The sequence below is a fragment of the Dipodomys spectabilis genome, unplaced genomic scaffold (assembly GCF_019054845.1).
Source record: "Dipodomys spectabilis isolate Male_0828 unplaced genomic scaffold, ASM1905484v1 ptg000043l, whole genome shotgun sequence".
Lineage (NCBI taxonomy): Eukaryota > Metazoa > Chordata > Mammalia > Rodentia > Heteromyidae > Dipodomys > Dipodomys spectabilis.
The window spans coordinates 29,767,008-29,890,210 of NW_024870720.1; the positions used below are offsets into that span (position 1 = coordinate 29,767,008).

Consider the following 123,203-nt stretch of genomic DNA (forward strand, 5'->3'; position numbering starts at 1 on the left):
TAGGGCAGCAAAAAAAAAAAAAAATAGGGCAGTCACCAAATTATTCTTATCTCACAAAAGATTAATGCAAATAAAAATCTTAAAATGGGTTATTTTAATAATTCCTATCCATACTGAAAAGCCAGAAGAATTAATGCCTTCTTAGTGAGGAGAGTTTTCAAAGAGATTAGGAAATGAATGAAAACATTAATGATCTTTTTTTTATTCATTGGGAAACTTACAGAACAAGATGCATTTTAAATTTCACCAATGAACTTTAAAAAGGAATTGTAAACATAAAAGAAAAAAAATGAAACCAGGCACTGATAACTCACACTTGTAATCCTAGCTACTTTAGAGACTGAGAAATCTGAGGATCATGGTTCAAAGCCAGCCCGGGGAAGAAAAACTGTGAGACTCTTATCTCCAATAAACCATTCCGAAAACCAGAAGTGGTACTGTGGCTCAAGTGGTAGAGTGCTAGCCTTGAGCTGAAGAGCTGAAGGACAGCGCCCAGGCCCAGAGTTCAGGCCCCATGACCAGCAAAAAAAAAAAACAAGATAGAGTAATTATACACCACTCACTATAGTTATAAACTGAACTATCTGGCTAACTATAGTATCCAATTTTTTTACATAGATGGAACTAGGAAATACATATATATATGTATAAATATATATTTATACATATATATATAAATGGAACAAGGAACCATGAAAATATGTAGATGTAGACATTGAATATTATGACTATATCCTCCCACTCTTCCTCTCCAAATTTATTTTAATACGTACTTTTTAAGTGATTGAAGCAATTAGTTTGATAAGTATCTCATTGTGTTTCCTGTAATTACCATAGATCCTAGATCCTAGCTAAAATAGATCCTAGCTAAAATGAAATATTCCCCCTAATTTTTCAACATAGGTCCATGTTGAAATGCATGATTAAAGTTAGCTAGATAAATCAGGTGCCTGTCCCAGCTCCTTAAGAGGCTGAAATCTGGAGGATCACAATTCAAAGCTAGCCTGGGCAAAAAAAATAAATAAATAAAAATGCCAAGGTAGAGGCTGGAGTACATCTCTAAGTGGTAGAACTCCATCTAAAGAAGCAGCAAGCCAACTGAGAATAAGACCCTGAGCTCAAGCCCTAGTATCAGCACACACACACACACACACACACACACACACACACACACACACACACAGTTACCTGAATTGGTGTGTTAACTCTAGAAGTCTGTAAAGTTCATTCACCCAATTATGAGAACCTTGTATTCTCAGGGTACAATTCGAGAAATGGACCCTTATTCCTGTCTCTATAAAATATTTCATGCTCTTTGTGCCATTCATCTTGCCTATAATATAGGAACTTGGGTTTTTCATGTGTGGCCAATGGCTTACACTTGTTTCTCTCAAGAGCTATGTGCAAAAGATGCTGTTGCTGCTGTTACAAAGAGAAAACAAAAAAGGTGAAGCCATGAAAACGGATACCTGGGAACAGGAGAGAGATAAATCATTGTGATGTGCTTCCTTGCTACATTAAAAGATAAAAAGAAAAGCCATCTCCCTTCACTTAATTTATAACAAATCTTCATTATAACAACAAATATAAAGATTTAAACAAAAACCTGTTTGAAATCCTGATCAAGAAACTATCTTTTAGCCGGGTACCAATGGCTCGCACTTATAATCCTAGCTACTCAGGAGGCTGAGATCTGTGGATCTTGGTTCAAAGCCAGCCCAGGCAGGAAAGTCTGTGAGACTCCAATTACCACCAGAAAACCAGAAGTGGTGGTGTGGCTCAAGTGGTAGAGTGCTTGGCTTGAGCTGAAGAGCTCAGGGACAGTGCCCAGTCCCAGAATTCAAGCCCCATGACCAACAACAACAACAAAACCTATCTTTTGAGGCCAGGCACCAGTAGTTCATGCCTGTAATCCTAGCTACTCAGGAGACTAAAATATGAGGATCATGGTTCAATGCCAGCCCAGGCAGGAAAAAGTCCATGAGACTCTAACCTCCAATAAACTACTGCTAAAAAAGCTAGAAGTGGAGCTGTGGCACAAGTGTTAGAGTATTAGCCTTGAGTAAAAGAAACTTGTGGACAGTGTCCAGGCCCTTAATTCAAGCCCCAAGGCTAGCACAAAAAAAGAAACAAAAATAAAAACTATCCTTTGAAAAACTTTACATTTCCTTTTGGTTAGAGGAGATACACCAGAAAAGGGTCATCAAAAAGCAAACTTGAAGACAGATAAAGGTCTAGATTTGAATCTCACTTCCATTTCTGACCTGTGTGTTTGTTTTTTGTTTTTTTTTTTTGGGTCTGGTTGTGGGCCTGAACTCTGGGCCTGGGCTCTGTTCCTCAGCTCTTCAGCTCAAGGCTAGCGCTCTACCACTTGAGCCACAGCGCCACTTCCGGCTTTTTTTCTTTTTGCTTATGTGGTGCTGAGGAATGGAACCCAGGGCTTCAGGCATGCAAGGCAAGCGCTCTACCACTGAGCCACCTTCCCAGCCCCATGTGTGTTTTGTTCTACCCTACTCACAGCACACCTGTAAGCTTGGTGCTCTTATCCCCCCTCAACTGCCCCAAACCAACCTGGCTTTGGCTCTGATTGGGTTTTCTTTCTCCAAACAGTAGAGTCTAGAAGTGTAGTTCTGATATTTATCCCCTTTGGAGGTATTGATAGGTGATATGCAAATTTCAGGCAAACTCAAACACAGTTGGTGGGTAAACAGTCTCAATGCATCTGACACTGCATCTGTTGTACAAAGCAGACTGCTTCTCCAGTATTGCAGAGTTAAGGGCCTTTCTCAAAACGAACTGTAGGTAAGGGGTGTGGTCCTGTCAAGCAAGTAAGCTGAGCAAACCTGAGGCTCAACTGATGGCTACAACTTCTCTCAAGGTTGGAAATGAATCTGGGCCTGCAAATTAAGAAAGCAAAGCCAGACCAATGTGGACTATTTTTCAAATTTCCATTCATTTGGGCTGGGAAGGTGGCTCAGTGGTAGAGTGCTTGCCTTGCATGCATGAGGCCCTGGGTTCGACTCCTCAGCATCACATAAGCAGAAAAAGCCGGAAGTGGCACTGTGGCTCAAGTGGTAGAGCACTAGCCTTGAACTGAAGAGCTGAGGGACAGTGCCCAGGCCCAGAGTTCAGGCCTCATGATCGACAAAAAAATAAAATAAAATTTCCATTTATTTGAGAGTTGACTTACATTTCACCAGCAATTTAGACATCATACTGGAAAGCCATGTTTCCAGTTCATTCCAAAGATCCTCTGGCCCACTCACAGTGTTCTGACTGGCCATCCTGTCACTCTGCCTTTATTCATGGGCCAAATTTCATTTCATGAGGCAAATTTATTTTTTTTAATTTCTTATTGTAAAGATACCATACAGAGGGTTACAGTTACATGAGTAAGGTAATGAGTACACTTGCTATTGGGCATTGTTACCCCCTCCATTGTTTTCCCCCTACCATCCCTTCCCTCCCTACCTTCCCCGAGGTTCTTTTTTTTTTTTTAATTGTGATTAAGTGATTACATAATTTCCCAAATTTCACAGTATTGTGGAATAATGATGCTCATTTAAAGTCACAAGTTCATTCTAACTTTCCTGGAGCAAATTGTCTATCACAGTCTATAACATATAACGGTGTACACATATACACCATACATGTGATCAGCAGCATGGGGATATTTAGTAGTGGTTTGACCAGATGTGTGGAAGTTCTTTGTTTCTTAAGTCCTGTTAATTTTGTCATATCACCTACCATTTTGGATTCAGCATCCACTTATCAGGGAGACCATATACCGTTTGTCTCTTTGCTCTTGGCTTACCTCACTCAACATGATTCCTTCTAGCTCCATCCATTTCCCTGCAAATGCCATTATTTTGTCATTCCTAATGGCTGCATAATATTCCATTGTGTATAGATACCACAATTTTTGGATCCAGGCAAATTTATTTTTATAATTCACCAAACTCTTTCTCTTTGATGCAAGAGTCTCAGTGTAGGTGCCAGCTCTTTCCCAGCACCACCCCCTCCTTCACCCCCATGCTCCCAACCAGCCACTGGCTCTGTTATGCTGACCTCTGAGCCTCCAGCTACTCACCAGCTTCAGGAGAGTCCTGACATACTCGCGGAGACTGAAGGGACCTCACAATATATTCCACGAACCCCTTGAAGCCTGGGCTGATGGAGTGCTTCACGATGTCCACTAGGGGGCACCACGCGACGGGCGGCACCTTCTATTACCTATTTACAATTCTTTTTTAAATTGTTATTATAAAGGCCATGTATAGAGAGAGTACAGTTTATTTGCTATGCTTGTTGCCCACTCTTGGTGCCCAAATAGATTAAGCATGCCTTAATGACAACTGTGCCGATGAAAAGGGAAAAAGGAAGCCAGGCGCCGGTGGCTCATGCCTGAAATCCTAATTACTCAGGGGGCTGAGATCTGAGGATCGCGGTTCAAAGCCAGCCCGGGCAGGAAAGACCAATAAACCACCAGAAAACTAGAAGTGCTGTAGCTCAAGTTGTAAAGCACTTGCCTTAAGCTGAAGAGCTGAGGGACAGCGCTCAGGCCCAGAGTTCAAGCCCCATGACCAACAACAACAACAAAAAAAGACTGATAGAAATTCAAAATATGCAAATATGCAGGTGTCATGATGAAACCCAAAATTAATAATAATTAATCATTTAAAATTAATAATTTTTAAATTCTTCTAGCTGGGTGACATTTCCCACTTTTTTTGGGGGGGGGGGGTATTCTTGGGCCCAGCCCAGCCACTGTCCTTGAGTTTTTGTGCTCAAGACAGTGTTCTACTATTTGAGCCACAGCTCCACTTCCAGCTTTTTTTTTTTTTTGCCAGTCCTGGGGCTTGAACTCAAGGCCTGGGCACTGTCCCTGAGCTTCTTTTGCTCAAGGCCACAAAACTATTTTTGGGGGGGGGGAAACAAAGGAGGAGGCTACAATGCTTGATAAGAAATGTACTCATTATCTTACCCATGTAATTGTAACCCCTCTGTACAGTATTTTCACAATAAAAAAAAAAAAACATTTCCAGCTTTTTCTGTGTATGTAGTACTGAGGAATCGAACTCAGGGCTTCATACATGCTAGGTAAGCACTCTACCACTAAACCACTTTCTCAGCCCCCCATTTTTTTTTCTTTCAGCTTTTTATGGTTAATTGAAGAGTCTCACGGACTTATTGCCTAGGCTGGCATCAAACTGCAAACCTCAGATCTCAGCCTCTTGAGTAGTTAAGATTACAGGCTTGAGCCACCAGCACCCGGCCCCAATTTAAAAAAAAAATAATTGAACCACAATATATGTTGAATAGATATTATATGTGAGTACATACTTTGGCATATTTGCATGATCTGAAATGGTGTTTGCCTTTGTTTTCAAGGATATGAAAAAAATCTACAAAGGAAAATCTCCAGTACTTAAGTTAAAATCTGCTTTACCTTTGTCTTTCTAAAGATCTTCAATATGAAAGTATATACAACCTCAGCAAGAGGCAAAAAATGTAAATCAAAGCAAGATCATGTTCACCAATCAGACTGTCCAAATGAAAGTTATTGGTAACATCTAAGAAAATCGATTTCCTCCTACACCATGGGTGAGAATTGGAAGACCATTTGGCAGAATTAATCAAAACCCAAAATGGACCATACCTTTCTCCTGATTCATCAAGTCCACCTTTGTCCAGGGTTGTAACTGTTTCTCCAGCATCCATTCTCAGCTTCCACTGTGTTGTGGAAGCCATGTCTCCATGGAAATATCAACCTCAACCAATCTGCACAATCCCATTTCCTTCCCCTCCCATTAATTCAGACAAAGAGTCCAGAGCCCCAAGCCATCCATCCATCAAGCCAGGCAGTTTTGCCCACAATGACAGCTTCATAGCAATGAGCTGTAGCCAAAGTAGGAGCAATGAGAGAGCAATTTTCAAACTTGGGGAAACACCTCAACCCCTCCCTTTGGAAGCAAATAAGGAAGCATGGAACTCCAAGAACCTAAGCTCCTGATGTTTTATATTATCTAAACAAAGGTTTTCTTTTTAAAGTCAAACTCAGCTCTAAGTAAGCATGACCATATTTACATAAACACTCACGGGTTTTTTTTTTCATTTATTGAATGATATTAAACTCTAAATCCTCTAAGCCTATTGCCTGATACATAAAATATGAACAATCTTCCTGCCTTCAGAGTTATTATTTCTATGGTCATATATAAATCAGGGTACTAGACTATAATGTGTAGCAAAAGCAGATTGGGTGTGGCTCCTAATCTTTAGAGAGTGACCTTTCAATAAGGTTGGTGAACATTGGTTATTGTTCTTGCCTATTCTTTGGACAGGATATCACACCTTAGTCCAAGGACAAGAAAGTGAACTATTTTGAGATGTGTTATCTGCATTTCCCTTATTCTTGTTAGAGTTCTTCATTAACTGGCAACACACTTCCCAAGGGCGCAGCCAAGGAAAGAGGGTAACTGAGTGAGAGGGGTTTGGGAAGACTGTAGCCATTGTATATACCACAAAATTAAGAAAAGTATGGGAAGCAGCAGTTGAGGGGGTAAGAACGTTGGAGTTGGGTGACACTGATCAAGAAGCACTGTACTGACAAACTGCCTTGTTCAATGGCACCTCCTTTGTACAAGTACTTAAAGATAATAAAAAATTAAAAACACTTGCCACCATTTTACAATGTATAAAGCAAAGAATAAAAAGAATTTAAGCAAGGCTATCCAATGGGGAAAATTTTCACCAAAAAATGAAAACAAAGAAAAGTGATGTTTTACCATTTTCTCCATGTATAACATAGTCAACACGAGACGCCCACAAACACTTCTAAACACAAAGCTCTAAATTATGAGTTACTTACAAACGATGACATCAAGATTTGTGGTGAGTTGTTTCTCAGAAGGGCACATTAAGAAACAGGCTGTGGGTTAATTACGTTTTCAAGTTATTTCATGTTTGAAACTATCAAGAGAAAAATAAGATTCTTTAGAAAGCAAAATATGAGAGCATGACTTTATACAAATAGAAGAGTGTTAAGGAATCCTTTCTAATGCAGACATGCTTAACACTAATAATTTAAAAGAAAAAACAGGGCTGGGATGGAGCTCAGTGGCAAAGTACTTGCCTAGCAAGTGCAACATCCTAGGTTTGATTCCCCAGTACCAAAAAAGAAAAGACAAAAATAATAATACATTTTTTTAGAAAACCCAAACAAACAAGAAAAAAAGAACAATCCATTCAGTCCAATCCACTAAGATTAGCTAAAACCTGTTCTATGTTCTCTAGCTCCTTGTTAGTGGTTATAATACCAAAAGACTTGAAAAACAAGCTACCCACCTTTTTATTCTAGTCTATTTAGCACAGGTCAGTCAGCCTTACATTGTAGCTCAATTAAGATAAAATGAACAAAACTGAGTCATGTAAGAAAATAAATCTTCTGTAAACCCATTTCAGTGGGAAGCCAGACAATCCAGGAGAATTCAGTTCTAAGCCTGGGGCTGATCCAGCTTTGCCAAATCGTCTTCCCAAGACATGTTATTTTTGTTGTTGTTGTTGGTCTCTTGAACTCTGGGCTTGGGTGCTGTCCCTGTGCTCTTCAGCTCAAGGCAAGGACTCTCACTTGAGCCATAGTACCACTTCTGGTACTTATTAGAGATAAGAGTCGCACGAACTTTCCTGCCCAGGCTGGCTTTGAACAGTGATCCTCAGATCTCAGCCTCCTGAGTAGCTAGGATTACAGGCGTGAGCCACCGGCACCTGGCTAAGACAAGTTATTTTATTGCATGCTGCTTAGATGATCAGTTGTACAAGAAAATTAACTTGTCACCTGTATCAGTTACTTTTTCTAGTTGCTGTGACAGCAACAAGGTAATAGAAGAAGGATTTTCTTTGTCTCATGGTTTAAATTTTCAATCCATAGTCTCTGATTCTGGGTCCATGGTGAAACTGAACTTACAATGGGAGGAAGATGTAGAGGAAGAGGAGGCTGCTCACCTCATGGATGCAGAGAACAAGGAAGGGACTGGGGATCAGGTATGATGTAATCTCTAAGGCTCATCCCTGGAGCCTCCCAAAAGTAGCGTTTCAAAAAAGAGAGTAAACACATTCGTTCAAATTTATTTATTAAATGCCATACAGTGCTGTATATTTTATTTGCACTCTTAATAAATCTAAATTAAATCGATCTATGGAGTTTAATAAGATAATATTAATTTTAAAACATACACATACACACAGCAAGTCCACTGTCCCTCACTGGTATACATATATATATATGATATATATATATGGTGTGTATATATATCATATATATTTCATATTAGTATGTGACTAAATCATATCCTTGTAAAGAGATATTAAATATATCATAAAATTTTAAAAGAGATTACAATCCCAATTTTCAAATCTTTTTTTTTTTTGTCGGTCGTGGGGCCTGCACTCTGGGCCTGGGCACCGTCCCTCAGCTCTTCAGCTCAAGGCTAGCGCTCTACCATTTGAGCCACAGTGCACTTCCAGCTTTTTCTGCTTATATGGTGCTGAGGAATTGAACCCAGGGCTTCATGCATGCAAGGCAAGCACTCTACCACTGAGCCACCTTTCCAGCCTTTCAAAATCATTTTTAGTAGTTCTCCCAAGATTCTAACCAGATATCCTCCTCAAGTCTCAACATGGACATAAGTGATTTTTAGTTCCTTAATTCTGAGGTTCACAAGGACTCTTAATAGATAAAAGACACCATATGCAAATATATAAACTCTAAGGGTACTAGAACCTCAGTTAAGCAAATATTTTCACATTGACTTTCATGTAAAAGATTTAAAGATGTTGGCTTCAAGTATGTCTGATCCTCCTACCTAAAAAGATCTGGGTCTGTGCACTAGAAAGCACCTGTGGGCTATGCATAAATGATTTTGCACCTTGGTGAATAGCTTTGGGGAAGACCTAAGTGTCTGAGGTAACAAGGAAATAGCAAACATCTCTGGCTTCTGTCCATTCTCATCCTCAAACTACCAGTGGCCAAGAGTGGAGTCTACAACAGAGCCCTTCCCAACCAAAGCCCCTTCAGCCGGTTGAATCAATAGCACTGGGCCCAGAGAAGAGTAACCACCCTGATTATTAGTAACCCTGCTTCCCTATTTTGTATGCATACCTGTTTTTTCAATGAAAAGCACCTGTGCTTCTCCATCTGAAGGTATACCTTTAAATTTCTCCTACTCCACTCATTCCAATTATGTTCCTCTACATAGGAACTTTAGCACCAGAATCTTACAAGCTTACAATGACTTATAAATCATTAGACATACAAGCTTTCTCTACCAGATTTGCCTTACTGTGCTTCTTAGAAGATTAGCAGAGAGATCAGATTCCTATAACAAATATACTGAGTATCAACAATCATGACAGAAACCAAACATATATGTCTATGCATGGACAGTAGTTGTGTATATAGCTTTTATAGTTAATATAAAAGAAAATTTTTCTTCTATGGATCCTAGGGTTTTTTGTTTTTATTTTTATTCATTCTCTTCAACCATAAACATTTATACAGATCACACAAAATTCAATGCATAAATAACATGACCTTTTATAATGTTTTTCTCCCCTTCTTTTACTCACTTTTTTATCTTAGGTAACTTTAAAGATACAATCTACTAACCGCAAATATACCTTCGTGTACAAGAAGCATGTCACTATTCTCTCATTGGCTATATCTTGAAATAGCACTGGTACATTAGAAACGCGATGGGGTCACAGCTGGGGATGGAGCGGGAGGGACTTGTTCAATCCCCCTTGGATACATTCAGAAGTTTCTGTCTTCTTCTTATACTAAGCCTTTCATAGAAAAACAAGCAGTTCAGAAGGAAATTATCAAAACACGGGTGCTTCTCCTAGGATATCAGCACTCCCGTTGCAAGAGGACCTCATTTCCAGTGTAAGAGCAGCATCTAGAAGCATGGGAAAGTATTTTCAAACATTTATATGCACTCTGTATATACATTCTGTAAAAACTGATCTCTATTAATTTCCTTTCTCACCTTGTACACACTGATAACATTGGTGAGTGCTAGGCACTGTAAGAAAACCTCACGTTATATATATTAAAAGGAAAAAAAGATTTTAGGCTAGTTGTGGTGGTACACACCTCTAACCTCAGCTATTCAGAAGGTGAAGATTAGGATGGTGGTTTGAGGCCAGACAAAAAGTAAGACGCTGAGGACTCAATGGGAGAGCGTCTATCTGTCTTGCAAGCATGAGGCTCTGAGTTCAAACTCCGACAGCACGAAAATGACAATCTTTAAGGTAATTATCAGCCCAAATTATCTCGTGCAGCACACTGTATCTTTTTATGCAGATAATGATTTTTAAAAACAGATTAGGGCTGGAATGAGGATTAGTGGTAGAGTGCTTGCCTCATATGCATGAAGCCTTGGGTTCGATTCCTCAGTACCACATACACAGAAGAAGCCAGAAGTGGCGCTGTGGCTCCAGTGGTAAAGCGCTAGCCTTGAGCAAAAAAAAAAACAAAAAACAAAAAAACATTGACGTTGTAAACAGCCTGCAGTCTGTGCAGTTTCTGTGAATTACCTATTCACAGTTCACGTGAGCTAAATGAAATGAATGCATGCAAAGACCTCTCCCAAGGTCTGGGAAGAGCCTGCACAATAAGGAATTCAAATCAAATCTTGTTCACTTGACAGTAAATCTGCCTTTAATGTTACAGATATTGAAAATGCTTCGTGGAGATCAACAGATTAATATCAGCCAGGTGCCAGAGATTCACACTGTAATCCTAGCTACGCCAGAGGCTGAGATCTGAGGATCACAGTTTAAAGCCAGCCTAGGCAGGAAGTCTGTGAGATTCTTATCTCCAATAAAATACATTTGAGCTATGTCAAGTGATAGAGTACTAGCTCTGAGCAATAAAAGGCTCAAGGACAGTGCCCAGGTCCTGACTTCAAGCCCCAGGACCGGCACTTAAGAAAAAAAAAAAGCAATTATTTGTTATCTTGGGAAATTACCAAATAATCATTGAATCTATCTTGCTTTACAAACCCACAGGTCAAATGACTGGAAAGCAAGATGAATATTCATCCTTCTTGAGCAATTGCCACCCTAAATTCATATTACAATATACAATAAAATGCAGATTCCTTAAAGAACAAGACATAACCACAAGACTCATCACAGACAAATGCTACTCCAGCTTTCTAAGTGGCATAACTTCTCTGTCAGGAGTTCTCTGGCAATCACCAGAGTATTTCAACTGAAAACTTTCTCCAGTAAGCCACAAAACATTTCTTTTTTTTTTTTTTGGGGGGGGGGTCGGTCATGGGGCTTGAACTGTGGGCCTGAGCACTGTTCCAGCGCTCTTCAGCTCAAGGCAAGCGCTCTACCACTTGAGCCACAGTGCCTTCGGGTTTTCTGAGTGGTTTATTGGAGATAAGAGTCTCACGGACTTTCCTGTCCGGGCTGGCTTTGAATCGCGATCCTCAGATCTCAGCCTCCTGAGTAGCTAGGATTACAGGCATGAGCCACCAGCGCCCGGCTCCACAAAATATTTCTTATAGATGATTACACAGCTTCAAGGGGAGAATTCAGACCTACCCTGATTAGAATTAAAAGGATTGTCAGTGCTGGTGCTCCATCCGAGGCAAATCGGCCTCTGAATCATCTGATGAGAAAGATCCTGATGCCTATAAATCAATAATCAAGCATTACAGATTCAGTAACTGCAAAACAGCCGTTCTCCCAAAATTCTGATGCTGATTGTTCAGATACAAGATGCTTTATTAAATTAACTAGTCATAAACCAAGTTGGTTTCATGGAAAAAGATAAGAGGATATTTTTCTTTGGCCTCTTTACTTATTTACTTACTTACTTATTTATTTATTTATTTTGTCAGTTGTAGGGCTTGAACTCTGGGCTTGGGCACTGTCCCTGAGCTCTTCAGCTCAAGGAAAGCACTCTACTGCTTGACATATAGCACCACTTCCGGTTTTCTAGTAGTTTATTGGAGATAAGAGTCTCACAGCCTTTCCTGCTGGGGCTGGCTTTGAACCGAGATACTCAGATCTCAGCCTCCTGAGTAGCTAGGATTATGAGCATGAGCCACCGGTGCCCAGCTTGCCTCTTTATTACATACATGTTAAAAGATACTTGTAAGCCACATGTTAAATGTGGAGCTGTGGCTCCAGTGAAGAGCACTACTCTTGAGGGAAAAAAAAAAAGCCCAGGGATAGCACCCAGGCTCTGAGTTCAAGATCCAAGTCCATCACACAAAAACAAACAAACAAAATTCCAAGACAAGCATGGTAGCTCATGTTATAACCAATCACCCAGAAGACTGAGAAAGGACAATCTGAATTCAAAGACAGCCTTGCAACATACCAAGACTCTGTTTCAAAAAATATAAACAAAAAGTGGAGGTATGACTCAAGTGGTAGAGTGCCAGTCTTGAGCAAAAAAAAAAAAAGCCAAGCAGAAGCTCAAGGCCCAGAGTTCAAGCCCCAGTACCAGCAAAATTAATTAATTAATTAATAAGTAAAAATAAAATCAGAACCAAAATATACATCTGGTCTTCTATGCCCCAGTACAACCCATCTGTCCTCTCACTACAAAACAAAAACCTGTTGGAACCATCATGTTAAGATTTCAAAGCAGACATTATCACACTATGCTACATAAAGTAAAGAAATACATGGACAGGAATTCTTAGCCTAGAAGAAGCAGCTATAGAAGAACTAAATGAATACTTCAGGACTAAAAAAATGTTAAACTTGAAGTTTAAAAAATAAATTAGAACGGATAAAGTAGGTGATAAAATGTCAGAGAACAAGAAGATAGATCAAAAGAACTTGTATAACCTGTCACCGTGAACCCTGCTTATACGGCTATTATATGTTAACAGAGAATGTTAAGAAATAAAAGAGGGTTGGAAAGGTGGCTCAGTGGTAGAGTGCTTACCTTGCATGCATGAGGTCCTGGGTTCAATTCCTCAGCATCACTTAAGCAGAAAAAGCCAGAAGTGGTGCTGTGGCTCAAGTGATAGAGTGCTAGCCTTGAGCTGAAGAGCTGAGGGACAGCACCCAGACCAAATTCAGGCCCTACAACTGATAGAGAGAGAGAGAGAGAGAGAGAGAGAGAGAGAGAGAAGGGGACAGAGAGAGACAGAGAGAGAGAGAGGGGGAGGGAGGGAAAGAGGGAGGGAGGGAGGGAGGAAAAGAAGGCAAGCAGGAAAGAAGGAAAGAAGGAAGGAGTCTTACAATTTGAGGAATACATAGAAAAAGAGAATAGAGGGCTGGGAATATGGTTTAGTGGTAGAGTGCTTGCCTAGCATGCCTGAAGACCTGGGTTCAGTTCCTCAGTATCACATACACAGAAAAAGCCTGAAGTGGTATTGTGGTTCAAGTGGTAGAAAACTAGCCCTAAGCAAAAGAAGCTCAGGGACAGTGCCCAGGCCCTGAGTTCAAGCTCCAAGATTGGCCAAATTAAAAAAAAAAAAAAAAAGGTAGAAAAGAGCAAACAGTCACATGAATTTAGGAGAAAAATATCAAAATGTCTAATATACACATATACATATATGTTCAGATGGAGGGCCTAGAATCCCCCCAACCCTGCTTTCAATTCCCAGTACCATGGTAGAAAAAAATCTCAGAAAGGAAAAAGATTATGCATTTAAGATTCCTTTCCCTCTAGGTGCCGGTGGCTCACACCTGTAATCCTAGCTACTCAGGAGGCTGAGGTCTGAGGATCACCCTTCAAAGCCAGCCCAAGCAAGAAAATCCCTGAGACTCTTATCTCCAATTAACCACCAGAAAACTGGAAGTGGCGCTATGACTCAAGTGGTAGAGCGCTAGCCTTGAGCTGAAGAGCTGAGGGACAGCACCCAGGCCCAGAGTTCAAGCCCCATGACCGACCAAAAAAAAAAGGACTCCTGTCCCCTGGTTAATGATCCTACTGCCAAGAAGGGACTTCCCATGTGGAATTGATATAATCAATCAACTGACCTTTATCAATCAACTGACCTTAAGGTATAAAGATTATCTTCTTGGTAGGCTTACGTGTAACCATGTAAGCTCCAAATAGAAACCTAGTGAGTCAGAGAGATGAGGCAGAAAGGACAGAAATCCACAATGTAAACAGGATTTGCCTGCTGTAGTTGGATGTGAAGAGGGAGAAAGTGAGCCATCAGTCAAGGAATGTGGGTAGACTTCATCTGTCAGCAGCAAGCTTTCAGCCAGGAAGGAAATAGGATCTCAGCCATACAACCATATGGAACTCAATTCTGTCAACAAGGTGAATGAGCTTGGAAACACACTCTCCCTGAAATCCCCCAGAAAGAAATGCAGCCTTCAGAGCACTTGATTTTGATCTATTCAACTTATGAAGAGAAGCTACTGCACCTAGCTTTCTGACCCCAAAACAGTCAAATACTAAATGTCAGTTTAAATATGGAGTGATGGCCAGGCACTGGTGACGCACAACTATAATCCTAACCATAGGAGGCTGAGAACTGAGGGTGGAAGTTCAAAGCCAGCCCAGGCAGAAAAATCCCTCATGACGGGGCTGGGAAGGTGGCTCAGTGGTAGAGCGCTTGCCTTGCATGCCTGAGGCCATGGGTTCGATTCCTCAGCACCACATAAGCAAAAAGAAAAAAGCCGGAAGTGGCGCTGTGGCTCAAGTGGTAGAGCCCTAGCCTTGAGCTGAAGAGCTGAGGGACAGCGCCCAGGCCCAGAGTTCAGGCCCCACGACTGGACCCAAAAAAAAAAAAAAAAAAAGAAAAATCCCTCATGAGACTAGCCACTCAAAAAACCAGAAGTGGAGCTGTGGCTCAAAGTGGTGAAGCACTAGCCTTGAGCAAAAAGAGCTCAAGAACAGCACCCAGGCCCTGAGTTCAAGCCCCAAAACTGACCAAAAAGTAAAAAATAAAAAATGAATACATATATATATATATATATATATATGAAGTGATGTGTTAGAAGTGATAGACAATATATATATTGTAGGTAAATGGCAAAAATTGACTGAAGGATACAAATGAAAGACTCTATACTTGTATGCTATGAAACAAGAACATTTTACGTAAAATAAGATAGACTCAAAGTAAATAAAGGTAGATGGTAGTTGTGTACCTGATGCACTGCAGTACTGGGAGAATGCAGGTCAATGGCAGCCAGTGGAGGAATCCGAGTTTCCAATAGAGTTTTGTTCTCTTTCTTTATTAACCTAGAATTTCGAGCTACATAAAGGTAATCATAAAATGAATTCATAAATGAAAAAGCAGGCATTTTGTTTGTTTCATATTTAACTGTGTCCCAACTACTGTACTTTTTATGCATCAGTGTGTCTACAGAAATATGAAAAAATTACTCTGAATGTTGATTTTTTTAATACCCTGTTAGTTTAACATACAACACTGAATAGTACAAAAATATGGGCTGATAAAAGTGAAAAGCATCCTATACATACCAATGCCTTCTAAGGCTTTTAGCTGAGGGAGATGGTTGTAGTTTAGTTCAGGCAAATGGACATCTGCTCTGGCATATTCTTTTCTTTTCTTATTTGCCTGAAGGAGGCTCTTTTCATTAGAGACCTAGCATCAGCAGGATGGTTAACACAAACAAATTAGCTTTAAGATAATTTGACGCTTGCTGTCTTTGGCAACTACTATGTTCATACTGTAAAAATTTGCAGAGTGGAAGGGCAGGAATAATAAAATACCTGCTGGACATTAATAACAGAAAACCATTTTGCCCAATTATTTTGTATTTCTTCTTCACTAAATTGATTACAACTGCTAACAAGTAGACAATCTGATTGTTCTACATTTAGATCCTGGAAAGCAATGAAAGGTTAGAGTCTAACACCCTGGTCCATCAAGCCAGTGATACAAGGCCACACACCACCTCCTGGGCTAGTTTTGTTGTTGTTGTTGCTTGGAAAATAGTTGTTGTTTAACTTTGTTATGTTTAGCTTTGTTATTTAACTCCGAACAGCTTATCTGCATGTGTTCTATCACATTTCCTGCAAGTTTGTTTTTTTTTTCACTTCCCCAATATAATCTTCCTACTGTTTTTTCTATATATGTCCTGTCTTGCTCCTCAGAGTTAGTTCGTGATACTGTCTTCCTGAGAATATGATTCATTTACTTAAAAAAGTATAACTTTAATTATTTTCCTAAGAGTTTTATTATTAATGAATAGCTGATAAAATAAAAAATAATTAATAAAGCATCCAAGAGCTAGTGGTTCATTATTGTAATCCTAGCTACTCAGGAGGCTGAGAGCTGAGGAGTGTGGTTTAAAGCCAGCCCAGGCAGGACAGTCTTTGAGAGTCCTGAAAGCTAAAAGTGGGCCGGGTGCTGTGGCTCACACCTGTAATCCAAGCTACCCAGGAGGCTGAGATCTGAGGATCACCGTTCAAAGCCAGCTCAAGCAGGAAAGTCTGTGAGACTCTTATTTCCTATTAGCCACTCAGAAAACCAGAAGTGGCACTGGAAGTAGAAGTAGAGCTAGAAGTAGAGCTGTGGCTCAAGTGGTAGGGTATCAGCCTTGAGTGAAAAAGCTAAGGGACAGTACCCAGGCCGAGTTCAAGCCCTTGCACTAGCATAAACTAATAATAATAATAATGCAAGAATAGGGACTGGGAAGGTGGCTCAGTGGTAGAGCGCTTGCCTTGCATGCCTGAGGCCCTGGGTTCGATTCCCCAGCACCACATAAGCAAAAAGAAAAAAAAGCCGGAAGTGGTGCTGTGGCTCAAGTGGTAGAGCGCTAGCCTTGAGCTGAAGAGCTGAGGGACAGCGCCCAGGCCCAGAGTTCAGGCCTCACGACTGGACCCAAAAAATAATAATAATAATAATGCAAGAATAGAAACTCTACAATTGTGCTTTTGAAATTTTCTAATCTTGGTCGGTCACTTAAGAATCACAGAACCCCTCTATTTTCCATGTTTTCCAAACAAGAGGCATATAGAGAGATCATGCACTTGCTAAAAAAAAAAGAACTATGTTTAATGAAATCTTTTATATGTATATAAATACATGTATATAAAATGAACTACACACACAACAAACACATCTTTCCCTGCTGCCTCAAGTTTAACACTCTGTCAGGGATCTTTAAGAGAGCTATAGTCAGCTTATAAGTTTTGGATGTTTCTGCTTCCTCTTTTAATAGAACAAGTGCTAAGGCTCTAGAAAATAAACTGATTAGATCAAAACAACTGTAAGTACAAAAATAAACTTTTTTTTAAAAAATGAGTTTAAATTATCAGATTTACCTATTCAAAGAGTGACAAAACACACAATATGTTTATAATTACATGTTTATTCACATCTCAGAGTTAGGGCATAAAGAATGGGACAGATGTGCTGATCTTCAAACTAGAAGCTGAAGAAAGTTTAGGCTTATCTCTGCCTGTACTAGTTTTCATTAAGACTCCAAGGGTCTTCTCTCCACTCACTAATCTTCACCTCCTTTCTTGGTGACCTTTTCCAAAGAAGAATAAACAGAAATAGGATCTAAAATTATCAGTTAGCATTGATTATGCAATGCCCGAAAACAAGTTGATATCAAATCTAGCAAAATGGTATTGAGCTAGCTACGTTAAAAGGCTTTGTTGATTTGCCAGGCACTGGTGGCTCATACCTGTAGTTGCTACTCAGGAGGCTGAGATCTGAGGATCTAAGTTCAAAGGCAGCCAGAGTAGAAAAGATTCTTAAATTGAATTAACCACGCTATGGCTCAAGTGGGAGAGCACCAGCTGCGAGTGAAAAAGTTCAGGGACAGGGGCTGGGAAGGTGGCTCACTGGTAGAGCGCTTGTCTTGCATGCTTGAGGCCCTGGGTTCGATTCCTCAGCACCACATAAGCAAAAAGAAAAAAGCCAGAAGTGGCGCTGTGGCTCAAGTGGTAGAGCGCTAGCCTTGAGCTGAAGAGCTGAGGGACAGCGCCCAGGCCCAGAGTTCAGGCCCCACGACTGGACCCCAAAAAAAAAAAAAAAAAACAAAAAAAGAAAAAGTTCAGGGACAGTGCCCAGGCCCTGAATTCAAGCCCCAGTATGGTACAAAACAGGAAGGGAGAGAGGGAAGAAGAAAGGGAGGGAGGGAGGAAGGGAAGGAGAGGGAGGAGGGAGGGAAGGAGAGAAAGTCACAGAGATAGGCTAGAGGGCTGGTGCAGCCTAATGATGCTGAATTATTGGCCTTTATTAAGAGATAAGAAGCCAGTGGATGGTTTGAGCAGAATTATTATTTGACTTTTTTAAAGCAGCATTCTGAAGGCCATGTTGAAAATAATAATGTACCTGTACATGCCTCTGCTATTAAAAATCTGTTCCCATATTTTTCATTTATTGATCTTCTCCATTAAGAGATTGATTTAGTTCAATTATAGCGTCTGACAGTATAGATGATGAATAAGTGCTTGTTAAATGAATAAACAGAATACTTCCACCAAAAATATAGGGTATGTAAGACAATAAGATGATTCAATCTTCTCATTTACTCTTCAAACGAAATTTATAAACATCAGACTAAGTGTATTTAGCATGCTGTTGAAAACTATTAAAATAGATGACATTGCAATGCCATCTTTCAGACTTATATAACTCAAACTTTCAGAGTGACTATGATTGCCTGTGATGATCCATGATTGATTAAGGGTAAAACCGTGTGTCCCCAAATTTAAAAATATATCGGTTCTTCACTTTCATACTTGCTGCTAACATGAGTCTAGAACAGACTAGTGCTTGCTCCCCTACCACTGAGGACAGTTTACTTACTGGTGTAGCCACATTCATGTTGTAAATTCCCGTTGGAGAGAGCTTATTTGGTTTAACAATTGGAATGCAATACTTAGTTTTCTCATCCATTCTGTAATTTAAAAATATTTTAAAGCTAGAATCAGTAAGAAGCATTATTTAAGTAAAAACAAAAAACAAATGAAATTAGCACCAAATGGCATAGTGTTCAATGAGAATTTAATGCATGCTCTCAAATACACAATGCATATATAATCTTGGTGAAATGTTCAACCATTTACCATCCATGCTTTCTACATGGCCAACTCCTGCCAAATAAATGATCTATCTTTCAGTAAATCCCACAAAGGAACTCCTTTGAATGCTCATAGCCAATCCATCCAACAGAAGGCTCTCAAAAATGTTTATTTCTTTGATTATAATAGCCTCTTTATACGCCAGGCATCAATGTCTCACACCTGTAATCCTAGACTCTTATCTCCAATAAGCCACTCAGAGAACCAGAAGTGGCGCTGTGGCTCCAGGGGTAAAGTGCTGGCCTTGAACTGAAGAGCTGAGGGACAGCGCCCAGGCCTAGGCCCACAACTGACAAAAATAAATGACAACAACAACAACAAAAAACTCCTTTTACATTATTAGATAAAATAGCTATAGATTCTCATACTTTAAACAGCACAACCCTACTTTCTTAAGACTCAGGTGAATTTTTAAATCAAATCCTAATAATTCTTATCACACAAGTCCAAAAGGTTTTGTTTGTTTGTTGCAACTGTGGGGCTTGAACTCAGGGCTTGGATCCTGTCCCTGCACCTCTTTGTGTTCAAGGCTAATGCTCTCCCACTTGAGCCACAGTGCCACTTTCAGTTTTTGAGTGCTTAATTGGAGATAAGAGTCTCCAGGAAACTTTTCTCCCCAGGCTGTCTTTGAACTGTGATCTTCAGATCTCAGCCTCCTGAGTAGCCAGGATTATAGCTGTGAGCCACCAGCACCCAGCCCAAAGTTTTAAAATCTGAAGTACCACAGTGGAGATTCTTGGTGCAATTAATACATACAATAATTGAAAAAGTGGGCTGAGATCTGAGAATTGTGATTTGGAGCCAGCCCAAGTAGACAAAACTTTTGAAAGTCTTATCTCCAATTAGCCAGTAAGAAGCCAAAATGGAGGCATGGCTCAAGTGCCCACAGTGAGTAAAAACACTGAAGTACAGGACAAGGCCCTTAGTTTGAAGAGTATATCAGCACATGCATGTGCACACATGTGCACACACCCAGACACACATGAAGTGGGCTCATTAAGGGGGTGAATACCACTTGGAGGGAAAGAGATAACCCAGGTGGCAAGAGAGGATGGTACAGAGTGAGCAGTTTGTAAGTATAAAAACAGAACAAAGGAACTGGTTAAAATTGTTTTGAAAAGAGTGAGTGGAAAAGGAAAAAAAAGAGAAGGATGTATTCAACCCATTTCATGTGTGTGTGGAAATGTTAGAATAGAACCCATGCCTTTTAGAACTAATATATGATAATTTTTTAAAGTTCTAAAAGTTAGCCGGGCGCTGGTGGCTCATGCCTGTAATCCTAGCTACTCAGGAGGCTGAGATCTGAGGATCGAGGTTCAAAGCCAGCCCAGGCAGGAAAGACTGTGAGACTCCTATCTCCAATAAACCACCAGAAAACCGGAAGTGGCGCTGTAGCTCAAGTGGTAGAGCGCTCGCCTTGAGCTGAAGAGCTGAGGGACAGTGCCCAGATCCAGCGTTCAAGCCCACGACTGACCAAAAAAAAAAAAAAAAGTTCTAAAAGTTATCTTACAGGTAAAAATAACTCCCAGAATCCTGAGAGTAAACAACTATAGATGAACTAAGAAACTTGTCATTTCTTTTTTTGTCGGTCATGGGGCTTGAACTCTGGGCCTGGGGGCTGTCCCTCAGATCTTCAGCTCAAGGCTAACATACTACCACTTGGAGCTACAGTGCCACTTTTGATTTTCTGGTGGTTTATTGGAGAGAAGTCTCATGGACTTTCCTGCTGGGGCTGGCTTTGAACCGTGATCCTCAGATCTCAGCCTCCCAAGTAGCTAGGATTACAGGCATGAGCCACTAGTGTGTGGCTTGTCATTTCTTTTCTAGAGCTGGTACTGGGGCTTACACTCAAGACCTTGTACTCTCACTTGGTTTTCTTGCTCATGGCTGGTGCTCTACCACTTGAGCCTCCAGTTTGGCATTAGGCTGGTTATTTGGAGTCTTATGGGCTTTTCTGCCTGGGCTGGCTTCTAACAATTAGTCTTTAGTCTCAGCCTTCTAAGTAACTGGGATTACAGGCATGAGCTACCTATGCCTGGCTTAAACAGTTGTAATTTATAAATACATCATGAAGTAATTTTTGGTCTTATTTTCTAAATTCATACCTGTAATTCTGCCCTCCTGGGATGGTGCCCACCACAGAATTAACACCAGGAGCCATGGTAGCAAGACTGTGTGTGAGTGGAGGAATTGCCATGCCTGGGCTCTTCGCATGATCCAAGTTGGCAACGCTGCTGTCTCTGAGGCTTGTGGAAGGCACTGCTTTGGTGTGGCTGGTCCCATTGTCATAGAGACAGTTGGCATTTGAAGCTCTGTTGACTTTTTCTCCATCAAGTTTTGATGCTTTTAACTTAAATGGTTTAGAGTCCGTAATTTTGGATTCACTATTGGTGTCCTGACCAAGAATAAAAATGTTTAAAAGAAAAAGTTAATCACCTGAAAAGAAAGTTGCCATGTACTGGAAGCTCAGGCTGTAATCCTAGCTATTCTTAACTACTGGAAAGCTGAAAATAGAACTGTGTCTCAAGTGATAGAGCACCAGCCTCAAACAAAAAAGGGAAGGGAAAGTGTCCAGGCCCTGAGTTCAAGCCCCAGGACTGGCACACACAAAAAAAAAGAAAGGTAAGAAAAGAATTAAAATTAACCTCAGATTATTATTCAAATAGTCATTGTGGAAATAAAGACTGGACACACAACTCACATTAACTCTGCTAAATATATTTTTGTGTGTATAAATTAAAATGGAACAAAAACATGGAAAAGAAATCAAGAATCATTTTTCATTTATATTCAAGGATCAGGGACTATAATATTGAAAGTTTTTCTTCTTTTGGCTCACTTGATGGCAGAGAGTTGATATTAGATTTGAGTTGCTATATTAAGAACAGATCCTGGTCAGGCATGGGTGGCTCAGGCCTGTAATCTTAGTTACTCAATAAGCTGAGATCTGAGGATCATGGTCCAAAGCTAGACCAGGCAGGAATGAAAATCTGTGAGACTCCTTCTCCAATTAACCACCAGAAAACAAGAAGTAGAGCTGTGGCTCAAAGTGGTAGGGCACTAGCCTTGAACAAAAGAGCTCAATGACAGTACTCAGGCCCCAAGTTCAAGCCCAACAACCGGAAAAAAAAATCCAAGTCTCAAACTGAAAATACTCTGTGTGTGGGTGTTTGTGAGTGGGTGTTTCTTTTTTTTTTTTAATTGTGAAAATACTGTACAGAGGAGTTACAACTACATGGGCAAGATAATAAGTACAATTCTTATCAAGCAATGTAGCCTCCTCCTCCTTTGTTTCCCCATGTGTGTGTTTCTTGAAGTTGTGTCTAAGTGTTCTTGAAGGTATAGAACCGAGGTTTTCTGAGATAGCTCCAGCCATGAAAGATCCTGTAGACTATGTGACCTTGGCTGAGAACATTGTAGAGAAACTGAATGTTATAGTCGAGAATCAAAGTTATTGTGAGCTATCTTAGGCCCTTAATAGCCATATACTTCAAACTCGAGGCTACTGGGTAAAACTGTTGAAATGCAGCCTCAGCTTAGCAGATCTCTAGGCCACACCGGGCCCCAAGCTGAAAATGCTAAGAGATAACATCTGAAACCTATTTTTAAAAAAAAAAGGTTTCCTGTTACTGCTGTAGCTTGCCTACTTAATGTCCCCACTAATAAATTATTTAGTAAATTATTTATTTTATGATTTTTTTTGTCCTGTGACTATAAAAGTTCATATAACTTCTTCTACAGTGAAATGTCATTCTGGGGAGCTTGAATCTTTGCTCTCAAGCCTTAGTCATTCATATTCAATTCAGAACAAACTTTTTTTATTGCCTTTACAACAGACTCATTATTTTACATCATGTGATTTCCTGACAAATACTACAGCACAGTCTAACACACATTAGGCTCTCAAAACGTAATATATTTCTGGGCACAGGTGGCTCATACCTGTAATCTTAGCTACTCAGGAAGCTAAAATCTGATTATCACAGCTCAAAGCCAGACAGAGCAAAAAAATCTATGACAAGACTCATCGCCAATAACCACTTCCCCACCAAAAAAAAAAAAAAAAAGCCAGAAATGGAGCTGCAGAGGCTGGGAATGTGACAGTGATAGAGTGCATGTCTAGCATGCATAAAGCCCTGGGTTCAATTCCTCAATACCACTAAAACAGAAAATACCAGAAGTGGGGCTGTGGCTCAAAGTGGTAGAGCACTAGCCTTGAGTGAAAGAGCTGAGGGACAGCACAGAAAAGAAGGAAGGAGAGCAAGCAAGCAAGAAAGAAAGAAAGAAAGAAAGGAAGAAAGAAAGAAAGGAAGAAAGGAAGAAAGAAAAAAGAAAGAAAGAAAGAGAAAGAAAGAAAGAAAAGAAAGAAAGAAAGAAAGAAGGAAGGGAGGGAGGGAGGGAGGGAGGGAGGGAGGGAGGGAGGAAGGGAGGAAGGAAGGAAGGAAGGGAAAGGAAGAAAGAAAGGAAGAAAGAAATGGAGCTGTGACTCAAATGATGAGCTCCAGCTAGCCTTAAGTGAAAAAGCTAAGAGATAACACCCAGACCCTGAGTTCAAGTCCTTGTACTAGCACAAATGAATGGCATGATAAAGTTTTGTTTTACCCTGGGCTTCATGCATGTTAAGCGAGCACTCTATCACTAAGCCACATTCCCAGCCCTCATATGTTTTTTTTGCAACAAGGCCAAGTTCATAAACTTGCTGACCACTCAAAAATACTTCTTTTAAAACATCTTCATTTTCACCTCAAATTTAAATCTTTAAACACAAAACATTTACCTGTACCACAGGTGTTTTTCTTTCTTCACTAAAGGAATCATCTTTTTCCTTTTCCTTCTTTCTGGTTTGGGATTTTTTACATGACATATTCTTTTCATCTTTCTGAACTTTTAACTGAAGTTCCTGAGAAAACCTATGTAAAGAAACACATTTCTCAATAAAAATAAAATGGTATGAGAAAAATAAACATAGGAAAAAATGATTTTCAAGGTAACTTTCAAAAAACATAGGTGATAGTCTATTTTATTTAAAATGAGGAAATTCATGGCCTAGATCAACTGTTCTGAAAGGTTTGTCTGTAGATTGTGTGGGGTTCCTAAGAACTTCAGTCTTAGCTCTTAACACAAAGAGGTCGCCTTTTTGAACTTTTAACATTTGCACTGCAGCTATGAAAGCAATGACACCTTATGAAAGTATTAAACACTGGCAGTAAACTGTGCTAGGTGTCATGGTTTTCTTCATGGTTACATGTGATAGCAGTCTCAATGGTTTTTGTTTTATTTTTATGTTTGTTTGGTGTGGGTTTTTTGCTGGTCCTGGGGCCTGAACTCTGGCCCTAAGCAACTGTCCCTGAGCTGTTGGGCCCAAGGCTAGTATTCTATCACTTGAACCACAGCTCCACTTCTGCTTTTTAGGTAGTTTATTGGAGCTAAGAGTCAAGTGGGCTTTTCTGTCCATTCGGGCTTTGAACTATTACCCTCATATCTCAGCCTCCTAAGTAGCTAGAATTATGGGTGCCACCAGTTTCCCAGCTGGCAGTCATGAACAAAAACAACAATCTTTTTCACTTAAGTTTCACTTCAGAATGTTCCTGTAGAAGCAATAGAAAGGTGCTGATTTGATTAAAACTGAAATCTTTGCTGGGCACCTTTGGCTCACAACTATAATCCTAGCTACTCAGGAGGCTGAGATCTGAGGATCCAGGTTCAAAGCCAGCCTGGGGCAGGAAAAGTCTGAGACTCTTATCTCCACTAAACCACCAGAAAAGGGGACGCGCACTGTGGTTCAACTGGTAGAGAACTCTCCTGAGCTGAAGAGCTGAGGGACAGTGCCCAGGCCTAGAGTTCAAGCATCACAACCGACAAAAAGAAAAACAAAACTGAGGGCTGGGAAGGTGGCTCAGTGGTAGAGTGCTTGCCTTGCATGCCTGAGGCCCTGGGTTCAATTCCTCAGCACCACATAAGCAAAAACAAAAAAGCCGGAAGTGGCGCTGTGGCTCAAGTGGTAGAGCGCTAGCCTTGAGCTGAAGAACTGAGGGACAGCGCCCAGACCCAGAGTTCAGGCCCCACGACCGGACCCAAAAAAAAAAAAGAAAGAAAAAGAAAAACAAAACTGAAACCCTTGAGCACATCTTCCTATACTAATATGCACAAAACTTCTCTGACATGAGCCAAAGCACAATGATGATCTTAAGAAAAGCACTTGTGGCCCAGGGCTGGTGTATCATGTCTGTACTCTTAGCTACTCAAGAGGCTGAGATCAGAGGATTACAGTTCAAAGCCAGCCCAGACTGACAAATCTCAAGAGACTCTCTTTCCAATTAACCATCAAAAAAGATAGAAGTTGAACTATGGTTTAAGTGGTAGGTATCCAGCTTTGAATAAAAAAGTCAAGAAAGAGTACAAGGCCCTGAGTTTAAGCCTCAGTAACATCACAAGTCAAGAAAGAGTACAAGGCCCTGAGTTTAAGCCTCAGTAACATCACACAAATAAAAAAAATAAAAATAAAAGAATCCACAATGGCCTATAAAAGCTTTTAAAATATGCTTCTATATCACCAACTACATATTTTTGAGAAACCAGAATTTCTTCATTCCTTAAGTCAAAATAATACCAGGTGCTGGTGGCTCACACCTATAAATCCTAGCTACTCAAGAGGCTGAGATCTGAGGATCACGGTTCAAAGCCAGCTTAGGCAGAAAAGTCCCTGTGAGACTCTTATCTCCAATTAACCACCAAAAAACCGATGTGGAGGCTGTGGATCAAAATGATAGAGCACTAGCCTTGAGCAAGAAATGCTCAGGAACAGCACCCAGGCCCTGAATTCAAGCCCTACAACTGATAAAAAATAGTTAAGAGTAAACCAAAACAACATATTGTAACCAACTTAATGTAGAAGCTAACACAAGACTCCAGGCTCTCTTTCATTAAGCTAGATATTAAGATTTGCCCCTTCCTCTGTGTGTGTGTGTGTGTGTGTGTGTGTGTGTGCTATCATTGCCACTCATCTCATTATTTGTTTTGTCAGCCTTACTGATGCCAAATGATTCCAGCACCAGAAACAGCGCCAGAGACCATGCAGCACCACTGGCAACCACACACAGGTTGGCAGCACCGTAGGGCCTGGTGGAGTTTGTCTGGCAGCAAGAGGACATGGCATTTTTTGCTCTGAATCAGTGTCCAAGATGATGACATCACATAACAGCAGCATAGAAATAATTGAAAACCAAATGGAAGATGCCACCACAGGAAGTCAGGTACAAAGCCTGAAGAATTGCTGCATGCAAACCAGCTGAAGTAGTTTAGTAAATATAGGAGACCACCCCAAGGAATTGCTTTCTTGCCTAAGCCATCAATCTAAGGTAACTGGGGACAGGATGTAGATATTTGAGATTCTGCAAGAATAGGTGGTAACAGGAAGAAAAGACAAATACTGTTTAACTGTTGGTGAAGTTTTCTTGAGCCCTGACTTCCTATAGCCTGGAAAACGCAGGTTGCTACTATACCTCTCAGCAAACCCATCCGCTTGAAAGAAATCATGGCTCAGGAGCTCAGGGCAGAAAGGTCTTTTGTCTGGGTCAACATGTAAGCACTTCTGAAAAATCAAGAACATATACCATTCTTTATTCAAGGAAAACTGCCTACAGTTAAGTGTATAAATATAGAGATATAGAAAACCCTTCTTTAAAACCAATGAATTTTAACTATCTATAATCAAGGATGAATAAATCCTAGAAAATAATTATCAGTTGTTAATACCATACAAACAGGCAAAAAACAAAACAAAAATAAAAACAAAAACGAACATGCCAGACATTCAGTGTCTCTAGATGGAAATATACAAACTCATGCAAATTTGTCCTGCCCCAAAAAAAAAAATCTGAATTCTTACCAATCTCTGGATTTACTATAATTGTATAAGAAATAAAAAACATGAGAATATGTTAAGCTATGTTATATAAAAATATGGAACATATAACATACTTGCTTTACTAAATTGCAAGATTTAAACAAAAGAGAAAGAAAGAAAGAAAATGAAAGAAGTTTAGCCAGGCATAATAACATGTATCTGTAATCCCTGCACACAGTAGGTTGAGGCTGTGGCAGAAAGATCACAATTCTGATTTTTAAAACAAAACTCTGTCTAAAAAACAAAAATCAGCCAAGTGCCAGTGTCTCAAGCGTGTAATCCTAGCTATTAAGGAGGCTGAGATCTGAGGATCATGGTTGAAAGCCAGCCCAGACAGGAAAGTCCATGAGACTCTTATCTCCAATTAACTAGCAGAAAACCCCAAGTGGGACTGTGGTTAAAAATGGTAGAGTGTTAGCCTTGAGCAAAAGAGCTCAGGAACAGTGCCCAGATCTTGAGTTCAAGCCCCACAACTACCACCACCAACAAAAAAATCATGTTTCGTGAAATAAGCCAGACAAAGATAGATATCTCATGTTTTCCTCTCATATGCAGAATCTAGTTTTTTTGGTGGGACAGGGGGAGGAATGGTATAAGAGTACAATGGAGGGGTGACATGCATAAGGAGTAGGGACAAAGAATAGAGTGGAAGTAGACATGCTCGAAGTACTTCATAGCCATGCACAAATATAGAATAATGAAAGTTAGTAAGGATTGTTTTACAAGTGGAGGGTGCTAGGTGCTTTACATAGATGATTTAACACGCGGTCTTCTCATTCATCAAAACATTCAATGCAAATAAAAACAGGACTCGGTAAATAGCTTTAAGTGAAAATGATAAGTTGTATGACTAATTGAGGCCATTTATTATGTCAAATAACAGCATATAAGATTTATTTCAAAATACTGCAAGAAAAATGTTAAAGGTCAGATAAACAGATTATCGAAAAGTTAGTAATCATTAAAGCCAGAAGACAAGTATATGAAGGCTTATTATACTGTCAACTGCTGTTCCTGTTTGAGATTTTTCTATCTATAATTAGATGTTTAATGAATATATGATTCTACTTAAGGGATGTAAGTTGGACTTCAATTAACCTTTATTTCCTTTAAATATCTTTATAGACAAATCACAAAGTTGGTCCCAATGAAAAATATTTCACCTCTAAGTTATATAGAAAAATAGAAATGTTTTAAGTCTAGAGGCTTATAATTCGTTCTATGTTTCCTAATTTTTTTTTTCTACCAGTCCAGGGCCTGGGCACTGTCCCAGAGCTCTTTTGCTCACGGCTAGCACTCTACCACTTGAGCCACAGTTCTCCTGCTGGCTTTTTTTTGTTTTTTTTTTTTGTAGATAATTGGAGACAAGAGTCTTTTCTGCCTAGGCTGGCTTCTTCAGATCTCAACTTCCTAAGTTGCTAGGATTACAGGTATGGGGCACCAGCACCCAGCTTCGTGGACATTTTTTAATGAGTTAAAGAAAGCACATACCTGTAATCCTACCTACTCAGGAGCCTGAGATCTGAGGATTGCCGTTCAATGCCAGCCTGGGCAGGAAAGTTCCTAAGACTTTTTTTTATCTGTCATGGGGGTTGAACTCTGGGCTTGGGTGCTTTCCCTGAGCTCTTCAGCTCAAGATAATGCTCTACCACTTGAGCCACAGTGCAACTTCCAGTTTTCTTGGAGATAAGAATCTCACAGACTTTCCTGCTCTGGCTGGCTTTGAACCGCGATCCTCAGATCTCAGCCTCCTGAATAGCTATGATTACAGGCAAGAGCCACCAAACCGGAAATGGCACTGTGGCTCAAGTGGTAGAGCACTGGCCTTAAGCTGAAGAGCTCAGGGACAGCGCCCAGGTCCAGATGTCAAGCCCCACAACCAACAACAAACAACAACAACAAAAAGCAAGCAAACTAACTTGAATAACTGTTACAAAATCCTGGAGATTTAGTAGTTTGGACAACTTAATGAGAACTTTCTGAGTTAATAATGTTAAAGGGTAGACTTGATACAATGAAAATCTCCCTAAGATCTTCCCCAGTTAAATGTAAAAAAAATAATAATAATAACAATAATATAAAAGTAATAATAGCTATTTATAAATTAGCTTTAGCAGATTGTGTCTTAGCAAAGTTCCCCTTTACTACAGGCTGTGATCCTATCATCTCATTTCCACAAAAGTTTAAAACATAATTTTTATTTTTTATGTAGTTTTATATGAGAATATTTTTACACGTTTCTATATCCTAGAAACACTTCTTAATGTAATTTTTAAACAAGTAAAAAATTTCAAGCTTTTATCTCATATTTCTCTGCCTTTCTCTCTCACATGTACACATATATTGTTATTTAACCTCTTAATGTACAAAAATTAAAGTAACCAGAGGAAACCGTTGACCTAAAAAATCAACTAGACATAGGAAGGAGTGTGGGGGGAGACCAAATCTCCATCATAGATAAACTCCCTATTAGAAAATGAGAAGTGACTTCGCTCTCTGCCTAATAAAAGGAGAAAAAGAAAATGACAAGTAAAATATTATTGTTACCTTTGTTAAGTCTATCACAACCTCAGGCAGCTTAGGATAGCGTCTTTCAAGAGGCTCTGTTTCCTTTATTTCAGGCAATCTTCCTCCAGCAAACACAGGGTTTTTATAAAACAGCTCCTGATGTCTTGGAATTAAATTACCTAGAAACAAAAAACAGACAGTTATCATTATACAAGATAGAAATGGAAAATAAATGCGTGTTGTAGAGGAAATAACAGAGCCCAGATTATGAAATTTAGAACTTTCTCAGCATGTAGAATCAAGCCAAAGACGTGTGTGTGTGTGTGTGTGTGTGTGTGTGTGTGTGTGTGTGTGTGTGGTGGTGTGTCCGTCATGGGGCCTGAGCTCTGGGGCTGGGCACTGTCCTTCAGCTCAAGGCTCAAGGCTAGCACCCTACCACTTGAGCAACAGCGCCACTTCCGGCTTTTTCTGCTTATGTGGTGCTGAAGAATCAAACCCAGGGTCTCATGCATGCAAGGTAAGCACTCTACCACTGAGCCACCTTCCCAGCCCTGTGACTGGAATTTGAACTCAGGGATTGCACTTGCTAAACAAGTACTCTGGCAAAAAAAATAAATAAATAAAATAAACAAGTACTCTATTACTTGAGCTTGAGCCATGTTGCACTCTTTATACTGGCTTAGAAACAAGCCAAATTATGGAAATTAACCTTGCTATCTCATCTTACTCATTTAGAAAAGTTTATATGCAGCCATGAGAATTAAAATGATAGAACATAAACAAAAAGCTACTTATTTCTTCATAACTTTCTAAACACAAGTACTAATCACCACAGTCCTGATATGATGGACTAGACTGACCCAAACCAAGAAAATACAGTAACTTAAACAGAATATAATCAGTTCTTCCCTTTAATAATTTAATTTGTATCAAGAGATTTTTTTTCCTTTTTTTTTTGGTAGGCCATGGGGCTTGAACTCTGGGCCTAGGCACTGTCCCTGAGCTCTTCAGCTCAAGGGAAGGGCTCTCCCATTTGAGCCACAGCACTGGTGGTTAATTGGAGATAAGAGTTTCATGGACTTTCCTGGCTTGGCTGGCTTTGAATCTTGATCTTCAGTTCTCAGCCTCCTGAGCAGCTAGGATTACAGGTGTGAGCCACCAGTGCCAGTGGTCAACAGATTTTATACCTTATCTAAGACAAGATATGGATCCTATCTTTTTGCTCTACTTTAATCCCTTATCATGAGATAGATATGAAAATTCTACTTTAAGAATTATTATTTATTGAATTCTTAATTGAATAAAGAATTGAAACGCAGTCGGACACCAGTGGTAGGCTAGTGCCTTAATAAAAATTCTCAGGGACAGCATCTAGACACTGAGTTCAAGCTCTAGTACCAATGTACTTCCCCCTCTGTATAACTGTCAACTAATAAAATAAATAAAAAATAAATTAATTACATTAAGACAAATACTTTAATTGATCCCCGGGTTTTTTCTGGTTATGTTTCTCTTCCAAGCTCTATATGCAAAGATGAAATTAATATTTCAACAAAAGTAAGACCTTAGGGTCTACTATGAAATTCTTTTCAAAGCACTATCAACGGAAGTCAGATCCAAGGAAAGATTAAACTACTGTGTCTCTCATCTCAAAGGTGAGGATGATGGTAATAGCCATCACCAAATGCTTACTGATCCAAAGATAATAAATGGTTTTCTGCCTCTTCTACATAGGATTAACTAAGTGTAAAAGCACAGAGGAATGTACAACCTCTGTTTCTTCTTTGATGAGAGCTGGAGGGAGGTGACTGAAATTAAGGATATGTGTCATAACAAGGATTCAGTGACTCATGCATGTAGTCCTAGTCAGTCAGGACTCTAAGACCTAAGTACCCCAGTTCAAAGTCAGCCAGGGCAATAAAGTCGGTGAGACTCTTATTTCCAATTAATCACTAAAAAGACAGAAGTAGAGCTGTGGCTCATGTAGCAGAGCACTAGCCTTCAGCAAAAATTGCTCAAGGGCAGCACCCAGGCCCTGAGTTCAAGCCTCAATACCAGCACACACACACACACAAAAAGGACATATATAGATAAACCAAAGCATATATACATATAATATATCATGTTATATTACATATATTATTACAGTATATTAAGATATGTGTTATTAATTTTATGTTCATCGATATATGTTAATATATTGGCACTGTATTAATATATAGTATTATTAGATATTATATATCATGACATATCATGATATATTTTTATATCATTATATATTTTATATCATATATTTATATATACATATATTTGATATAAACAAGTATCTTTAATATACTAACAAGTTTAAAAATCAGTAAATGCAGGAACTTTCTAAAATTTAAAATACAGATGTATAATCTTACCTAAACATGTCATAATGTGATACAGTTGATCAATATCAGACTCTCCAGGAAATAGGGCTTCCCCCATGAGCATTTCAGTTACCAGGCAACCGATGGCCCACACATCAACAGCCCTAAAAGAAATATAAAATCTAGCTGCATATCTAACATGTTTACTTACTATATCTGTTCTGCATTTTACTATGTGATATTTGGAGTTGAAGCAAGCCTTGAATTGTTCATAAAAAGACATATCCCTAACAAGTTAAGGGTTCTAATTCTGCATTTTAAGTTGTGAGATTTTCAGAAAGTTCAGTCATGTGACACTAGAGGAAAAAGGCTTCTGAAAGGTCAAAACAATGATCACCCCTTCCTCATGTAACTGTAACCTCTCTGTACAGTATTTTTACAATAAAAACATATAAAAATTATCACATGTACTTTATTTTGGAAACAAGACTCTCAGGATTCCAGGGCCTTCCTTCTAACAAGGCTCAGAAGTCTATTCTTTGGTGCACTGAAAAAAAAAAAAAAAAAAGCACAATAGAAAAAAGGGTGTTGCTGAAGAAAAACATAGATAAAAGAACCAAAAACCAAGAGGGAAAAAAAAATAAAACAATCCTAAAAATTTTTCACAAGAATTCAAAGACTATATTACCATCATTTAGCATAACTGCCCTGAAGTTACTTAAGATAGTTGCTGAATTATAAAATGGTACAAAAATACTAGCAAGGCAGCAAAACGGGAATTCTGGATAATTGAGAAAATCTTGAGACATTTTTAGTCTGAAAACAAAGAAACTATACAAAATATTTTAGAAAGATTTCTATCAAAAACAATTTAAAAAGCTAGAAACAGGAGGCTCACTCCTGTAATCCTGTAATTCAGGAGGCTGAGAGCTAGATGATCACAATCCAAAGCCAGTCCAGGCAGAAAAGTCATTGAGACTCCATCCCCAAAATACCCAGCAAAAAGTAGAGCTTGAAGCATGGCTCAAGTGATAGAGTATAGCCAGACAAGAAAGCAAGTTGAGCAAGCTTGAGATCCTGAGTTCAAAACACTAGTACCACTAAAAAATGAATTCACTTATGAAGACAACTTATGCTTAGTAAAGACTTCATATATGTGGACTGAAAAAAAAATTTCACTCAATCACATTTCTCCCACTCTTGCCTACTCTAACCCATCTCATTCTAATATTCCAAAAAAAACCAGACTTCTCCAATTTTACTATCTTGTTACAAATAAAATAGATGTGTGTATATATATACATATATATTTATGTATGACCATTGTAAAAAGATAGATATATACAATTATAATACATATATATATATCAGCAGACCATTGTAAAAAGTATACCAAAGCAATCTACCAGTGACACATACACTCCCAGCCCTTACAAGAACTTTAAAAGGGTAAGTATAAAAAGTGAAAATGAGTACCTATCACTTTGTAAACTTCCCTAAACTTGAACTTTCCTTTCCAGAGTTACAGATCTTTATTATATTAACCTATTCCATTGAGTCAAGAAAAGAAAACTAAACTCTGCTCCCTCTCATTCATATATCTTACTTGCCATACTTGACATCACCAACCAGCAGTTCTGGCGCTCTGTACCATCGTGTAGCCACGTAATCAGTATAAACCTCCCCAGGAGCTGCCAGTGTTCGAGCAAATCCAAAGTCACATAACTTGACAACACCAGACTGAGAGACCAGTATATTTTCTGGCTTTATATCTCTATGTATGATCTAAGACAAAAAGCAGAATATCACGTATGTTAAACAAATTACTTTCCATGAGCAGCACACTTTTTCTGTCCTTCAAAAGATTACAGCCAGGTGGCAGTGGCTTACTCCTGTAATCCTAGCTATTCGGGAGGCTGAGATGTGAGGATCAGTTTGAAGCCAGCCCAGACAGGAAAGTCCATCAGACTTTTTCTTTTCTTTTTTTTTTTTTCTGTCGTCATGGGGCTTGAACTCTGGACCTGGGGGCTGTCCCTACACTCTTCAGCTCAAGGAGAACACTCTACCGCTTGAACCACAGCGCCACTTCCAGTTTTCTAGTGGTTTATTGGAGATAGGAGTCTCACGGACTTTCCTGCAGAGGCTGGCTTTGAACCTCAATCCTCAGATCTCAGCCTCCTGAGTAGTTAGGATTATAGGCGTGAGCCTCTGGCGCCTGGCCCCATCAGACTCTTATCTCCAATTAACCAATCAAAAATTGGGAGTGATAGTGTGCTCAAAGTGGTAGAGCACTAGCCTTGAGCAAAAGCAGCTCAGGGACAGCACCCAGAACCTGAGTTCAAGCCCCACAACTAAAAAAAAGGACATTCATGCTTGAAGTTTAAGCTATAAAAAATATTGAATATACATATGAATATATTACTATGAACAATCAACTGCACAGGTATTTTTGTTCAGTGGTTCAATTGGCAAGCCAATCCTTAGTGCAGATATAATGTAGGAGAGCTTAGCTACCTTCATAAGTACTATAGGCCCACTGGAAAAGTACCATCCTTTATATGAGAAGGAATAATCAATGTCTTTCCAATTGATTCCATTAAGTATTTGCTTTACTAACACCTCATAGTACTCTAATTTCCTGCACGCTCAATGTTATTTCTATACCTCATTGTTTTAGCTCTGTAATGATCATATCTTGATTCTACTAAACTGGCATTTAGACACCCAAGTTTGATTAATATGAGTTTGCTCTAAGAGACAGAAATAGCCAAAAAATTAGATTTCTCAAAAATCACTTTGGGAAACTGGATTATTCCTAAATTGCTAAGAGGCCACTTTGGGAGCTTCTCTAAAAAAAATGTTTCCCATATAGAAACTAGAAATTTCTCTTTAGTGAACAATTGCCTTAGTATATATAATTCAATGTATAATGAAACTATATAAGCTAGATGTGATAGGTCATGCCTATAATCCTAGCTACTCAGAAAGCTGAGCTCTGAGGATCACAGTTTCAAGCTAGCTCTGGCAGGAAAGTCCGTGAGAGTCTTATCTTCAATTAACCTACAAAAGTGGGAAATAGAGCTGTGGCTCACATGGTAGAGCACTAGCCTTGAGCAAAATAAAGCTCAGGCACAGCACCATAGGCCCCTTCAGCCTGGGACCAACACAAAAACAAAAAGGAAAACAAAAAATTAATAAGACAGTAAAATAATAAGAAAATTGAAAAAAATCAAGGGCACATACATTATGTACCTCTTATTCTTTTATACAATTATCTTTGTTTTTTCCTACCATTAATGCTTATTATTTTAATCACACAAAAGAATCAAATGAAATTCATGATCATACAAAAATGTCATTTAACATAAAATAAAACTTGTAGAATATATGTTAAATTACTTATTTTATATACATCACTCCCAGAGGTGTCATTTTTCCTGGAGTAAAAGTGCAATATAGTGTAGGATAAGAGGGCTGGGAAGGTGGCTCAGTGGTAGAGCGCTTGCCTTGCATGCATGAGGCCCTGGGTTCGATTCCTCAGCACCACATAAGCAAAAAAGAAAAAAGCCGGAAGTGGTGCTGTGGCTCAAGTGGTAGAGCATTAACCTTGAGCTGAAGAGCTGAGGGACAGTGCCCAGGCCCAGAGTTCAGGCCCACGACCAGACCAAAAAAAAAAAATAGTGTAGGATAAGAATAGATACTTTCATAATTTCATATCTCACAACTTGTCCAAGAAAAGGAATTAATACATACATTCTTGGTGTATAAATTTAATAAAACTCATTACTTTATACTTGTACATTTCACTGTTACCTTTTTAGAAAGGAACAATTAACACATTTTTATGTCTAATTAATGAAATGCACAAATAAAGAAAATGCATGTTGGGAGGAATTGATACATGTATTATGACACATAAAAATTGGCAATATCAAAATAATACAGTTCACTTCAATTATTTTACGGTTTTAAGCTTTATACTAATATATCATAGATTGACTGGTATCTAGGTAGTTAACAATTGTTAAAAGTAATTATTTAAACTGAATACTCACATTGTGACTATGACAAAATCCAATTCCACTAATAATCTGAAACAAATACTTTTGGACAACTTGGTAGTCTAGTCCCTTGGGAAAGAGTTCCAAGTCATCAAGAATGGTGTGATCAACAAATTCAAAGACTAGGTACCAGCGTTTCTTTTTCTTACACACTTCCAACAGATTCACCAAATTTTCATGCCTCAGTTGCTGTTATTAGAAAAAAAAAATACAAGGTCAGTTTATAAGACAAAATTGCTAGCAATTAGTCACTGGCTAAAATAGATCCCTGTGTAAGAAAAACATAAATAAAATGCATAAGCAATGCATATTATGAAAATGCATTCTAGGGGCTGGGAAGGTGGCTCAGTGGTAGAGCGCTTGCCTTGCATGCATGAGGCCCTGGGTAGATTCCTCAGCACCACATAAGCAAAAACAAAAAAGCCGGAAGTGGCGCTGTGGCTCAAGTGGTAGAGCGCTAGTCTTGAGCTGAAGAGCTGAGGAACAGCGCCCAGGCCCAGAGTTCAGGCCCCACGACCGGACCCAAAACAAAAAAAAAAAGAAAATGCATTCTAGTTGGAAAATACCAGTAAAAAGACCATATTGCTCCTTTTTCTCCTCAGGGAAAAGTAAAGCCTTGAGGAAGCAGGACTGTAACACCATCTTTGATGAGACGAGGACGCATCTTCAACCTCCACCAACAACAAAGAGGGAAGAGCTACCAAATATAGTCAAGGTCAGACAGGAGTGTGGAGAAATACCAAAATATTATCTATGGTTATGAAGCTGGCAGAAAATGATTTCACAGCAGAAATTAAAGCAGCAAGCATCTATCTCAACTTCAGACAACGGACTGCAGGATAGCACATTGAGGATAAGTGGCAGGAATTAAATTACAAAAATTTTAAAATAAAACAGAAACATACATAATAGAGGAGATAAAGTCAAGCAGTGGTTTCTTCTAGCAATAGATGTAGCTGGGTGCTGGTGGCTCACACCTGCAATCCTAGCTACTCAGAAGGCTGAGATCTGAGGATCACAGTTCAAAGCCAGCCCAGGCAGAAAAGTCCATGAGACTTTTTTGTTGTTGTTGGTCATGGGGTTTGAACTCTGGGCCTGAGCGCTGTCCCTCAGCTCTTCAGCTCAAGGCAAATGCTCTACCACTTGAGCTCAGTGCCACTTCCAGTTTTCTGGTGGTTTATTGGAGATAAGAGTTTCACGGACTTTCCTACCCAGGCTGGCTTTGAACCTCCATCCTCAGATCTCAGCCTCCTGAGTAGCTAGGATTACAAGTGAGAGCCATCGGTGCCCGGCTCCATGAGACTCTTATCTCCAATTAACCACGCAAAACCCAAAGTGGTTTAGCTGTAGCTAAAAGCAGTAGAATGTTAGCCTTGAGCAAAAGCTCAGGGACAGAGCCCAGACCCCTTGTTCAAGCCCCAGGATCTACAAAAAAGAAAAAAGAAAGAAAGAAAGAGAGAAGGGGGGGGGGGGGGGAATGGAGAAACAATTTTACGGAGGAGGCCCTGAAACTGAATTGCTTATTAAGCACAAGCTGCTTGCAAAGTGGGCTGTTAGCTGGCACCTGGGAACTTAGCTTTCGGGAGGGTTTCCCTTCATTTCCAGATATGGTGACTAATTTTCTGAGAGAGTAGACAAAATTAATATGCTCAACATTGTTAACTCTGTGCTCTTGTTTCTATGGCAGGAAAAAATCCTACTGGTTTTAAATTACAATGGAAAAATATGAGAATCTAGGATGGGTTGGAAAAACTGTGCGGACAATATTGCACATATTGCATACCTGCTTCCTTCTGGGAATGGAGAATTTGGGTTGGTAGTAGGCCGAGAGTGTCTATGTGGGCAGCCCCTAATAAAATCCCTGGGTACTGAACATTTAATGAATTTCCTTAGTAGACAATATTTCCCATGTGCTGCCACCATTCATTGCTGAAGGAAATAAGCACATTCTGTGTGACCTGACTACAAGAGGACTCTTGTTCTACCTTGCACCCCTTTGCTGATTTTGCTTTATACTCTTTCACTGTAATAGGTCTTAGATAAGGACTTATATATATGCTATATGCTGAGGACCATGATCTTCCTATTGAGTTACTGAACCCAAAAGTAGTCTTAGGGACCACTAACACAGATGATTGGTTGATCAACAGGCAGATGACTCAGAAAGAAGAAACAAAATATGTTAAACCATTTAAAACTTGCAACATAAATGTACATATATTAAAATTTTATTTCTCCTGTTGCTAAAATTAAAATTTTATATTTTAAGATTTGTTATAATCAAAACAAAGCTAAAGACACAGTAATACTTCTGGAAGAGAATCTTGATCAAGAAACAAGGCACATTTTTTTTTTCAATTCAGTAGACGTATTTACTTACCTTTAGTAACTTGATTTCTCGCATAGCAATTTTTCTAACCATTTTGTCATCATCGCTTTCTAAGAACTTCTTGATGGCCACAATTCTTCCATTGTCTTTATTCCTACATTTCATCACCATTCCATAACTCCCTTCTCCAACCAATCCAAGATTCTCATATTTTTCCATTTTAATTTAAAACCAGTAGGAATTTTTCCTGCCGTGGAAATCAGAGCACAGAGTTAATGTTGAGCATATTAGTTTCTTCCACTCTCAGAAAATTAGTTCTTCCTGCTTGCTTTATTAGAGTAGTCATGTTCATGGCTATGAACACTATGAACACTATGTTCATGACTGTCTGTGCTAACTCAAGAATTCTTGATGCTTCCATATCTAGGGTATATTTTCAAAATAGGCACATGCAATTAGAATAGACAAGGTGAATGAACTGAAGCCATTAAATTTAAATTACTAAATATTGTATTAATGAAATTCAATGTATTTTAACTTATGTAAAGAAATAACTAAGCTATTATACAAAACATACAAAACATCATATTAAAAAAGTACAGTTTCATTGCATTCAAAGATGAGAAACAGCACAAGTATATTTGCTTTTAATCAAAATTTTCTAACCAAGTTTGCTTTCCCTAGTCTCCAGGCTATAAAACTACAGCTTAAAGGTGAACTCTACTAAACTCTAGGGTCAAGATAAGACGGGCAGGGCTGAGATGGTGGCTCAGTGGTAGAGTGCTTGCCTTGCATGCCTGAGGCCTTGGGTTCGATTCCTCAATACCACATAAGCAGAAAAAGCCAGAAGTGGCACTGTGGCTCAAGTGGTAGAGCGCTAGCCTTGGGCTGAAGAGCTGAGGGACAGCACCCAGGCCAAGAGTTCAGACCCCACGACTGCCCAAAAAAAACAAAAAGATAAGACAGGCAGTTGGATGCTGGTGGTGCATGCCTTAATCCTAGCTACTCAGGAGGCTGAGATCTGAGAACTGAAGTTCACAGCTAACATGAACAGGAAAGCCCCAGGGCTAACACCAAACAAAAATACACAGATAAACAATTTTAGAGTCACAAGTCTTTGAGTAGGGAATAATAGTCACTAGCTATGAGAGATGGAGAAATGAAAAAACAAAAACAAAACAACAACAATAAAAAAAACCTTTTTAATTTATGTTTTTATTTTTTTGCCAGGGCTTTTTTTTGCGTGTGTGCTGTCCCAGAGCTTTTGTGCTCAAAGCTAGTGTTCTATCATTTGAGCCACAGTTCTACTTCTGCCTTTTTGGTGGTTAATTGGAGATAAGAGTCTCACAGACTTCCTTGCCCAGGCTGACTTCAAACACTAATCCTCAGACCTTAGCATCCTGCGTAGTCAGGCTCAAAGATATGAGCCATCAACACCCAACACAAAGGAAACAAGAGATGTAGGATGAGATCACAATGTCTATGAGGGAAAATATTGTAATTAAACTTTTCAACTGAAGTGGCTCACCAAGGTCATGGAATGTCACAAGATGGTACATTGAAAACAGAACTAAACCTATTGAACTTGTTTTAAGAAGGAGGGGAAAGAGGAAGGAGTCAAAGGAGAGTGACAGAACTGGTGACACTAATTTGAATACATTGTATATGTATGAAACCCTCCCTTGTATAAGTAATACATGCTAATAAATGAGTCTTTTAGTACTCTATCCACCTAAGGATTCATGATAGACTTCATTCCAGCCTAAGGTGGATCAACAAATAGTTCTAAAACAACAGATCTTTAACTTCCCAGCCCAGGATATCATGCCTTAGAGGTCAAATATAATTCTATAAACCTCTCTTAACCATAGGACAGTGACTTTCCCCATGAACTTCCTGGGGAGGAACTTGACAATCCATACCTCTTACACTTTTAGCAAAAACTTTTGCTGAGGGGCTGGGAAGGTGACTCAGTGCTATAGTGCTTGCCTTGCATGCATGAGGCCCTGGGTTCCATTCCTTAGCACCACATAAGCAGAAAAAAGCTGGAAATGGCGCTGTGACTCAAGTGGTAGAGTGCCAGCCCTGAGCTGAAGAGCTGAGGGACAGTGCCCAGGCCCAGAGTTCAGGCCCCACGACCGGTTGGGGGGTCCAATCGGGGGGCTTGTGCTAAAGCAAAAGTCATTGTCATTCTCACCTTAAAGATGGCCACTTTCAGTCTATTTCAGTCTATTGAAACGTTATTCCTTTTCTAATAAACTGATCTATCCAGTTTTGTTTTGTTTTGTTGTTTTTTGTTTTGCCAGTCCTGGGGCTTGAACTCAGGGCCTGGGTGCTGTCCCTCAGCTCTTTAGCTCAAGGCTAGCGCTCTACCACTTGAGCCACAGCGCCACTTCCGGCTTTTTTTTTTTTTCTGCTTATGTGGTGCTGAGGAATTGAACCCAGGGCCTCTGGCATGCAAGGCAAGCGCTCTACCACTGAGCCACCTTCCCAGCCCTACATATCATTTTTTAAAAGATCAAATTTTTACACTAGGTTGAAAAGATATCCGTGTTAGAAATCCTTATGTACTTTCTACTCAATGGGGAAAAAAAAATCTGATCATAAAATAGCCACCTAACAAATGAACAGTGAATCTTTAATAACGTTTTCAAGCAATACTAATTACATTACTATGTTGAATTTACTTTTTAAAATAATAATAGTAAGATCATACCTGGGCACTGGTGGCTCATGCTTGTGATCCTAGCTCCTTAGGAGACTGAGATCTGAGATTTGTTGTTCGAAGCCAGCCTGGGCATGAAAGTCAGTGACTCATCTCCAAATAACCACCAAAAAAAGCTAGAAGTGTTGCTCTGGCTCAAGTGGCAAACCATCATCCTTGAACAAGAAAGCTCAAGGAGAGTACCGAACCTTGAGTTCAAGCCCCAAGACTGGTGCACACAAACACAAAAAGACCAATGACATCACAGTAAACTGGCATATTTTTTGTGTGTATGCTGGTCCTGGGGCTTGTACTCAGGAGCTGAGCACCATCCCTGAGGCTTTTTGCTTAAGGTTAGCATTCTATCACTTGAGACAAAGCTCTACTTTCAGCTTTTTGGTTTTGAGATGAGTCTCATGAATTTTCCTGTCTGGGATGGCTTCCTCTCAAGTGGCAGAGCACTAGTCTTGAGCTGAAGAGCTGAGGGACAGTGCCCAAGCCCAGAGTTCAGGACCCATGACTGGACCCAAAAAATAAAGAAAGAAAGAACCATGATCCTCAGGTCTCAGACACCTGAGTAGCTAGGATTTCAGGTTTGAGCTACCAATGCCTTATTCATAGGCATGTTTTTTTAAGAAATTAAATATTAATATCACCAAGTATAACATTCCAAAAAATCTTGGTAACTCCAGATACTCAAGGGGCAGAGATTAGAAAGATAGTCAGCCTGAGCCAAAAGTTATTCAAATCCTCATCTCAACCATAAAAGCTGGGTCTGGTGGTACATGCATATCAGTCCAGTTCTACTGCAGGTATAAATAGAAGGATCATGGTTCAGGCTTTCCCAGACATAAACTCAAGAACATATTAGACAAAATAAAGCAGAAAGATCTGGGGGAATTGCTCCAGTGCCTGTTTACCAAGTGCAATTTGGTCTTTTTGTTGGTGGTGGTCATGGGACTTGAACTCAGGGCCTGGCACTATCCCTGAGCTTTTTTGCTCAAGGCTAGCACTCTGCCACTTTGAGTCACAGCTCCACATCTAGTTTTCTAGTGGTTAATTGGAGATAAGAATCTTACTGAGGGCTGGGAAGGTGGCTTAGTGGTAGAGTGCTTGCCTAGCATGCATGAAGCCCTGGGTTCGATTCCTCAGTACCACATACATAGAAAAGCCTTAAGTAGCAGAAGTAGTGCTATGGCTTAAGTTGGTAGAGTGCTAGCCTTGAGTAAAAGAAGTTCAGGAACAGTGCTCAAGCCCTGACTTCAAGCCCAGGGACTGGGGGGGGGAGGGGGGGGGGAAGAGTTTCACTGATTTTTCTTCCCTGAGCACACTTTGACTCTGATCCTCAGATCTCAGCCTCCTGAGTAGGATTACAGGTGTGAGCCACCAGTACCCAGCTGCAATTTGGTCTGGTAACCTTAGTTCTACTAAGGGAAAAAAAAATCCTGTTAATGATTAATTATGAAAGTATGAACACTTGAAATTGTTGGTTATAATTCCTGAATTATAATTTCCTGAATAAAACCAATCACAATAGAATCTTGTTTTTCCAGTGGTTGACTATGTGTTTTGGAACAGGAAAAACATTATTTTCCGTCTGGGGATTCAGCTCAGTGGTTGGGTGTTTTTCATGTGTACATGGCCCAGCATACATTAGTTATACCAGGGAGGGTTTCACATGTATACAATGTATTTCAGTCTACCTTATACCTTGGTCCCCAGTACTGCAAATATATATCTGTGTATATGTGTGTATATATAAATATACATATATTTTATGTGTGTGTATATATACATATATACACTTATATACTTTTTCATAAACTTTGACTAGTACAATATATAAAAGCTATTAAACTATACCTTCAAAATTAAATTTATTGTTAAAATTTGATTTTCAGACTAAATTTCAGAAGCTATGAACAAAAAGAAAAAGAAAGTCAGGTGCCAGTGGCTCACACCTGTAATCCTAGCTACTCAAGAGGCTGAGACCTGAGGATCACAGTTCAAAGCCAGCCCAGGCAGGAAAGGCCATGAGACTCTTATCCTATTATCTCCAATAAACCACCAGAAAACTGGAAGTGGTGCTGTGGCTCAAGTGGTAGAGTGCTCTCCTTGAGCTGAAGAGCTTAGGGACAGCACCTAGGCCCAAAGTTCAAGCCCCAAGACTGACAAAAGAAGAAAAAAAGAAAAAAAATTTGCTTTAAATCCCACTGTGATTTCAATGATTTTAAAGAAAAATAAGTCTTTTGGTAACTTTATATTCAAATGATGACCCATAATATTCTTTAAACTTGAAAATATAGAAACATTCCTTTATGAAATGCTGAAAAGAAAAAAAAAATTCTTACCTATTGTGTTGATTGTGTACTGATGACAATCTAAAATTAATTTACCCAGATTGTGAATTGTGGTAATGTTTTACTTTCTTCTCTTATCGGTGCATTGATGACCTTATTATTCTCTTAGTTATAATAAACTGTGATAATCCAATATTTAAAGTATGTTTAGCACTTGTCTTTTAACAGTTTGAAGTTGAAGTTTTATTTTATTTTTTCAGTTGTGGAGCTTAAACTCTGGGCTAGGGCACTGTCCTTGAGCTCTTCAGCTTAAGGCAAGCACTCTACTGTTTGAGCCACAGCACCACTACCAGTTTTCTAGTGGTTTATTGGAGATAAGAGTCTCACGAGCCGGGCGCTGGTGGCTCACGCCTGTAATCCTAGCTACTCAGGAGGCTGAGATCTGAGGATCGCGGTTCAAAGCCAGCCCGGGCAGGAGAGACCGTGAGACTCCTATCTCCAATAAACCACCAGAAAACCGGAAGTGGAGCTGTAGCTCAAGTGGTAGAGCGCTCGCCTTGAGCTGAAGAGCTGAGGGACAGCACCCAGGCCCAGAGTTCAAGCCCCATGACCGACCAAAAAAAAAAAAAAAAGTCTCACAGACTTTCCTGTCCGGGCTGGCTTTGAACTGTGATCCTCAGATCTCAGCCTCCTGAGTAGCTACATTTACAGGCATGAGCCACTGGCGCCTGGCTTGAGGTTTTATTATATACATTATCTGTTTGTGTGCTGATGGGAATAGAACCCAAAGCCTCCACAGTGTGCTAAGCTAGGTGTTCTACCACTGAGTATACCCAGGAACCCTCCTCCCCTAAATACATATTGATAATATAGATATACACAGAACAACAGGTCTTTTTTCAGGGAAGGGGGAAATGAAAACAATTCCAATTAACACCAACTCAACTTATTTCATTATTGCAATCAACAGTTTTGATCATAGATTCTATTATAAACTATTTACATAGTGATATCCCAGACACAGCTTTCCACATATTTGACTTTTTTTGTTCTGTTCCAATACTTGGGGCTTGAATTCAGGACCTACACAGTGTTCCTTAGCGTTATTGCTCCGGGCTGGCACTTTACCACTTACTTGAGCCACAGCTCCACTTCTAGCTTTTTGGTGGTTAACTGGAGATAAGAGTCTCATGGACTTTCCTGCCTGGGCTAGGTTCTAACTGCTATCCCCAGATCTCAGTCTCCTGTGTGGCTAGGATTATAGGTATAAGCCATTGCTCCGGGCTGGCACTTTACCACTTACTTGAGCCACAGCTCCACTTCTAGCTTTTTGGTGGTTAACTGGAGATAAGAGTCTCATGGACTTTCCTGCCTGGGCTAGGTTCAAACTGCTATCCCCAGATCTCAGTCTCCTGTGTAGCTAGGATTATAGGTATAAGCCATGGGCACCCAGCTAAAACTTCAAATTTTAGTTAAAAAAAAATTTGAAAACATTCACAATGTTAACTCCATCTTTTTTCTTCTTTTTTCGTCCTTCTATTAAGAACTTCTAGGAAGGATCAGGCTTTAGGTTTGTCATACCCAATGACAAAAATAGCCAGAATTTCTAACCCAGAATTTAAAAAAAAATACTTTTGTAACTAGAAATTTGAAGATATAAAATGAATGAAATAAAAATTACCTGAAGCCTAAGGTGCTCTGCAGCGTATCACAAGCTAACATTGCACAAGGTGACTACTCCAAGTTTCTTTTCCCAACTAGGTGCACCTTTTGACACACCCCACTGAACACATCTGCTTATGCAAGCAGCTCTGCCCAGACATACCTTAAAAATACCACGGGCTACAAAATCCCTTGTTTCCTAAAACAGTTACTTATAAACTATTTCTTTCCAGTCCTTCTATTCCTCAACCTAAGAGTAACACAGAGTTTAAAAATAATCATCACGAAGCCTAGCCAGTTGGCACTTGTGATATTTGCGGAGATGTGTCGTGTGAGCATCTGATTCTAGCAACCAACAGTTTAGATAAAATACTTGGCTAATGGCCTTTTACAACGCAAAAAAAAATTTGCTGAAGACCGGTCGAGATCTTTTCTAAAGAAGAAGGTCATGGAAGCTTTTTTAAAGGACGATACTTACTGCTTCTTCAACTCCTTTTTCACATAGACAGAGCCAAAGGTTTTCAACTTGGAAACACATGCATCTCGTTGGCAGGTCAAAAAGACGCTGACTGGCAAACTGGCAGCTCCCCTGGGTTGAGATTTCCTCTGCGGATCAGTGACAGGTCCTAGAAGCAGCAGGCAGGGCGGCAGATGGGCCGCGGCCCTCCCTTGGCAAACTCACTATTCCGGGGACCAGGGGCCGCATGCTGTTGTCGTCAAGGCAACGGCCTCACTCGGTTCCCCAGCCACGGGTACGGTCCCCAGAGAGAGATGTGGTCCGAGCCAGAACGCGTGCAACGGCAGTCCCGAGCAGCAACACCTGTCCAGGCCAAGACCGGGGAGAAATTAGCTGGGCGGAGAGTACATCGCCTCCCTGCTCCGAAGCCGCCGCCCAGTCCGTGGAGCCTGGAAGCCGCACGCCTCCAGCTAGCTGGGCGGGGACGAAGGCGTTGGTCCGAGCTGCAAGGGGGCGGGTTCTCACCCGCCAGGTCCCGCCCCCCGCAGGCGCACCGGGCCTCCCTTGTTCTGATTGGCTGATCCCTGTCGTCAGGCGCCATAATTGGCTTATCGCCAAACGCCCCGCCCCTTTACCTGGGCCTGGACCCCAGGTTCTGTCAGCCGCCGCTCCGACCTTTGCTTCTCCGCCCACCCTCCCAACGTTCTCAAGTTGGAAGCGACCTCTGCCCCAGTCTGTGTGCAGATGGCGACTCAGGTGGCCTGGGCGGAGGTAAGGTGGCGGTGATGGAGGACCAAGAAGACTACGCAAAGAGCGCGATCCAGCGTTTGCCGCCGCTGGCGGCGGGGTGCGGGAACCAGGGAAGCTGGGCCCAAGCGCGGTGGGGCGCGCTTCCTTCCTTTCCATTCTAGGTGCTGGGGCTGATCGGGCCTGGGGGGAGACCGAGGTAACTAGGAAGTCACTCGTAGGGGAAGCAGCTGACAGCCCTGATGTTCACCGGGACCTTTGGGGTAGAAATCAAGAAAGGGGAAGGGAGGGCATAAACGAACAGGGAACGCACGTGCCGGGATGAGTGTCCAGAATGGGGCTTCCTGAAGCCAGGCGGGGTGGAGTTGGGGCTTACTGGATGTAAAGCTTGCCTTACTGGGCTGAAGGCCTGAAGCTTCTGCCTCGCAAGCCCTCAGCTCACACACACACATTTGCCTTACATTTTGCAATCCACAACATCTGTGATGGGCCTGACCGGCAAGGCTGACGGTTATCTGGCAGAGATTGACGTCTCGGGGCATCTGAGACTGAAACAGCAGTTATTTTCATTTTCATTCAGTACCTATACATTTTAGATTTAGTTGCTAAAATACCTTGAGGCAAGAAAGTGTCCTGGACAGCTGACATTTATACCCATTATTTTCTAATAGAAACCATAAATGGTTCTTCATAAGTCATTCTCTGCATTGTTTTTGGCTGCCAAAAACAATGTACTTGAGCCCTTTTTCTTGCCTTGCTACCCTCCTCCCTCACAAAAAAAAAAAAAAGCCGGTCACCGGTGGCTCAAGCCTGTAATCCTAGCTACTCAGGAGGCTGAGATCAGGGTTCAAAGCCAGCCCAGGCAGGAAAGTCCAATAAACCACTAGAAAACCAGAAGTGGCGCTGTGGCTCAAGTTCTTGTGTGCCCAGTCCCTAAGCTCAACCAACACAGTATTGGACTAGAGATATAGCTCAAGTAGAGTAACAGGGCTGGGAAGGTAACTCAGTGGTAGAGTGCTTGCCTAACATGCATGAGGCCCTGGGTTCGATTCCTCAGCACCACATAAGCAGAAAAAGCCGGAAGTGGCACTGTGGCTCAAGTGGTAGAGCACTAGCCTTGAGCTGAAGAGATGAGGGGCAGCGCCCAGGCCAAGTTCAAGCCCCACGACCAATTAAAAAAAAAAAAAAAATAGAGTGCCACCAGCTGTAAGCAAGAAAGCTGAACCCTTGAGCTCAGCCTGGGCACCAGCCCATGCACACACTAAGTAGATTTGAAATGTTACCACTTATTTTGCCAAGTTCAGCATAAACTATGTCCTGACTGCTGGTCAGCAACACATCTACATTAACACATGCGAATGCATTCCTTAAATATTAAAATTATGTGGTTTTGCACTGCTACCAAGCCTCTTATAATTTTCCCTCTGGCTTCTCATTCTGGACCAAAACTACACAAGTTTTAGAAGATCAAAAGGATACTCCCCAACACAAAATGGATGATCCCACTATGTATTTAGCCTTTAAAAATATCTTGTTTTGATGGGAACAAACCATTAAATGTTTATCAGATTATTTGTTGAGCATCTTTGTTTTGGGCCTGATTTTGATGTTGAGGGGACATGAATGAAAATAGATGGATTAGCTAAGCACTGGTGGCTCACGCTTGTAACCCTAGCTGCTCAGGAGGCTGAGATCTGAGGATCATTGAAGCCATGCCTGGCAGGAAAGTCTGAGACTCTTTTCTAATGAACCCCCAAGAAGCTGGTAGTGGAGCTGTGGCTCACGTGATAGAGCACTAGACTTGGGCAAAAAAAAACCTTGGGGATGGTGCTCAGGCTCTAGGTTCAAGGCCCAGGTTCCCTTCCGTCCCCCAACAAAAGGGATGGACTAGGCTCTTGGTCTTCCAGCACTTTTTACTTGGTAATACTGAAGTAGTTCAAATACTATACAAAGCATTAAAGTAAAAGTGGAGCACTTCAGGCAATTGTTCTAAGACGCCCTTTCTGGAATTGATATGCAGGAGTATTCTATCAAGAGTAGGTACTAGCTAAGGCAAAGCTAGAGGGCTGGGAATATGGCTTAGTAGTAGACTGCTTCCTTAGCATGCCTGAAGCCCTGGGTTCGATTCCTCAGTACCATATAAAGAGGAAAAGCCAGAGGTGGTGGCTCAAGTGGTAGAGTGCTAGTCTTAAGCAAAAGGTCGGCCTGAGTTCAAGCCCCAGGACTGTTCTCCCTCCTCCCCCCTGAAAAAAAACATACACACAAAAACTTGGAGGTTAAGTAACTGGAGAAGTCACTGGTGTAAGTAGAGTGAACTAAGGAATGGTAAATGTAGTTGTTCATGGAGATAGAAGAGAAAGGGGCTAGATCCGATGAGGTCATTAGCCAGTGGGAAGAGATGAATATTTGGATTTTGTTATTAGCATAGGAAACATTTAATAAAATACAATGCCGTATTGATACTATGCCAGGTGAAGACAGAAGTATAAGTGGGAGGCTGGTAGTTCAGGACTAGGAAAGAAATCTAGGAAAGAAAAGTGCTGTCTGAAGGCCAGCTCCTAAGCTATTGACTAAGCCAGTGAGTCTGAGGCTCGGAACTATATTCACTGAAGTTTAAAACATTTCAAGTACTGGATTAGTCAAGTACTGGTCTACTTTGAAGAGACTATAAGGTGAATCTCAAGATGAGTTACTTATGGAAACTAGATTTTAAACACCAGAAATCAGGAATTTAAACTACAATGTATTTTTAGCCTGATTTTATTTTTAGAAAACTGTAAAATCACAGCCTCTATCACTAACAGGTCTGAATTTGTGGATCCCCTTTCTCAGAATTTAAGATACGTTTAGGAAGCATTACTTAATGCTTTAAATGAGATAGATTTGGAACAAATTAACTGGACTGCTATTTATACTGCAGAAAAAGGTTTGGGTTCTGTCATTGTGCATACATTCTATCTTTTAATCTGATAACACCATTAGGTGTTATGAATTAAAGCTTAGGTTCAAAACCTCATTGAAGGCAGCAAATAAGCCACCCACATAGGAAAACTGCCACAGATACCTTTGGTAGGTCTTGGTAAGTTGCTATGAACTATCCTAATGATGCCCAAGAGAGGACTGGAGGTAAGAAATGGGGCAGGGCTGTCCTAGATGATCAAGATCCATTTATGCCTCTTCAATGATGGGATGACAGAATGCCACCAGACCATACCCAGCTTAATGGTAGAGATGACATACAGGCAATTTTGCCCTAGTTGGCCTCAAACTGAAATCTTCCCCATCTGACTCTCAAGTAGCTGGGATTTACCTGTGTAACCCACCACACCCAATGCTTTGGTCCTTTTCATCTGTCTAAACCTTGTTTAACATATTCTATATTAAATATATATATATATGTATGTATGTATATGTGTGTGTGTGGCACTTAAAACTCAAGTTAAATGAGAGTAACCTTGAATATAGATAATGGAGAAGGGAAACAAAAAAAGATGAGAATAGCAGATGGAACTTCAAACATTGCTAGGCTGATTACACATATCACAGACAAGTTCATTACTAAAGAGTCAGGTATACAACAGGTAAGTTACATAGGAAAAAAACTTGAACTTCCTCATTTTACCTAGTGCTTCCAAGGTGATGTAGCCAAGAGACGTTTGTAAAACAAGCTACACTGAAATACAATTGTCAGTAACAGCTCTAACAGACATGCTTCTCATTTTACAGATGAGGAAAGAGGCACAGGAAAGGATTCACCACTAAATGGGTGAGGCTGCCATTCAAACCCATTGGAAGCTGTGCTCTTGACCATCTATCTTGTGACATTAAAGGAACAATATATTGAAGCATCTCCTAAGGAGTTTGTGGGGAAACTCCTTAAAAGTGTTAGGGTATGGATGGGTGGCAAAAAATAAAGAATATTGAACTTCTCTTTTGTGAATGTACTTCAAGAAAACAGAGCCTTTTAACAAAATTCTAGAATCAAGAGATCGGCTAATGTGGCAATTTACAGAATTGTCTATGGAAATTTGAACTTGCACTTGCATTATTTTCTCAAGCACTGAGAAATCAGAATGCTGCTTTTAACAAATTTCAAATAGGGTGCTTGGGTCTTACACCTATAATCCTAACTACTCATGAGGGTGAGATCAAAAACCCAGAAACAGAGCTACAGGCTCAAGTGGTGGGCACCAATCTTTAGCAAAAAACCCAAGCAAAAGTTTGACACTGAGTTCAAGCTCCAATACAGGCACACAAGACATACCCTCACAAAATCCTTAAACAAATTTAACTTGCTTGAATCTTGATCTGTTTTCACTAGTCTAGGAATGTATTTTAACCTCTGTAACAAATATTTTTCCACAGCCATAAAGTTTTAAGATATTCCATTGCAATTGAGCTTAATATACAGCACAGCCATAAAGTTTTAAGATATTCCATTGCAATTGAGCTTAATATACATCTACAAAATGTGTTAGTTCCTTAATATTATTCAATGGTTGCTGGTGGCTCATGCCTTTAAGTCCTAGCTACTCAGGAGGCTGAGATCTGAGTGTCACAATTTCCAGTCAGCCCAGGTAGGTCAAGTCCTTGAGACTAGTTATTTACAATTAACCACCAAAGAACCCAAAAGCTCCAATTTCTCTCCCAAGACAGACAAATGGGTAGATTAATTTAGGAATCTTATCACAAAATGTTTAATTTTTTTGTGTGTGTGCCAGTGCTGGGGCTTGAACTAGGGACAAGGGGGTTGTCTTTGAGTGCAAACTTTTTCTCCCCAGGCTGGCTTCAAATTGTGGTCTTGTCCTTAGATCTCAGCCTCCTGAGTAGTTAGGATTACAGGTGTGAGCCACCAGGGCCCAGCTCTTAGTATTATAATACATGATAAAATTGGTTTTTCCTAATCCATAATTTCAGATAATCTCAATCGCTACATGTTTTTTGTTCCTTCTGAGATAACCCCTTACAAAACTCAAGGTCTGGGCCTATAATACCAGAATTTAAGGCAAAGACAGGAGGATCCCAAGTTCAAAGCCAGCCTAGGTAGTACAGTGTAAGACCTTGTCTTGAAAACAAAACAACCAATTTCCTCTACTTCCCAGACCTCCACAATTTAGAGGTTATGCTTTAGATCACTCTCCACCCTTACAATGTCCTCTTCTAAATTTATTTACCTGATAAATCAGCTATCTTCCGGTCCTGAAAATGATCTCTATAACTATGTTTGTTACTCTAATGTTTTGCTTTGTAAAACTAATGTCACAATTATATATATAAATTTGGGGGGGGAGGGGGGGGGGGGAGAAGGGTCAGTCAAGGGGCTTGAACTCTGGGCCTGGGCGCTGTCCTTCACCTCTTCAGCTCAAGGTGAGTGCTCTACCATTTGAGCCACAGCACCACTTACAATTTCTTGAGTTTATTGGAGTCTCACAGACTTTTCCTGCCCAGGCTGGCTTTGAACCGAGATCCTTCAGATCTCAGTCTTCTGAATAGCTAGGATTACAGGCGTGAACCACTGATGCCCAGCTATAAGTAATATTTTTATCAGGCTGTATAAAATACAACAGGGAAAAAAAGTTTGGGAACAAAACTAGATTAAATTAGGGACATAGATAAATGCTGCAGACATCAGTAGTTTATTGTTTAGTCCAAACACATTCAAAATGGAAACTCAAAAGAATACTTTCCACCTGGAACAAACTAGATTCTACTAGCATATAATGCTTAACACATTACAGCAATAAAGATGGTAATCCATTGTCTTCTATACCTACTAAAGCCAAGATGGTAAAGCCAATTTGGTTGCAATAGTGTTGTAAGGATAGAATATTACCATCAAAACATAAAATAAAATCAGCAATTAACAGTAAATGGTGAATGAACATTTTACTGTTTCACTAAAAAGGGGACAAAATGTTAAAAGTCCACAGTACTGCAGGTGAGCAATCACCATGTAAACTTCTCCATACAATGTTTTAAATGGTTCATTTGTGGTATTGTAAGACTGAAGCTGAATGGCTCTTTGCTCTAATTTTCTATTACACTTAACATTTGTCATTTCTTTTGGTGCCAGACAATTTTCATGGGTTACAGGGCAATATCCTGGATTGGAAATGTGTGTGTATGTGTGTGCATGTTTATGGGCACTTACACATACATACACATGGAGAGCATATATATATATATATATATATATATATATATATATATATATATATATAGTGAGAATAGAGGAAATACACATTTGGGGACCAAGGGGGAAACACTGACAATAAAACCACTTCTTTAAAAGTAGTTTGGCTAAAAGCTTCAACTCCAAAGTAATTTTCTAGTAAGAATTTCAAGTACTATACATCAGAAAATGTAAAACTGTTTCAAACAAACAAACAAATAAAAAATCCAACCCCCATGAAAACTACAAAAATCTGTGTCCCCAAAATATATGCAATAGTGCAAGACTTTTCCTCAGACATGGAAGACCTCATTTGAGAGGAAGGAAAAAACAAGTAAGATTTAGTTTTACTCATACTGCCCAGTTCATAATAAAGAAAATACACGAGTCATTTGCTAGTTTACTAAATAGCAAACAGTTGCATAATTCCAAACCAATTTGCTACTATTGTGTCAAGCACATATTTTGCTTGTTTTTACTAAGATTAGAATGGAGAAGTCTTCCATGCTAACAAGCAGCTTTAAGTGGTCACACTTACTTATCCCACTTCTTGCCAAAACATCAGAACCTGGTATGTTACTGATTGCTCCAAGCACAGAACTGAATGAACTCTGCCATACTTGTGGGTTTACTGGTTCATGTTATAAAGACAGACAACAATCCAGCAGCTACAAACTTTGCTCACAGAATTGTTTAAAGATTCATGTAAAAAATAAAAAAGTTGTCTTCCCAGACTTAAATTCAGGAGCCACTCAGGTGCTGACATCAGTTCAAGAATTGTGCAAAATGAATGACAGTTCCCTGCCCCCCCCCACATAAAAAATGCAAACACTTAAGAGCTGCCTTTCTTTCCTCTGAAAATTGCAGTATCCTTACTTCAGGTTTACTTGCCATTTATAGAATCTCAAATGCTTTTAAAAATGTCATTAAAAATGTACATCAAGTTGATGACTTTTCCAAGCACATTCACAGGTACCAAGAGGAAAGTCAACTGGAGATTTAAGTACCTGACTTCCTCCTTCCCTCTGCTTCCCAAACACACAAGACTCCCGCCCACAGAAAATACAAAAGTTGTTAACTGAAGAACAAGATAAATAATTGGCCTCGATTTTACTGATTTTAACGATACTGCAATTTTTATACATTCCAATGATTTTTTTCAACATTTTGCAGCTGTTTGGCTTTGCAGCACAGCAATCATAAACTATACTGTACAAAATTACCAGCAAGACTGGAATGATGTATTAATAGAAGGCACCATCATGCTTATTACATTACCAGAGAACAAAAATACAGGAAAGACAATTTTCACTGTACACAGCTTAAAGGAAAAGGGGGAGGAGGAGTATGTTGAGGAGCCAGCCATCCCTGTACTGAAGAGGGGCAGGTAGAAAACTCTTTAAGATTTGGAGCTACGAAATCTGGTCTAATGTTCAAGACCATAGCATTTGAAGTTCTGATTTTTGTTATTTAGTTCGTAACTAAATGATTTCCTTCTGGAATATAATTGTAGTCTTGTTAAGGTATATGTGTACACACGCTGGTTGCACAGCAAGCAGATAAAATGCCCTCATCTTTCACAACTATTCTCTACTCAAAAAGATGAAGAAAGATTTTTTTTTCCCTGTTGCCTCCTGTTGCAGATGTCAATGTTAATGAGTTCAGAGTACCCAATAGTGCATTTTGATGAGTGCATAACAAGTTTCTGTTGGTTTGTATTTTGGGGGGAAGCCAAGAAAAAAGGCAAGGTTCTCCAATTGCACAAATTGCACTATTTGTGTTTCCAACATTAATAGGCAGAAACAGTAACACTTAAACAAAATGTGCAGCAGAGAATATTTTTACACTCAAAGGACCTGAATTCAGTGGGCATGTCCTTTTAAGTTCATTTTGTTGTAGATACTTTAAGATATGGTCATTTCTCAGTCCTTAATTCTTCAAGTCTAGATTTATAAATTAACAATGTGAATCCTGTTGTGAAATTGGGGAAATAATGTCCACCTCAATTTAACTGATAACCAAAGATGCTTTTCACATCAAAGAAATGATCAAAAAGGCTGTGTCACATTCCAAAGCCAAAAAAAATTAACAAGAATGCAAACACGATGAGTAATGTACCACTGCCAAGACTTTGCCAACAGTGGAGCTTCAACGACGCTGTCCTGTGAAGCGGCCTTCCATTTGCCCGGCTCCTCTTCCAGAGCCAAGTTTCTGTGCCATGCCACCTCTTGGAGGTGGTCCTCTTCCATCACGGTCACGCATCATTCCACCACCCACAATTCCACGTGGGCCACCAGGACCTCGATCACTGCGCCTAATATCTCTGCGGTCGTCACCACCACCTCTGGTTTCTCGTTCTCTTGCAGCCCTTGTTTTCTTCTCTTCCACATTCAAACGTACCTCTCCTCGAAACATAATTGGCTTTAAAAGAGAAAAACATCAACATGAACAGTTAGAAAACCTTAAGAAATAAGAACATTTTGATGAATCTCTTAATGTTATCTTTCCAACCTTCAACACAAATAAAATTTAAAATGATCCACACTTGACTTTTAATATTAGTAAATCTTTATTCTTTGCATAAATACCATTCCCCTCCACAATGAACTATTTTTAGCTTTACCACTAAAAAAAATTTTCTATGGTTTTTAAAAATGTACCATTATTATTATATACAACAGAAATAGTAAGGTCTTTGAGTTATGCCCTTTACATCACTTACTTTTGCAATTAAGATTCTCTGAACTGGTTCAGAGTCATCAAAAACCACAAAACCAAAATTTGGAAGCTTTCCCCCAACACCCTTGGTATTGATGCGAAGTTCCACAACGTTTCCAAAACCTGTGAAAATATACATTACACCAAGTGTTAAATATTTTAACAATTCAGAACTCTGATGACTTTAATTGTTCAGGATGAATAACTTTAATGTCCTGGATCCATTTGAAAACAAAGTTGTGAACTGCTACATCCAGTAACAACATACATTAACTTATGTAGGCCACCACCTCAGAAATCAAGCAACTGATCAGAATATTTGTTTTGCTTTCATTATTTTTTTCGTCAGTTGTGGGGCTTGAACTCTGGGCCTGGATGCTGTCCCTGAGCTCTTCCTAGAGCTGTATCAATTAAGCTACAGTGCCACTTCTGGTTCTCAGCCTCCTGAGTAGCTAGGATTACAGGCGTGAGCCACCGGTGCCAGGCTATCTTTCATTATATTAATCCCTACCTAAAAGGAAGTTACCTGCCAAGTTTTAGAAAGACAACTTATCTCCATCTAATCTTCAGTTCTACTTGCCAAAGTAGTCCTATTCCCCAGTTTAAGACTGATTCATTCAGCCTTTTACAGAAATCTCTCCTGAGCTAGATTAGGCCAACATTGGGAAATAATTTGTCATTTATTTCCTTCTGACCAATTAAAGTGGTACTGGTAGGGCACAGAAAATAAAGAGATAAACATATTTAAAAATTGGTTCTATACTACTCCTGCTTAATACAAGATAAATTTTAAAGCTTCATATAAAAACAAACCACTTACTCATAAAAAATTCTTTCAGTTCATTTTCATCAATATCATGTGGCAAGTTACCAACAAAAAGTTGATGACTGTCTGGGTAGCGGATTATTCTACGGTTGTCCGAGTCGTTCTGCTCCATATCTCCTCTGCCTGAGAACAGGAATAAATAACACCATATAAAAAATAATTCAAAGCTGAACTCACCAATCTGAACAGAGGGGCAGGGCTTGATGCATTAGGAAATAGTCTGCCTATATGCTTACCAGATAGTTTGGCTGATGGTGCACGCACCCTTTTGCAAAATTTTGCCTTGCTGAGACAAAAAAGTAATTCAAAGTAATGAATGGTTAAAAAAAAAAAAAAATACTGATATGTTTTACTTTAATAAGGACAGATGAACTGGAAGTGGCTAGTAGGTTGTCAAAAAATAAGGCTGTGGTCTCTTCTGGACCTGTCTTATAAAAGTCGGTATAGACTGGGCACCGGTGGGCTTATAATCCTACCTACTCAGGAGGCTTGAGATCTGAGGATCACAGTTCAAAGCCAGCCCAGGCAGAAAATTCCGTGAGACTCTGATCTCCAATAAACTACTAAAAAACCACAAGTGGCGCTGTGGCTCAAGAGGTAGAACGCTCTCCTTGAGCTGAAGAGCACAAGGACAGCACCCAAGCCCAGAGTTCAAGCCCCATGACTGACAAAAAAAATAATTAAAAGTCGGTATAGGTAACCCTCTTTACCCAAACTGCTACCATCATCCAGGTGCCAAGTAGGCTTCAACTACTAAATATTTGTTTAGCCTCTTGAAACTCAAAAACTAGATTATCTTTTTAACACTATAACCAATCAGACAAACCAGCAAATTTAACAATATCAATCTCATGTTGTAGTTTTTAGGATACACTCACATATGAATGTTACTGATTCTCCTCCAAAACACAGGCAGCATAATAATGTAAGATAGGCACCACATAAAAAAAAAGTTTTCTTTACTGAATGGCATACAAGGTCTTACACATGATCACAAACACAGTCAGTGGCAAAGCTAGAAAAGAATTCCAGCTTCTGTGACTTCTAGTTTAGAAAAACTATGGGGTTTTTTTGGTATAGTGAAATCCTGAAATTTGTTGTATATTACTTCCTATATCCTTTTTTTTTTTTTTTTTTTTTTTTTGGTTCGGTCATGGGGCTTGAACTCTGGGCCTGGGCACTCTCCCTGCGCTCTTCAGCTCAAGGCAAGCACTCTACCTCTTGAGCCACAGCGCCACTTCCGGTTTTCTAGTTTTTTATTAGAGATAAGAGTCTCACGGACTTTCCTGCCCAGGCTGGCTTTCAACTGTTATCCTCAGATCTCAGTCTCCTGAGAGCTAGGATTACAGGCATGAGCCACCGGCGCTCCGCTCCCATATCTTCTTGAAAGCAATTTGAACAGAATTCAAGTGAAAGTACTCCATAAATTAGCTTAACAATGTAAGTCAACTTAATATTGTGGCAACTTAATGCATAAGATCAAAATAAGAAAGGTCTGCCAGGAGCCAATGGCTCACATCTGTAATCCTAGCTTCTCAGGAGACTGAGGTCTCAGGATCACAGTTCAAAGCCAACCAAGGCAGGAAAGTCCTCCTTGAGACTCTTATCTTCAATTGACCACCAGAAAGCTACAAGTGGTATTGTGGTTCAAGTGGTCTAGAGTGCTAGCCTGAGCAAAAGAGCTCAGTGACAGTGCCTAGGCCTTGAGTTCAAACTCCAAGACCAACCCAAAAAAGGGGGGGATCTTATCTGTAAAAAGAATACTATGTAGGTTATAGACAGCTCAGACTTAGAACTAGTGACAATAACCAAATAAAATGTCTCCATCTTTTATGCCTTTAAAATACATGTCAATATGGCGTATCAACAAATCTCCTGATGCAGCTGTTCTGCTCCATAACTGTCTTTTCAGCATGTTGCTCACATCTCAAACATTTGAGGATGCTGCAAAGATCTGTTTATAAACCAGTATAGTTTTGTGAAGTTTAGTCTCTTCCAATTTTCCAAGTGCTAAATGCTAAAGGCTTATAAAGGAGCTACCAACTCACCTGGTCTTGGTCCTCTAGGAGGGAAACCAGGTCGCTCCCTAGGCCGCTGTTCACGGACTCGTGGTGGCTGAGATTGAACTTCTGGTTTAGCTTCAACTCTTGGCTAGAATACAAGGGGAAAAGCACATTATAAAACATTCTACAGAAAAAAACAAAATGACTATCAGCAAGTCATTAGCAGGGATAACAAATTTTAAGTTTACAATGTTTCTTAACAAAATTCTATATATGTGAATTTTTAAAAATATTCTGTACCAATATAGGACTGTAGGGTAGGTTTTATTTTCCCATTAAAGGCTCTATAATTCACTATAAACTGCTCTTAATAATCTCATTTTCATTAAAGTTGCACCTATAGTGAAATAGCATAAAAGGTATTGCTACAAAAGAAAAAAACCACAAAAATGCAAGATGAGCCACTGCACATAAACAAAATTAAAAACTATCTTAGAAAAAAAAGAATAAAAGACACATAATTTCTAGTTTGCTGTCCTTCAGATGTTATGCGCTCAGTTTTATCTCCTAACCCAACCCCATAATCTCAAAATTATTATCTTAATAATTCGAAGTATATAAGAGTATTCTACCTCTAGGTTTGAAAGCATATAAAGTGAAGTTCCTATGTGGCATCTCAAATAGTTGAGAAAATCCTTTAAATTCCTATTATTTCTACTTACATTTTCTACTTACAAGAAAGATGTACATTTATTTAAAGTATTGACCCCAACAATTTTCCTTAACTGTGAGCGGGTAGATGAGAATAACTGAATAGTTTGGTCTGCCAAACTGTACTAATACAACACATAATTACTTTCAAACAAAATATTATTATGTATGTCTGCTAATATGTTATTCTTTAGTAGAGCAGTATTTTCAGTGTTTCCAACCTTTCCAGGCTTCTAATAAGACAAAATGAATGAATCAATCTTCAATGATTGGGAGAGGTGGGAGGACAGACAACAGTAGGACACAGAGAACATGTCCTTGAAGGAAAGAGCTAGTAAACCTATTTCTCTTTGTGTGTGTCCGTGTGCGCATGAGCACGCACACACAAACTCGGCACTCACACACATGTAAACCAGTAAAAAGGCTTGAACTCGGGCTTGGTGCTATTAGCCCTGAACTTGTTTGTTCCAGACTAGCTTTCTATCACTTGAGCCACCACTCTACTTTTGGCTTTTTGGTGATTAATTGGAGATAAGGATCTCAAGGATTTCCCTGCCCAGGCTGGCTGCAATCTCAATCTTCAAATCTCAGTCTCCAGGGTAGCTAGGCTATATTATAGGCATGACCCACCAGCACCCAGCAGTAAACTTAGTCTTTGTAAGTAATAAATCATCTCTAAAAGGTTTAATGGCTCAAACTCAATTATTACTAATATAGCTGAGATATTTTAACTTATAAGAATAAATAAATCTGGACCAAAAAGTATAGGTCCTTAAAAAAACAAAGACCATTTATTGTCAACAATTTCAACCAGTGTAACCTAAAATCTATCAAATGTTCAATGTTATACTTGCAGTTTAACAAAATTGCCTGCAATATAAATGTCCCATTCTCACTTAAGATGAAATTGTTTCCCATGTCATAGAATTCTGCTAGTTTATTGTTTTTGTTTTTGGGTCCAGTCGTGGGGCTTGAACTCTGGACCTGGGCGTTGTCCCTCAGCTCTTCGGCTCAAGGCTAGCGCTCTACCACTTGAGCCACAGCACCACTTCTGGCTTTTTTTTTCTTTTTGCTTATATGGTGCTGGGGAATTGAACCCAGGGCCTCATGCATGCAAGGTAAGCACTCAACCACTGAGCCACCATCCCAGCCCAAATTCTGCTAGTTTAAAAATGAATTTTGCCCAGCACTGGTGGCTCACACCTGTAATCCTAGCCTATAATCTCGGGAGGCTGAGATATGAGGATTGCAGTTCAAAGCCCTAGGCAGGGGGGGAAAAAAAAACCTATGAGCTTTCTCTATTGAGCAAAAACCTCGGACAGGGCAGGACTCAGGCCCTATGTTCAAGCCCCAGTACTGGCAACCACTCCCAAAAAATACATGAACACATATACACATATATGTAGTATATTATTTAGATGAACCCATACATATGTAATTTAAAATAACCAAAAAACTGCTGAATATGTATGTCTAAGAGCACAGTTTCTTTGGCTGATGCAAAAAGGAATAGGGTTTTTATAGGAATGTACACAAATATCAGACTACCTTCTTTGTTTGTAGTGTATATGCATGCCCTAGTACTGGGGCTTCAGATCAGAGCCTCACTCTTTCCCTCAGCATTTTTACTTGTGGCTAGCTCCACACCACTTCCAGTTTCAACTTTTTGCTGATTAATAGGAGATAGCTATTTCATAGTTTTGTCTTTCTGGGCTGGCTTTGAACTGTGTTCCTCGGATCTCCGTCTCCTAAGTAGGAGTATAGGCATGAACCTGTGGTGCCTCCTCACCTTGAGGGTGTCTGTCATAGGGCTTGAACTAAGAGCCTGGGTGCTATCTGTAAGTTCTTTCACTTAAAGTTAGTACTCTACCACTTTAAACCACAGAGCCATTTCCAGTTTTCTGAGTAGCTAGGATTACAGGTATGCACCCTGGCACTCAGCAAATTTTTATTAGTTTTCTGAGCCAAAACATGTAGGAGAATATTGTCTGAAAGGAGACCTAATGACAGCCCCTAGACCTCTGCTATATGAATTTGTAGGTTGATGCTACAGAATTGACACAAAAGTTGATACCTTTTGAGAATGGCAATTATTTAGAAATTTTAAGTAAGTCTAAAAGTGTACCATACTTCAACAAGAAAATGAATAGAAGCACTATTACACAGCTTAATAAAGCTAGTATATTATGTGACTGTAACGCCTCTGTACATCACCTTTATAATAACAATTTAAAAATTAAAAATAAAGCTAGTACATAACTGGGAATTTTTTAAAATTGCAACTATAACTTATACTTTAAAATTAAAAAAAAAAAAAAACCCTTAGAACCAACTCAAATTTTAACAAAGAACTTGAGGGACCTGATCTTGACAAATTTATGTTCTTTTTTTTTTTTTTTTTTTTTGGGGGGGGGGGGGGTGTCAGTTGTGGGGCTAGAACTCTGGGCCTGAGCACAGTCCCTGAGATCTTCAGCTCAAGGCGAGAGCTCTACCACTGGAGCCTCAATGCTCCAGTTTTCTGGTGGTTAACTGGAGAAGAGTCTCACAGACTTTCCTGCCTGGGCTGGCGGTGAATCGCGATCCTCAGATCTGAGCCTCCTGAATAGCTAGGATTACGTAAAAGCATGAACCACCAGTGCCTGGCTCAAATTTATATTCTTTACAGAACAATTATCAAAATAAACTATAAAGTCTTAAGAATTCACAATCAGATAAAGAATTTCTAACACCTTACAAATAATTCGTAACATTCTTTAGAAACCTCATTTTTCTAAGTCTGATGATGCCACTACATAAAAAATGTAAGACCAAAAAGCTATCAATGTTTCCTTCACTAACTGGTAAAAGTCCACTAAGCCAGGCCCAATGACTCACAGTATTCTAAACAAATTAAAATTAATTCATCTAACCAGCAAGTTTATTTTAACCTCATGACAAATCCCACAAATGAATGTCAAACAGAATATGAAGTAAAAATGAAACTTTCAAATAGTAATAAAAGCAGGTAAACAAATTACGAACAAATCTCTCAATAAACAAGGTATTTAAAAATGAGCTCATTTCCAGACAAAAACTACTTTATTGAGAAATAACTTACCTACATCTACATTAATGCCTACCAATAACCTAGAATTAGAATCCTGTTTAAATAAATAACCTATTAATGTGTAAGGAAACAAATGCTTTTCAAAAGTTAGCAAAATAAACTTTCAAAAGAGTTATTCAACCAAGTAGAAATATCATGAATTTATTCTAAATACAATAAAGAGATCAGAAAGTTCCTTGAAAGTTTACTACAAAGATTTTAAATTTCATTTTCTTAAGGAGTGGAGTGGGATATACAAACTACTTTCCTAGAATTTTAAAAGTAACTCAAAAAATACTTGTAACTTAAGATACAAATACTTATTTTCCCAGATAAGAGGCTACTTAATGTATAGCTTAGTCATGCATTTAATGTAGTACATTTTTTGATGTTGACTAAATACAGGTAGACATATATATTACCCTCCACCAAACACTAAAGAAATGTGTAGGTTTGCACTCAGAAGTGTTCTATATAACTATATAAATGCAAAAGCCGGATCTAAATTTTGACAGTCTGACCATGAATGAGTTATTCTAGGCCTCAATCTTCCTCTTTTTTTTTTTTTTTTTTGCTTATGTGGTGCTGAGGAATCAAACCCAGGGCCTCATGCAAGGTAAGCGCTCTGCCACTGAGCCACCTTCCCAGCCCTATCAATCTTCCTATCTCTAAATGGAATATTAACAGTCCCCACAGGAACTCATACAGGGTGGTTTTAAGGAACCAATGAGAATGACTATCAGTATGTAGGCACAATGCCTGGCACACAAAAGGCTTAATAACCATTAGCTATTTAACTTTTTAAAATAAATGCCATCTTTTTTTTTTAATGAAATAGCAATCCAAAACTGATAGGAAATCAAGATTTCAAAAGGAAAGCCATGAAAGTCAGTAATCATGTCTCTGGATAGTTGAAAAGCACTAATGACACTACACAAGCAAATTTTCTTACTTAAAATGAAACTAGTTTGTAATCTAAGGTAATCACACTCATTAAAATACCTGACAAAAACAGGCATTATATCACCATGCACTCTGTTCTGATTATAATGTATACAATAACCAGGACTCTATGTAGTAATTACTTTTGAAACCTCAATGTATTACTAGTTTCAGAGCATGCAAAAGATGTATTCACTACCATATTAAGTGTAAATTTAAATGAAATGAAGTTTAACTCAAAAGGTAGAGAAAAAGTATTGGATACCCTTTATGCCAAGAAACTTACTTAAAATTTAATCTAAACTATATCTAACATTGTAAATAGCCAGTGCCATATTTTCACATTCTTGGAAAGCTCTGTAATGGGTTAAGATGACAAACAGACAAAAAGCAGAATACTGGAATGGTAAGTTAAGGTGAACACTACAGTCATAAGTTGGTACAGGCTTCAACTAAATGGTACAAACCACTTATGGACAGAGCTTAGGCAATGTATGTATATATATATATATGTATATTTTTATGTATTTTTTAAAGTTTTCTATTAAAAAATTAAACGAATTCATTACAATGCCACACTATGTTGTGCCTCTACAAATTTCTTACCTAAGATACTTTTGCTAAATAAAATGTAGATTTAAAAAAATACTTTTGTTATTTTAAGAAGCCTTTTAAATGTCAATGTTATATATTGGTAAAACCAACTTAATCTGTATTTCACACACCCAAACCCCAAATACCACCTATGTAGATGATGAATGGAGATTTGGCATTTAAAGTGGGTGCACTGACATTTAAGACAAGTTTTATATGTTTAATCCACAATTTCTGATTGATTCATTTCAAAAAGTATTTTTAAAAAATAAGCAATTGGCAATGTAACAAGGATACAATCCAATGTGTTCACAGATTGGTTACCTGTGAGACTGGTGCTTTAACATGGGGTGGAATTCCAGAGGAAGAAACAGTACCACTAGGAGGCAGGTTTTTACTGGTCACTGAAGCCCAGGAGAAAGCCTGCAGGAAATGCAACAAACCTAGACTACTAATCATGGAAAACCACCAACATTCCTACAGGGAAACTTCCAAATATATATATTTTCGTTCATTTCTAAACTATTGCTCTATACTAGAAGACTCCTACAAGAGAGGCACACATACACATGCCAGTCTATGTGCCAGCTTTCAAAATCTCATTATGCAAGGTTTTAACTTTTGTCTGAACTACTAAATAAAAACCACAAGCAAGTTCCTACATACTCTAGGTAAATGAGCAAGTGGCTAACAAAACCACTAACAACTGCACATCTAGAGAAACCTGAACCTGACAGAACCAATTTTTTCACCTTTTCGGGAAAAGTAAGGTGTGTGATGGTGTTAAGGAGAAAGGGGAAGGATAGAAAAGAACAGAGAATAGTTGGAAACTTTAACAGACATTCACCAATTGACAAGGAATCTCTTTCTCTCACTACCCCAATATATTTTAACTGTCTAATTCACCAAGGTAAAATACACTATGGGTGTCACTCATCTTTACAAGATAGCTTATTTCATGTTTTAAGGAAACTGATCAGATTTAAATCACAAAATAGGTAATCTCTTAGATTCCATGATTCCTGGTACATCACAGGGGGTGAGCAACTCAACTGACAGCCTTATACACAGACTTGAGTGATGTAAGTTACTATGCATTGCATATACAAAGAATAATTTAATTTATAAATTTCACTCTTAAGGGTATTTATTTGGGGATAGGATAACAAAAACAATTCCAGTTGCTTTCATATAAATAAGTATAAAAAAGTACACTTTAATGTAAAGCAATTTAATATAGCAAATGTTTCATTAATGTCACCAAATACAGAAGTCTGAAAACTTCCTTTGATCTAACCTTTGGTGGTTCCTGTGGCAGAGAAACAGGTTCTGTTGAGGGAGGAGGAGTAGTCGACTTCTCCTCCAATTCTTCTAAGGTCTTCTCCTCCACTTGTGGTTTTAGCTCCTCAGTCTTTGTTTCAGTTTCTGGTTCTGGTTCAGGTTCATGAGAGGATTCTTCCAAAGGCTCCTCTATGCCATTACTACAATAAAGTATTTAGTCCCATTTTAAGTGTAAGTAAAATGATTGACTAAAACCAGATTAAAATGGGCACAGCCAGTTATGTGTCAATAATCTATGTTTGTTGTTTGTCGTGCTAAGAATAGAACTCAGGACCTGCTTGCTGTGCACATGTCTAGGCCAAGTGCTCTACCACCAAGCAACACCTGTATACAACCCCATATTAAAAATGGATTACAAAGAACACTAATTTTAATGCCGTGTTGGCCCCCAAATTCGGCATTATCAGTAGTAGTTATTTTGTTACAAATCATGTAAATTTAATTATGTAAAACAAAAATGTTCCAAAAAACTGATATCACAGGCAATTAAACACTAGATAATAGGTAGCTCTATCAAAATCTCCCTCTAAAAAAAAAATCTACCTCTAATGGCTGAAAGTTTAATGATACTCAATGCACATGAAGCCTTGGGTTCAATCCTCAGCAATCTATAAAAAAAACTAATCCTTTTTTGTTAGAAGCATGGCACAAGTGGTAGAACACCTGCCCAGTAAGCAGTAGGGCCTGAAATCAATCGTCAGTAATACTAGCTGTTTGAACAAAAACTGCTTTGCAACTACCATAGTTGAGTGCGAACGTAACCCTGCAAACACTATTCTTACGTCACAGGGTGAGCTTCATAGTAACCACTATTAGCACTTTCTTGCACAGGTTCAGGAGATGGTTGCCTTTCTTCTTGCTCTTCTTCTACTTCATCCTCTGATTCTGATAAACATAAAACATCACATCTTTCTTAAAGAAAATTTAAATAATTTGTCTTTTCCTTCAGTAATACTAGGTCCTGAACTCGGGGCCTTTCACTTGTTAAGTAGGCACTCTACTATTTGAACCAGTGACAACCCATAATTTCTAGTATACATATTTTCCATATATTTAAATGTTTTTGTTGTTGTTTTTACAGAGACATTCAACTGCAATATTCCCTGGTTTCTGAAATACCACAAGAGAACAAGCAGGACCAAGTTTTTACTATACTCTTATTAGTAAAATGAAAAGTTAGGAACGATAATCTAGTTTCCTTTGTCAAGTCTTTGTAACAGAGGTACAATGGTAAGGAGAAGGAAAACATACAAATAAATATCAATTAAAAAAAAAAAAATCAAGTAATTAGCCAGGCCCAGCAGCTCACAGGAGGCTGAGATCTGGGGATCACTGTTTAAAGCCAGCCAGGGCAGGAAAAGTCCATGAGACTCTTTAACCACCCAAAAGCTGGAAATGGAGCCAAGGCTTAAAGTGGTAGAGCACTGACCTTGACTGAGTATAAAAGCTCAGGGACAGTACCAGGTCCTGAGTTCAAGCCCAGTAGTACAGAAAAACAAATAAGTAACTGTAATTTACACGATAGTTATAAAATAGACAGCTATCCAAAGTACATTTATGGGGGAAAAGAAAAATTAAACTTTGTAGTAACTTAATTCTGTTGTGATAAAAGTGCCTTTTTTTAGGGGGGTGGGGCGGTCGTGGGGCTTGAACTCTATGCCTAGGCGCTGTCCTGAAGCTTCAGCTCAAGGCTAGCACTTTACCACTTGAGCAACAGTGCCACTTCTGGTATTTTCTGTTTATGTAGTGCTGAGGCATCAATCCCAGGGCCTCATGCATGCGAGACAAGCACTCTACCACTGAACCACCTTCCCAGCCCCATAAAAGTGCTTTTAAGTATAGGATCCAAAAATTTTCTACAACAGGCACCAATCTCTTTATCATAGAATGGGAAACAATTTTTCCTTCTCAGACTAATCTGTACCTAATTATATACATCTACATTTTCCTAACAAAGAACAAAGGGGAAGGGTCCTGACTCAGTTACAACAGAATTATTATAAAATTAAATTTCACCCTTTTACAGAACCCAAAAAGTACTTAAAGAGTTCTGACAAAATCCTGTTATCTCCAAAGTAATCTTACCTTCATCAAGTTCAGGTTCTGAATCACCAAACACTTCATCTTCATAACGAAACATATCATTGTGAACATAAAATTTATTTGGAACAGATCCCTGTAAAAGAACAGCATCAAAATATTCCATGAATACTCCTTACACTTGGTAATAAATAGAACAAATGACATCGCATAGACAATCTCAATTTTAATACCAGAGAAATAACCTTGACAATGTAATATTGCAAGGCTGAACATGCTATGAAGATCACTAACAGAATACTAGAATTCAAGAAACTCTTCTCAATAGGACAATTAGGAAAAATTAGATACTTTTCAATTCTTTTTTCAATGTGACCTTTTAAATATGACAATAAGATTTACATGCGTATATTAGACTTTTAATCCCAAAGACTTACTCTCAACCTCTCCCTTTCTCCCCAAACAAATGCATCAAAAGGCCCTGTAAAATTTCTCAAAAGTAATAAAAGCAAATCTATACCTATTAGGGAAAACTCCTGGAGAGTTCAATCAACTAGTAATAGACAAATTGAAAACTTACTTCAGGAGCCAGAACAAAGGTTTGCATAAACTTTCTCTCTGGCTGCCCACTATTAGACAGCAAACCCATGACCTGGACAACCACTCCATCACTCAAGGTTGCATGAGCATCCACATGACGAATTTTGGTATGACATTCACTGAAGTTCAGAGATAACACTTTGTGGTGTATATCCTGTAATGGGGGAAAAAAAGGAAATAGAAATTTTTGTCATATTGTATTACCTTTACAAAGTAACATTTATCCTCCTTGATATCCTAACCCTAAAATGTTAATTAATCATTGAAACCTTTCTACTTCATCTGAATGTCATACCAGTCATGCCAGACTGCTGATCCTAAGTTACTATTTTAAGCATGTCACTTTCTTATAAAAAAAAAAATTTGAGGTGTCTCTCCCCCTCCTTTTGAGAGCACCCATACACTACTAGAGCATCCCCCTGCCTTTCTGCTTGTCTATTTGCTTCCTTACTCAATAAAGCTCAGTCAAATTTTCTTACAAAAATTAAAATAAATAAATCGAAATGGCTCTCTGATATTGTGCAGTAATCTAGGCTTCATAGTTTTCCCATTTTTTTTACTCATTTCTGTAATGATTATTAATTTTCTTTACTGTGATATTTGCTAATGCCATTTTTCAAATTCTAATTTTAAGTTTGGAAGGAAGGCTAAATCTCTAAAAAACAAAGTCTTGCATCCCTAATGTCACAAAGAGAACTTACTTCTATGCATTCCTGTGTAGTCCACATTTATAAAAACTATCTTCTCAATTGTTTTACGTATAAAACATATCAAAGACCAGGCACCAGTGGCTCATGCCTGTAATCCTAGCTACTCAGGAGGCTGAGATCTGAGGATTCAAAGCCAGTTCAGAGCCAGCCCGGGCAGAAAAGTCCATGAGACTATTACCTCCAATAAACCACCAGAAAACTGCAAGTGGCACTGCGGCTCAAGTGGTAGCCTTGAGTTGAAAAGCACAGGGACAGTACCCAGAACCAGAGTTTAAGCCTCATGACTGGCACAAAGAAAAAAAAAAGGTATGTCTGAACACTCAGCCTCAACACAAGAAGACATATACACACATGTATATATGTATATATAAATATGAACTGACTTACATTTTGGCCATAAACAGCTTCCTGGGGTTTTCCACTAGCATCTACACCACCATGAACATAGGAAGAATTCCTGCCATAAAATCTGTAATGCAAAACCATTGATTAAATGTTACCTCTAAATTTTCAAATTTAAAAAATAGCAGCAAGCCGAGCACTGGTGGCTCATGCCTGTGTTCCTATCTACTCAGTAGAGGCTGTGATCTGACAATCCCAGTTCAAAGTTTGCCTTGGCAGAAGTCCATTAAGACTCTTATCTCCAATTAACCACCAGAAAACCAGAAGTAGTGCTGTAGCTCAAAGTGGTAGTGGTAGTGTTCTAGCCTTGAGTGAAAAAGCTCAGGGACAGCACTCAGGCCCTGAGTTCAAGCCCCACAGCGGACCCAAAAAAACAAAAACCAAAAAAAAAAAAAAAAAAAAAAAAACAAACCAGCAAATTTCTGGTGTTAGACACATTATATTCTAAGCACATAGGTCCAGCACTGTAACTAAGTAGATGTGTAAAGTTACTTAACTTTTAGTTCAGTTTGCTTGGTTACAAAATAGTTACCACTCATAAGGATGTCATAAGGATTAAATGAGGCAGACATACAGAAATCCTAGTGCAGGGGCTAGGACTATGACTTAGTGGAAGTGTGCTTGCCTAGCACACTGGGTTCAATTCCTCAGTACCACACAAACAGAAAAAAAACAGAAGTAGCACTATATATAGCTCAAGTGGAAGAGTGCTAGCTTTGAGCACAGAGAGGCTCAGGAACAAAGCCCAGGTGCTAGTTCAAGTCCAGGACAGGAAAAAGAGGGAGGTGGGGGGGAACTAATCCTAGTGCAACAAGCACACTAAGTAGATAGTCAATCATCAGCTTTTATCAATGAAATTTTTTAAACAAATTTCACTCTTGTCAAAAGGATTTAACAAAGTAGCACTTCAAATAAGTCTTATAACACTGATTTAAAATAAAAAAGAATTCTAAACAGATATTCTCTAATAGTGGATCCATCTTTTACTTCTAATAAGCAAAACAATTAACAACAAAAACTTGGCTGATTTTTTTTTTTTTTTTTTTTTTGGTGCCTGTACTTGGGCTTGAACTCAGGAACGCAAAGCTCCTGCTCTGTTATTTTGCTCATGGTGATTTCTCGAACACTCTAGTTATACCTACAGTTTGCCAATTTATGCCAGTTAAAGGTAAGAATCTCATGATTTCATCTTCCCGGGGTGTCTATGAATCTTGATCCTCAGATCTCAGTCTCTTGTTAGCTAAGATTATAGGCATGACCACTCACTGGTGCTCAGCTCTAAAAGAGTTGATAATTCAAAGACTAAGTTGTAAGTATACAATTATTTCAGCATCTAATTTCTTATTAGTATTTTCATGCTGCTCTACTTTGAAGTACATGATTAGACTTTCTCTGGCATTACCTAAAGCAATTAAAATTAACATCTTTCTAAATTAAGATTATGAAAAACACAAAAATACTATTTTCATTAAGAGATTTCATATTTATCACAAAAAGACATAAGAGCTTCCTTTGTGCCAAGCAATATTTTCAATACATAACATATATTGATTCTTTTAATTCTCCAAACAAACCTAAGTGCTATTATGTAAATAAGCAGACAGGTTCAAAACCACTTAAAATTATCATATACTTACAATAAACAGCCATATACTTATCAAGGGGTGAAGCCAAGAACCCAGACAGTATGGATCCACAGACCATGTCTTTTAACTACTACCCCATACGTTATGTATTATTGGCAAATATGTAAACTGGCATTATTTTTGAGAGCTTGTTTGGAGGTTCTAGCAGGGGAGCACAGCTACTCGTATACCCTTGACCCAAGACTGGTCCTCCTCTATCGGGGATGGTCGTCCTCTTCGACCGAGCCTGCAGCTTCGGGAGGGACACACATGGAGCGGTGAGGGAGGAAGGGGACACCCGCCTAGCCAGCCAGATCAGCCGAATCAACCCTAGCAATCAATGGGGTGACAGATGTCGCAGCCAGATCGCCCTCACATCCACTGGCATTATTTTTGTAAAGGGATTTTGGCTATGTGTATTTGTGTGTGTGTGTGTGCTGAACATAAGACATGATCATACCTTTGATGTAACACTCACTTCTTCCAGGAACCTATTCTTAAGAATATAACTAACCAGTACAGTACATAAAAATGTATTTATAATAAAACATTTCTGGGGGCTGGGAAGGTGGCTCAGTGGTAGAGTACTTGCCTTGCATGCATAAGGCCCTGGGTTCAATTCCTCAGTATCACATAAGCAAAAAGAAAAAAGCCGGAAGTGGCGCTGTGGCTCAAGTGGTAGAGCGCTAGCCTTGAGCTGAAGAGCTGAGGGAGTGCCCAGGCCCAGAGTTCAAGCCCCACGACTGGACCCCCCCCCCCCAAAAAAAAATAAATAAAATAAAACATTTCTTAACAAACCTCTTAAATATGTATTTAAAGTGGCTAAGTAAATATGGGTTATGGGTATAAGCTAAAAACAGGTAGATCACATCTGTAATCCTAATTACTTAGAAAGCTGAGATCTGAGAATTATGGTTCCAAGCCAGCCTGAACAGTTCAATCCGATTATTCACCAAAAGGCCAAAATTGGAGCTGTAGCTCAAGTGGGAGAGCACTAGCCTTGATCAAAAAAGCTCAAAGCTGGGCGTCGGTGGCTCTGTAATCCTAACTACTCAGAAGGCTGAGATCTGAGACTGACAGTTCAAAGCCAGCCTGGACAGGAAAGTCCATAAGACTCTTAACTCTAATTAACCACCAGAAAACCAGAAGTGGCACTGTGGCTTGAGAGGTAGAGCACTAGCCTTGAGCTGAAGAGCTCAGGAACAGTGCCTAGGCCCAGAGTTCAAAGTCCCATGACCAACAAAAAAATTAAATAAAAAACCCAAGGAGGCTGAGAATGTAGCTTAGTGGCAGAATGCTTGCCTACCTACCATTCTCACAAAGCTCTGAGTTCAATTCCTCAGCAAGAGGAAATGGCACTGTGGCTCAAGTGGTAGAATGCTAAGCCTTGAGCAAAAAAGAAGCTATGGGACAGTGCCCAAGCCCGAGCTTGGGTGATAGAGCACTCATCTTTTTTTGTTTTCTTCTTCTTCTTTTGGGTCCGGTCGTGGGGTCTGAACTCTGGGCCTGGGCGCTGTCCCTCAGCTCTTCAGCTCAAGGCTAGCGCTCTACCACTTGAGCCACAGCGCCACTTCCGGCTTTTTTCTTTTTGCTTATGTGGTGCTGAGGAATCGAACCCAGGGCCTCAGGCATGCAAGGCAAGTACTCTGATCTACCTTCCCAGCCCTAGAGCACTCATCTTGAGCTGAAGAGCTAAGGGATAGCCCCAGGCCCAGAGTTCAAGCCCCACAACCAAGAAAAAGAAAGCAAGAAAAGGAGTCCTGCATATAGTAAATATAAAAAAAAAAAAAATGCCAGGGGCTGGGAAGATGGCTCAGTGGTAGAGCGCTTGCCTTGCCTTGCCTTGCATGCCTGAGGCCCTGGGTTCGATTCCTCAGCACCACATAAGCAAAAAGAAAAAAGCCAGAAGTGGCGCTGTGGCTCAAGTGGTAGAGCGCTAGCCTTGAGCTGAAGAGCTGAGGGACAGCACCCAGGCCCAGAGTTCAGGCCTCATGACCGGACCCAAAAAAAAATAATAATAATAATGCCAGCTAGGTACCAGTGGCTCATACCTGTAATTCTAGCTATTCAGGAGGATCCCAATTCAAAATCAGCCCAGGGAGGAAATTAACCACCATCAAGAAAGGGGGGTGAGGAAGGAGGGGAAGAGGGAGGGAGGGAGGGAGGGAGGGAGGGAGGGAGGGAGGGAGGGAGAGCCCCTGCACGCACACACGCCACTGAGCCATGGTCAAGTGGTAGTATTAGCCTTAAGCAGAAAAGGCTAAGGGACAGCATCCAGACTCTTGAGTTCAAGCCCTAATACCAGGGCAGGGGGAAGAGCCTATCAAGTTATAAGGAGTGAGGTATTCCTCACTCACTAGTAAATAAAAGTAAATGCTAAATAATCTGTTTTAAATTTACCTGTGTAAATATTCTGGAGCTTTATTCAGCAAAGTGTAATATTGCCTCACAAACTCTCGCCCTACAAGCAGCGGACTGGGCTTCTCCATAACCATTTCTTTGCTGCACAATGTTGAATGCTGAAAGAGCAAACAAAAAAATAAACTGTTAGAAGGTTACAGTTGTCACTACCATGAAGTAAATTCTTAGGCAAAGAATAGAAAAAGAAAATTTATAGCACTTATTAAAGTTATTTATAGGGCTGGGAAGATGGCTCAGTGGTAGAGCGCTTGCCTTGCATGCCTGAGGCCCTGGGTTCGATTCCTCAGCACCACATAAGCAAAAAGAAAAAAGCTGGAAGTGGCACTGTGGCTCAAGTGGTAGAGCACTGGCCTTGAGCTGAAGAGCTGAGGGACAGCACCCAGGCCCAGAGTTCATGCCCCACGACCGGACCCAAAAAAAAAAAAAGTTATTTATAACACCATCAATGTTTACATCTCTTTGTCTTAGCTTAATATCCATACCCTGAATTCATTATAGGGGGAAGTATGTCCTTATTCTTGAGAAAAATTAGCACAAATTAAAACACATTTTATTTATGCATATAAACTCCTGAACATTTTAAAATTATAACATTAGAAATTGGGGAGAAGCAAAGAAAATAATGTAAATTTTTATTTGTAAAAACAGGATAAATTACCAATGCAGGGATTTATTGCTGTTGTTCAAGGCTAGAGGATACCAAGGCTGGAGTTACTGGCTACATCCAGTTTCAGTATTTTGCTAGTTCACTGGAGATGGAATCTCCAAGGCTTATATGCCTAACTTCAATCTTCTTGCATAGCTAGAATTCAGGGTTAAGCCAAGTGGAGGACTGAAATTTGGTTTAAGGGCAGTAGCTCATGCCTATAATACTAGCTACTCAGACGGTTGAGATCTAAGGATTGACGTATCAACTCAGCCTGGGGCAGGAAAGTTCATGAGACTCACATCCAGTTAGCCACCAAAAAAGCTGGAAGTAAAGCAGTGAACCAAGTGGCAGAGCACCAACTTGAAAGAGAAAAACTAAGGAACAGTACCCAGGCCCTGAAGATCAAGGCCTAGGACCAAAAAAAAAAAAATCAGGGCTGGGAAGGTGGCTCAGTGATTGCCTTGCACACATGAGGCCCTGGGTTCGATTCCTCAGCACCACATAAGCAGAAAAGGCCAGAAGTGGAGCTGTGGCTCCAGTGGTATAGAGTGCTAGCCTTGAGCTAAAGACCTGAGGGACAGAGCCCACGCCCACAATCGACAAAAAAATAAATAAATCAGGCTGTAGTTCATTCAGTAGTACAGCAAGGATTCCACATGGCCCACCAAATAAATCATCAGGCAACCTTCTTCCTTACTACACTTAAAGGGAATGAAAAATGATCATAATATCTAAAGTGTGTTTCTACAAAACAGATCAGAATGCAGCTTAAAAACAAATCTTAGGGGGCTGGGAATGTGGCTTAGTGGTAGAATACTTGCCTAGCATGCATGTAGCCTGAGCTCAATTCCTCAATACCACATAAACCAAAAAAAGCTGGAAGTGGTGCTCTGGCTCAAGTGGTAAGAACGCCAGCCTTGAGCTGAAGAACTCAGGGACAGCACCCAGGCCCAAAGTTCAAGCCCCACAACCGACAAAAAAATAAATAAATCTTACTTCAAGACATGGACACAAGGTTTTTCTTTGTTGTTGTTGTTGTTGTTCTCAATGTACTACGTGATTTCTTTTTGTGTGTGTTTTCCCCATTTATCCCATTGTCACTGTGTTCAATTTTGATACCCTGGGTATGGCATATACATTTATCTGAACGAGAGGAGGGAAGGGAAACAAGAAAATGGTGAGACAAAGGGGGAACCTGTGCGACACAATACTCACAAAGCAAGTTCAAGGCTTGGGTACCATTCCCAGCACCACAAAAGTAAAAATAAAATCAAGAAGAGCAAGGCTAAGCGACTACTTATAGTTTGATTGCCAGTAAGACAGGGTTATACAGCAAAGTTTTTAAGTAAAATGTGAAAATCACACTTTAACAGTAACTGTTGAAACATATTAAATTGGTACCTGCCTAGCATGGCAATGTGGTGCCCAGCACCACAAAAATAATATTGGGGCTGGGAAGGTGGCTCAGTGGTAGAGCGCTTGCCTTGCATGCGTGAGGTCCTGGGTTCGATTCCTTAGCACCACATAAGCAGGAAAAAAAAAGCTGGAAGTGACGCTGTGGCTCAAGTGGTAGAGCGCTAGCCTTGAGCTGAAGAGCTGAGGGACAGCACCCAGGCCCAGAGTTCAGGCCCCACGACCAGACCCCCCCCCAAAAAAAAAATAATAATAATACCGCCAGGCACATGTGGCTGGCTCATGCATGTAATTCTAGTTACTCAGGAAGCTGAGATGTAAAGATCACAGTTCAAAGCTAGCCCTGGCAGAAATCCATTGACTTTTTTCCCCCAATTAACCATCAAAAAGCTGCAAGTTGAACTGGGGCTCAAGTGGAAGAATGCTAACTTTGAGCACTTGCCTGTATCTGAGCACAAAACCTGAGGGACAGGCAGTACTCAGGCATTGAGTTCAAACCCCAAGGCAACATAAATATTACTGACTAAATTACCCTAAAAATAAGCCCAAGTACCACAAAACACAAAATCTAATTAATTACAAAAAGAATTCTGCCACTTTTACCCTCCCCAGCTAAGCTGGGTAATAGTAAACAACATGGATTTTGGACTTTTTTAAATGGTTAGGTAATTCAGAATTATGAAAGGGAAGTTTTACTATTTACACATGGACCATGTAAGTCTCAAACCTGCAAATTTTAATTTCCTAATGCACTGAGAAAAGACTTGGCCTATAAAGAGACCAAGTCTGTAAGAGTATATAGTTCTAGTAAGACTATACACTCTTTCAGGGCTGCTGCTTTATGCCTGTAATCCTTTATGCCTGTAATCAGGAGGCTGAGATATGAGGAATCCAGTTTCAAGGCATCCACTGCATACAAATTTGAAAGAACCTGCTTCCAATTAACCAGGAAAGAAAAAAAGCAAAAATGGGGTATGGCTCAAGTTTCAGAATACTAGCTTCGAGGGAAAAAAATCTGACATCTGAAAACATACTAAAAAAAAATACCTGCAAGCCGGGCACTGGTGGCTCACGCCTGTAATCCTAGCTACTCAGGAGGCTGAGATCTGAGGATTGTGGTTGGTTCAATGCTTGCCCGGGCAGTAAAGTCCATGAGACTCTTATCTCCAATAAACCACCCGAAAACAGGAAGTGGTGCTGTGGTTCAAGCGGTAGAGCGCTCGCCTTGAGCTGAAGAGCGCAGGGACTGCGCCCAAGCCCAGAGTTCAAGCCCTACGACTGACCCCCCCCCCCAAAAAAAAGAAAGATACCTAAGCACAATCAAATCTACAGGAGGTGGCTCTAGCACTTTGAAAGAGCAATTATCACCTATCTGTATCTTATACTCTTTTTTTTTTTTTTTTTGTGGTCGTGGGGCTTGAACTCTGGGCCTGGACGCTGTCCCTCAGCTCTTCAGCTCAAGGCCAGTGCTCTACCACTTGAGCTACAGCACCATTTCTGGTTTTCTGGTGGTTTATTGGAGATAAGAGTCTCTCCTGCCTGGGCTGGCTTTGAACCGCGATCCTCAGATCTCAGCCTCCTGAGTAGCTAGGATTACAACAAGCGTGAGCCACCAGCGCTGGGCTCGTCTTTTTTTTTTTTTTTTTTTTTTTTTGGGGGGGGGGGGGAACAATCATGGAGTTTAAACTCAGGGCCTGGGCACTGTCCCTCAGCTTCTACTCTACCACTTGAGCCAACAGGGCCACTTCTGGCTTCATGTATGCTAGGCAAGCACTCTACTACTAAGCCACATTTCCAGCCCTACACCTCACTTCTGATCCAATCAAGTTCATGCCTATAATCCCAGCTACCTACCCAGAAAGCAGAAATCAGGAAAACTGATTCAAGGCCAAAGGGCAATACACTAATGAGACCCTTATCTCAATCAATAAGCTGGACATGGTGCTATTGCCTAGAAAAGTCACAGCTTGGCCAAAAGAAGAAAGCAACCAGGGCCAGGGACTGAAAGTTGTAGAGCACCACCTAGTAAACATTAGGCCCTAAATTCAAACCTCAGTACAGAGGAGACTGGAAAGGAGGAAAGGATAAACACTTCTTCCAATGACATTTGAAAATGTGAAAACCGTCTTTATGTAGGAATGTACATCGTACAATGTAAACTCTGGCACATTAGCTCTACACACAAGCGATGTGTGCTTTTTCACAAAGCAATCTTTACTAGCCAATTAAACACAATAAATATCCACCCAGATTCCAATGTATTATCGCTACTTACAGAGCCAATTACCTTTAGAAATAACTCATTCTATTTACCAACCTCGCTATCCCTCCTAAAATTCCTGTGAATTTAACAAAAACCTTTTGCAATTTGCTGTTTCCTTAAAATGTTTTCTTTCAGGGCTGGGGGTTGTGGCTCAATAAATTGAACTTCAAACTCTAATACTACCAAAACAGTTTCCTCTTCAGTTGCATAAACCTAATTCCTGAAGCACTTCTACTGTCATAGGAAATTGCTCTAAGTTAATTGTCATTTTTTCTAAGTCTCTTAGTACACACTGAGGATAGTAGTAAAGAAAGAAATAAGACACAAATAGTCACACTAGTCTTCCTACTCTATAAAATATACTGTTTCTTCTAAGATGAATGTCACCTTTACAGTTCAAGATAGCATAGCCAATCACTTGAGATTCTTTCTCAACCAACAGCTAGGTGTGGTGGTGTGTGCCTATCTACATATCTACGTGGGAGGATGAGATGGAGAACAACAAGTTCTCCAATTCAAATGATCAAATTTCCTCCCATGAATAAAACTTCAGCTTTGGGGGGGGAAAGGGGAATGGACTTCTGATTTTTGTTACTGTTTACTTAAGAGTAAGGGGCTGGGAAGGTGGCTCAGTGGTACAGCGCTTGCCTTGCATGCCTGAGACCCCCTGGGTTCGATTCCTCAGCACCACATAAGCAAAAAGAAAAAACCGGGAAGTGGTGCTGTGGCTCAAGTGGTAGAGCGCTAGCCTTGAGCAGAAGAGCTGAGGGACAGCGCCCAGGCCCAGAGTTCAGGCCCCACGACCGGACCCAAAAAAAAAAAAAAAAGATAAATTTAAACTGGGTGCTGGTGGCTCACGCCTGTAATCCTGACTACTTAGGAAGCTGAGATCTGAGGATCATGGTTCAAAGCCAGGCCAGGCAGGACTTGGGCAGGAATGTCCATAAGACTCTTATTTCCAATAAACCACCAGAAAACTGGAAGTGGCACTGTGGATCAAGTAGTAGAGCACCTTGAGCTGAAGAAGCACTGAGGAACAACGCCCAGGCCCAAAGTTCAAGCCTCACAATAACAACAAAGACAACAACAAAAGTAAATTTAGGATATCTCTGATATAATGGGGTTACCTCCTCCAAAGCAAAAGTCTCAGGCTACATTAATATGGATGCACAATTCTGACAACATAGTAAAATGAAATTTGAGAATGTGGATTTAAGGTTCAATATAATACAAAAAGAATCACAGTTATTCAGATGTCTGATAGCTGATCACTGTAAGTTTCAATCCAGACTTTAATTTTTTTAGTTTTAGCAAGGATTTAGTCTAAAAAGGTTAAGGTAGGGAGAAATAGAAACATACTCTGAACTAGACGGCTAAGATCTGAGCATTGTGGTTCAAAGCCAGCCTGGGGAATAAAGTCCACGAGACTTTTACCTCCAATAAACCATTCAAAAACTGGAAGTGACACTGTGTCTCAAAGTGGGAGACCACTATCATTGAGCAAAAGAGCACAGGGACAGCATCCAGGCCCTGAGTTCAAGCCCCATGACTGGCAAATAAAAAAAATAAAAATAGGGGCTGGGAAGGTGGCTCAGTGGTAGAGCGCTTGCCTTGCATGCTCGAGGCCCTGGGTTCGATTCTTCAGCACCACATAACCAAAAAGAAAAAAAAAGCCGGAAGTGGCGCTGTAGCTCAAGTGGTAGAGTGCTAGCCTTGAGCTGAAGAGCTGAGGGACAGCGCCCAGGCCCAGAGTTCAGGCCCCATGACCGGACCCAAAAAAAATAAATAAATAAAAATAAAAATAAAAAATGAACATTTTTATACCCACAAAGGAAATGGGATTCAAGACGCTAAGAAAGGGGCTGGGAAGGTGGCTCAGTTGGTAGAGCGTTTGCCTTGCATTCATGAGGCCCTTGGGTTCGATTCCTCACCACCACATAAACAAAAAGAAAAAAGCTAGAAGTGGCGCTGTGGTCAAGTGGTAGAGCGCTAGCCTTGAGCTGAAGAGCTCAGGAACAGCGCCCAGGCCCAGAGTTCAGGCCCCACAGCGGACCCAAAAAAAAAAAAAAAAAGACTCTAAGAAAGCCAGGCACCAATGGCTCATGCCTGTAACCCTAGCTATTCAGGGGACTGAGATCTGAAGACAACGGTTCAAAGCCAGCCAAGGCAGTAAAGTCCATGGGACACATCTCCAATAAACTACCAGGAAACCAGAAGTGGCACTGTGACCAAGTGGTAGAGTGCTCACCTTTAGCTGAAGAGCTCAGGGACAGCACACAGGCCCAGAGTTCAAGCCTCATGACTAACCAAAAAATAATAATAAAAATAAAATAATAAAGACTCCAAGAAACAGGGTTTTGGACTTTTATGCATAGTCATTCCATACCTTCCTATCTGTAACAACTAAAGCCTTATACATTCAGATGGGCCCAATTAAATATACTGTGACCCTTAAAAATCCTAAATCTTTCCTCTAAATTTTCTAAGACCTTTGGGCCTGTAACACATAGTATTTTATCATTTATATTCTGCTCTAAGTTCTAAATAATTTTACAACTCTTATGATTCCTCTTCACCATTTTCCTTTTAGTTCTCAACTGAAATTCTCTAGAGTTCACATTTCTCAAAATTGCAATGTCTTTTCCTCAATTCTCTGTCAGTATCAATGGTGACCTTTCTTTGTCCTTTCTTTTTTTTTTTTTTGGTCGGTTGTGGGGCCTGAACTCCGAGCCTGGGCGCTGTCCCTCAGCTCTTCAGCTCAAGGCTAGAGCTCTACCACTTGAGTGTCAGCCCCACTTCTGGCTTTTTCTGCTTATGTGGTGCTGAGGAATTGAACCCGGGGCCTCATGCATGCAAGTCAAGCACTCTACCACTGAGCCACCTTCCCAGCCTCTTTGTCCTTTCTTAAATAAGATTGATTTATTGTGTGAAAGAATGCACATCTTGAATTCAGGACTTCATGCTCTCACACAGCTATTCTGCTCATAGCTGGTGCTCCGCTATTGAGTCATGCCTCCAATCTATCTTCCTAACTTTGTAAGAGTTGAATGACAAGGCAACAACTTTCCTGCTAAACTGATACTTGCTAGACAATTTCAGACTTTAATGGCTTCAAGCTTCAAGTCTACCTAAATATATATATAACCTTCACCATAAGCTCAAATGTTACCATTTCTAACCATGTGCTGAATTCTCACATGCAATCTCACAAGCCAATCTTCATACAGAAAATTGATGTCTACCTTCTCAGCTTTCCTGAAAACTTAGTTATAATAAAATGGCTTTTACCTCCTAAACCTCAACTATTCAAAACAAGTCTTTTAGAACTAGTACCTTCCTTTTCACTCCCAATCAATTCAGATGTTTTGTATTGTTGTTAGCAAAATGAGTCCCTTCCCATAGCTTATCCATTCCTTCCCTTCTCCACAGCTTAGCATGCTCCCTTCCTAGGCAGCACTAGGCCCACGTAGTAAGGCAGTAAATAATCAACTTCCAACCCTCTTTACCTTGGGATGGCAATTCTCTGGGGCAGCTAGCACCATATAAGGCAGTAAGAGCCCCTTAGAGTGATGACCTTCAGGTCGGGGCAGTTGCAGGACCTTATCTACCATTTGGATAGCAGCCATAAATCCTAGTCCACCATGATGAAGCCCTTGGCCCACACTTCCACACCAGGGTCTCTACCTCTCAGCCCCTTCTAGCCCCTCCTTAACCCCCCCAGGTTATATAGGTCACCCCAGACAAACAATAGATGGTGCTTCTTCTCACTGCTCCCTTGTGAGAAGGTGTCTTGTTAGCGCCCTTTCCCGGCAATAAACCTTTCTTTGTTCTCTGTACGGGGATGTCTGCATGGTTTTCTGGCAAAGTCTAATTAATCTTAATTTTGCTAACAGTTGTTAATACTGGGACTTGGTCAGGGCTTCCAGATCGAAGCCTTTTCTGCTCATGGTTGGTGCTCTACCACTTAAGCCACAACTCTGGTTCCAGCTTTTTGCAGGATAATTGGAAATAAATCTCTCATGAACTTTTCTTCAAGGGCTAGCTTTAAATCACAATTCTCAGATCTCAGCCTTCTGAGTAGTTAGGATTAGTGTGAACCACAAAGCCCAGCTCAATTCAGATCTTATGCTTCCTCAAATATCTTTCATAAGCCAGATGTCCTCAAAGTCTTCCATAAACCAGGCACCATTAGTTCATGCCTATAATCCTAGATACTCAGGAGGCTGAGATCTAAAGATCACTATTCTAAAGCAAGCCCAGGAAAAAAAAAGTACCTCCAATCAAACACCAAAAAAGCCGAAAGTTGAGCTTTAACTCAACCTTGAGCACCCAGGCCCCAAATTCAAGCCCCAAGACTGGCATAAAAAAGAAAAAAAAAATCTTCCTTAGAAATCCAAATATTAGCCAGGAGCCAGTGGCTCACCTGTAATCCCAGCTACTCAAGAGGCTAAGATCTGAGGATCACGGTTTAAAGCCAGCCCAGGCAGGAAAGTCCCTAAGACTCTTATCTCCAACTAACCACCAAAAAAGTGCAAGTGGCACTGTGGCTCAAACGGTAGAGCAACAGCCTTGAGCTGAAGAGCATAAGGACAGCGCCCAAGCCCCATGATGGACGGACAGAAGGGAGGAAGGGAGGGAGGGAGGGAGGAAGGAAGGAGACAGGCAGGCAGGCAGGCAGGCAGGCAGGCAGGCAGGCAGGCAGGCAGGCAGGCAGGCAGGCAGGCAGGCAGGCAGGCAGGCAGGCCCAAATATCCACATGCAGTTTGACATAAATCCACCAAAGAAATGGAGTTTGAGGGCTGGGAATGAGGCTTAGTGCTTGCCTAGCATGCATGAAGCCCTGGGTTCGATTCTTCAGTACCACATAAACAGAAAAGGCAAGAAGTGGAGCTGTGGCTCAAGTGAGAGTGCTAGACTTGAGCCAAAGAAGCTCAGAGAGTGCCTAGGCCCTGAGTTCAAGCCCCACAACTGGCAGAAAAAGAAAAAAAAAAAAAAAAAACCCTCAAGGATCCCAGGACCTGAGTTTAAGCCCCAGGACCAGCACAAAACAGAAATAAAAACAAAACAAAATTTTAAAAATGCAGTCTGACATCTAAGGTCTTAAATCTCTCAAACTTTGCTTTCCATCATGTGACTCTCTCTGGTAACAGGGAGAGTTTTTCTTGTTTGTATGTTTTCTTGTTTTTTCTCAGTTGTGGAGCTTGAACTCTGGGCCTAGGCACTGTTTCTCAGCTCTTCAGCTCAAGACAGGTGCTGTACCACTTTAGCCACACAACCACTCCCAGCTTTTTCTGCTTATGTGGTGCTGAGGAATCAAACGCAGGGCCTCACGCATGCAAGGCAAGCAATCTACCACTGAGCCCCTTTCTCAGCCCTCTCCAGTAACATTCTATGTCTTGGTATACTGTATCACTTACTCTGCAATTTTCATTTCCTGGGCCACACACTGACTTCATTCAAGCACAAAATGAATGAATGGGGAAAATGGATGATAGTAGCCCAGGCAGGAAACTCCTCAAGTGCTAGCCTTGATCCAAACAACTCAGGGACTGCGCTTATGCCCCGAGTTCAAGCCCCAGACCAGCACAAAAAAAGTTTCCTTGCAGCATCCACCATTATTCTGCACATAACAAGATTAGGGGAAAAAATAATGAATTTAATATTCAAAATCTCTTCAGGCCAGGCACTGGTGGCTCATTCATACCTGTAATCCGAGCTACTCAGGAGACTGAGATCTGAAGATTGTGGTTCAAAGCCAGCCGGGGTAGAAAAGAGACTCTCATCTTCAATTAACTACCAGAAAACTGGAAGTGGCATTATGGCTCCAGTGGCAGAGCTAGCCTTGAGCCAGAGAAGCTCAGGGACAGTGCCCAGGCTCAGTTCAAGCCCCAGCACTGGCAAAAAAAAGCAAACAAACAACAAACAAAAAAAAAAAACCTTGGTGCTAGCACAAAAAAAATTTTTTTTGGTCGGTCGAGGGACTTGAACTCTGGGCCTGGGCGCTGTCCCTCAGATCTTCAGCTCAAAGTGAGCACTCTACCGCTTGAGCACCAGCACCACTTCCGGTATTCTACTGGTTTATTGGAGATGAGCCTCACAGACTTTCCTGCTCAGGCTGGCTTTGAACCATGATCATCAAATCTCAGCCTCCTGGCAGCGCCTGACCAAAAATATTTTTTAAAAATGGGTTGCTGTTGATTGGGGGGTGGAGGGGGGAGGATGGGAAGGGATGGGAAGGGGAAACAAAGGAGGAAGCCATAATGCTTGACAAGAAATGTATTCATTGGGGCTGGGAAGGTGGCTCAGTGGTAGAGCGCTTGCCTTGCATGCCTGAGGCCCTGGGTTCGATTCCTCAGCACCACATAAACAAAAAGAAAAAAGCCGAAAGTGGCGCTGTGGCTCAAGTGGTAGAGTGCTAGCCTTGAGCTGAAGAGCTGAGGGACAGCGCCCAGGCCCAGAGTTCAGGCCCCACAACCGGACCCAAAAAAAAGAAAAGAAAGAAATGTACTCATTATCTTGCCCATGTAATTGTAACCCCTCTGTACAGTATTTTCACAATAAAAAAATAAATAAAATAAATGGGTTGCAGTATTTTTTTGTTATGGTTATAGGACTTGAACTCAGGGCTTGGGGGCTGTTCCTAAGGTCTTTTGCTCAAGGCTACAGCTCCACCACTTTAAAGTCACAGCTCCACTTTAAGTCTTTGAGTGGTTAACTGGAGATTAAGAGTCTCCTGGGACTTTTCTGTCTGAGTTGGCTTTGAACCATGATCCTCAGATCTTAGCCTGTGTAGCTAGGATTGCAGGCATAAGCCACCAGCACTGGTAGTTGTAGTATTTTTCACCAGAAACTTTTCTCAACAAAGAATACACCTGTGCTATTAGCTTGTATCTGCATAAAATGCTTACTTTTACATTCCCTTTGGAGGGGCTCACTCACAGCTCAGGAGGCAGGTTAATATGCATGTTCAGAGTCAAAGACTATAAGCATTTTCAGTTGCCAGCACCATTACTGCCAGCCCCATATTTCTATTAGAACATTTCAAATTTTCTGATGGTCTGTCTTTACTTAAAATAACTTCAACAATTAGAAAAGTAAATATCATGTGTGCGTGTGGTGTGTGTACTGGCACTCCCTTGAACTCCCTGGGTGTGGTCACTCAAGGTTGGTGCTCTACCACTAGAGACACAGCTCCACTTCTAGCTTTTTGGTGATTAACTGGAAATAAAGTTTCAGGCCTGGCATTGGTAGCTCATTCTTGTGATCCTAGCTACTCAGGAGGTTGAGATCTGAGGACCAGAATTGAAAGCCAGCCCAGGAAAAAAAAGTACATGACATTCTTTTTTTTTTTTTTTTTTGTTGGTCGTGGGGCTTGAACTCTGGGCCTGGGCACTGTCCCTCAGCTCTTCAGCTCAAGGCGAGCGCTCTACACTTGAGCTATAGTGCCACTTCCGGTTTTCTGGTGGTTTATTGGAGATAGGAGTCTCACGGTCTCGATCCTGCCCGGGCTGGCTTTGAACCTCGATCCTCAGATCTCGGCCTCCTGAGTAGCTAGGATTACAGGCGTGAGCCACCAGCGCCTGGCTAAAAGCACATGACATTCTTATTTCCAATTAGTCCCTAAAAATGCCAGAAGTGGAGCTGTGGCTAAAACTGTAGGGCTGGCATTTAGAAAAGATTAGGGACAGGCCCCAAAAGCCCTGAGTTCAAGCCCCAGGATAGGAAAAAGGAAATGCTGTCTTACAAAAAAATAGCATTACTGCCTACACATAGATAGGGTATTAGCTTTATTACAGGAAAGAAAACTGATACAGAGCCTATCCTCAGTTACAGAAAGAAGGTGTGAAATTGAGTCTCCTGCTTCCAGTGAAGCATTATTTACATCTAGTTTCCACCAACTGCAATGGAAGAATAGCCAAATAAATCAAGAAAGAAAAAAAAAGTAAAAAGTTTAAAGGAATAGAATAGTAATGTAATAGGAAGCAGTCATTCCTAACAAAATTTATGACTTCAAAGTAGAATACTTAGAAACTAGAAGATTAAAATGAGTTGAGACACAAGAAACAACCTATTGCCAAGGTTTCTGGAAGAAAAAGCTATCTGTCTTATCAACGATGCAATGACTACCAGAGAATGACTACTTGTTTGTCAATTAAAATGAATATAAATTCTTAAGCAATCCTTAAGTTTGGGCTTTTCAAAACTAAGCATGGAGGGAGGCTTGACTGAAGTGGTAGAGCACTTGAGTGGCAAGCTCAAGGCCCTGAGTTCAGCTCCCAGTACTGCCAAACAAAAACACAAAGCAGGGCACTGGTGGCTCACATCTGTAATCCTAGTTACTCAGGAGGCTGAGATCTGAGGATCAAGGTTCAAAGCCAGCCCAGGCAGAAAAGTCCATGAGATTCTTATCTCCAATTAGCCATTCAAAAAACTGGAAGTGGTGCTGTGGCGCTCAAGTGGTAGAGCACTAGCCTTGAGCTGAAGAGCTGAGGGACAATGCCCAGGCCCAGAGCTCAAGCCCCATAACTGACAAAATAAAAATAAAAAATAAAGCACAGGTGCTGGTAGCTCACATCTGTAATCTTAGGAGGGTGAGATCTGAGGATCAAGGTTAGAAGCCAGCCCAAGCAACAAAGTCCTCCAATTAATCACAAGAAAGGCTGGAAGTGACAAGTGACACTGTGGCTCAGATGGTAAAGCTCTATCTAGCCTTGATCACAAAAGCTCAGGGAGCCAAGTGCCAATGGCTCATGCCACTATTCCTAGCTACTTAAGCAGCAGAGAGAGCTGAGTATTACAGTTCAACACCAGCCTAGGCAGGAAAAATTCATGAAAAGTTTCCAACTAACCACCAAAAAACAGAATTGGAGCTGACTCAATGGCAGAGCCCTAGCCTTGAGCACAAAAGTTCATAGTGCCCAGGCCTTGAGTTCAAGTCTCAGGAACAGCCCATACAAAGCACTGTGTATGGTAGTTCTCCCATCCAACATAAATACATGTTGAAAATAAAGGCCCTCTAAGGCAATAGAAAACTGTATTTCAGGGGCTGGGAATGTGGTGGAGTAATAGAGTGCTTTGCCTAGCATGCATAAAGCCCAGTACCACATAAACAGAAAAAGCTGGAAGTGGCACTGTGGCTCAAGTGGTAGAGTACTAGTCTTGAGCCAAAGAAGCTCAGGGACAGCGCCCAGACCTGAGTTCAAGCCCCAGGACTGGCAAAAAAAAAAAAAAAGAAATGTAGTCTTTGACTTATGTGGTCCTCTGTACATCACCTTTATAACAATGGGGGGAGAAAGGGCTAGAATTGGCTTAGTGGTAGAGTGCTTGCCTAGCATGCATGAAGCCCTGGGTTCAATTCCCCAATACCACAATAAACAGAAAAGGTGAGAAGAGGTGCTGTGTCTCAAGCGGTAGAGTGTTAGCCTTGAGCAAAGGAAGCTCAGGGACAGTGCCCAGGCCCTGTATTCAAGCCCCAGGACTAGCACAAAAAACAAAAAATTTTCTTTTTTTTTTTTTTTGCCAGTCCTGGTTCTTAAACTCTGGCCCTGGGCGCTGTCCTGGCTCCTTTCAGTCAAGGATAGCCCTCTTACCACTTAAGCCAGTGTCAGTTCTAGCTCTTTCTGTGATTAATTAGAAATTAGAGTCTCATGGACTTTCCTGCCCTGGCTGGCTTTGAACCATTATCCTCAGATCTCAACCTCCTGAGTAAATAGGATTACTGGTGTGAACCACCAGTAGCTGGTTATGTTTCAAGCCTTTATAATGAAAAATAATTTTGCAGCATGTAGAAGCTGTAAAGAGGAATTGTTAGTGTGGCTAATGTGGGAGAGCAACACCACCAGCCTTCAATGACAAAGTTCAGTGAGCTCAGAAGAAACCCTGAGTTTAAATCTCAGTACTACATACACTCAAATAAAAACTCTGGTTATAAATTGTTACTAAAACTTTGATTTTTAATATCTCATACAGATAACGAATACTTCACGCTAGAACAATTCCAACATTTTCCTACTACACCTACATTTAGTCTATCTAGCTCACTGTTAAATTATCAAGTGATATTTCTGTATATTTTTTTTCTTTTAGTGTTGGTCTTGGTGCTAGAACTCAGTACCTGAGTATTGTCTGAGCTTTTCTGCTTGGGCCGTTTTACCACTGGAGCCACAATTCTGCTTCCAGCTTTTGTTGGTCTCACAACTTCCATGCAGTCTGGATTTGAACCCTGACCCTCAGATCTCAACTTCCTGGGTAGCTAGGATTACAGGTGTGAGCCACCAGTCCCTGGGCACTGTATACTTTTTTTTTTCCTCCAGTCCTGCGGCTTGGATTCAGGGTCTGGGCACTGTCCCCGAGCTTCCTTTGCTCAGAAGTAGTACTCTATCCCTTTGCCAGAGCACCATATCTGGCTTTTTCTGTTTATGTGGTGCTGAGGAATCAAACCCAAGACTTCATGCCTCCTAGACAAGCACTCTACCACTAAGCCACATTGCCAGCCAGCCCCTGTGTTCTTGATGCTTGTTCTCCACCACTAATATTTCAGCCCAGAATGTTCAACAATCTGAACCATCTGGGAGGACTCATCCTCCCTACAATTCCTGGACCATTTTTCATAATTTGTAGAGGCTAAATTATGCATAGTACAAGACAATGTAACCAAAGAAACTATACATAATTTGATACTAAAGTTCAAGCTGATCATACATACCTCTTCTATTTTTGAAGACCAAGAGTCTTGGATAACAAAAGGACCAGTGGATTTGGCAAAGTCTAGTGTTTACTTAGAAATTTTGGTCCACATGCCTAGGGTTATTTTAACTGCCAAATATGGAGCTGGTCAAGGAATTACTATCCTCTTCCAGTGTAGATACTCTAATGACTCCTAGAGCCAGGTACTTAAACAATGCTAACATAGTATGAGGTACGATGCCTTGAACCTAAAATCTGTATCTCACCCCAACTTTATAGGAGGTGACAACTTTCTCATCCCAGCTTCGATGCACGTGTTGTTTTTAAAGAGGGCAGAGTCCCCAAAACTCCGTTAAAATAAATTAGTTGTCTTGTGGGGGGGGAGGGAAGGGAATGGGTCTATGCGGAGAACTAAAGCAGCATAGGGCCATCTTTAGTATGATTTTAGAGAAGCAAGAAAAATTCGATCAGTTTCGATTAACAAAATTCACGCAATCTAAGAAATCTGTATTCCCTCTGTTCTTCCCCCCCCCCCAAAAAAAGTGGGGTGTGAGAGAAAAATCCATTCCCTAAAGCACTCAGGCATAGGGACAGCAGGAAACCACCTGAATAAAAGGGGGGGTGGGGGGGACGAAGGAGGCGCACGAGAAAACCCGAGTACCCGAACGCTGAGCATCGGGTGAGGGAAGCGGCGGCTGCCTTCAAACCCAGATTCCGTTTCCGTGCGCGGAAATGGTGCCCGGAGGCCGCTACTTTCGCCTCTGCGTCGATCCCGCCGCTCCCGCGGCCGCCGCCGCCGCCGCCGCCGCGGCCTCCTTCCCCTCCCCCACGGGCGGGGCGGCCACCGCGTCCCCACTCCCAAGGCCACGGCCAACCCGAACCGCAGGCGAGGCAGGTGGGCTCCGCACCTGGGCACATCTTCTCCGGGAAGCCCGCGGCTCCGCTCCCCGTGGAAGGCTCCACCGGCGCCGCTTCGGGAGCTCCGCGTCCTCCTCCTTGCTTCGCCACCCGGGTCTCCCCCCACCGAGCCCCGGCCCCACCTGTACCCCCCTCCCCCGGCGGCCCCGGACCGCCCCGCGCGCGCCGGCGCGGCCACCTCCCTTCCCACGCAGCCTCCCCGGCGCTCACCTCGGAGGAGAAGGCTCGGCTTCTCGCGCACGCACCCTCGGCGGCGTAGGCAGCCGACGGCTAGAACAATATCTCCGTCTGCGCCGCAGCGTCTCCGACACCGGAGCTCGGGCCCCGGACGGTTACCGCGAGCCGCGACGCCCTCGCGCGCGCGCGCGGGGAATGTCCCCTTCCGACCGCCACACCGACCTCCCCGCCCGGCCCCCGTACACACCTCCAACCAACAGCGGCGGCGGGTAAGGCTCGCGGAGGTCAGCAGGAGAGTCGCCGAGGGTCGGCCGCGGCGGGGTTCTCCGGGCTCGCGCCGCCTTCTTCCTCCGACAAACCCCAAAGCCTCAGAAGCCGGAGAGCCGCGAGCCGGTCTTCCCCTCCACAACCACCGCTTCCCGGGCGCCAAGCAGTGCGGCGAGCGACGAGGAACACGGACGTCCCGCCCCCTTTGCCGCCGCCCCCTCTTATTGTTTTACCCCTGCCGACAGGGCCGGGGAACCCCCCAGAGCGGCCCCAGCCAATCACGCGCCGCCTCCGCCAGCCCCGGGCCAACCTTCTTCTTCGCGTCCCTCCGCGGAGCACGCGCAGTACGCAGCTGCGCTCGCGCACGCTCGCGCCCAGAAAGCCGGGGAACCGGAACCGGCCTGAAGCCGGGGCCGGAGTCCGCTGATTTGACGTCACAAGGAGGCTGCCTTTCTCCTGCCTCGAGGCTTGTAGCCTCTCCGCCCTTCTTCCAGGTGGCGCGAACCCGAGCCGGTTCGCTGCAGCGGCGCGCTGCCTTTTGCAGATCCAGATTCCTGGTGTAGTTATTCATGTCAGGAAGGAGGGGGCTCCGTAGCCTTTCTGAATTAGGTTGTCTGCATGTTGCTGCCCTGGTCAGACATGAAAATGCAGCCGGGGGCTTCAGCTGTGTGCACGCTAAACTCACCTACGTTGATAAAGCTGTCTAGGAAATGGAAGGTTTTAAGTCCGGCAGAAAAGGTCACATTCACCCGAGTAGTTTAAAGCAATGTATATTATGAACCTTTGGAGGGCAACCCTGGAACACAGGAAAATAGGGCTATGGGTTCTATAGAGGGAAGACTTTTAATGTGGCCCTTAAGTGTCTTAATACATAAGATGTAGCAAAATAATGCATTAAGCATTTCATACGCTACAGCTAGTGGCTAAAAACACCAGGAAAGATCAAGATAACAATCTTGTCTCAGATCTAGGCCCAGATTTGCCCGTAGGGCTTAGTATGGACAACTCGTCTCTTGACCTTGATTCAGGGAAAGAGTCAAATCTTGTAGTCAAGATTCTACTTGCCTCTTAAATCTGGCAATCTGTTCAGAGAATATCGAAAGAGCAGAAAAAGCTAGACCCTGGTAGTTCACGCCAGTAATCCTACTGACTTGGGAGGCTCAAAATCTTGAGGATCCTGGTTTGAAGGCAGCTCTGACAAAGTCCATGATTCTCTCGTCCTATTTACCACCAGAGCTGGGACCTGGTGGCTCATGCCTGAAACCCTAGCTACTCAAGAGGCTAAGATATGAGGATCATGATTTGAAGCCAGCCCAGCCAAAGTGAGACTTATCTCCAAATAACCACCAAAAAAGCCAGAAGTGGAGCAGTGGTTCAAGTGGTAGAGTGCTAGCCTTGAGTGAAACAACTAATGGACCCAAGCCCAGACTCTGAGTTCAAGCACAAATGGGCACATGGGCACACTAGGGCCTAGGCAAAACAGAACAACAAAAAGAAGTGGAGATTTGGTTCAAGTGGTAGAGCGCCAGACTGAGTAAAACAGCTAAATAGACCAAGGACCTGAGTTCAAGCCCTAGGACAAGCACACTTGGACACATGGGTACAGGCGTGCATGCGCGTGAGCATACACACAAAAATTGCAGAAGAATTTTGGAATGAGGGTTAAAGGGGTAAATTTTCAATATGCAAAATACATAAGTGTAAGGTCCGCTCCTGGATGGTGAGCAGACTCCACCCTCCTCGAAGCAAAGTCTCAGCCCAGTCCCTGCATGTTACCTAGGCAACTGGCACACCTGGAAGAGGTCACATCTGTGTCTGCTGAGGTCACATCTGGATTCGATGTGGCCACACCTTTCACTGGGCCTACCCTAGATAAGGCCTAGGCCAGGGCCAGATGGTTACTCCCAGCCGTGTGGAGTGCCAACATGGCCTGGTGCCAGCTGGAACGATGAATAAACCTACCCCCTACCTGAGTACCACGTGTGTGCTTCTTACTCAACGTCTTTAAAAACTAACAATAAGCAGACTATCACTTTTATGAAATGAACCTGAGATGATTGTCCTTTCATAATACATTCAGATTGCCTTTCAAATATAACATATAATCAGATAGTCTTCTAATTTATGGACTCGAGCCTTACAATAACCAGATGAAGGACTGTTTTTTTTTATGCCCACTTTGCAAATAAGGAAAGTGAAGCTTACAAGATCAACTAATTTACCCAAGCAGCCATTCATTTCACAGACCATGCCTTTGAAGAAAACTAGCTACATAGAATACCGGTCCTTGTAGCAAGGTGCCAGTGGCTTGTGCCTGTAATCCTAGCTACTCAGGGCTGATAGATGAGGATCTTGGTTCAAATCCAGCCTGAGCACGAAAGTCTGTGAGACTCTTATCTCCAATTAATCACCAAAAAAGCTGAAAATATAACAATGGTTCAAGTGTAAAGTGTTATTTAGCCTTGAGCAAAAGCAGCTCAGGGACAGCGCCCAGACCCTGAGTTCAAACCCAAGCACGCATGCACCCACACACACACACACACACACATACACACACACTATTATCCTTGTAATAGCTGCCACAATGTACTACTCTTCTGGGGACTCTGTGCAAAGCTATTCTTCCCCATGTACTCTGTAATACTGATGCAAATGGTTCTGTAGAGCAGTGGGTCTCAGAGCTTAATGAGCACCAAAATCACCTGGAAGGCTTGTTAAACTAAGCCTTCTAGAGGTTGTGATTTCCCAGATAGAGAATTTTCATTTCTCACAAGTTCCCAGGTGATGACACTGTCCAAATATATATATATATATGTATATATATATATATGCATATATATATATATATGCATCACCTGACTAATGAAACGGTAGCCTCTCTGTACAACACATTAATAATACCAATAAAATTATTTTTTTAATGTAAGAGGATTGGGAGTGTAGGAGTGTAGCTCCAGCAGTAGACTACTTTCATAAAGTACAAGAGTTCAAACCTAATTCCCCTCCCCCCAAAAAACAAGAACATTCTTACTGATAGGTAGCTAACCATGATGAAGAAGTGTAAAGGAAACCTAAAATGGAAGATGGCATCAGAAGGTCTCAGAAAACTGTAAGCTTTTCAACCAGCTATGCTGCCACAAGACAAGGTGGAATATCACAAGATGAGTTCTTTGAGTATTCCACTCACCTAAGGATTAATGATAGGCTTCATTCCAGCCTAAAGTGAGTCCTGGAATAGTCCCTAAAATTTTAGATCCAGTAAACCCTGGCCTAGAGGTCTCTTAGAGACAATGAATCTGCCTCTTTTTTTTTTTTTTGGTCTGTTATGGGACTTGAACTCTGGGCCTGGAAGCTGTCCCTCAGCTTTTCAGCTCAAGGCATTTGAGCTACAGTGCCACTTCCAGTTTTCTGGTGGAAGATAAGAGTCTCACAGAGTTTCCTGCCCGGGCTAGCTTTGAACTGTGATCCTCAGATCTCAGCTAGGATTACAGGTGTGAGCCAGCTGAATCTGCCTCTTGAGCTGTTCCTAGCGAGGGGACAAACTTATATGGGGGTAAAAGTCATTGTCATTCTCAAGCTAAAGATGGCCCACTTTCAGACTATTGAAAGTGTATTCCCTTCCTAATAAACTGCGGCTTTTCCTGTTTTTATGGTGCTAAGGAATCGAACCCAGGGCCTCATGTATAGGAGGCGAGCACTCTACCACTGAGCCATATTCCTAGCTCCTTATCTACTGCTGAGCCGATTCCTCATGCATCACATAAGCAGAAAAAGCTGGATGATGTGGCTCAAGTGGTAGAGTGCTAGCCTTGAGCTGAAGAGCTGAGGGACAGCACCCAGGCCCAGAGTTCAGGCCCCACGACAGACCAAAAAAAAATTTTTTTTGTTAACAAAATTTGAACATAAGGGCTGAGAAGGTGGCTCAGTGGTAGAGCACTTGCCTTGCATGCCTGAGGCCCTGGGTTCGATTCCTCAGCACCTCATAACAAAAAGAAAAAAGCCAGAAGTGGCGCTGTGGCTCAAGTGGTAGAGTGCTAGCCTTGAGCTGAAGCTCTGAGGGACAGCGCCCAGGCCCAGAGTTCAGGCCCCACGTCTGGACCTCCCCCCCCCCAAAAAAATATTTTTTTGGAACATAAGAAGAGTTGAGTATGATGCCACACAACTGTACTTCCAGTACTTAGAAAGATGAGGCAGAAAAATCTCAGATTTGAGGCCCACTTGGGCTACACAGTAAGACTAGATAAGTATATGATTTATTTATTGCTATTCTTCCTCTTTTTTTTTCTTTTTGTATTGCCAGTCTTGGGGCTTTTTATTGGTTCTGTTCCTGAATTTTGTGCTCAAGCCTAGTGTTGAGTTTCTTTCTTTCTCTTTCTTGCTTGCTTGCTTGCTTGTTTGCTTGCTTGCTTTCATTGGTCACAGGCCTTGAATGTAGGGCCTGTGCACCATCCCTGAGCTTTTGCACTCAATGCTAGCACTATACCACTTTGAGGCACAGCACCACTTCTGTTTTTCTGGTGGCTAATTGGAGATAAGAGTCACAAGGACTTTCCTACCAGGGTTGTCTCAGATCTGAGCCTCCTGAGTATCCAGGATTACAGTAGTGAGCCACCAGTGCCCAACATTTTTTTATTATTTATTAGCCACTTGTGTTTCTGCTGAGAACTGTCCATTCAATTTGTTTTCCCATTTAATAATTCAACTAGTTGTTATTTTGTTTTTTAATTTTTTCAGTTCTTTGTATATTCTGGATATTAATCATTTATCCATTGAATACCTAGGGAAGATTATAGGTTTCTCTTGATTATGGTAATTGTTTCTTTTGATGTGCAGAAACCTTAAATTTGATGCACATTTGTCAATGCTTGCTCTTATTTCCTGGGCAACTGGAGTCCTCTTCAGGAAATCATTACCTATTCTTGTATTTTTGAGAGATTTCCCTGTTTTCCTGTAGTTATTTTAAGGTTTCAGGCCTCTCATTAGATCAATTATCCATTTGGAGTTGATATTTTTACAACTCAAAAAAAAAGGTGATAGTTATTATATCTTTGTGATATTTATATCTTTGTGAAAGGGGTGTAGTGTTAGTCTTCTGCATGTATATAGCCAGTTTTTGTCTGGTGCCATTTGTTGAAGAGCATGTCATAACTTTAATGTTTTTAAAAGGTATAAGACATTTATTTTGAAGAATTCATGTCAACTTAGTAACCTGTGTGGTTTCCTTATAATTATATATAGGTTATTTTGTTGTTGTTTTGTTGCTGAGGATTAACTCTCAGATCTTGCATATACTAACCACATCCTCTTCAAATGAACTAAACCCTCAGCCCCAAGATTATGTTCTTTTTGCTGTCTGCTTCCTTTTTGCAGTGCAGGAACCAAGTTCTTATGTATCCTAAGCAAACGCTGGGCTTTGTGCATGGTAACCACTGAGGGACATCCCTAGCCTTAGATAGCGTACTTTCAACAAAAATACCAGAAAAGTGCTATTATATGCTGCTAGGTATATCAAGAGGAATACCATGTCCATTTCTCCAATTACTGGGGACCTTACCTTTTATCACTAGGTAATGCATTGTCTGCCAGGATTATCCAGTGTAAACTTAGTATTACTTTGTATCTGGTATTGGGCTGAGACTATGTATACAGTCATCATACACTATTTCATGAATTCTGTACAATCCATTGATAACTCTTGCTTTGATCAGTTTTTGTTGTTGTTGTTGTTGTCAGTCATGGGGCTGGAGAAAAAGGTGTATCTTTATTTTCACTAATCTCTTCCTGAAATATAACAGCTTCTTTTTTTCCTTCCTTCCTTCCTTCCTTCCTTCCTTCCTTCCTTCCTTCCTGGCTTGGGCGCTGTCCCTCAGCTCTTCAGTTCAAGGCTAGCACTCTACCACTTGAGCCACAGCGCCATTCCTGGCTTTTTTTTTTCTACTTATGTGGTGCTGAGGAATTGAACCCAGGGCCTCAAGCATGCAAGGCAAGCCCTCTAGCACTGAGCCCTTCCCAGCCCGAAACATTTTTTTTTATTAAGGCAAAAAACCTTAAATGAAAAAGCTAAGAGTACTGTGTTCAAGCCCAGTATGGGTGCACACACACACACACACACACACACACACACACACACACACACACACACACACACACACACACACACACACACACACCGTACACACCCTAAAAGATGGAAGAGAGTGCTGGGAGCCCTTCCCAGCCCGAAACGTTTTTTTTTATTAAGGCAAAAAACCTTAAATGAAAAAGCTAAGAGTACTGTGTTCAAGCCCAGTATGGGTGCACACACACACACACACACACACACACACACACACACACACACACCGTACACACCCTAAAAGATGGAAGAGAGTGCTGGGAGCCCTTCCCAGCCCGAAACGTTTTTTTTTATTAAGGCAAAAAACCTTAAATGAAAAAGCTAAGAGTACTGTGTTCAAGCCCAGTATGGGTGCACACACACACACACACACACAAGGAAAGTCCGTGAGACTCTTATCTCCATTGAACCACCAGAAAACCGGAAGTGGCACTGTGGCTCAAGTGGTAGAGCACTTTGCCTTGAGATGAAGAGCTCAGGGACAGCGTCCAGGCCTAGAGTTCTGTCGAGAGCCCTGCAGGGAGTCTCTCTGCATGATAAGCTTGACTATCTCGCTGGAACATCTCTAGAGGCTATTTACAGAATCTAGTCTTTGTTTCCTGCCCCAAACAAAGACCAGGTAGCTGCTATTGACCACCTTTTCACATTGCCCTAAGCAAGCATCCTGCAGCTGCTACGCCCAATAAAAAAGCTTCCTTATTCTAAGCATATAAATACCCCTGTGTGAAAAATAAAATTTGGCAGCTTGATCAGACTCCTTGTCTTGCTGTCCTTCCTCGTGTCTCTTGTCCCTTCATTCCTTCTCGCTTAGGTTCACTGCCCTCGGTGAAGTCCTGCGGGTCGGGACAGAGTTCAAGCTCCACAACCAACCCCCCCCCCCCAAAAAAAAAAAAAAGGAAGAGAAGAAACCAACATGGCTAAATACCCAGCAAGAGCCTGTACTGCCTCCCCCCAAAGAAAAGAAGGAAGGCCGGGCACTGGTGGCTCACGCCTGTAATCCTAGCTACTCAGGAGGCTGAGATCTGAGGATCACGGTTCAAAGCCAGCCCAGGCAGGAGAGACCGTGAGACTCCTATCTCCAATAAACCACCAGAAAACCGGAAGTGGCGCTGTAGCTCAAGTGGTAGAGCACTCGCCTTGAGCTGAAGAGCTGAGGGACAGCGCTCAGGCCCAGAGTTCAAGCCCCACGACCGACAAAAAAAAAAAGAAGGAAGGAAGGAAGGAAGGGAAGAAGGAAGGAAGGAAGGAACTAGATCAGGAAGTTCCACCTTCATAAATGGGATTAGTATCCTTATAAAAGGATTTGATGACTCAGCTCCTTATGTAGTTTTTGGGTTTTGTTTGTTTGTTTGTTTGTTGTTGTTTGTTTTTTGCCAGTCCTGGGGCTTGAACTCAGGGCCTGGCACTGTCCCTGAACTTCCTGAGCTTCTTTTGCTCAAGGTTAGTGTAAGGTCCGCTCCTGGATGGCGAGCAGACTCCACCCTCCTCGCAGCAAAGTCTCCACCCAGTACCTGCGTTACCTAGGCAACTGGGACACCTGGAAGAGGTCACATCTGCATCCGCTGAGGTCACATCTGAATTTGATGTGGCCACACCTTTCTCCGCCCATACCCTAGATAAGGGCTAGCCCAGGCCCAGACTCTCTCTTTCTCTCTCTGTTCGTTTCTAGCTCTCTTGCTCTTGCTCTTCTTTTCTAGCTCTCTCTGCTCTCTCTCTGCTCTAGCTCTTTCCTCTCTTTCCCAGCCACGTGGAGTGCCAACCTTGCCTGTTCCCAGCAGGTCTACTGAATAAACCTACCCCTTACCTGAATACCACGTGCGTGGTGCAGTTTTTACTCGGCTACCTCCTTTTAAAAACCTAACATAAATCTTCCAGCCTTTTAATAATCATGAAATAGGGCGCGGATTCTCTCTGGCTACTTCCTGCTGACAAGGGGCGTCGACCATAGGGGTAAAAGGCTGGAATTTGGTCTCCTCCCAGAGAAGGCAGTGAGCAGCAGCTGTCCCTTGGTGGCGTGAGTCCTTAGATGAAATCTGGAGAAGTCTCATGAGCATTGAGGGGCTGGAAAAAAATACTAGAGAGCAAATAAATGGCAAGAGGAAGGACTTGGGCTGAAAATGTTGTTAGAAATGTCCCTAGCTACTTCTGACATCTGGCTACTAGGTAGAGAAGTCAGGTGACAAAGGCAAGAATATAAATTCCTGTCCAGTTAATAGGTACACAGGTATAGACATTAGATGGGCAGGCTTCTTACTTCTACTGACCTTAGACATTGGCTGGGTAGGCTTCTTACTTCCACTGACCTCCCGGCTCAGGTTAATTTTGAAAGGGCAGGCACAAAGTAGCTGATGTGACATTATCTCCTCTTACTCTTCTCCATGTTCCCTTGTTCCCCAGACTGGCTGAGTCTAGGTGCTCGTTGCTGGGATGGCTTGTCCCAGTTGGTATTCAAGATTTGAACTCAAGGCCTGGGTACTCTCCCTGAGCACTTCTGCTCAAGGCTAGCACTGAACCACTTTGAGTTATAGTACCACTAATATTCAAGGAGGTTTGAACTCAAGGCCTGGGCACTGTCCCTGAGCACTTCTGCTCAAGGCTAGCACTGAACCACTTTGAGTTATAGTACCACTTGCAGAGTTTAGCTGGGAGATGGAGTCTTAGGGATTTTTCAGCCTGGGCTGGCTTTGAACTGCAGTCTTTGCCTCAAAAGCCCTTTATTATTTCCAATTAAAGCAACAAGGAGATCAAGTAGAATAAGTAGAGCTTACCTGGTTCTTATACTTATCAAGAATTGACCAACAAATATTCTGAAATAACAAAACTCATTAGATGTGATGAGAATTTTAGCATAGATATGCCCAGTATTTTAGAACCATGTAGTCAGTAGTAGAATATACAACACAAAACAAAAAAGGCAAAACTCAAAACCTAAAATTTCGACAACATTTAGACATCTTTGCTAACAAAGCATATCAGATGGTTGGGCCTCCGTTACCAGGGCCTGTGAAAAGAGCAACTTGTTAGCAAGGCACCTTAGAATAGATGGATGGAGTAGTAAACTTAGTGGAAGGTTAAGGGTCAGATGGGGCCAAACCCTTAACCCACCACGTGGCCAAGATGGCGAATTCAAGATGGCGAATTTCTGAAAGAATGCAAAGAAAGCCTGAACAAATAGATCAAGCCTACATTGGCTAGCCTTTGAGAGGGAACCTAGAGGGGGGTCCCTGGGACCCAGCCTGCGTCGCACTCTTCAGGGCACAAGCCAAAATGTAGAAAAGAGAAAGGGAGAGATAGGGAAAGTTGGACATGAATGACAGAGAGAGAGCAAAGAGAGCCCGAAAGTAAACAGACTTCTGATCATTTACCATTGCAGTAGCAAAAACTGTACTTCTGAGAATGGCATAAAAATGAGGCTCTCTGGCTTTCCAGGGAGCGCAAGAGACATTTCAAAGGGGTTTCACGGCTCAGGCGTGATTCGTAGCACCCCATTAAATGAGTAGAGTCAGTCTGGTGAGTGAAGGAGAGCTGACCAGGCAGAAGCGGCGTCCCGACTTCCCCCAGAGCCCTCTAGAGAGAAATGGCCAAGCCCCCAAAGCCAAGCGTCCTCGGCTTCAGAGGTGACCGGCCTTTCAGCTAAAGGCCGTAGGAGCTCTCTGGCGTGGCGCCACGTCTGGACAGAGACTGAGTAACAGAGAGCCGTAGAGTAGTTTCACTCACCAGAGTAGAGAAGTGGTGTGGACGTGGATGTGAAGGCAGCAATGGTATCGATGCGCTGATTCCGCCGCAGACAGACTGGTTCGCAAAAGGCCGTCAGAACTGTGGGTATTCCTCAGAGCAAAAAGGGAAGAACAAAAAAAAGAAAAAAGAGGAAAAAAACAGAAATCCCAGCTTTCCTGACTATAAGCCTTTATCCGAGTCACGGCACCATTTATGTTAGGTTTTTAAAAAGAGGTAGCCGAGTAAGAACAGCACCAGCACGCACGTGGTATTCAGGTAAGGGGTAGGTTTATTCAGTAGACCTGCTGGGACCAGGCAAGGTTGGCACTCCACGTGGCTGGGAAAGGCCTGGGAAGGAGAGAGCTGGGAAAGAGAGGAAAGAGCTAGAAAAGAGCAGAGAGAGGGGTAAGAACAGTAGCACTCACGTGGTATTCAGGTAAGGGGTAGGTTTATCCAGTAGACCTGCTGGGACCAGGCAAGGTTGGCACTCCACGTGGCTGGGAAAGAGAGAGGAAAGAGCTAGAGCAGAGAGAGAGCAGAGAGAGCTAGAAAAGAAGAGCAAGAGCTAGAAACGAACAGAGAGAGAAAGAGAGCGTCTGGGCCTGGGCTAGCCCTTATCTAGGGTATGGGCGGAGAAAGGTGTGGCCACATCAAATTCAGATGTGACCTCAGCGGATGCAGATGTGACCTCTTCCAGGTGTCCCAGTTGCCTAGGTAACGCAGGTACTGGGTGGAGACTTTGCTGCGAGGAGGGTGGAGTCTGCTCGCCATCCAGGAGCGGACCTTACAGTTAGCACCCTACCTCTTGATCCACAGTGCCACTTTCAGCTTTTTCTGTTTATGTGGGACTGAGGAATCCAACCCAGGGCTTCATGCATGCTAGGTAAGCACTCTACCACTAAATCATATTCCCAGTCCCCTTATGTCATTTTTACCCCTTTTCCATGTGAGGATTCAAGATGAAGGCACCATCTTTGAAGCTGAATGGACTCTCCACCAGATACCAAATCTGCTGGTGCCTTGACTTTGAGCTTCTCATGCTCGGGAGCTCTTGAGCACTACATTTCTGTGGTTTAGAAATTGCCTGGTCTAAGGTGTTTTGTTATAGCATTAAGAACAGACTAGGAGCCAGGCGCTGGTGGCTCACACCTGTAATCCTAGCTACTCAGGAGGCTGAGATCTGAGGATCCCGGTTCAAAGCCAGCCCGGGCAGGAAAGACCGTGAGACTCCTATCTACAATAAACCACTAGAAAACCAGAAGTGGCGCTGTAGCTCAAGTGGTAGAGCACTCGCCTTGAGCTGAAGAGCTGAGGGACAGCGCCCAGGCCCAGAGTTCAAGCCCCACGACCGACAAAAAAAAAAGAAAAAGAACAGACTAGGATGGAAGACAGTAACACCAGCAGTGTAGTACCTGGATTTGAATCCTGATTTTACCTTATTGCTGGGATATGAATTTAGGATCAACTTCAGCAACATGTTTAGCTTTCCTGTGAGTCAGTGTTTCTGTAAAATGAAGATAGTTATATTTACATAATTAAGATATTATGAGGATTAGGTAAGTTAATACATGTGAACCATGGTTTTTTGTTGCTTTCTGTGCCAGTCCTAGGACTGAGCTTTTGTACTTAAGGCTAGCACTTTACCACTTAAGCCACAGCTTCACTTCCAGATTTTTGGATAGGTTAACTGGAGATAAGAGTCTCACAGACTTTTCTGCCCAGGCTGGCTTTGAACAGCCATTCTCATATCTTAGCCTCCTGAGTAACTAGGATTGCAGACATGAGCAGCAGTACCCATCATGAAATATGCATTTTAACAGTGCAGGGCACACAGTAAGTGCTCATTAAACATCGGTGCTTAACCTTTGTTCTTTGAAGAAATATATGTACCAAAGGCACAGCTTTTTTCACTGACTGACCACCACTTTGCTAAAATAACAGTGTATATTTGCATAGCATTTTTAAGGATTCCAAGATACTTTCAAATGCAATAATTCTCCGGGTAGGCAAGCTGCACTAGACAAAAAATGGCTCATTTAAAAGAAGACTCTATAGAGTTTCTCTGACTCATGTCACCATACCATGCCCTACTGTGAAATGATGACCTTGCACACCCATGAAGCAGGACTTCCTGATTGAAAACACATTACTTGAAAATTCCAGGGCTCCCTGTAGCAGTAACTGGCTTCATTACAAAGCTCTTTAATGCACAAAGAGTGGGATGAATCCTTTCCTTTCTGAGAGAGACAAGAGAAAGCCTATTAGTGCCTGAAGAAAGAATCAAGTGTGAATTTCTCCCTGCAATCTTTCCATCCATTATCTCTTTGTGAGGCTGGGACAGGTTAGAGCTAAAATGGTGTTTTCTTCTCCATTTGATTATTGTTTGAATGCGTGAAATATGTCACATTTGCAGAAAAGTATATGAGAAAGGTGAACTTCCTGCTCATTTTAATCCCTCCTTCAGAATTTAGAGACAATCATGACCAAAAATCAATATATAAAGAATCAGATTATGGCATTGCAAAAGGTAAGTCATTTGAAGGGGTGAATTTTAATGACTTTAATTTTTTTAACTTAATTTTATTGTCAAGGTGATGGTCAGAGGAGTAGCTCTTAATTTTAATAAAGCTACCTTGACAGCTAAAACCACCCTAGGCTGAGCGATTTTAGAGATACCTTAATCCTGGAAAGTATAGCAACTAAGATAATGTAAATAAGTGAGGAGTCATCTGCCCACAGTAGCCTGGAGTCTAGAAAATGAAAAGAGGAAAAAATTTCAACAGTGTTTATCTCGCACTGTTCAGAATGCACTACATTTGTCAGACAAGAACATTCTAGCCATTACTGGGCTGCAGGGTGTTTTTACTTCTTCAAGTCTTACTGTCTGGATATGAGTTGCCTCAAGGTTATCCAATTCTCTCCTCTCTGATTTCATCTCACCAAGCACTGAGGGGGCCTGCTCAGCAGTTATTTTTTTGTTTATTGGGAAGGCTTATCTCCCTTTGTGAAATGGAATTCTGGTGACTCATTCATCAGTCTCCCATAGATTAAGTTAGTGTCAGAGAGTATCCCTAAGCCAGATTTAGTCAGAGCAGAGGAGCCAATTCTTCACTTAAATACAGAAGCACAAAACAACATGGATCAACCCCCCCTCCTTTTTTATTCTGCACTGAGCAGGGTTTTTGTTGTTGTTTGTTTGTTTGTTTGTTTATTTTATTTTATTTTATTTTTTTATTGTAAAGATACTATACAGAGGGTTACAGTTACATGATTGAGGTAATGAGTACACTTCCTCTTGAACATTGTTACCCCCTCCATTGTTTTCCCCCTACCATCCCCTCCCTCCCTCCCTTCCCCGAGGTTCTTTTTTTTTTTTTTTGATTGTGATTAAATGATTACATAATTTCAAAGTCACAAGTTCATTCTAACTTCCCTGGAGCAAATTGTCTACCACAGGCTGTAATATATAACAGTGTTCACATGTTATATACCATATTTGTGATCTGTTTGTTTGTTTTTTGTGCCAGTCCTGGGGCTTGAATTCACTGTCCCTGAGATTTTCTGCTCAGGGACAGTGCTCTACTGCTTGAGCCACACCTCTACTTCTGGCCTTTAGTGTTTATAAGAGTCTCACAGACTTTCTTGTCCATGCTGACTTTGCACTGTGATCCTCAGATCTCAGCCTCCTGAATAGCTGGGATTAGAGATGTGAGCCACTGGTGCCAGGCTTTTTGTGTGTGTGCCAGTCCTGGGGCTTGAACTCATCAGGGTCTGGGCACTGTTTCCGAGATTTTTCTGCTCAGGGTTAGCACTCAACTGCTTAAACCACAGTTTCATTTCTGACTTTTGGGTAGTTAAGTATCTCACAGTCTTTCCTACACAGTCTGCCTTCAAACCTCAATCCTCTCAAACCTCAGCCTCTTAGCAGCTAGGATTTCAGGCATGAGCCACTGTGTCAAACTTACTAAGTATTCTGTGACACTGGTCAAGTTAGTTCATTTCTCTGACCTTTAGTTTCTTGATGAAAAATAGTCTGCTTAGAGCATTCAACACAATTTCTGATAAATAATACATATATGTATATATGGTTCTTGTGGAAAAACTAAGCCAAGCCTGGTATGGTGATTCACACTCGTAGTCTAAACACTCAGGAGGCTGAGACAGGAGGAAAACATGAGTTCAAGAACTCAGAGCCGGGCTGGGAAGTTGGCTCAGTGGTAGCGCGCTTGCCTTGCATGCCTGAGGCCCTGGGTTCGATTCCTCAGCACCACATAAGCAAAAAGCAAAAAGCCGGAAGTGGTGCTGTGGTTCAAGTGGTAGAGCGCTAGCCTTGAGCTGAAGAGCTGAGGGACAGCGCCCAGGCCCAGAGTTCAGGCCCCACAACCGGACCCCCCCCCCAAAAAAAAGAACTCAGAGCCTACAGACAACATAGCAAGACCCCATGTCTAAGGTCATGGATAATACAGGTCCTTTCTCCATTGCTTCATTTACTATTCTTTCCTTTGACCCAATACTTGGTTGTGCAGAGTGAAGAAATCATAGCCTGTCTTTATCTTAAAGATAGTCAAATTCAGAAGGAAGAGGAAAAGGATGTAATAACTTCAAGAGCAAATTTGTTTCAATAATCTCTTTCAGCAACCAGGCTTCTAAGCTATTTCATGTAGTAAAACAACAAAAACCAATGTTACACACAATACAGGGTATTCATTAGCCCACAGAAAACTTTAAGTGACAGTACAATCTCTGCAAGACTTCCGACTGGAAAAAATTCTCCATTCAGAAATTAGGAAGCTAATAGAATGAAAACATATCATCATCCTTCTATCTTTCAGCTAGTTTAGGGTGGAACACAGTCAGACATCTCTCATCCCAGGTCAGTGTCAAACTTGTTTCCATTCATACATCCCAGGATAGACACTTCCTCTTACAGTTAGCTAAACTCTAGGATCTGGCCCCATGACAAAAGAACACTTCTCTAAGATTTACCTCTGCCTTTCAAGATGTGTCCTGTCCTGCAGGTTAGACCAGGAAACTAGCTGTTTATTTATTGTTTGTTTGTTTGTTTTGGTCAGTTGTTTGGCTTGAAACCAAGACCTGGGCACTGTGCCTTAGCTCTTTTGCTCAAGGCCAGCATTCTACCACTTGAGCCACAGCTCCACTTCCAGGTTTTGAGTTGTAACTGGAAATAAGAGTCTCAGGGAAACTTTTCTACCTGGGCTGCTTCAGACTGCAATCCTCCAATCTCAGCCTCCTGAGTAGCTAGGATTACAGGAATGAACCACCACTGTCCTGCTAGATCCTAGCTTTCTAGAATACCTATGTCTTCCTCCTTCCAGACTGCCACTCTGACCTATGCCTTGTTGATTCACACTATATTGGTCTGCTCAAGCTCTAAATTACCTGGCTTGTGGCAGCTGACTCAGAACTAACAGGAGCTCCCAGTTTCCTTTCTATATCTAGCTGGGTTTCAGTGACCCAGCGTGGCCTGGCCTTGACTCCAGAAACATGACCTCAAATTACTGAAGTTCTGGTTGGTGACCTGAAAAGGGAAACGCAATTGGAAGTTACTGCTCAAAGGCATAGATAAAACATGTTCAAAGAGACAATAATGTTTGAGGTAAAAAGTTTTGCTTTTTTTTTTCTTTTCCTCTAAGCAAGCAAGTACTGTAGTGAGACCAAGAGACTTTCAGCCCCTGAAATAGAAAAGCAATAAAATATTTGGGTGTGAGAGAGGAAATGTTTCTATAAGAAAAATTAGAAAAAATAAAGTAGCATTTTAAAATAAAGATGGTTGCTAGGCGCTGATGGCTCATGCCTGTAATCCTAGCTACTCAGGAGGCTGAGAGCTGAGGATCGTGGTTCAAAGACAGCCTGGGAAGGAAAGTCTGTGAGACTCTTTTTTTTTTTTTGGGTCCGGTTGTGGGGCCTGAACTCTGGGCCTGGGCGCTGTCCCTCAGCTCTTCAGCTCAAGGCTAGCACTCTACTACTTGAGCCACAGTGCCACTTCCGGCTTTTATTTTTCTACTTATGTGGTGCTGAGGAATTGAACCCAGGGTCTCAAGCATGCAAGGCAAGCGCTCTACCACTGAGCCACCTTTCCAGCCCATCCGTGAAACTCTTATCTCCAATAAACCACGAGAAACCAGAAGTGGACTGTGGCTCAAGTGGTAGAGCACTTACCTTGTGCTGAAGAGCTGAGGGCCAGTGCCCAGGCCCAGAGTTCAAGCACCACAACCAACAAAAATAAATAAATAAAAACAAAAACTCCCATAAAATAAAGATGGTCAAAAAAGTTTTAGATTTACTGAAATAAATTCATTTCTTTAAATATTGCTGTAAGTCAGTTTAGCTGTCTATCCACATTTGGGATGGGTATAGAGAATTTGAGAAATAATGAACATTTATGTGATAGTGTGTGTGTGTGTGTGTATTTTTCTGTTGAAAGAGTCCATATCTCATGTATTTTTAAATGGTTAACAACCAATGATCTAAACTATATACTACATCAGTGTATGTATACTAAAAGGTATTTATTGAAATGAAGGCTTCATAATATATAGAATACTATTTTTATTAAAAAGTCAAATTTAAACTTCTGCTAATCAATGGCCTCAGGTTACCATTAACTACAGAATGGTGAGCTGTTTCAGTCACGCAGGATGTCAGTACTGGGGAAGACAGGTGAATGCTTCCAAGACCTCCTTGTAAAATTCTTTGTAAGTATTAATCCACACTTCATTCATTTCAAAATAAATGTGTGTGTGTGCACGTGCATGCACGCGAGTACTGGGGCTTGACTTCAGGACCTTACGCTTACTTGGCTTTTTTCTTCAAGGTGGGCATTCTATCACTTGAGCCACACATCTCCACTTCTGGCTTTTTGATAATCTTCCCAGGGATTTTTCTGCCTGGGCTGGTTTTAAACCTAGATTGTCAGATGTCAACCTTCTGGGTAATTAGTATTACAGATTGAACCACTAGTGCCCTGCTAAAATAAACACTTTCAATTAAAAAATTAGTTATGGACTCTGATGAAGTTTGGTTAATGCTAGCTTTGCATTTAAATCTTGTATGTTGTTAAGCTCTGAGTCTGCTTCCTTGTCTGTAAAAGGTACAATTAATGGTTTCCATTTCTAAAATGGCTGCATACACAGACATGTCTCAAAACAGGGTATGGCGTACAGAACATTATATAAATGTGAAGTATTAAGATTATATTTAGTCATTATGGTCTGCATGGGTGACAGATATATGGTTTTCAAACACAGTTCATAAAGGGAAATAAATGGCCTCCTTTGGGGTTGTTTTAGAAACTCTTATCAAGAAAGTGACAGTAAACATTACAAATATGGCTCTGTCCTTTGAACATGAAAAGAATGAAAATCTAGGGTTGAGCTTTAGGTAGGTCAATGATGGAACACTCAGCCTAGGATTCAATCCACAGCAACAGAAAGAAAGAGAGACAGAACAAAGAAAGAGAAAGGGAAAGGGAAAGGCAAGACACAGCAAGGCAAGGAAAGGAAAGGAAAAGAAAGGGGAAAGGGGGGAAATAGAAAAAGGAAGGAAGCCAGGAATCTACAGTGAAAAAGCTAAGGGAGGGGCTGGGAAGGTGGCTCAGTGGTAGAGTGCTTGTCTTGCATGCCTGAGGCCCTGGGTTCGATTCCTCAGCACCACATAAACAGAAAAAGCCAGAAGTGATGCTGTGGTTCAACTGACAGCATGCTAGCCTTGAGCTGAAGAGCTGAGGGACAGCACCCAGGCCCAGAGTTCAGGCCCCACAACCGGCAAAAAACAGAAAAAAAAAAAAAAAAGAAAAGTAAACGCTAAGGGACTGCACCTAGGCCTTGAGTTCAAGCCCCAGAGCAGGCACAAATATAAAGTCTAAAAAAGTTTAATACTGTTAATACTGTCATATCCCTCATTTATGGTGGTCCTGGGGCTTAAATTCAGGAACTGGGTGCTATCCTTGAAGTGTTTTGCATAAAGCTAGCGCTCTACCACTTGAACCACAGCTTATTTCCAGCTTTTTTTGGGTGGTGGAGCTAATTGGAAATAAGAGACTTATGGACTTTCTGCTCACGTTGGTTTCAAACCACAATTCTCAGATATCAGCCTCCACAGTAGCTAAAATTACGGATACGAGACCCCTGCACCTGGTACCTGGCACTGTCTCTTTTGAGTTCAAACCTTTCTTTTGTGTTTGTGTGTATATGTATGTGTGTGTGTGTGTGTGTGTGTGTGTGTGTGTGAGTGTGAGAGAGAGAGAGAGAGAGAGAGAGAGAGAGAGGAGAGAGATTTCTAGGGATTGAACTCAGAGCCTAAGCATGCCGTCTCTGTGATGTTATTTTGTTTTTCTTTTTTGGCAGTCATAGGTCTTGAACTCAATAGGTCTTGAACTCAATAGGTCTTGAACTCAATGCCTAGGCACTATTCCTGATTTCTTTCTGCTCAAGGCTAGTCCTCTAATGCTTCGAGCCACATTTCTACTTGTGTTTTTCTGGTGGCTAATTGGAGAGAAGACTCTCATGCACTTACCTACTTTTCTTTTTTTTTTGGGGGGGGGTCCGGTCGTGGGGCCTGAACTCTGGGCCAGAGCGCTATCCCTCAGCTCTTCAGCTCAAGGCTAGCGCTCTACCGCTTGAGCCACAGCACCACTTCCGGCTTTTTTTTTTTTGCTTATGTGGTGCTGAGGAATCGAACCCAGGGCTTCAGGCATGCAAGGCAAGCGCTCTACCACTGAGCCACCTTCCCAGCCCCTCCCTGCCCTCTTTGAACTGCAATCCTCAGATCTCAGCCTCTGGAGTAGCTAAGATTACAGGCCTAAGCTACTGGTTCCCAGCTAAAATTGGGCAAATTCAGTAACATCAAAAGATCATCCTAGCTGGCACCTGTGGCTCACACCTGTAATACTACCTACTCAGGAGGCTGAGATATGAGGATCTCCTTCCTGAGACTCTACCTACAATTAACTAAGGAACAATTGGAAGTGATAATGTACCTCAAGTTGTAGGCTGTTAGCCTTGAACAAAAATGCCAAGCAAGGGCTGGGAAGGTGGCTCAGTGGTAGAGAGCTTGCCTTGCATGCCTGAGGCCCTGGGTTCGATTCCTCAGCACCATATAAGCAAAAAGAAAAAAAAAGCCGGAAGTGGCGCTGTGGCTCAAGTGGTAGAGCGCTAGCCTTGAGCTGAAGAGCTGAGGGACAGCACCCAGACCCAGAGTTCAGGCCCCACAACTGGACCAAAAAAAAAAAAAAAGCCAAGCAAGAGCACAATGTCTGCACAAGACCTTGAGTTCAAGCCCTACTACCGGCAGATATATAAGATATATAGAAAGACTAGATAGATAGAAAGAAAGATAGATAGATAGATAGATAGATAGATAGATAGATAGATAGATATCAAATTACTAGAGTTCCTGTACCTCTCTGATCCCCTCTTGGGACCATACCCAGTCTATTGTGCACTATTCACTTTCTCTTTGAGCATTGCTAAGGAGAAGTCAGGATTGTGGAACTAAGGCCGAAATTCTCAGCCTCAGTACCACACTGGAATTACCTGGAGAGCACTGAAACCTATTTCACGGAGTGCAACTCCATGAATTCATCTTTCATCTGTGTGTCTATCTATCTACCTACCTTTCTAGCTACAGTGTTAAAATCCAACCCAGGGTATTCTGCATGCTAAGTATGGATTCTACCAATGAGTTACACTTCAGGTCCAAACATATTACTATTATTATTGTATTTATTATTTTTATTTTATTTATTTATTTATTGGTTGTGGGGCTTGAACTCTGGGCCTGGGCACTGTCCTTGGGCTCTTCAGCTTAAGCAAGTGTATTGCTGGAGCCACAGTTCCATTTCCAGTTTTCTAGTGGCTAATTAGAGATAAGAGTCTCACAGACTTTTCTGCCTGGGCTGGCTTAGAACGCTGATCCTCAGATCTCATCCTCCTGAGTAGCTAGGATTACAGGTATGAGCCTGCGGCGCCTGGCCATATTATTATTATTATTATTTTACAAAAGCTTTCCAGGAGCCAAACTTCCAGAATACTATATATTGATGTCTTTCATTGATACATTACCCAAACATGTATGCAATCCTCACATGATTCTATTATGCAGCTAAGATTGAAACCCACTGGTATCACTTTGAGATTTATGTGGCACATTTTAAGTTAAATTTTTTTTTATAATTTGACCCTTTTTTCTTCCCCTTTAAAAACTAGATGATTTTAATGTTCAGAGGAGATTTTTTGTGACTGTTACCAAGTTTCATTGTGTTCTTTGGCAGCTTGTACTTAACTCTGAAACTCCTTAATCTAAGCTGCTGAACCCCTTGTGCTCTGGCAACCTATTCCCTGAACTTGTCAATTGGCAGTTTGATCCCTACCTTGGCTGACCTCCCAGGATTTGGTATCTAGACCATCTGTCAAACAATTTCTGATTTTGGCTTCTCCAACTAACTCTTTCTTACTTTGTATGTCTGTGTCTCTGTGTGTGCATGCACACATTTAGGTAGTACTTCACATTAAAATCCAAGTACCCAGGTTCTCTTGGAAGAGATGACAGAGCTGTCTTTTCCATGTGGAATTAGGAGGGAAGACCAGTAACTGTTGCTCCCTTGGGAATGGGCATCTTTTCTCTAGGTTTATAGTTCTCATCAGCACATGATTCATTTTATGTATTGGCCTGCCTCTCCAGGCACCTAAGATTTCAATCCCTGCTATTGAGACAGGCTTTCCATACATCAAAAGTTCAATAATTATTTAGTCAATGAATGAATTAAAATGAGAGAAGCCACGTGCTGTGGTAAACACCTGTAAACCCAGGTACCTATGTCCCTTGAATCCAGGAATTCTAGGTCAGCCTAGGCAGTATAGTATAACCCTGTCTTGGGCTGGGAAGGTGGCTCAGTGGTAGAGTGCTTGCCTCACATGCATGAGGCCCTGGGATCGATTCCTCAACACTGCATAAGCAGAAAAGTGGCGGAAGTGGTGCTGTGGCTCAAGTGGTAGAGAGCTTGCCTTGAGCTGAAGAACTGAGGGACAGTGCCCAAGCTCAGAGTTCAGGCCCCATGATCAACAATAAACAAACAAACAAACAAATAATATAAAAAATAACCCTGTTTTAGTTAAAGAAGAGGGGGGGAGGGAGAGAGCCAGTTACTGGTGACTTGAGCCTATAATCTTGGAACTCTGGAGACTAAGCCAGCCCAGTCAGGAGAGCCCACTAGACTCTTATCTCTAGTTAACCAGAAAGAAGCTAGAAGTGGAGGCTGGCTCAAGTGGTATAGTGCCAGCCTTGAGTGAAAAAGCCAAGGAATAGCTGGGCAGTAGTGGCTCACACCTGTAATCCTAGCTACTCAGGAGGCTGAGATCTGAGGATAATGGTTCTAAGACAACCCCTGGCAGGAAAGTGCATTAGACTTTTATCTCCACTAAACTACCCTTCCCCACCCCCACCAAAAAAAAAAAAAAAAGGCCAGGTGCTGGTGGCTTACGCCTGTAATTCTAACTACTCAGGAAACTGAGTAGCTGAGATCGAGGTTCAAAGCCAGCTCTTAGCTCCAATTAACCACCAGAAAACCGGAAGTGGTGCTGAGGCTCCAGTAGAGCACTTACCTTAAGCTGAAGAGCTCAGGGACAGAACCCAAGCCAGAGTTCAAGCCCCACAACCAAAAAAAAAAAAAAAGCTGGACTTGGAGCTGTGGCTCAAGTGGTAGGGTGCCAGCCTCGAGCACCCAGGCCCAGAGTTAAAGTCCCATAACAGGGAGGGGTGAGGGGAATACTTGAAAAAGCCAGGGAACAGAGCATCCAGGCCCTGAGGTTAAGCCCCAATACTGCCCGACCCCCTCAAAACAAGCAAACAGAACAAAAAGGGAGAAAGGGAAGGAAAGAGATAAAAGATAAAGAGGAGGCTCAGGCCTGTAATCCTAGCCACTCAGGAAGCTGAGCTCTGAGGACACAGTCAAAAGCCAGCCCTGGCAGGAAAATGTGTAAGACTCTTATCTCCAATTAACTACCGAAAAACTGGAAGTAGAGTTGAGGTTCAAAGTGGTAGAGCTCTAGCCTTGAGCTAAGAAGTTCAAGGAGTGCTCCCAAGACTAACAACATCAATGACAAAAGATAAAGAAGAGAAAGGGGTCCCTCTACTACTACTACTAATGAAGGGAATAATCATCCAGCTGGGTATACCGCTCAAGAGTAGAACATTTGCCTAGCATGCACAAAGCTCTTTTTATCCCTAGCACAGATAAAAAGGAAAGAGGAACAGTAGAAGATCTTGAATAGCACACAGATAAGAATGAGCTACGGTCTGATACTTGAAGGTATTTTCCCATGCAGCCACATGAAAGTGAAAAAAAAAAAAAAATATATATATATATATATATATATATTTTTTTTTTTTTTTGTGAGTGAAAATATTTTAGGCACAACTTTGGCTAACATTTATGCTAAAAGAGAGGGCTGGCCTAAATGTACAAGATACTAACAAAAGTAGGCCAATTGAAAATAAATAATAAGAAGGAAATAATGCTAATAAAAGTACTAGTTTAGTATTTTGTGTTAGAGGCATATATGTATAAGTATGTATTGTATTTGGAAGTATATATAAGTCTTCTGGCTGCATGGAGGGCGTAGGATGGCATGAGAAGGCAGGATGGGCTAAAGGTGGGAATAACATCTAGCAATAACAGCTAAAGGCACCTTCAGTAATTTTGAGCTCAAGAAAGGACATTAAAAAGGGATGATGGAATGGAGGGACAAAGGGTGAACAAATGCAACAGTGGTACTCACTTGGTACTATGCAGAAAGTGGACAATACAATTTGTGGGTAGATGGGAGGGAAAAACTGGGAGAGAGCTAGGGAAGGGGTAACACTGTCCAAAAAGAAATGTACTCTTTACCTGACTTATGTAACTGTATCCCCTCTGTACATCACCTTTATAATAACAATAATGTTTTTTTTGTCTGTCATGGGACTTGAACTCTGGGCCTGGGCGTTGTCCTTCACTTTTCAGCTCAAGGCAAGCGCTCTACCACTGAGCCACAGCGCCACTTCCAGTTTTTTGGTGGTTTACTGGAGATAATAGTCTCACGGACTTTTCTGCCAAGGCTGGCTTTGAACCACGTTCCTCAGATCTCAGCCTCCTGAGTAGCTAGGATTACGGGCGTGAACCACCAATGCCCAGCTCAATAATAATAATTTTTTAAAGGCATGATCATCAGGCGCTGGTGGCTCATGCCTGTAATCCTAGCTACTCAAGAGACTGAGATCTGAGAATTGCAGTTTAAAGCCAGGCAGGGTAGAAAAGTATCTGAGACTCTCGTCTCCTATCAATGACAGAAAAACTGGAAGTGTTGCTGTGTCTCAAGTGGTAGAACACTAGCCTTGAGCAAAGACCTAAGCTCAGAGTTTGAGCCCCAGGACTGGCAAAAACAAAACAAACAAAAACAACCCAATACCGAGGTTAAAACCTGAGGAATTTCCTAAAGAATAACTGCCCTGTAGCTCAAGGCCCCAAATCCACAAGATTGGACCAGTGAGATTTAAGAAACAGCACTATTAGGATTTGATTGTCTGGAACAAAATGTAGTAACAATAATCAATGTCTCAAGGCCTCAGTAAACAAATGTATCGGACCTAGAAGGGACAGTGAAGTGATTAGAGAAAGAGCTTGTGACTGCAGGCCCACAATGCCAAGGAGTCCACTCAGAGTTGTTACAGTTGTTGTTCCTCCCCCTCCCCCTTCCCCCAGTCCTCCCCCTGTTCCCCCCCTCCCCCTCCTCCTCCTTCTCCTTCTTGTCCTGGAGCTTGAATGCTTGAACTCTGGGCTCTGTCCCTGAGCTTCTTTTGTTCAAGGCTAGCACTCTACCACTAGAGTCACAGTGCCACTTCCAGCTTTTCTTTTTTCTTTTTGTTTTGGTCAGTCATGGGGCTTGAACTCTGGGCCTGGGCGCTGTCCCTCAGCTCTTCAGCTCAAGGCAAGTGCTCTACCACTGGAGCCACAGTGCCACTTCCGGTTTTCTGGTGGTTAAGTGATGATAAGAGTCTCACAGACTTTCTTGCCCTGGCTGCCTTTGAACTGTGATCCTCAGATCTCAGCCTCCTGAGTAGCTAGGATTACAGTTATGAGTCACCAGCGCCGAGCTGCTGGCATTTTCTTTTTATGTGGTACTGAGGAATTGAACCCAGGGCTTCAGGTATGCTAGGCAAGCACTCTACCACCAAGCCACATTCTTAGCCTATAGCAGTTAATTCCAAAACCCATTCATTATGATCCTTTCCAATTGCTGCATGTTTACCCCCTGAAACAGGTGGGTATAAGCATGAAAAGAAGGTATTGTCAGTTCAGGGTGGGATAGATGAACAAGCTGGGCAAAGAAGTCTGAGGTAAGGCCAGGTGCCCATGGCTCACACCTGGAATCCTAGCTACATGAAGGTTGTAAAGCTGGGACAGCCAAGTCCATGAGACTTCTCTCCAACTAACAACACAAAAGTCAGAAGTGGATCTGTAGCTCAAGTGGTTCCAGCCCTGAGCAAGAAAGGGTCCAGAGCCCAGGCCCTGAGTTCAAATGCATACAAATGTGCATACTGGCGCATGCACATACATACAGAGGTAAATAAAACAATATAACTCATCTTCATAAGACTTTTTACAGAAGGGGTTAAGAAATTTGCAAGGCTTTAAGAAGGTAGATGGTGAGGGAGTCAGAGGTGCCAAGCAAATCCGTTGGTATTTATGGTAGTGAGGTTTGAGCTGTGTTTGTTTTGGCTGTGGAGTTGCTAGGCTATGACAAGCACACAGTGAACTGTTCCGAGGCCGTCCTTTATGTCCGGAACTCAAATCACCTGCATCACCTAGTCCTAAGTAAAAACTGATCTTGTTCTTCAAAGGGGACACCCGAATCTCTCTTCCTCTCTCTTCTTGCCAGCAGCAATTTGTGATTAGCAGAGGATTATAGAGCCCGTTGTTTGGGTAGTGTGGAAGAGTCACCTGAGTGCAGTCTGCTGGTGAAGAGGGGGTTACTGTCTTCCTTTCTGTTTGCACATTTGTTTTTACCTCCCAGAGCCCAGTCGCCTTGGCATTAGAACATTTAAATCACCGGCCTGGAAGCAGTCATTCCTGATCACCAATGTTGTCATGGAAAGAGAACCAAATCAGGAGTGAGCAGCCCGCTAATTTCATAAATATAATCCTGCTAATAAAGTTCTCTATTTGCATATGTGAACTTACACTAACAGTGTTTTCTACATGGCAAGTAGTCTTAATATACTGGCTTAACAAGTAGAAAATGGTTGATTCTAATAAAGTTGAAGAAAAGCAAAATATCAGCTTAGTGGTAGAGTGCTTGCCTAGTATACATGAAGCCCTGGGTTCAATTCCTTAGTACCACATAAACAGAAAAGGCCAGAAGTGGCTCTGTGGCTCAGTGATAGAGCACTAGCCTTGAGCAAAAGAAGCTCAGGGACAGTACCAAGGCCCTGAGTTCAATTCCCACGGCTGGCAAAAAAAAAAAAAAGAGGGCTGTGGGACTTGTAACTAACTTGCCTTGTGTTCAATTTCTAGCACCAAAAGCAAACCAGATTATGTGTTTATCCTTTTTTTTTTCTTTTTTTCTTTTTATGCCAGTCCTGGAGTTTGAACTCAGGGCCTAGGCAGTGTCCCTGAGATTTTGCTCAAGGCTAGTGCTCTACCACTTGAGCCACAGATTCACTTTTGGCTTCCTTTTTTATTTTCTCATGTGTGTGTGCACCCATGCGCGCGCTTAATTGGAGATAAGAATCTCAAGGACTTTCTGGCTGGCTTTGAATGGAGATGCTTAGATCTCCTTAGATCCTCAGCCTCCCGAGTAGGTAGGATTATAGTTATGAGCCACAGGTACCAGGCCTGTTTTTATCCCCTTAAGAAGACAAAATGAATTGGGCATTTTTTTAATTTACTTTTTATTTTTATTTATTTTTTGAAGTGGGCTTTTTTTTTTTTTTTGGCTGGGGGGAGGATGCACAACATAAAAAATAGCTTAGAGAGCCGGGCGCTGGTGGCTCACGCCTGTAATCCTAGCTACTCAGGAGGCTGAGATCTGAGGATCTTGGTTCAAAGCCAGCCGGGCAGAAGAGACCGTGAGACTCCTATCTCCAATAAACCACCAGAAAACTGGAAGTGGCGCTGTAGTTCAAGTGGTAGAGCGCTCGCCTTGAGCTGAAGAGCTGAGGGACAGTGCCCAGGCCCAGAGTTCAGGCCCCACGGCTGACCAAAAAAAAAAAAAAAAATAGCTTAGAGAAATTACATGTGAAAATACAAATCATGAAGTAAATGTATTTTGTTGAAATATTCATGGATGAAATGATATATCTAGGATTTACTTCAAAATAATAAATAGAGGAAGAATGGAAAAAGGTGTGGACAAATAAGACTAGCCTTGCATCAAAAATTATTTTAAGCCTGGTGATGGTGGATGGAAATTTAATATACTATCTATATTTATTTGACATTTTCTGCAATATTAAAATTTTAAAAATTAATGTACTGAAATGAGTTAGCATTTTTGTAAGCAATTGAAAGGCAAGCAATAAACTGAGGAGAATATACAACACATACACTTCACGATGTAGCTAATAGAAAAAAAAATGTCATGAATGGGTAATTTATAAGAGAAGAAATATGAAAAGTGAATCATATGAAAACATTCAACTTTACTGATTATGGAAGACAGAATAATAAACCCCCTCAAACACATGCTGGTCCTAACCATCAGACTTATGAATATCTTATAAGGCCCAAAAGACTTTGTAGTAGATAAAAATCAAATAGACGATTTTTCTTTTTTTAAATGAAGGATCTTGAGACAGGGCGTTTGGGGAATCTCAAGGTAATCATGAGAGTCATCATAAGCAGGAAGCCAGTGTGCTGGTGTTGAGAGATGAGGGTGAGGAAGGAAGCAGTCAGTGAAGAAGATCTAATGGGCATTTTGCTGCTGGCTTTGAAGATGGAGGAAAGGGCTATAAGCCAAGAATGCAGGTGGCCTTGGAAGCTGGAAAAGTCAAAGAAATTGATTCATCCTGCAGCTTCCAGAAGGAAGCACTCATGCTAATACCTTGATTTTAATCCAGAAGAAAACAGGCAACATGTCCTATGACATTACTTAAAATCATTGCCTGCCTACTTTCAGGGGTCCTAGGTGGTCCCTGCCTCCATGAACAGCACAATTGTACCATTTTTTTCTTATCAACTTACCTTTCTTATTTTTTTTGGAGGACTATTACACAGCTTCTGAACTCTCCTCAAGTCACCCAACTACTTTTGCTCATGCTAGTTGCTGGAGAGAGGCACTTGACAATGGGTCAAGACCACCCAGGTGCTTGTAATCCTGTAATCCTAGCTACTCAGGAGACTGAGATGGGAAGATGAAGGTTCAAAGCCAGCCTGGAGAAGAAAGTCCAGAAGACTCTAATCATCAACTAACCAGCAAAACACCAGAAGTAGAGGTTATAACTCAAATGGTAGAGTACCAATGTTAAGCAAAATAAAAAAATAAAGTATAGGACCCAAGTCTCAACACACACACACACACACACACACACACACACACACACACACACACACACACAGCTTCTAGCCCACCTGATAGAGATACACTGGCCTCCATCTAAAGCTAATCCCTCCTCTCCCTTTTTCTTTCTTTTTTGCCGGGGAGGGGGGGGGGGAGAGAAGGGATCTTTTTTTGGGGGGGGGGGTCCGGTCGTGGGGCCTGAACTCTGGGCCTGGGCACTGTCCCTCAGTTCTTCAGCTCAAGGTTAGCACTCTACCACTTGAGCCACAGCGTCACTTCTGGCTTTTTTCTATGTGGTGCTGAGGAATCGAACCCAGGACCTCATACATGCAAGGCAAGCGCTCTACCACTGAGCCACCTTCCCAGCCCTGGGAGAAGGGGGGAGGGAGGGAATCTTTTAGTGCTAGTGAACTGCAGTAGGCCAATCACAAAGATCTGCAGCCTCTCCTCCCTTTTTCAACTTCACTCTAGCAAGTTCTCAGTCATCATTAACCTCCCCTCCCCCCTCTCCCTTCCCCATGCCTCCACTGGATCATCTATCAGCACATAAACTGATATAAAATACCTAGGTTAAAAGCAAGATTTTTCCCTACTTTATCCACTCTAAGGGGAGATGAGTTGTTCATACTTGTCTCCAATTCTGTCCTTCTTGAGCCCACTTCAAGCAGCTGTTAAATCCATCCTCATCATAGTTTTGTGCCCAGAGAGAGAGAGGTGAGGAGACAGGGAAATTATATATTTTTTAATAAATATGATTAGGGTTGGACTCAAGTTGGAGCCAGGAAGTAACTAACAAGGCAGTTAAACTTCCCTCCATTTAACCACTAACCTACCTAAAAGGTCCCTCTCCCTTGGAAAGGTAAAAACTTGGCACCTAGTCTGAGGAAAGGAAGACCTCAGGCTCACCTGTAGTCTCAGTATTTTTTTTTTGGGTCCGGTCGTGGGGCCTGAACACTGGGCCTGGGCGCTGTCCCTCAGCTCTTCAGCTCAAGGCTAGCGCTCTACCACTTGAGCCACACCGCCACTTCCGGCTTTTTTCTTTTTGCTTATGTGGTGCTGAGGAATCAAACCCAGGGCCTCATGCATGCAAGGCAAGCGCTCTACCACTGAGCCACCTTCCCAGCCCCTAGTCTCAGTATTGAGAGTAATCTTAGAGACATCTCCATATTTAGAATAAGTAACAACTACTTTGGCCACTCAGAATCATTGCCTGAGGGCTGGGGCTTCTAGACAACCCTGTGTATTTCCACTGCTCAGAAAGAATAAAGGCAGCAGGTAACTGCTGCCATTTGAGTCTTTTTTTTTTTTTTTTTTCCAGTCCTGGGCTTGAACTCTGGGCCTGGGCACTGACCCTCAGCTCTTCAGCTCAAGGCAAGTGCTTTACCACTTGAGCCATAATGCCACTTCTGGCTTTCTGAGTGGCTTATTGGAGGTAAGAGTCTCACGGACTTTCCTGCCTGGGCTGGCTTTGAACTGTGATCCTCAGTTCTCAGTTCTCAGATCCTCAGATCCTCCTGAGTAGCTAGGAGTATAGATGCAAACCATTGGTGCCAGTTCCTCTTTGCATTTCTTATAAAGAAATTGGTTTCTTACAAAGCCTTGCTTTTAGACTTCATTCCAATTAGCTGATGAGCCATGTAAGATTGATTTTGTTTTGTTTTATTATGTTTTTGTGAGTTGTAGGGCTTGAACTCTTGGCCTGAGCGCTGTCCCTCAGCTCTCAGCTCAAGGCCAGCGCTCTATCACTTATGCCACAGCACTACTTCCAGTTTTCTGGTAGTTTATTGGAGATAAAGAGTCTCACAGACTTTCCTGCCCAGCTGGGCTGGCTTTGAACTGTGATCCTCAGATCTCAGCCTCCTGAGTAGCTAGGATTACAGGCGTAAGCCACCAGTGCACGGCTCTGTAAGATTGAAATGAATACATTTCAGATTTTATCTGGCTGTGTCTTGGTTCACATTAACATGTTTTCTTTTCTTTTATTCGTTGGTGGTACTAGGGTTTGAACTCAAAGCTTCCAGGCTTGCTAAGCAGGTGCTCTACTACTTGAGTCATACCTCCTGCCCTTGTTTGACATTTTCTTATAGTTGGTGTGTGTGTGTGTGTGTGTGTGTGTGTGTGTGTGTGTGTGTGTGTGTGTGTGCTGGTCCTGGGCCTGGGCCTTGAACTCAGGGGCTGGGCATTGTCCCTGTCCCTGAGTTTTTTTTTTTTGGGGGTCCAGTTGTGGGGCCTGAACTCTGGGCCTGGGTGTTGTCCCTCAGCTCTTCAGCTCAAGGCTAGCACTCTACCACTTGAGCCACAGCGCCACTTCCTGTTTTTTTCTTTTTGCTTATGTGGTGCTGAGGAATCAAACCCAGGATCTCATGCATGTAAGGCAAGTGCTCTACCACTGAGCCACCTCCCCAGCCCCTCCCTGAGTTTTTTTGCTCAAGGTTAGCACTCTACAACCTGAGCCACATCTCTCTTTCAGCTTCTTTTGGCAACTAATTGGAGATAGGAGTCTCATTGACTTCCCTTCCTGGGCTGGTTTTGAACCACAATTTTCAGATGGCAGCCTTCTGAGTAGCTAGGATTACATACAAAAGTCCCTGGTACCTGGCTATAGTTGCTGTTTTTAGAAAGGACTCTGTGTACATTTCCTTTAGTTAAGAGGTTATATTAGTATAATCTATACCATATTATTTATTCATACATTGCTTACTTAAGTTACATATGCTCTATATTAAAAATGTGGAAATTGGGGGGGATGGGAGAGCAGGGATGGGAAGGGGAAACAAAGGAGGAGGCAACAATGCTTGATAAGAAATATACTCATTATCTTGCCCATGTAATTGTAATCTCTCTGTATGGTATTTTCACGATAAAAAAAACTTAATTAAAAAAATGTGGAAATTGGTAAACAAAAAATATATTTACCATAATTACATAATTATACCACTGAAAATAAATACTGCTAGTACTTTTATTTCCTTCCAGGTTTTCATGTAGATTTTTTCCTATTTCTAATTACAGAAAATATAGAAAAGTAATCTTGCATAAAAATTATGTTAAATATGAAAAAAATGAAATCAACATAAATAAAATTGCCACTGCTTAAGGATATATGAGAATGTTTAATATATATTACACACACATACACACACATATATACATAGAGAGAGAAAGATAAGATTATTTTTTTTCCTTCAATACTTAGACTTAAACTCAAACCTATGGTAGAATTCTGGGCCTCAAACATGCTATGCTCTACCATTTGAGCTCCATCCCCAACCCTAAGAAAAAGATTTAAGCCAATTGGTTTTAAATTACTAGTGTTATTTATTCTTTCCTTGTTTATAAGGGACACATTAATAATTCCTAATAATGACATTTTAATACCTTTTGTTTTCCTTTTTCCTCTCTTTTCTCTCTCTCTCTCTCTCTGTTGCTAGAGGGTTTTTTTGTTGTTATTGTTGTTGTTTGTTTTTTATGTTGGTTATAGGGCTTGGACTCAGGGCCTGAGTACTGCCCCTGAGCTCTTCTGTTCTACCACTTTGAGCCATAGTGCTAGTTGGGAAATAAGAGTCTCAGGAACTTTCCTGCCTGTGCTGGCTTTTAACCATGATCCTCAGATCTTAGCCTCCTGAATAGCTAGGGTTACAGGCATGAGCCACCAGTGCCCAGTTCCAAAAAGATTTTTTAACTATATAAAAATCTCTAGGTTCTTGGGGCTGGGAAGGTGGCTCAGTGGTAGAGCGCTTGCCTTGCATTCATGAGGCCCTGGGTTCGATTCCTCAGCACCACATAAAGCAAAAAGAAAAAAGCTGGAAGTGGTGCTGTGGCTCAAGTGGTAGAGCGCTAGCCTTGAGCTGAAGAGCTAAGGGACAGCGCCCAGGCCCAGAGTACAGGCCCCACGACCAGGCCCCCCTCCCCCCCAAAAAAAATCTCCAGGATCTATATTAATCTTTAAGGTTGACAATTTCTACATTCCTGAAAGCCAGACACTGGAACCTTTCGAACACAAAGGTCAGGCACAGTCCATCATCCTTTTATTTTATTTTATTTTAATTTTTTTTTTGGGGGGTCCGGTCGTGGGGCCTGAACTCTGGGCCTGGGCGCTGTCCCTCAGCTCTTCAGCTCAAGGCTAGCGCTCTACCATTTGAGCCACAGCGCCACTTCCGGCTATTTTTTTTCTTTTTGCTTATGTGGTGCTGAGGAATCGAACCCAGGGCCTCATGCATGCAAGGCAAGCGCTCTACCACTGAGCCACCTTCCCAGCCCCATCATCCTTTTAATCATACATATATATAGCCAGTCCTGAGGCTCGAACTCAGGGTCTGGGTACTGTCTCTTAGCTTCTTTTGCTCAAGGCTAGCACTCAACCACTTGAGCCACAGAGTCACTTCTGATTTTTCTGTTTGTGTGGTACAAAGGAATCCAACCCAATGCTTCATGAATGCTAGGCAAGCACTCTACCTCTAAACCACATTTTTTCTGTAACCCCTATAAATATGCTAATAAAAATTATAGTTAGGGCCAGGCACCAGTGGCTCATGCCTGTAATCCTAGCTACGCAAGAGGCTAAGCGCTAAAGACTGAAGTTCAAAGCCAGCCCAGGCAGGAAAGTCCAGCAAGACTCTTATCTCCAATTAACCACCAGAAAACTGGAAGTGGAGTTTAAGCCCAGAGTTCAAGCCCCACAACCGAAAAAAAAAAAAATTATAGGTAGGGATGGGGAGGTGGTTTAGTGGTAGAGTGCTTGCCTAGAATGCATGAAGCACTGAGTTCAATTCCTCAGTACCACATAAACAGAAAATGCTGGAAGTAGCGCTATAGCTCAAATGGTAGAGTGCTAGCTTTGAGCAAAAGAAGCTCAGGGACAGCGCCCAGACCCTGAGTCCAAGCCCCAAGATTGGCAAAAACAAACAAACTAGCAAATAAATAAAAATCATAGGTAGCAGCTAGCTATAAGCAATGGAAAAATGCAAAGGGAACCTAAAACAGAGGATGATATGAAAAGGTTGCAGAAAATAAATATAATTAGACTTCGGGGCTCATCAGTGACCTTAGTCGTTGTAGACCAAACTAAGTATGAATACCTCACAGGCAATTTCAGTAAGTACTCCAACCCCAAACACCAATACTGTTCTCATACTACAGCCACCTTCAGTCTCCTGAAAGTGTATTTGTTGTTGTTGTTTTAAAATTTCTTTATTGAGATTAAGTGATTACCTAAACTTCACAATATAGTGGGATAGTGATACTGAGCTAAAGTCACAAACACATTTGAATTGTCATTATCATGGTCTATAAAGCTTGTGAACTCTACAAACTTTGACAATACAACTGTTTTTTCCAAATAGGATGATATGTACATTTCTTTCCTTTTGTTGGACGTTAAGCTGTTCCCTCTTTCCCTCTCATTCCCTCCCTCCCATCGCTGCCCTGGAGTTGCTTAGTTCACTTTCATCAATGTCCAGTGCAGCTGATGGCCCCTCTGCTGTATTTTTTACCTGTTTCCCTCTGATTCTGTGCCCTCCTCCTAGCTTCCCTCAGATGTAAATATGTATATACCATATATGGGGTCAAGAGTATAGAGTCATCTAAAACCAATAGGACAAATTAGGAAGAGATCTTTTGGTTCTTGAGTCCTGTTTACTTTGTCATACCTTGTGTTTTGAATTTAACATCTGCATATCAAGGAGACCATGTGCCCTTTGTCTCTCTGATCTTGGTTTATTTTGCTCAACATGATTTTCTAGTTCCATCCATTTCCCTGTGAATGCTATCATTATGTTCTTTCAAATGGCTACGTAATATTCCATTGTATATAGGAACCAAAATCCATTCATCTGTAGTGGGGCATCTGGGTTGTTTCCATATCTTGGCTATTGTGAGTAGTGCAGCAATGAACATGGAGATGCATGTGTCCTTATATCCTGGTTCCTGTTGCTCAGGGTAAGAGCCTGGTATGGCTAGGTCATAGGGAAGGTCTATGTTTAGTTTTTTGAGGAACCCCCAGACTGCTTTCCAGAGTGGTTGTGTAAGTTTACATTCCCACCAGCAGTGCATTAGGGTTCCTCTTTCTCCGTACCCACCAGCATTTGTAATTGTTGGAATTTAGGATAAAGGCCATTCTGACTGAGGTGAATGGTATCTCAGGGTTGTTTTTATTTGCACTGGAAGTGTATTTGTAACAGGCATTTAGACTGTTTTTGCCTGGCATCTCTGCCTACATTTTGTGTGTGCCATTATTCTAAGTCATTCCCTCCACAGTCACTACAGTCACCTTAGGTTGCAGGAAAGACAGTACTGATGGAGGTTTATCAGCTGAGTTTACTGTCCAATACCAAAAATAAGTGTCTAAATGTTGTCCTTTTTTTTTTTTTTTTTAAACAAATCTGTCCTTTGTTATAACCCAGAGAAGGCCCATATATTGAATCTAAAGGGGGCTGAGGAAGAAATATTCCTTCCCAACCACTTTATGGCATATATTTCCAACATTTTTTTTTTTTTTTTTTTGCCAGTCCTGGGGCTTGAACTCAAGGCCTGGACACTGTCTCTGAGCTTTTCTTTTCTTTTCTTTTTGGGGTCCGGTCGTGGGGCCTGAACTCTGGGCCTGGGTGCTGTCCCTCAGCTCTTCAGCTCAACGCTAGTGCTCTACCACTTGAGCCACAGCGCCACTTCCAGCTTTTTTCTTTTTGCTTATGTGATGCTGAGGAATTGAACCTAGGGCCTCATGCAGGCAAGGCAAGTGCTCTACCACTGAGCTACCTTCCCAGCCCCTCTGAGCTTTTCTTTGCTCAAGACTAGCACCATACCACTTGAGCTACAGTGCCACTTCTGGCCTTTTCTGTTTATGTGGTACTGAGGAATGGAACTCAGGGCTTCATGCATGCTAGGCAAGCACTCTACCACTAAGCCACATTCTTAGGCCAATATTTCCAACATTGCTTTGGTGAATTGTATTTATTTAGTTTTAGTTTTAGTTTTTAGTCAGTTGTGGGGCTTGAACTCATGGCCTGGGCACTGTCCCTGAGCTTTTTCACTCAAGTCTAGTCTTCTACCATTTTGAACCACAGCTCTACTTCCAGTGTTCTGGTGATTAATTGTAGGTAAGAATCTCAGGAGCTAAGTGGGGATGGCTCATGCCTGTAATTCTAGCCACTCAGGAGGCTGAGAT

The 123,203-nt window shown here is 41.4% G+C and overlaps 2 protein-coding genes and 1 long non-coding RNA gene across 7 annotated transcripts; 1 reads left to right on the plus strand and 2 right to left on the minus strand.

Annotated features, from left to right (window-relative positions):
• Positions 1-9,613: 9,613 nt before the first annotated feature.
• Positions 9,614-45,771, minus strand: Cdkl2 (cyclin dependent kinase like 2). 4 transcript variants are annotated; one of them, XM_042678456.1, is made up of 14 exons: positions 45,366-45,771; positions 38,273-38,468; positions 35,887-36,081; positions 33,438-33,616; positions 31,883-31,995; positions 29,517-29,656; positions 26,566-26,654; positions 23,841-23,973; positions 21,169-21,458; positions 18,789-18,879; positions 15,482-15,605; positions 15,145-15,251; positions 11,617-11,705; positions 9,614-9,956 (listed from the first exon to the last, which is right to left on the minus strand). In XM_042678456.1, the coding sequence occupies exons 2-13, from the start codon at positions 38,438-38,440 to the stop codon at positions 11,640-11,642; spliced, it is 1,695 nt and encodes a 564-aa protein (XP_042534390.1). In that variant the 5' UTR covers positions 38,441-38,468; positions 45,366-45,771; the 3' UTR covers positions 9,614-9,956; positions 11,617-11,639. The 4 variants fall into 4 exon arrangements, with proteins under 4 accessions (XP_042534390.1, XP_042534392.1, XP_042534393.1 ...); XM_042678458.1 differs by lacking the exon at positions 45,366-45,771 and adding an exon at positions 44,907-44,927; XM_042678459.1 differs by lacking the exons at positions 9,614-9,956; positions 11,617-11,705; positions 15,145-15,251; positions 15,482-15,605 and adding an exon at positions 17,286-17,531.
• A 219-nt stretch (positions 45,772-45,990) lies between these two features.
• On the plus strand, positions 45,991-50,173 carry LOC122106909. Its single transcript, XR_006147248.1, has 2 exons — positions 45,991-46,115; positions 49,818-50,173. It is a non-coding gene; the product is annotated as an uncharacterized LOC122106909 (long non-coding RNA).
• Positions 50,174-54,101: 3,928 nt separating this feature from the next.
• Positions 54,102-88,853, minus strand: G3bp2 (G3BP stress granule assembly factor 2). 2 transcript variants are annotated; one of them, XM_042678461.1, is made up of 12 exons: positions 88,635-88,853; positions 72,261-72,379; positions 68,221-68,302; positions 67,104-67,277; positions 66,569-66,659; positions 65,266-65,368; positions 64,440-64,623; positions 63,467-63,565; positions 57,856-57,958; positions 55,802-55,930; positions 54,986-55,104; positions 54,102-54,684 (listed from the first exon to the last, which is right to left on the minus strand). In XM_042678461.1, exons 2-12 carry the CDS (start codon positions 72,353-72,355, stop codon positions 54,412-54,414), a joined length of 1,452 nt encoding a protein of 483 aa, XP_042534395.1. In that variant the 5' UTR covers positions 72,356-72,379; positions 88,635-88,853; the 3' UTR covers positions 54,102-54,411. The 2 variants fall into 2 exon arrangements, with proteins under 2 accessions (XP_042534395.1, XP_042534396.1); XM_042678462.1 differs by lacking the exon at positions 63,467-63,565 and having other exon boundaries at positions 88,635-88,851.
• Positions 88,854-123,203: the final 34,350 nt, after the last annotated feature.

Bases quoted from the DNA above. Each gene is read 5' to 3' on its own strand.
- Cdkl2 (XM_042678456.1), bottom strand. From the start codon at position 38,440: ATGGAAAAATATGAGAATCTTGGATTGGTTGGAGAAGGGAGTTATGGA. The intron at 33,617-35,886 runs GTGAGTATTCAG...TTTTTGTCTTAG, and splicing joins GATTTTGTCATAGTCACAAT to ATCATACATAGAGATATAAA. The intron at 23,974-26,565 runs GTATAGTAGCAA...TTCTTTACATAG, and splicing joins GCGGATGGGTTTGCTGAGAG to GTTTTCTCAGGAACTTCAGT.
- G3bp2 (XM_042678461.1), bottom strand. From the start codon at position 72,355: ATGGTTATGGAGAAGCCCAGTCCGCTGCTTGTAGGGCGAGAGTTTGTG. The intron at 65,369-66,568 runs GTAAGATTACTT...TATGTTTATCAG, and splicing joins AGAACCTGAACTTGATGAAG to AATCAGAGGATGAAGTAGAA. The intron at 55,931-57,855 runs GTGAGTTGGTAG...TCCTGTTCTCAG, and splicing joins TCCTAGAGGACCAAGACCAG to GCAGAGGAGATATGGAGCAG.